The 144,179-nt window shown below is 36.6% G+C and overlaps 2 protein-coding genes and 1 non-coding gene across 4 annotated transcripts; 2 read left to right on the top strand and 1 right to left on the bottom strand.

Annotated features, from left to right (window-relative positions):
• Window positions 1-4,335: 4,335 nt before the first annotated feature.
• On the top strand, window positions 4,336-6,103 carry LOC131144973 (uncharacterized). Its single transcript, XM_058093976.1, has 4 exons — window positions 4,336-4,523; window positions 4,684-5,228; window positions 5,662-5,794; window positions 5,953-6,103. The coding sequence occupies exons 1-4, from the start codon at window positions 4,336-4,338 to the stop codon at window positions 6,101-6,103; spliced, it is 1,017 nt and encodes a 338-aa protein (XP_057949959.1).
• Window positions 6,104-45,102: 38,999 nt separating this feature from the next.
• On the bottom strand, window positions 45,103-126,677 carry LOC131143786 (ubiquitin-NEDD8-like protein RUB1). Of its 2 annotated transcripts, XM_058092124.1 has the most exons (6): window positions 91,264-91,361; window positions 90,939-91,000; window positions 71,198-71,366; window positions 69,651-69,911; window positions 52,407-52,666; window positions 45,103-45,359 (listed from the first exon to the last, which is right to left on the bottom strand). In XM_058092124.1, exons 4-6 carry the CDS (start codon window positions 69,741-69,743, stop codon window positions 45,248-45,250), a joined length of 465 nt encoding a protein of 154 aa, XP_057948107.1. In that variant the 5' UTR covers window positions 69,744-69,911; window positions 71,198-71,366; window positions 90,939-91,000; window positions 91,264-91,361; the 3' UTR covers window positions 45,103-45,247. The 2 variants fall into 2 exon arrangements, with proteins under 2 accessions (XP_057948107.1, XP_057948108.1); XM_058092125.1 differs by lacking the exons at window positions 90,939-91,000; window positions 91,264-91,361 and adding an exon at window positions 126,534-126,677.
• LOC131145340 (small nucleolar RNA R71) lies at window positions 114,338-114,443 on the top strand. Its single transcript, XR_009134123.1, has one exon. It is a non-coding gene; the product is annotated as a small nucleolar RNA R71 (small nucleolar RNA).
• Window positions 126,678-144,179: the final 17,502 nt, after the last annotated feature.

Here is a 144,179-nt window from a genome sequence, read left to right as displayed (position 1 = left end):
CACTTGGCAGTGAACCATTAACTACCAGGCCACTAACCCCAACAATGATACTACAGGGGTAACTCAATACCTCAGTTTTTATTCTAAAGTTCACATGCAGTCCATTTTGGCCAAGGATTCTATCCTCAACTAAAGCTGAAATGTCATTCCACTAGTCTTAAAAACTCTGCAGTAAGGTTTAGAGATGTGTCAAAAAAGAAAGTACTGATTCATAAAAGTGAACTTAAGAGAAAAGAAAATAAATATTTTAACTAAAAACAGAAGTGAGAAACAGATAAAAATTATAGATATCAATAAAAAGCATTTGTGTGTGCATGCACCTGTATATGTATTATATGTTGTGCAACACCTAGTGCAAGACATCATGTGTGCAATCTTACCTCCACACTTGGAGAGATTTCCAAACTTTTGAACCTTCAGATTTGGATGTTACACACTTACCATAGAATCAATGCTCAACCTAATCAGTTTTATATTTATATGTAGTTAAGTAGGTCCTATATATGTGCATTTTACATAGTGAGCTCAACCATCCTACTTCTGTACCATGACAAATTACCAGTACTCCCAACAAGTGTAAGCTTGTGGCCAATGAGTAGCTTAATTCATTTTCGTCACTAATACTATGAAATTTTTTTTTTTTTTTAAATAATAGAAGTATTAGTGATGATTCCCAAATCTGTCACTAATAAGTTGATATTAGTGACAAATCATCAAATCCGTCACTAATACTATGAAATAAAATTTTTCAAATTTTTTAATTAAAAGGAATATTAGTGATGGTTTGCAAATTCATCACTAATAATTGGCTAATAGTAACGAATGTTCACATCCGTCACTAATACTATGCAATAAAATTTTTCCATTTTTTTAAAATAAGAGAAGTATTAGTAACGGTTCCCAAGTCCGTCACTAATAAGGTGATATTAGTGACGAATCATCAAATCCGCCACTAATGCTATGAAATAAAATTTTTTAAATTTTTTAATTAAAAGAAATACTAGTGACGGTTCACAAACCCGTCACTAATAATTGGCTAATAGTGACCAATGTTCACATCCATCACTAAACTATGCAATAAAATTTTTTATTTCTTTTAAATAAAATAAGTATTAGTGACGGTTCACAAATCTGTCACTAATAAGTGGCTAATAGTGATGAATCTTCAAATTCGTCACTAATATTGTGAAATAATTTTTTTTTTTAAATAATAGTAGTGACGGTTATTTAATCGTCACTAATAATGTTCTTTTAGTGACGAATCTAATTCGTCACTAATACCGCACAAATCATCGCTAATATTTTTTTCGAGATAATTCTTGCGCGAAAAATATTTTCCCATGATATTTTTTAGTTTTTAGTGACGAAACTATTAGTGAAGGATTCAATTTCGTCACTAATAGTGTTGTATTAGTGACAATTGCTAAAACTGTCACTAATACCCACTTTTAGTGACGAAATTGAATCCGTCACTAATAGTTTCATCACTAAAAACCAGTTTTTTTGTAATGGGATAAGGCCACTAAGAAGAGAAGTAGACTTTCTTATGCTAAAGTTTGCATTGAGATAAATTATGACAACCCCTTACAATCTAGTTTTGAAGTTGATATAGGGCATGGAGATATTTTTTATGTAGAAGTGGAATATTGTTGGCTACTAGACAAGTGCATGAAGTATAAGTGCTTTGGTCACAAGGATTGCACCCCTCAGCCCAAAGAGGTGTGGAAACCTAAACCTATCAATAAGGCCCCAGTTCCAGCATATCCCAAGGAGAGAAGATCACCAAAAGAAGCCTTGATCAAGAGAAAGGAAGAGAAAGGGAAAGCAGTGGCAGAAAGCTTGACTCAAACCAGTAAAAATACTTTTGTGGTGAAGGAATCTAAAAGGGCATCTCCTAACAAATTTGCAATCTTTAGTACACAGGAAGAGAAAAATAATTTTTAAGATACAAATTTTGGGATGAAGGAAGGGGGTGGGGAGTTATCTAAACCCCAAGATCCATGATTATTTTTTCATGGAATGTGAGGGGCTTAAATAGAAGCCCCAAACAAAGAGAGGTGGGCTCCTATGCACTAGCCCAATCTCCTGACATTGTTATTTTGGTAGAGCATAAAATAAAGGAGGATTGTGCTGAATGGGTAACTTCTAAACTCTTTCCAAATTGTGAATTCCTCCATAACTATCAGTTTAGCCCATTGGGCAGAATTTGGGTTTTGTGGAAAAGTAGATATATTAAGGTCTCTATGCTGAGTAGTAGTAACCAGTCAATACACTACCTATTTAACCAAGTGGGGGTTGATCCATGGGTCCTATCTGCAATTTATGGTTATCAATGGAATGCCTTGGCTTCTGACTGGAGACTTCAATGAAATTCATTCTCCAGTAGAAAGAATTGGGAGTATTACGGAATGGGCAAAATGTAGTGACCCGAAGAATTATAACATTTTAGTAACAATAAGAGGGAGAGAAATAGAACCAGAAACATAAGGAGGACGTAGACTTCGTCGATGACATTACATTTTGGAGATAATATTAAATAATCATAAATTCAGGAAATTGCCCAGCTTCGTTGATGAACACAGGGTCTCATCGACGAAGGTCTTCAGAATTTCGTCAATGAACATAAGGCTTCATCGACGAGAAAATACCGAGGGACAGTTCGGGCCGCTCTAAATTTCCTCGACGAATACAGGTTCTCGTCGACGAATTTTGTGAAGGGCTCGTCGACGAGGTGACGTGTCTCGTCGACAAACCTGGCCTTATAAGTAAAGGAAACCCGGGATTTTTATCAGTTCTCTCGCCGCTCTCTCTCTCCTCTTCTCTCTCCCTTCTCTCTTCATTTCCAGCCCCACCAGTCGCCGGATCGACAATCTAAAGCTACTGCGACGCTCCTGGTGAAGTTCTCTACACATCTACAGGAGCGGATCGTCGGGAAATCGAAGTTGGAAATCATCCCAAATTCAGGCTTGTGGTAGTTATAGGAAATGATACAAGCACAAAAATACTGATGTTTAGTTCTAACAAATATTCGTTTTCAGGGTGTTGTATAGGAGGCCCTGCGGGTATCGGGCTAGAGTACAATAGGGGCTTTTCAGAGTTAAGGTAAGGGAAATATGCTATGTTAGGAAAATTCTAAATATTATACAGTGTATTTATTTATGAAAATTATGTATTAAAGTATGGTGTGGCTTGTGAATATGTATGTAGTACGGAATATATTTTACGAATTGTAGTTTCATGATTTTTACAAATTTCAATACCATGATTTTACGGATTTAAGTACTATGATTATGTGAACTTCAGTACCATAATTATACGAATTCCAGTATTACGAATATGCAGTTCCATGTTATGATTATTCAGATCTCAGTACGTTATATAGCATCATGGTTATTATGATTACTTCAGAATCATGCTAAAACAGATAGATATGTATATAGATATATTATACGATATCATACCCTGTTGGACTTGCAGCTATAGAGCACAGTACCATTGCTATATACACTATGTTACTTTATGAGTGCAACCACCTATTCAGATAATACGTGGTACGGTTGACCACCTAGGCCCTTGAAGAAGTTAGGCTCCCCATCCAGATATGGGTTAAGGTGGGCAGGTCAACTGACCGAATTCAGTGATTTATTCCTAGTTAGCCAGCCAAGGTAAATCCGGCCTATGGGCCGCAAAACCTTGTCATGAGGGGCATGTCATAACACAGATAGCCACAAGGAACAGTTTCAGTTACTATTACTTAAGTATTGATTTATAGAAACGGGGATCCTACTTATATACATTAGAAGTATTTTGAATTATAAACATTATACTGTTATGCCAAGCAATAGGGAAAAGGGGTGTTGTACTTTATTATTTGTGTTGTACTTATGTACTCAGTTATTCATGCTTATATGAAACAGATTTCATGATATATATATATATATATATATATATATATATATACAGTAGCTCATTTGCCACACACTAGTAATAGCATATTTCTTCTTACTGAGCGTTGGCTCATCCCAGTGTTGAAATATTTTTCAGGTGATCCAGGTAGGCGAGCAGACCAGGTTCGTAAATAAAGGGGCGTCTGTAGTGCCCTGTCAGAGAGTGAGTATCATTTTGGGAACGTTTTTGTAAACCCTAGCTAGTTGAGGGTATTTTTGGGAAACAAATACATGTACATATTTTGGAAACATGTAGTACTCTAGTATTATGTGAGACTGTATATAATGGTTTATGGTTGTGTTTGTATGATTTCTGCTTCCTGCTGCTTCAGAGTATATTATTTGCTAAAAAAAATCAATTTAATAAGCAGGTCGTTACACAAAAGGTATGAATGATCTAAATAATCTATTGGATAGCATTGATTTAATTGAACCCCCATTTACTGGACCAAATTTCTCCTGGTCTAACAAGAGTTTTGGTTCCAATCTTAAAGCTAGTAAAATAGACAAGTGCTTTGTAAATGCTGATTGGATTGCATCCTTCCCTAATTTTTCTGTGATTTCATCCCCCTTAAGGTCTCAGATCACTCTCCTTGTGTTATTAAATTCTATAATCAGAGTAGGAGAAAGAAAAGTATATTCAAGTTCTTCAATTTCTAGACTAAAAATGATGATTTCTTGAGTATTATTGCTAACACTTGGAAAATGCAAATTGTTGGCTATCTGATGTTTAAAGTTGTTTCCAAGCTAAAAGCTTTAAAGCCCTCAAGAGGCTTAATAAAGAGGGGTTTGGAAACATCAACGCCCTCGTGAAGCAAGTCCAAACTAAATTGGTTGAGGTTCAAAATCTGCTAGAAGATGACCCCACTATTATTGCTCTTAGACAGGAAGAAAGGAACATCATGGATTCACTTATCAATAACAGCCGACATGAAGAGATTCTCCTTAAACAAAAGTCAAGGAATCTTTGGTTGAAAGAAGGGGATAGTAACAGTAGAATTTTCTTCAAATCCTTAATGAAAAGAAGAGCTTTAAATTCTATTAGGAGCATCTATAATGAAACAGGGGTCTTGTTATTAGAGGAAGAGGAACTGATCAGAGATCATATTGTTGAGTTTTATGGTAAACTTTTGGGTACCAGCACTCCTAGAATTAACAAGCAATCCAAGTTCTCTTCCCTCTTTCCAGAGGATGTATCCTCAATCCCTGCCCTCAGTCTGACTTTTCGAAGAAATGGAATTTTTAAAGTTATAAGGGAACTTGATGATTTTAAAGCTCCAGGTCATGATGGTTTCAACAGCCATTTTTTTAAAAAGGCTTGGTCGGTTGTGGGTGATGATGTAGTGGAGGCAATTATGAATTTTTTTCTCTTTTAGAAAGATGCTCAAAGCTATCAACTCCACTCATATATCATTGGTTCCTAAGACTCCAACTGCTAATTCTTTGAAAAACTTCAGACTTATTTTTTACTATAATGTCTTATACAAGGTAATTTCTAAACTGGTGGCTAACAAAGTAAATATTTTTTTTGCCAAGTTTGGTTAGTGATTATCAAGCTACGTTTGTGAATGGTAGGAATATAATTTAAAATGTTTTTTTTTTTTTTTGTGCCAAGAGTTAATACACAACTATCACATGAAAGGCTTTGGTAAGATAATTGCTATTAAAATTGACCTGATGAAAGCTTATGATTCAATTGATTGGAGTTGAATAGGCAATATCTTGGAGGCCATCCATGTTCCAGTCATCTTGAAAGATTGCATTAAGTTATGTTATTCTACCCCCAAGTACTCTATTAATATCAATGGTGAACGTTGTGGGTATTTTAAGGTTGCAAGAGATCTTAGGCAAGTGGACCAATTATCCCCTTACCTATTTGTGATGGTTATGGAGACTTTAAGTAAGTTGCTTCAAGAAAGAACTTCTAGACCCAATTTTATCTTCCACAAACCGATAAGATAACTCACCTCTGCTTTGCTGATAATCTGATTTTATTTGCTCATAGGGATATTAATTCTGCTCTTTATCTGGTGGATGCACTTGATGAATTTTCTGCCCTTACTGGTCTACAATTAAATCCTAGTAAGAGCCAAGTTTACTTTCCTGGTTTGATTGCTATTGAAAAAGATTTTATCCTTGATCACCTCCCTTTTTAAGAAGGGACCCTGCCCTTTAGATATTTGGGTGTTCCTATCATCACAAGAAGGCTATCTACTTCTGTCTATAAAACTTTATTGGACAGAGTTATTGTAACGACCTGCTTATTTTTTCAAATATTTTTTTTTCATAATAATAGTATCCATATAAAAGTCCTGTCAAATCATAATTAACCCAATAAATCATAATCCACCTGGACTCAGAGGTAACCCTAAAATACAATATCAATACCTAAGCAGCAGGAAACGTAAAATCATATACATATCAAATTTCCATTTTACACAATACTAGAGTTTACTACAACTGTCATATACATACACACAACCTAAAACAACCAAAAACAAGTCCTAAGGTCGTCACCCAAAAATTCGTCTGACGCTAGAAACATGACTTACCCCTCAGGTAGGGTAGAACTATCGAACTCTAGCGTTGCGGGGCTTTATCCACTCTCCTATCTGGGGCTCCTGAAATGTTTATATAATTTGGAGTGAGACACCTCTCTGTAAGGGAAATAAACTAATATCAGTGTGTGACAACATAAGTATTTTCGTGTTATACATATAACAGTACATGAACATACTTGATAAAACTGTCTGTATCATATCTAGGTAAACATATATAATCATAACATGAAATAACATACTGAATTTCAATATGTGTAAATTTTTTCATATAACTGTACATAGAAAACATCCTAGATGGTTAGCTAGCTAGTGTCATGTCTTACCCTCATATAACTGGGTTGTGCGGCCCGAAGGCGAGACCCGACAATAGCTGACCGACCACTTCCGAGTCAAATAAAAAATCTGTAAGTACGATGGGTTTGCCCCTCCAGGTCCAAACACCAGAGGGACACCTGTGCTACAATAAGCCACATCGACTGCCAATCTCTCACTACCTCGTACAGAAAGTGGTAACACTAACATAATCATGATCGTAATCATACAGCTACAGTACCATGCTTCGTGAAAGCCTAAACCAAGCCAACCAGGTTTTGATAACATATAATATTGACCCTATGGGTCATACCCTGTTTTGATTATGACAAACACTCAGGTATTTAATGATTGTCAAGTTGATGTGCAGGTTTATCTTGGCAGTATCCTATGATGGCACTCGGAGACCCAGAAGAACGAAGACTCTAAAGACCCTTGATATAATTGATTTGTTGTAATTTATATTCGGGTCTGCAATACTTAAGTAGGAAAGGTCTGTAATAGTAAATAGGTCTTTGGTTTGTAATAAGCTCACACACATCACATGCATAATAATACGTAAGCTCAAACAAACCATGAATGACAATGGACAATGGATACCGGACTTTTTCGGTGTTTCTAAATTAGACCCCAAGTGACCTTAGGACACGCACATATGCACATGTGTTTATTAGGCACTTGAAATAGACTTATTTGGGTTAATTCAGGATCGAAATGCACACTTGGTGCACTTTCGGTCAACCGGCCAATTCAGTTCAATTTGGCCTGGTTGACCAAAACCGGTCTGGGTCAACTATTTGACCCAGTCCCAGTCGATCGAGCCCTTATAGGTCATTTGACCTCGGTCGACCGAACCACCTGGGAGTCAACAGTTTGACCTCCCGATTGACCGACCAGATTTGTACTCCAACAATCTGGTCGACCGAGGGGTCTTGGGAGAATTCCCAACGGTCTGGTTGACCGAGCCCTTCAATTCAAAATTGCCCCAGTCAACCGAACCTCATAAATTTGGCAAATCGCCCTCTCCGGTCGACCGAGCCACTTAGTTCAAAATCCCCCTAGTCGACCGAGCTACTTGAGTCCTGGTCGACCGAACCATTTCTGGTCGACCGGACCTCTTGGGTTGGTCTCATTTTTACCATGGTTAATATTTTTCTAAACAGGGTTAAAATGCCTTAAACATCATTAAACTTTTCTAATAATACCCTATAGGTCCCCAACGGTCATATTTCCTTCCATGGCTATATATATATGTGTTCATTTGCAAAAATTAAAGAAATTAGCCACTTTGATTAGGGAAAATTCTTTGAAAAACCAAAACCCTATAATACTCATTTTATTACTCAAACCACTCATACTTGCCTTCTATCATTGCCTACATATTTTGTAAGTTGATTGAGTGTTTCGTTTAAAAGGTTTGCTCTCCTTATGCTACTTGTTTGACACGATTTTCTTGAGAGCCAAACCTAAGGATTCTTAGGAGGCTTTTGCTAATAAGCATTTCCTAAGAAAACCTTGTTAGATCTTCTAAGCTTGCACTTTTATTGCAAGATCTTGAGAAGAGTGTATTTGTTTTTATTTGCAAAAACTTTTCAAACACTTCCAAATATCTATTGTACTTTTATACTGCAAAATACTTTGAACAGATATTTGCTTGTGTGATTGTGATCTTTGTTGCAATATTCTTTCACTCATATATTATTTGTTGAATACAAAGATTACATGTCTTTTGCCAACCAAGCATATACATCGTTTAATACTTACATTCTTGAGATATCTTAATGATTGAAATACATAAGACTTGACATCTTTGTGTGAACCTATTTGTTGAATATCTTGTGATACAAAGATTGTTTGTTTGACACTCTCACGTACTCTTTACACCGATAGAAAATACCTTTGAGAGTTGAAACATCATAAACCACACTAAGCTTACATATAGAATCATACTGTGGTGTTTGTTATTGCGCGCATCTGGGTACATATCTGCTTTACACGAAAGCACAATCACTGTACCATTTGATTGTAATACACTTTGGTTGTATTTCCAAGCACGGGCCTGAAGAGGGAGACTAGCCCTGGAATAGTCCCGGATTGGCTTAGACCCGGTTAGGAAAGCTAGGTGCATCGTCCTGTTAAGGCGTGTAGGTTGAGGTCAGCCCCGCTAATTGACCTGGTGTAGGTTGAGGTCAGCCCTGTGTTAATTTGACCTAATTGTAGACGGTGTCGCTCCACCATTAAGTGAGCCTTTAGTGGAATCCTCCGGCTTGCGAGCTTAAGGTGGGGACGTAGGCACGGTTGGCCGAACCCCGATAACATATCGTGTGTTCATTCATATTTCCGCACTTTATATTTACCACACATGTATGTTATTGGTGAATGATGCGTATGACTTAAATTTCACATTATATTTATCTACGCATTTGGAAATTGAATAGACAGACCCTAGGTTATGTATATACTGTTGTAGGATAGATTAACCTAGGAGAAAAAGTTTTAAATTCCAATTCACCCCCCCCCCCTCCCTCTTGGGAAAACACCAATTCTAACATGTAACATATTCCCAAATAATGAAACATGGCTATACATAATCATATCTGTCATGTTACTATTTTCATACATCTTTGCATAACATATCATATAAAAATCTACGACCCTTATGTCGGCATTTTGTATTTTATAAAGCACAGCCCGTATGCCAGTATTGCATATCATAAAACCTTTAGCCCGTACGTTGGTATTTCATATAGAACCCTCAGCCCATACACCGACATATCATATAAAAATCTCAGCCCGTACACCAATATATCATATAAAAACCCTCAGCCTGTACGCCAATATATCATATAAAAACCCTCGGCTCGTATGCCGATATATCATATAAAACCCCCAGTTTAAGAAAATATTTGAACCATTTTAATATTTTCCTGGAAGCAGTAAAACATACTTACTTTGTAAACATAATATTTTTATCATCATAAGTTCCATGATGAATATTACTCATGCCACACAGAAGAGGTATTAAACATATTTAAATCATATCCCTATTTACAGCAATATTTCCCAACATAATTCTACAATATACATATTTAGCTGAAATTAAATGCTATAAATAATAAATACATTTTCATAAAAAGACTGACTAAGTTTATTCTCTTACCTGATTTCTGAAAAACCCCTACAATGTCTAGTCTTACACCCGTAGGATTCCCCATTCAACACCCTGAAAACAACATCTCCGTGAAAAAAACTTCAGTATTTCTTTGAGTACTACATTTCTTACAACTATAGGAAAGTCAAATATTGAATAAAAAGTCTTACCTTAAATTTGGGATGAAGTCGAAGTTAACCCCTCCAACGATCCACTCCAGCAGACTTGAAGAGAACTTCCCTAAGAGTGTCGTGGTGGCCTCAGATCGTCAAACCGACAAGAATCCGGCCCAAAATCTTAAAGAGAGAGAGAGATAGAGAGAGAGTTCTTCACGTGATTCTGCAGAAAATTCGAGTTTACGCTATTTATACACTTGCACTCGTCGACGAGCCACGTCACTTCGTCGATGTGGTCACAAAGGGAGTTCATCGACGAACACCTATTCCTCATCGATGAAATTCAAAACTGGAAATAGCCTCTTAGTATCTCCTCGTCAACGAGACACGTGTCCCCGTCGATGATCCCAATAAGTCACTTCGTCGATGAACTCTTCGCGTTCGTTGACGAGGACCTATTATAACCCCCTTTATAATTTCCTTTTCTCCCTCTTTTATTACTTAATTACTATAATTCTTTGGGTCACTACATTGTCCCCTCTTTATAAAAATTTCGTCCATGAAATTTGCTATCCATACGATTCATCATCCTTCTAAAGAAAACAGTATACTTATTTTATTACTTACCCTCACTTATGGCGGAGGAATATCGTGGTTACATTCAGAGTTCTGGGAGATTACATATATAAAATAAAATTCTCCCAAAACTAAAATATTACTTACTAACTAAATTATTACATATTCTAACTAACCTGCAAAAGAAACATCACATAATTACTTCCACTTTTCTAATTCTAACTGAGCTTCACTAAATAAATGTGGATATTTCTGCCTTATCTATTCTTTGAGCTCCCAAGATGCTTCTTCTATTGTGTGATTTCTCCACAAGACTTTCACTAGAGGAATCTTCTTATTATGTAATTTCTACTCTTTTTTGTCCAGAATCTCTACTGGTACCTCCTCATAAAATAGTGAATCACTGAGCTCTAATTCACCATAACTGATCACATGAGAAGAGTCTGGGATGTATTTCCTCAACATGGAAACGTGGAATATATCGTGTATCATGGACAACACATGTGGTAAAGCTAACCTGTAGGCAATGAGCCCCACTTTCTCTAGAATCTCAGACGGGCCAATGAACCTAGGACTAAGCTTACCTCTCCTTCAAAATTTCATAACCCATTTTAACGACACTATTTTCAAAAACACATGATCACCCATATCAAATTCCAATTTCCTGTGGTGATTATCGGCGTAACTCTTCTGTTGGCTCTAAGTTGCACTGATTTTGTCTCTGATGAGTCGAAATTTATCATACGCTTGTTGTACTAACTCTGGCCCCACAACACGCCGCTCACCCATATCATCCATATATAAAGGAGAATGACATCTCCTACCATAGAGCGCGTCAAACGGTGCCATGTCAATGCTAGCCTGATAGTTGTTACTATACGTGAACTCCACTAGTGGCTTAAATTGGGTCCAACTACCTCCAAAGTCCAGCACACATGCTCAAAGTATATCTTCTAATATCTGAATGGTCTTCTCAGTCTGCCCGTATGACTGAGGATGGAATGTCATGCTAAAAGATAACTGAGGCCCTAGAGCTTCCTGCAAGCTCCTCCAAAATCGTGACGTGAAACGCAGGTCCCGATCTGACACTATAGACACAGGCACACTATGAGAACAGACTATCTCCTGAGTATAAATCTCTGCCAGTCTGTTAATGGAGTAGTTGATCTTTATGGGAAGAAAATAAGTGGTTTTAGTCAAACGATCTACTATCACCCAAATTGCATTCTGGCCATGCAATACTGATGGCAACCTTGAAACAAAATCCTAGGTATGTGATCTCATTTCCACTCTAGGATGAAAAGTGATTGCAACTGGTCTACTGGCCTCTGGTGCTCAGCTTTTACATACTAGCACGTCAAACACTGTGCTACATATTCAACAATCTCTTTCTTTGTACCACTCCACCAGTAAAACTCTAGCAGATCCCTATACATTTTCGTGCTGCCAAGATGAACTATGTATAAAGATCTATAAGCCTCTTCTAAGATGGTCTTTCTAATATCAGTATCGGCAGGAACACATAATCTAGAACGGAACTGCAAAGCCTCATCATCTGTGATACTAAACTCCTCTCCTTGACCACTCTGCACTCTAACCATTACCTCTGTTAATTCTGGATCATTTTTCTGAGTAGCTTTAATCTTTTCCTGAAGAGTAGGCTGCATCACTAAACTGGAAATACATACCTGAGGACCACTCTCAATTAACTCTATGTCGAGTCTCTCTAGATCCATCATGATTGGATGCTAAATCTCCATAACTACCAGTGCTAGTCTCACAAACCTCTTGCTCAACGCATCAGCTACCACGTTTGCTTTTTCTAGGTGGTAACTAATAGTACAATCAAAATCTTTAACAAGCTCCAACCACCTTCTCTGCCTCATGTTTAGTTTCTTCTGAGTGAAAAAGTACTTTAGACTCTTATGATCAAAGAAGATTTTGCATCGCTCGCCATATAGGTAATGCCTCCAAATCTTCAATGCATATACTACTGTAGCCAATTCAAGATCATGGGTAGGGCAATTCTTTTCATACTCTTTCAACTGTCTAGAAGCATATGCTACCACCCTACCATGTTGCATCAATACACAACCTAGTCCCTTTAAGGATGCATCACTGTAGATAACATAACCCTCACCCCCTAACGGAATAATCAACACTGGTGTCGTGACAAGTCTTTGCTTCAATTCCTGAAAACCTTGCTCACAGCTATCGTCCCATTCAAATTTGGTATTCCTCCTAGTCAGTCGTGTTAGAGGCCCTGATAACGCTGAGAATCCCTCAAAAAAACGACGGCTCCTGATCTCGTGGACGTTCCTCGGTCTAACCTAATTCACTACCGCATCAATTTTACTAGGATCCACAAAAATTTCATCCCCTGAGATAACATGTCCCAGAAACACAACCTTCTCAAGCTAGAATTCACATTTGCTGAACTTGGCATACAACTTCTTTTCTTTGAGCATCTATAAAACCTGCCTTAAATGTGTCTCATGCTCCTCATAGATCCTCGAATATACCAGTACATCATCAATAAAAACAACAACAAACTGGTCTAAATATTGGTAGAAGACTCTATTCATCAAATCCATGAATATCGCAGGAGCATTCGTCAGACCAAACATAATGAGGAATTCATAATACCCATATCTGGTCCTGAAAGATGTTTTTGAGACATCCTTTGCCCTTACCTTTACTTGATGATAACTTGATCTAAGATCAATCTTAGAATACATCTGTGTACCCTAGAGCTGGTCAAATAAATCATCTATACGGGGTAAAAGATACTTGTTCTTGATTGTCACTTTATTAATTTTCCTACAATCTATACACATTCTCATGGTCCCATCTTTCTTCTTCACAAATAACATTGGAGCTCCCCATGGAGATACACTGGGTCATATAAAACTCTTATCAAATAAATCTTGCAACTGATTCTTTAATTCTGCAAATTCTACTGGCTCCATTCGGTAGAGTGTTTTAGAGATCGGCGTTGTACATGGGAGCAGATCAATAGAAAAATCTACCTCCCGATCAGAAGGCAAGCCCGGTAACTCATCTAGAAAAACATCTGTAAAATCCTTTACTACTGGTGTACTCGTGAGTTTCAATTCATTTCCTATCATTTCCTTCACAAATGCCACGAATCCCTAACAACCACTCAGTAGCAGTTTCCTCGTCTGAATAGCTTGAACTAACTGAGGCGGGGATTGTACTAACGATCCAATAAACCTGAATTCTAGACTTCTTTGAGGTCTAAATATCACTTCTCTCGAGCGGAAATCTATATTGACAAAGTTAGGTACTAGCCAATCCATGCCGAATATGACATCAAACATATGCATGTCTAATACCATCGAATCAGCTAGTAAACTTTTTCTCTAAATATAAACTGGATAGTCTAGGAGCACTCTACAACACCTCGGCCTTTCCCAACTCACCACTACCACTATTTTACTAGGATCCACTGAAATTCCATCCCCTGATATAACATGCCCCAGAAACGCAACTTTCTCTAATCGGAATTCACATTTACTAAACTTGGCATACAATTCCTTTTCCCTGAGCATATGAAGTATCAGCCGTAAGTGTGCCTCATGCTCCTAAAAAATCCTCGAGTAAACCAGCATATCATCAATAAAAATCACAACAAATTGGCCTAAATATTGATGAAACACCCGATTCATTAAATCCATAAATACTGTTGGTGCATTGGTCAAACCGAACAGCATCACCAAAAACTCATAGTGCCCGTACCTTGGTCAAAATGTTGTCTTTCCATATGTCCTCTGCCTTGACTTTCACCTGGTGATAGCTTGATCTAAGGTCGATCTTAGAATAGACCTATGTACCCTGAACCTGATTAAATAAATCATCTATACGGAGTAGAGGATATTTGTTCTTAATGGTTACCTTGTTTATCTCCCTATGATCTATGCACATCCTCATAGTATAACGACCTGCTTAATTTCCATGTGTTTTTTTTTTTTTATACTATGACATTCAACATGCTCTAATACCATACTGGAGTAAACCCAATCATTAGCTTAAGCAGCGAGAAGTAGAAATCAAATAAACATATCTATATATAAATATATATACAATATCATACCATACAATACCAGAGTACTACATGTTTCCCAAAATACTCTCAACTATGCTGGGATATACAAAAATTCTCCACAAACATACCCACTAACTACTGCCAGGGCAGTACAAAAGTCACTTTAGCTGCGAGCCCGGTCTATTCGCCTACCTGGATCACCTGAAAAATGATTCAACACTGGGATGAGCCAACACTCAGTAAGACGAAATATGCTATTACTAGTGTGTGGCATATGAGCTACAATATTATGAAAATATGTTTCTACATAATCATGTATAACTGGATATGTAATTACAGCACAAGTAATAAAATCCACCACCCTTACCATGTTGCTTAACATAACAGTATTGTAGGTTACTATTCAAAATACTTCAAATGTACCTAAGTATATTCTCGGTTTCTGTAAATCTGTATATACGTAATAGTAACTGAAAACTTTCCTTGTGGATAATGATTTAACCTCTCATGACAGGGTTGTGCAGCCCGTAGGCGGGATCTACACTGGTTGGCCGACCAGGGTAAATCACTATACTCCATCGGTCTGATCTGCCCACCTCAACTCATATCTGATAGGGAGCCTGTCCACGTCAAGGGTCTAGGTGATCGACCTACTACCACGTATTATCTAAATAGGTGGTTGCACTCATAACATAAATATCTGTAGCAACGGTACCGTGCTCTGTAACTGCATAGTCCAACAGGGTCTGATACCATATAATATATCTCTATATACCACTATCTGATTTACCATTATTCTCAAATAACTGTAATAATCATGATACTAAATAAACTGTAATTGTAATACATACGCCATGGCACTGAGAACTGTATAATCATAACACTGATAACTGCATAATCATAATACTGAGATTCGTATAATCATGGTACTAGAATTCATATAATCATGATACTGAAATTCGTAAAATCATGGTACTGAAATTCATAAAACATATCTCCGTACTATATTCATATTCTCAAGTCACGCCATACTTTAATACATAATATTCATAATTTAATAAACTGTATAATATTTTAAAATTACCTAGCATAACATATTTCCCTTACCTGACTGCTGGAAAACTCTTATGGTATACTGGCCTAACACCCGCAGGGCCTCCTACACAACACCCTCAAAACAACATTTGCCAGAACATAATATCAGTACTTCTTCGCCTACATCATTTCCTATAACTGTCATAAGGCCAAAAATGGACTAAAATGTCTTATCCTGAATTTGGGATGAAATCCAACTTCGTTTCACCAACGATCCGCTCCGGCAGACTTGCAGAGAACTTTTCTAGGAGCGTCGTGGTGACTTCAGATCGTCGATCCGACGACTAGCAGGGCCAAAATCGAAGAGAGAAGTGAGAGGGGCCGTAGGAGAGAGAGAGAGAGAGAGAGAGAGAGAGAGAGAGAGAGCACTGAAAATATGATAAAAATTCAAGTTTTCACTACTTATAGGGTCAGATTTGTCAACGAGACACGTCACCTCGTTGACGAGTCCTTCAATAAATTCATCGACGAAACATACCCTTCATTGACGAAATTCAGAGTAGCCCATAATCCTTCGTTCGGTATTTTCTCGTCGACAAAATGGAACCTCATCAACGAAATCCTAAAGACCTTCGTTAACGAATACTTGTATTCGTCGACAAAGCCTGAAAATTCTTAAAATTATTATTACCTCAAAAATGCAATGTCATAGATGAAGCCTACTGCCTCCTTCTATTTTTGTTTCCATTTCTCTCCCTCATTATTATTTAAATACTATTATTCTTCGGATCACTACATTCTCCCCTTCTTATAAAATTTTGTCCTCAAAATTTACTATATGTATCTTTATCTATACTCTCCATCATTCAATAAAGGAAAAGGGTCTACTTATTTTATTACCTACCCTCACTTATGGCTAAGGAATACCGTAGTTACATGGGTAGTTCTGGGAGATTACAACCATTAAAGAAAATTTCCCCCAAAACCAAAATACTACCTAACATATGTTCAACATTACAATTACACTGGACTCAACAAAATAAAATTACCATCTTAGTATATACATCAATACTATAATTCATCAAATAAATGGGGATATTTCCATCTAATTTCATCTACAAGTTCCCATGAGGCTTCTTCCATCATGTGGTTTCTCCATAGAACTTTTACTAGTGGTATCTTCTTGTTGCCCAATTCTTGTTCTTTCCTATCTAAAATCTGTACTGAAGCTTCTTCATATGCTAAAGCCTCACTGACTTCCAGTTTCGCGTGGCTGATGATATAGGAAGGATCTGGGACGTATTTCCTTAGCATAGAAACATGAAATATGTCATTAACTCGAAATAAAGATGGCGGTAAAGCTAGCCGATAGGCTATTGACCCAATCTTCTCAAGTATCTCAAATGGGCCAATAAACCTAGGGCTCAACTTACCCTTCTTCGTAAATCTCAAGATCCCCTTCAGTGGAGTTATTCTCAGAAATACATGATTACCCACTTCAAATTCCAATTCTCGGCGGCGAGTATCCGCGTAGCTTTTCTGCCGACTCTGCGCTGCACTGATCCTATCTCGAATAAGTCAGACCTTATCACATGCCTGTTGAATTATCTCTAGACCCAAAACTCGCATTTCGCCTGCTTCATTCCAGAAAAGAGGAGATCAGCATCTCCTTCCATATAATGTCTCGTAAGGTGTCATGCCAATGCTAGTCTGATAACTGTTATTATAAGCAAATTCAACTAGTAGATTGTTCTCTCAATCTGACCATCGGTCTGAGGGTGGAAAGTTATACTGAATGCTAGCTGAGTCCCTAGTGTCTCTTGTAAACTCCTCCAGAACCGCAATGTAAAACATGGATCACGGTCCGAGACTATGGATACTAGCACTCCATGGGGTCAAACAATCTCCTGTATATATATATATATATATATATATATCTCCGCTAACCGATTCATAGGGCAGCTGACTTTAATGGGCAGAAAATGCGCTGTCTTTGTCAACCTATCAACCACCACCCAAATGGCATTCTGACCATGCGGTGCCGGCGGTAGCCCAGTAACAAAATCCATGGATACATGGTCCCACTTCCATTCAAGAATGAAAAGTGGCTGTAACTGACCAACCAGCCTCTAGTGCTTAGCCTTAACCTACTGGCACGTCAAATACTGCTGCACAAACTATGCTATCTCCCTTTTCATACCACTCCACCAGAAATACTCTCGTAGATCCCTATACATTTTCGTACTACCAGAATAAACAGTGTATAGAGATCTGTGTGCCTCCTCTAAAATCATCCTCTTGATGTTGTCATCTGTAAGCACACACAATCTGGTGTGGAATCTCAAAGCCCCATCATCAGAAATACTGAATCCTTCTCCCTGACCACCCTGTATCCTGGCAAGCACCTCCATTAACTCTAGATCATCTCTCTTAGCAGCTTTAATTCTCTCATATAGTGCAGGTTGTATCACTAAACTGGAAATAAGCGCATGGGGATCATCTTCCGCTAATTCCACACCGAGTCTCTCTAAGTCCATTAGAATCAGATGCTGAATTACCACTGCTAGTTGTGTTGTGTCTCCTAATTTACGGCTCAGTGCATCTTCTACCACATTTTCTTTACCTAGGTGGTAACTGATGGTGCAGTCATAATCCTTAATGAGTTCCAACCACCTCCTCTGCCGCATGTTCAACTCTTTTTGTGTGAAGAAATACTTTAGACTCTTGTGATCCGAAAATATATCACACCTCTCACCATATAAATAATATGTCCAGATCATTAGTGCATGTACAACCGCAGTCAATTCTAGATCGTGAGTAGGGTAGTTCTTTTCATACTCTTTCAATTGCCTGGACGCATATGCTACCACCCTACCATGCTGCATCAGCACACAACCAAACCCTTTTAAAGACGCGTCACTGTAAATAACATTATCATCGCCTCCCGATGGAATCGTCAGAACTGGTGCAGTGATGAGCCGCTACTTTAATTCTTGGAAGCTCTGCTCACATTCTTCATCCCACACAAATCTGGCATTTTTCCTAGTCAACCGTATGAGAGGACCTGACAAAGCAGAAAACCCCTCACAAAACGATGGTAATAACGTACCAGTCCTAAGAAACTCCTGACTTCCTACACATTTCTCAGCCTCGGCCAATTTACCACTACATCGATCTTGCTGGGATCCACTGAAATACCGTCCCCTGAGATCACATGGCCTAAAAATGCTACCTTCTCAAGGCAGATCTCACACTTACTAAACTTGGCATAAAGCTTCTCCTCCCTGAGAGTCTGCAACACCTGCCTTAAATGCACCTCATGATCCTCAAAACTCCTCGAGTACACCAGTATATCATCATTAAAAACTACTACAAACTGATCTAGATACTGGTGAAAAACTCTGTTCATCAAGTCCATGAACACGGTCGGGGCATTCGTCAAATCAAACAGCATAACGAGAAATTCATAATGCCCGTACCTGGTCCTGAAAGCTGTCTTCGCGACGTCCTCCGCTTTTACTCTCACTTGATGATACCAGGATTTGAGGTCAATCTTGGAATATACCCGTGTACCCTGGAACTGATAAAAAAAATCGTCTATACGGGGTAGAAGATATTTATTCTTAATAGTAACTTTATTTATCTCCCTGTAATCAATGTACATCCTCATGGACTCGTCTTTCTTCTTTATAAACAACACTAGAGCTCCCCAAGGCAATACACTAGGTCGTATAAACCCCTTGTTCAGCAAATCTTGCAACCGTTCCTTTAATTCTCCCAACTCAGCTAGAGCCACACGATACAGAACCTTAGAGATCGGCACAGTCCCTGGAGGTAAATCTATAGGAAAATCTACCTCACGCATGGGAGGTCATCCGAGTAACTCCTCGGTAAAAACATCTAAAAATTCTCGTACTACTGGGGTGCTATCAATCTTCAATTCATTTTCAGATGCTTCTTTCACAAACGCTATAAATCCCTAACCTCCATCCAGGAGTAATCTACTCGCCTGCATGGCGGATACCAACTACGTTGGAGCACGTACCCAGGAATCAACGAATCTAAATTCCTACTCTCTAGGAGGTCTAAAAATTACTTTTTTCTGGAAACAATCAATGCAGGCGTGATTGGCAACCAACCAGTCCATACCCAGTATTATATCAAACCCACACATATCAAACACAATAAGATTTCCTGGTAGTACTTTCCCCTAAACGGATAACCTCTAAGTACCCTCTGACATCTAATCACTGATCCAAATGGTGTAGATACCAGCAGCGCTATATCTAACGACTGGGCCTCACTCTCAGATAATTTAACATAAGATGTAGAAATAAAAGAATGAGTAGCACTCGAATCAAAAAGAACAATGACTGGATCTGATGAAATAGTAAATGTACCTATCACCACATCTGTAGCAGCCTCTGTATCTCCTGGCGTCAGAGCGTATACTCGTGCTGGGGTCGCATTCCTCTTCTGGCCACCACGAGGCACCTGGTATCCTCCCCGAGATGCCTGATGTCCTCCCTGATAGGGTCTGGGAGCTGGGACCTGGTCTTGCTAACATGGACATTCCCGTATCACGTGACCGGGTCTCTCACAACGATAACATACACTTCTACCTACCTGGCACTCTCCCAAATGATGTCTCCCGCACATCTGACATACCGGGTAAGTCGGCGCACCCTGGTTCCCACGAGGTCCTACCACCTACCTCTGGTCCCCCTTATCGCGACCTCCTCTCCATGGACCCCTACTGGTGCCAACTTGAAAACCCTGAGGCACGGGCCTCTTCTTCTGACTCTGAGCTGCTACACTACTCCAAATAACACTCTCAATAATCGCAGCTCTGTCTACAACCTCTGTGAATGTCAAAGCCCTGAAACCAATCGCCTGCTCAAACAAATTTTGTCTTAGTCCTTCTTCAAACTTCCTTGCCTTTTTCTCTTCATCAGGTGCTAGATGTGGAGCAAAACGCGACAACTCGATAAACCAAACCACGTACTGGGATATAATCATCTGCCCCTGTACCAAATGCAGAAACTCTGCAACCTTCGCACTCCAAAAAATAGTAGGGAAATACCGCTCAAAGAAGAGATCCTTGAATCGGTCCCACGTCATTAAAACTGGAACCGGCCTCTGCTCCTCTATTAGACGCGCTGCTCTCCACCAGCGCTTTGCCTCCCCTGTCAACTTAAATGTTGCAAATGCTACCTTCTGCTCATCCGTATATGGAAGCACTGTCAATGTCTCTTCGATATCCTGGACCCAATTCTCAGCTACAATCGGGTCATCTCCTCCAGCAAAGCATGGGGGCTTCATCCGCGTAAACTGCTCAATCGAACAACCACTCTCCCTAGAGCTCTTGGCCATCTTAGCCATCACCTTCTGAGTGACACTACTCAATAAAGCATCTGTATCTCCTCCACCTATGCTGGAAGGTCCTCGCCTATCCTCCCCAGCATTCGTGCCACTACTTCCTGGGTCCATCCTGAAAACAAGAAACACACTTAAACACTTTATCTCCTATACGGACCTATCCTGTACCAACTCAAAATTAATTACCTTCCCTAACCGTAACTCAATATCCAGTTCTGTTACCTAGACACACGACCCGACAATAATTTACTATGGTTTTCCTGAAATCGTCACCCCAGGAAAAACACAGAAACCACCATGGAAATCTTGTATCTAGAGAACCAAACAAATCCCAAATCCTTTTCCTATACTCTAGTATTGCTTCTGCTGCACTCTAAAGTCTACAGAACCAAGCAACCTAGGCTCTGATACCAAACTTTAACGACCTGCTTAATTTTCATGTTTTTTTTTTTTTATACTATGACATTCTACATGCGCTGATACCATACTGGGGTAAACCCAATCATTATCCTAAGCAGCGATAAGCAGAAATCAAATAAACATAAGTATATATAAATATATATACAATATCATACCATACAATACCAGAGTACTGCATGTTTCCCAAAATACCCTCAACTATGTTGAGATATACAAAAATTCTCCACAAACATACCCACTAACTACTGACAGGGCAGTACAGAAGCCCCTTTATCTGCGAGCCCGGTCTGCTCGCCTACCTGGATCACCTGAAAAATGATTCAACACTGAGATGAGCCAACGCTCAGTAAGACGAAATATGCTATTACTAGTGTGTGGCATATGAGCTATAATATTATGAAAATATGTTTCTACATAATCATGTATAACTGGATATGTAATTGCAGTACAAGTAATAAAATCCACCACCCTTACCATGTTGCTTAACATAACAGTATTGTAGGTTACTATTCAAAATACTTCAAATGTACCTAAGTATATTCTCGGTTTCTGTAAATCTGTATATACGTAATAGTAACTGAAAACTTTCCTTATGGATAATGATTTAACCTCTCATGAAAGGGTTGTGCAGCCCGTAGGAGGGATCTACACTGGTTGGCCGACCAGGGTAAATCACTATACTTCTGCCCACCTGAACCCATATCCGATGGGGAGCCTGTCCACGTCAAGGGCCTAGGTGATCGACCTACTACCACGTATTATCTAAATAGGTGGTTACACTCATACTATAAATATCTGTAGCAACGATACTGTACTCTGTAACTGCATAGTCCAACAGGGTCTGATACCATATAATATATCTCTATATACCACTATATAATTTACCATGATTCTCAAATAACTGTAATAACCATGATACTGAATAAACTGTAACTGTAATACATAAGTCATGACACTGAGAACTGTACAATCATAACACTGATAACTGCATAATCATAGTACTGAGATTCATATAATCATGGTACTAGAATTCGTATAATCATGATACTGAAATTTGTAAAATCATGGTACTGAAATTTGTAAAACATATCTCCGTACTATATTCATATTCTCAAGCCACACCATACTTTAATACATAATATTCATAATTTAATAAACTATATAATATTTTAAAATTACCTAGCATAGCATATTTCCCCTACCTCACTATTGGAAAGCCCCTATGGTATACTGGCCTAACACCCGTAGGGCCTCCTACACAACACCCTGAAAATAACATTTTTCAGAACATAATATCAGTATTTCTTCGCCTACATCATTTCCTATAACTGTCATAAGGTCAAAAATAGACTAAAAGGTCTTACCTTGAATTTGGGATGAAATCCAACTTCATTTCACCAACGATCCGCTCCGGCAGACTTGCAGAGAACTTTACCAAGAGTGTCATGGTGACTTCAGATCGTCGATCCGGCGACTGGCGGGGCCAAAATCGAAGAGAGAAGTTAGAAGGGCCGTAGAAGAGAGAGAGGAGAGAGAGAGAGAGAGAGAGAGAGAGCATTGAAAATATGATAAAAATTTGAGTTTTCACTACTTATAGGGTCAGATTCATCGACGAGACACGTCACCTCATCAACGAGTCCTTTAGTAAATTCATCGACGAAACTTACCCTTCATCGACGAAGCTTGAAAATTCTTGAAATTATTATTACCTCAAAAATGCAATGTCGTCGACGAAACCTACTGCCTCCTTCTATTTATGTTTCCATTTCTCTCCCTCATTATTATTTAAATACTATTATTCTTCGGGTCACTACACATAGACCCGTCTTTCTTCTTTACGAACAGCACTGATACTCCCCAGGGCAATGTGCTGGGTCTGATAAACCCTTTGTTCAATAGATACTACAACTGGTCCTTTAATTATCCCAATTCAGCTGAAGTCATATGGTAAGAAGCCTTAGAGATCAGCGTTGTCCCTGAAGGTAAATCTATAGCAAAATCTACCTCACAATCAAGAGGCAACCCAGGTAGCTCTTCCGGAAACACATCTGGAAATTCCCTTACCACTCGTGTACTGTCAAGTTTTGATTCATTTTCTTACACCTCTTTTACAAAATCCATAAACCCCTGACCTTAATCCAAAAGCAATCTGCGTGCTCGCATGGCTGACACTAACTATGGCGAGGCACACACACATGAGCCAAAAAATCTGTGTTCTTGCTCACTCGGGCGTCTAAAAATTACTTCTTTCTGATGGCAATCAATACTAGCATGATTAGTTGTCAGCCAATCCATACCCAATATTGCATCAAACCCCTGTATATCTAATATCATAAGATTAGCTGGTAATACTTTCCCTTGAATGGCCATTGGAAAACTCCTAAGTACCTTCCTACATCTCATAGTAGATCCAGTCGGCATGGCTACACCCAACTCAACATCTAACAAATGTGCTTCAATCCCAACTAACTTAGTATACCCCGATGAGACAAAAGAATGGGTGGCACCTATGTCAAATAAAATAACAGCTTGATATGGAAAAGCAGTAAAGATACCTATAACTACATCTCCAACAGCCTCAGCGTCTCCTAGTGTCAACGCATAAACCCTCACCGGAGCTACATTCCTCTGTTGGCCTCCCTGAGGTGCCTGGTAACCTCCTCAGTAGGGTCTAGGAGTTGGGGCCTGGATCGGCAGTCCTGGGCATGCTCGTGCCATGTGGCAGGGTCTCCCACACTGATAATAGACGTCTCTCCCAGCCTGGCACTCTCCCAGATGTCGTCTCTCGCATGTCTGACACACAGGGTAGGTCTGCACACCCTAATTCTCACGAGGTCCCATCATCTGCCTCTGACCTCCTGTAATGACCTGAAGAATAATAGTATTTAAATATTAAAGAGAGAGGGAAATGGAAGGTGGCAGCAGACTTCATCAACGAAGGGGAAGTTTGTTGACGACATGGCAACTTAGGCAACTCTGAATTTCGTCGACGAAGGGAAAGTTCATCGACAAATTATCTCTTAACCTCGTCGACGAGGTGACGTGGCTCATCGAAGATAAGATACCGAGAGGTTGTTTTAGGCGACTCTGAATTTCATCGACGAAGGGGAGAGTTCATCGACGAATTTCCTCTTGACCTCGTTGACAAGGTGATGTGACTCGTCGACGAAGCCCCTAGTATAAATAGCCTAAAACTTAGTTTTTACGTAGAAAATCAACAGAAATCTCTCTCTCTCTCTCTCTCCTCCCTATGGTTTCTCTCTCTTCTCTATTCGATTTTGGCTCTGTCATTCGTCGAATCGACGATCTGAGGCCACCATGACGCTCCTGGGGAAGTTCTCTCCAAATCTACCGGAGCAGATCGTTGGTGCAGCAAGTAGAAATTCATCCCTGAGTTGAGGTAAGGCTTTTTATGTCAAGTTTGGTCTTTTCATAGTTATAGGAAATGATATTCATGTGAAAATACTAAATTTTAGTTCTGAGAGTTGTTGAATTCAGGGTGTTGAACGGGGAACCCAGCGGGTGCAGAATGAGTGGAATTTTTGTGGGTTTCTTTCCAGTGTCAGGTAAGGGAATAAACTAAAGCAATTATTTTTAATGCGAGCTATTATTATTTATCAGTAAATTAATTTTCAGGGAAACATGTATTATATTTGAATATTATTGAGAAAATGCAGATTTGGGAAAGTACTTTTGTGATACAGGAAATACGATTTTTGAATGAAATGTATGATTTTACTCTGCAATGAGTGGCATGAATATTATTTTACATGATAAGTATTATGTTATGGCAAATTTTACGAGTAAAGCATGTTTTCAGGAATTATGAAATAATATAGTGCATTTTGATTTTAAAAATACATGATAATTGATTTATTTATTCAGAATGATATGTATGAGATATTCGGCGCAAGGCTGTGTTTTACATATGATTTCGGCGCAAGGCCGTATTTATGAAATGTTCGGTGCAAGGCTATATTTAAGAAATTATAGAAAATGGTATCAATCTATTTATGTTAAACGCTATATTATCATGTATTATATGTTATCAGAACCCAGATATTAGTTTAGTTCAGTTTTAGGAGCACGGTACCGTAGCTACATAGATCAGATATCTATTTTCAGATTGATGCTAACCACCCCATGAGGGGGTGGAAGATGGATAGTTGATGTGGCTTTCATTGTAAAGTTGTAAACGTACACCTGGCAATCCGGCCCAGGGTGTGGTGGGCCCATCGTACTTACAGACATTTTTTACTCAATAGTGGTCGGCCAGCCATTGTCGGGTCCCGCCTTCGGGTTGCAGAACCCGTCATGGGAGGTAATACATGACATCAACTAGTTATTCATCCTGGGTATGTTTTCAGTATTATTAGCTATACCAGACAGTCATGATTAGTATAATTTTTATAAAGGTATATGTTTATATAATTATTAAATGATTAATGTTTTCTCGTATGAAGAATGTACTGTATATCTATATTATCATTAAATATTCATGTTGTCACACAGCTGTATTTAGTTTATTTTCCTTTACTGAGAAGTGTCTTACCCCCAAACTTAAATAATTTTCAAGAAATCCAAAAGGACCGGCGGGTCGTGGCCGCCATTGAGCCCGTTGTACCACCCCGTTAGAAGGGTAAGTTGGAACTAGAATCAATAGTTTTGTTATAGGATCCTAGGAAATGCTTTTCATATTTTTGGATATTTTGGGAGATAAAATCAGTGTTTTGGATTATCGTTAACTCTGGTATTATGTATTTTGTGGTAATGAGGTTGATAATTTACATTTACTGCTGCCTAAATTCCGCTGTGCATAACAGGTGTCCCTGCTACCCACGGGTTCGGGTTGACTATTTTACTTATTATGTTTTATTATATGATTAGATAAGCAAGTCGTTACAGTTTGGTATCAGAGCCTAGGAAACTAGGTTCTGTAGACTCTAGAATGCAGCAGTAATAATACCAAAGCATAGGATAAGGGAATTTAAGGTCTTGTTTTGTAGTCTAAATGCAGGACTTCCATGGTGGTTTGTGTGATTTTCCTGGGGTTGATGATTTCAGGAAAGTCATGGTAAACTATCATCGGGTTGGTTATTTAGGTTGCAGGATTGAACGTTGAATTAAGATCAGGAGAGATGAATTAATTGAGAGTATATATTATATTGGTTGGATGATATGTATAATGAAAGGGTTCTAAGCTAAGTTATTTGTTTTTCAGAATAGACCCTGGTGGCTGTAGTGCCCATGCCAGTGGGAATAAAGGAGCTGGACCCTCAAACGCTGTAAGTGGAGATTCAAATACAGTTTTGCGCAGTGCAGCACAGCAAGTCATGGCTGAAATTTCCAGGAGCTCGAGGGAACAGGGTGGTCTGTTGGCAGGCCACGATAGCTGGATCGAGAAATTCATTAAGATGAATCCTCCAGTTTTCTCAAGAGGAACTGATCCTGCAGTCGCTGAAAACTGGGTGTAGGAGATAGAGAAAATATTTACAGTGCTGCAGTGTTTAGAGAAGTAGAGGGTGTTGTTTGCTACCTACAAATTGACTGGAAAGGCCGAGAGATGGTGAACGGCAGTGAAACTCCTGGAGCAACAGAGGACAGTACCTGTGGAGATGACGTGGGAGCGGTTTAAGGAGATATTCTTCGACAGGTATTTTTTGGCTTCATCCAAGGAAGTTAAGATAGAAGAGTTCCTGAATCTGAAGTAGGGACAGCAGTCTGTGCAGCAGTACGCGGCGAGGTTCATTGAACTATCTCGCTTCGCCCCGTACATTATACCAGATGATGTGAAAAAGGTGTGGCAGTTTGAGAGAGGTCTAAGGAGAGAAATATATAAGTAGGTGTCGATACTAAAGTTGCAGGATTTTGCCGAGCTGGTTGGTAGAGCCACTATAGCAGAGATTGGAGAGCGATTAGAAGCTGAGGAGCAGAAGCAGAAGAAGAGATCCATACCTTCTGGTTCCCAATAGGGAGTCGGTCGTGGTTCATGGAAGAGAGGTGGCTACTGCAGAGATCGAAGGCTGGAGACCAAGAATCGCGGTTTCCAGGGTGTGCAGCCATCTCCAACTTGCCCGTCTTGCGGGAAGAGACATCTGGGGGAGTGTTGTGCTAGGCGAGGTGTTTACTACCGGTGTGGGGAGGCAGGGCATATGATGAGGGATTGTCAGGCTCAGATTGGGGCTACTCCTACTCCTAGACCTGCTTGAGGAGATCAGGCGCCACGTGGACGCCAGCAAAGGAAGTTGGCTCCTGCCGTGGTTTTCGCTCTAACGCCGGGTAATGCTGAGGCAACCGGCGACGTGGTAACAAGTATGGTCAGTATGCTTATGTTTAAAGTTATTGCATTATTTGATTCAAGTGCCACACACCCGTTCGTGTCTTCGGGGTGTGTTCAATTATGTGGGGGCAAACACACAAATATTAGATGTTGAACTACTAGTAGCTACACTGACCGGGTCAGCAGTGAGGTGTAATAGGATGCTCTGTGGTTGTCCAGTTGATGTTCAAGGGAGAATTTTATCTGCTGACTTTGTGGTGCTAGATATGCATGGGTTTGATATCATCTTCGGCATAGATTGGCTAGTGATTAATTTTTCCAGTATAGATTGTCGTGCGAGAGAAGTGATATTCAGACCGCCAGGAAGACCAGAATTCAGATTTATAGGATCACGAGTGCAGTCTCTACCTCAGATGGTCTCAGCTGTTCAGGCGAGGAGGCTACTTCTGAGTGGTTGTCAAGGATTTGTGGCCTTCGTGAAGGAAACCGCAGGGAATGAAGTGAGGCTCACCAGTACGCCAATAGTAAAGGAGTTTACTGATGTGTTTCTGGATGAATTACCGGGTTTACCACCTAATTATGAGGTAGATTTTCCTATTGATCTACTTCCAGGTACAGCACCGATCTCTAAAGAACCGTATCGAATGACGCCGATAGAGTTGGCAGAACTGAAAGACTAGTTGTAGAATTTACTTGATAAGGGCTTTATACGACCTAATGTATCTCCGTGGGGAGCCCCAATACAATTTGTGAAGAAGAAGGATGGGTCTATAAGGATGTGCATAGATTACAGGGAGATTAACAAGGTAACAATCAAGAACAAATATCTCTACCCGTATAAATGATCTATTTAACCAACTCCAAGGTACATGAGTATATTCTAAAATTGACCTCAAATCAGGCTACCATCAGGTAAAGGAGAGAGCATAGGATGTATCAAAGACGGCCTTCAGGACCAAATATGGGCATTACGAGTTGCTTGTTATGCCATTTGATCTGACGAATGCTCCTACGATATTTATGGATTTGATGAATAGGATCTTCCATCCATGTTTAGATTAGTTTGTTGTTGTTTTTATTGATGATATACTGGTCTATTCGAGGAGCTATGAGGAACATGAGGTGCATTTGAGGCAAGTTTTGTAGACATTCAGAGAAAAGAAATTGTACGCCAAGTTCAGTAAATGTGAATTCTGACTCGAGAAAGTTGTATTTTTGGGGCATGTTATCTCAAAAGATGAAATTTTTGTGGATAGTAGTAAGATTGAGGCTATAGTAAATTGAGCTAGATTGAGGAACGTTCAGGAGATCAGGAGTTTCTTGTGGTTAGCTAGTTATTACCGTCATTTCGTTGAGGGATTCTCAACCTTATCAAGGCTTCTGACACAACTGACTAAGAAGAACGCCAGATTTGAATAGGACAATAGCTGTGAGCAGAGTTTTCAGGAACTAAAACAGAGGCTAGTCATAGCACATGTATTGATCATCCTGTCAGAGGGTGAGGGTTATACTATTTACAGTGATACGTCCTTGAAAGGACTTAGCTGTGTATTGATGCAGCATGGCAGGGTGGTGGTGTATCCATTCAGATAGTTGAAAGAATATGAGAAGAACTACCCTACCCATGATCGTGAATTGGATGCAATGGTACACGCATTTAAGATTTGGAGGCATTACCTGTATGGTGAGCAGTGTGAGATTTTCTCTAATCACAAGAGCTTAAAGTATTTCTTCACTTAGAAGGAATTGAATATGAGACAGAAAATGTGGTTAGAGTTAATTAAAGATTTTTATTGTACTATCAATTACCACCCTGGGAAAGCAAATGTGGTAGCTGATGCTTTGAGCATGAAGTCTGCAAAACCAGTGATGGCAGCTATGGAGATCCAGTATCTAATCATGATGGATCTGGAGAGACTCAGCATAAAGTTGGTAGAAAATGATCCTCCAGAATGTATCGCTAGTTTAGTAGTGCAGCCTACTCTGCAGGAAAGAATTAAAATTGCTCAAAAGGAAGATCTAGAATTAGAAGAGGTGATAGATAGAGTGCAGACTGGTCAGGGAGAGGAATTCTATATTTCAGATGATGGGGCTTTACGGTTCCTTTCCATATTATGTGTTCCTACTGATGCTGACATTAGGAAGACAATTTTGGAGGAGGCTCATAGATCTTTGTATATGGTTCATCCTGGTAGCACGAAAATGTACAAGGATCTGCAAGAGTTTTACTGGTGGAGTGATATGAAGAGAGAAATTGTTGAGTATGTAACGTAATGCCTGACCTGCCAGTAGGTAAAAGCTAAGCACCAAAGACTGGCGGGTCAGTTGTAGCCGCTATTTATCCAAGAGTCGAAATGGGATCATATATCTATGGATTTTATCTCAGGGCTGCCGTCAGCATTACATGGCCAGAATGCAATTTGGGTGATAGTAGATCGATTGACTAAGACCGCCCATTTTCTCCCTATCAAGATCATCTATTCCCTCAACCGTTTGGCAGAAATTTACATTCAAGAGATAGTTCGTTCTCATAAGGTTCCAGTATCTATTGTGTCAGATTGAGACCCGCGTTTCACGTCACCATTTTGGAGAAGCTTGCAGAAAGCCTTAGGATCTCAACTATCGTTTAGCACGACATTCCATCCTCAGTCGGATGGGCTGACTGAGAGGACGATACAGATATTAGAAGATATGCTTCAAACATGCGTATTAGATTTTTGGAGTAGTTAGACTCAGTTCATGCCGCTGGTAAAGTTTACATATAATAACATTTATCAGGCCAACATTGGCATGGCACCGTTTAAGGCTTTGTACGGTAGGAGATGTTGTTCTCCGTTATATTGGAACGAGATGGGTGAGCGGCGAGTTATGGAATCAGAGCTTGTGTAGTAAGCGTACGATAAGGTTCGACTCATCAGAAATAGAATCAGTGCAGCTCAAAGCCGACAGAAGAGTTATGCTGATAATCGACGCAGAAAGTTAGAATTTGACATTGGTGATCATGTATTTCTAAAGATAACTCCGTTAAAAGGGGTTATGAGGTTTGGAAGGAAGGGTAAACTTAGTCCTAGGTTCATCAGTCCATTTGAGATTCTAGAGAAAGTGGGACCGGTTGCCTATAGGTTAGCTTTACCACGTGCGTTATCCAGGAAGCATGATGTATTTCATGTTTCTATGTTAAGAAAATACGTCCCAGACCCTTCTCATATTATCAGTTATGGTGAATTAGAGCTCATTGATTCACTAGTCTATGAGGAGGTACCCATGTAGATTCTAGAAAGAAAAGAACAGAAACTACGTAATAAGAAGATTCCTCTGCTAAAGGTTCTATGGAGGAATCATGCAGTAGAAGAGGCTTCTTGGGAGCTCGAGGAACAGATCAGACAGAAGTACTCGCAATTGTTCCAAGAAGTTTAGATGTAGTTAGAAAATGCAAGTAAATATGTAGTATTTCTTTTGCGGGTACATGTAATACTCTAATTAGTAGTAAGTGGTATTTTAGTTTTGGGGGAATGTTCTCTTAAATATGTAATCTCCCAGGACTTGGAATGTAACCACGATATTCCTTCGCCATAAGTGAGGGCAAGTAATAAAATAAGTAGACCATTTTGCCTTTGAGGGATGATGAATTATATAAATAGTAAATTTCGAGGACGAAATTTTATAAGGAGGGGAGAATGTAATGACCCAAAGAATAATGGTATTTAAATATTAAAAAGAGAGGGAAATGGAAGGTGGTAGTAGACTTCGTCGACGAAGGGTAAGTTCGTCAACGACATGGCAACTTGGGCAACTCTGAATTTCGTCAACAAAGGGAAAGTTTATCGACGAATTATCTCTTAATCTCATCAACGAGGTGACGTGGCTCGTCGACGAGAAGATACCGAGAGGTTGTTTTGGGCGACTCTGAATTTCATCGACGAAGGGGAGAGTTCATCGACGAATTTCCTCTTGACCTTGTCGACGAGGTGACGTGGCTCGTCGACGAATCCCCTAGTATAAATAGCTTAAACTTAATTTTTATGCAAAAAATTAGCAGAAATCTCTCTCTCTCTCTCTCTCTCTCTCTCTCTCTCTCTCTCTCTCTCTCTCTCTCTCTCTCTCTCTCTCTCTCTCTCTCTCTCTATGGTTTCTCACTCCTCTCTTTTCGATTTCAGCTCCGTCGTTCGTCAAATCGACGATCTGAGGCCACCACAACGCTCCTAAAGAAGTTCTCTCCAAATCTGCCGGAGCGGATCGTTGGTGGAAGCGAGTAGAAATTCATCCCTGAGTTGAACTAAGGTTTTTTATGCCAAATTTGATCTTTTCATAGTTATAGGAAATGATATTCACGTGAAAATACTAAAGTTTAGCTCTGGGAGTTGTTGAATTCAGGGTGTTGAACGGGGAACCCTATAGGTGCAAGATGAGTGGAATTTTTGGGGAGCTTCTTTCTAGTGTCTGGTAAGAGAATAAACTAAAGCAGTTATTTTCCATGCAAATTATTATTATTTATCAGGAAATTAATTTTCAGGGAAGCATGTATTATATTTGAATATTATTAAGAAAATGCACATTTGGGAAAATACTTTTGTTATACAGGAAATACGATTTTAGAATGAAATGTATGATTTTACTCAGTAATGTGTGGCATGAATATTATTTTACATGATAAGTATTATGTTATGGCAATTTTACGAGTAAAGCATATTTTCAGGAATTATGAAATAATACAGTACATTATGATTTTGAAAATACATGATAATTGATTTATTTATTCAAAATGATATGTATGAGATATTCGATGTAAGATCGTGATTGATAGCCAGTGCAAGGCCGTATTTTACATATGATTTCGGCGCAAGGCTGTATTTATGAAATGTTCGGCGCAAGGCCAAATTTATGAAATTATAGAAAATGTTATCAATCAATTTATGTTAAATGCTATATTATCATGTATTACATGTTATCAGAACCCGGATATTAGTTTAGTTCAGTTTTAGGAGCACGACACCGTAGCTATATAGATCAAATATCTATGTTCAAATTGGTGCTAACCACCCCACGAGGGGGTGGGAGATGGATAGTCGATGTGGCTTTCAATATAAAGTTGTAGACGTCCACCTGACAGTCCGGACAAGGTGTAACGGGTCCATCGTACTTACAAACATTTTTAGCTCGACAGTGGTTGGTCAACCATTGTCGGGTCCCACCTTCGAGCTGCACAACCCGTCATGGGGGGTAATACATGACATCAGCTAACTATTCATCCTAAGTATGTTTTCAGTTATTAGCTATACTAGACAGTTATGATTAATATGATTTATTAAAAATATGAAGGTATACGTTTATGTAATTATTAAAAGATTAATGTTTTCTCGTATGAAGAACGTACTCTGTATATATATATATATATATATATATTATCATTAAATATTCATGTTGCCACACAACTGTATTTAGTTTATTTTCCCTTACTGAGAATTGTCTCACCTCCGAACTTAAATAATTTTCAAGAAAACTAGAAGGACCAGCGGGTTGTGGCCGCCGTTGAGCCCATTGTACCACCTCGTTAGGAGGTTAAGTTTGAACTAGAATCAATGGTCTTGTTGTAGGATCCTAGATAATACTTTTGGTATTTTTGGATATTTTGGGAGATTGTATATAAACACAGTGTTTTAGATTATCGTTAACTCTGGTATTATGTATTTTGTGATAATGAGGTTGATGATTTACATTTACTACTGCCTAGGTTTTGCTGTGCATGACAGGTTTCCCCGCTACCTACGGGTTCGGGTTAACTATTTTACTTATTATGTTTTATTATATAATTAGATAACCAGGTTAATACACCTTCCCTATAACGGTCTCCTCTCCATGGATCCCGACTGGAACAGCTGTGATGCCTCTCTGCATGTCACTCTCAATAATTACAGGATGTCATTTGGTGCCAAATGTGGGGCAAACGGAGACAACTCAATAAATCGAGTTGCATACTATGATACTATCATCTGCCCCTGAACAAAGTGCATAAAATTTGTTGCCTTTGCGCTCGGAATGAGAGTAGGGAAATTTCACTCGAAGAACAATTTCTTGAATTGACTCCACATCACTAGCATTAGATTCGGCCTCTACTCCTCAATCAATCACGCTAATCTCCACCAGTGTTTTGCCTCTCCTGTCAGTTTGAACGTCGCAAATACTACCTTCTAGTTGCCAACATCTCCTCAATGTCCTAGACCCAATTTTCAGCCACAATTGGGTCAACACCTCCAGCAAAAGATGGGGGCTTCATCTGCGTAAACTGCTAGATTGTGTAGCTATGCTCCCTCGAGCTCCTGGTCATCTCAGTCATCACCTGTTGGGTGACACTGCATAATACCGGATCAGTATCTCCACCTCCCATACTGGAAGGTCCTACTTCATCACCCCCAATATCCGTACCACTCCTCCCTGGATCCATCCTAAAAAGACAAAGAACGCTATTTAAGGACCCAATCTCTTATACAGATCTAATTTATTTCATTCAACTAAAATATCATATTCACTATTAACTATCCTCCCTTATCTAAATTCAAGATCCAATCCTGCAACCTAAACACACGACCCGACAATAGTTTACTATGGCTTTCCTGAAATCATCACCCCAGGAAAAACATAGAAATCACCACGAAAACCCTCTACCCAGACTACAGAACAAAACCTCAAATCCTTTCCTATACTCTAGTATTGCTTCTGTTGCACTCTAAAGTATACAGAACCTAGCAACCTAGGTTATGATACCAAACTATAACGATCTAATTTTTCATGCCAATTTTTTTTTATATACTACAATATATAACTATGAAATTCCTCTGCCCTGATCATAATGACCTAGGAATTTAAATAATTAGAAAATATGATAAATAAAATGGATTAATGGATAATGAAGGAAAAAGGAAAGAAATTAAATTAGAAGGAAAAGCAGGCCTTGTCGACGAATGTCCTATATTCATCGGCAAGTGTCCTTCTAAGCTCGTCGACAAAGTCTACTTCTCATCGACGAAGAAATCCCAAGAGAGAATTTTGAAAACCCTAAATTTCGTCGACAAAGGTATCTTCTCGTCGACGAAGTCTCTATAGCGCCTCGTCAACAAATCGATGTGTCTCGTCGACGAAGTCCTGCCTATAAATAGGTTGTTCTTCATTTTCAACGTGAAATCTCGCGAACCCTCTCTCCTCTCTCTCTCTCTAAAATGAAGCTCCAGCCTTCTCTCTTCGATTTCGGGCCGATTTTGACCTCATTTGACGATCCGGAACTGCCACAAGGTTCATGGGATCATTCTCTACAAGGCTATAGGAACTGATCGTTGGGTTGTGAGGTTTGGAAAATATCCCAAAATCAGGGTAAGTGATTCAATTTGGGATTTTCTTAAGGAATGTTGTTATTTGGAGCCTAAGAAATAGTAAATAAATATTTTTTTTAAGATTTAAGTTAATTGGAATTTATTTTAATTAAGTTAGGATTTTTGGATTCAGGGTCCAGGTGAACGCCGTGTGGGTATAAGTTCAGGGATCGTTCAGGCGTATTTGAAAGTCAGGTAAGGGAAAATTATATATTAAATCAAAATTTATGAAATTAAAGTTAATAATTTACGTTATATTATATGTATGTTTTAGTGTGAATTATTAAAATTCCAACCATATAAAACTATGATTTCTGAGTCTAGGACCACTTATTTAGGTATGTATTTGTGGAAATAAACGGAAGAAAGTGGAAGGAATTTTATAGATAATTATGTAAGAAATGGAAATTGTATTTTGAGTAATTAAATGCTAAATGTGGGTTGGCCTATTTTATAGGAATATGTATAAATTTTACTACTAAATTGTGGAATGAGATTCTGTGCAAATATATGTTAGATATATGAGATGCAAGTTAAGTAAGTAAAGTTTTATGAATAAAATATGATGTGGACAATGTTGCTTGAGTATGTTAAATGTAACCGTGTAAATGTAAGACAGCTGAAAGACAGTCATGTTTACAGATTCTAACGCATTTCTATGACTGTAGCAAATTCTAACGCATTTCTATATGAAAACTAAGTGATGATGGCTAAAGACCAATTGTACTACGAAGTACTGAGATGAAATGTTATGCAATGAAATGACAATGTAATGAAATGAAATGTGAAACGTGAATGATACGAATGGGAAAGAGTCACTTAAAGTGAAACGAAATGCAAAGTTAAGTTATAAACAAGAATGAATGTGTATGAATGTATAATGACAGAAAAGAATGATGTATTACGATATTAGAAGTATGTATGTATGTAGAACCTATTACAATTGGGTGGGGCAAACTCTTCGCCTAAGGGCTTACTGAGGAAGGTCAGTGCACTAATAGCTTCAGATGTGGTAGTAGCTGCATAACGTACTAGGGCAAAGGGAACCTACTTGTATGAGCGGGTAGATTTCCCTATCCTTAGAGCCTTTGCCAATAAACTATTGTTGAATGTGTGAGTACGAGATTAATCTAACACTTGAGGGCTTACTGAGTAAGGTAAGTGCCTGGTATACTTTAATTGTGACCTTAGGTTTACCTAAGTATCAGAGCAGAGGGGTGCTACTTGTATGGGTGGGTAATCACCCTTATCCTTGGGTAATCTCGTGGGTAAAACTTTGTTTGTGATTGTTGAGGTTCAAAAAACGATTTCAATGTTACTCGATGATTTGTGAATGAAATTAAAATAATGTCTATTTACCTCATGTTGGCCACACGCTGTTTTAATATATATGTTTCTTCCCTTACTAAGATGTGTCTCACACGAATATGAATTTTCTTTTTCAGGACTTTCTTGAGGTCGAGCTTAGGAGCTCGAGGGTATTGTTAGCATTTTTGGAGGACTATATATAAAGAAACAGGGTATAAGTTGATAATATTTTGGGGATGTATATGTTATGTTATAAGTCTTTATGTTTTAAATCTATGGAGAAAAAAATGTTTATGGACATACTGAAATGTTTTATAGGATATATATATACATATGGAAATGCAAGTGATGGATGGATTGTACGGTTTTATAGATAGAAAATAGAAAACTCTGGTATATTACGGTTTTATGGTATTATGTTATATGGAGATTATGTTTATGTTTTCCACTGCGTATGTATATTATGGATTATGGATTATCAAGATAATATCAGGTATAATGCGCCGAACTCGGGTTTAGGGTTTTGGGGTGTTACATTTTGGTATCAGAGCAATGATTTTGGGGATTTTAAGGATTTAGGAGATGATTTATACCAGAGTATAGGAAATAATGAGGATAAGGATACTAGATGAATAGGTTAGATATTGAGAAGTAGGTTTGGTGTAGGGAAGTATAAGATCTTGTTTTGTGATTTAGAGGCAAAATTACGCAGACGATTTCCTGTGATTTTTCTAAAGCAGTCGACGGCCTCAAAAAAGCCACTATAAACATTAGATGTTTTTGTTTCTGAATTGTGAGACTAATTCTTATATGAAGATTTTGGATTTTATTTAATGATTATGTTATTTGAAGTTATGATATGGAATTCTTATCTCTTCTCTGTCCTATTTTTGACGATGGATTCTGGAGATAAGAATATAGAGGTTGAAGGAAGAGAGGATTCGGTGATCTCTAACGAGGAGGAAATAGATACCTCTAAGGTATTACGAGGTATCATTCGTCAGGTTAAAGCAGAAATGAAGAAGGATCCAAAGGAACAGAACTATCCACCTACAGGACAGGATTGCAGTATTAAGGAATTTATGAGGATGAACCCTCCAGCCTTTATAGGAGGACCTAATCATGTGGTTGCAGAGAACTGGGTACAGGAAATAGAGGAAAGCATGGTTGTACTCGACTACACGGACAAACAGAAGGTCCGCTATGCCGCTTTCAAGATGACTAGAAAAGCGAAGCGCTGGTGGCTTTCTGCGAAGCTGCTGGAGGACAAGAGGGTGGTAAGGATAGCTCTTACTTGGGAGAGATTCAAGGAGCTGTTCTTTGATAGGTATTTTCCTTCATCTGTCAAAGAGGAGAAGATAGAGGAGTTCACCAATCTGACCTAGGGAGACATGACAGTTGCGGAATATGCAGCTAAATTTGTAGAACTATCGCGTTTCGCTCCATTTCTGGTCCCAAATGAAGTAAGGAAGGCCAGGAAATTTGAGAAAGGCCTAAGGCGCAAGATCTACAAGCTGGTGGTTGAGTTTCAGGTTTAGAGCTTTTCAGAATTAGTTGACAAGGCCTCAGTGTTGGAAAAGAGTATCCAAGGCAGCACTGAGCCTTCAGAGCAAAAGAAAAGACTTGCACCATCTAGTTATCAGTCTTAATCCAGTCAGGGATCATTAAAGAAAAGAAAAGAAGCAATAGGCTCTGTATGCCTGAAGTGTGATAAAAGGCATAGGAGCGAATGTTGGTATGGCACTCCAAATTGCTATAGGTGCGGAAAGCCAGGGCATATCAAGAAAGATTGCTAAGAACCCTTGCATATGGTAGTTGCTCAAAATCAAGACAAGGCAAAGCAACAGATACCACTTGGAAGAGGTGGTCCGCCTTGACTGTACACCCTCCGAGCTGAGGAGGATGCCACCAAAGAAGAAGGTATGAGATAATTTAATTTAATGAATGATGATTAAATGACTTATGTGATTATATGCATGTTAAGTTCTTATGATGGTATTTAGTACATGAATTTAAGTCATGTAAAAGGATGATTAGTTAGTAAAATTTCAAGGACGAAATTTCTTAATGAGGGGAGAATGTAATGACCCGAGAATTTAAATAATTAGAAAATATGATAAATAAAATGGATTAATGGATAATGAAGGAAAAAGGAAAGAAATTAGAAGGAAAAGCAGGCCTCGTCGATGAATGTCCTGTATTCGTCGACGAGTGTCCTTCTAAGCTCTTCGATGAAGTCTACTTCTCGTCGACGAAGAAATCCTGAGAGAGAATTTTGGAAACCTTGAATTTCATCGATGAAGGTACCTTCTCGTCGATGAAGTCTCTATAGCGCCTCGTCGACGAATCGACGTGTCTCATCAACGAAGTCCTGCCTATAAATAGGTTGTTCTTCATTTTCAATGTGAAATCTCGCAAACCCTCTCTCCTCTCTCTCTCTCTAAAACGAAGCTCCAGCCTTCTCTCTTCGATTTCAGGCCGATTTTGACCCGATTTAACGATCCGGAACCGCCTGCCACAAGGTTCATGGGATCATTCTCTTCAAGGCTATAGGAGCTGATCATTGAGTTGTGAGGTTTGGGAAATATCCCAAAATTAGGGTAAGTGATTTATTTTGGGATTTTCTTAAGGAATGTTGTTATTTGGAGCCTAGGAAATAGTAAATAAGTATTTTCTTTAAGATTTAAGTTAATTGGAATTTATTTTAATTAATTTAGAATTTTTGGATTCAGGGTCCAGGTGAACGCCGTGTGGGTATCAGTTCGGGGATCCTATAGGTGTAGTTGAAAGTCAGGTAAGGGAAAAATATATATTAAATCAGAATTTATGAAATTAAAGTTAATAATTTACGTTATATTATATGTATGTTTTGGGGTGAATTATTAAAATGTCAATCATGTAAAACTATGATTTCTGAGCCTAGGACCACTTATTTAGGTATGTACTTGTGGAAATGAACCGAAGAAAGTGGAAAAAATTTTATGGATAATTATGTAAGAAATGGAAATTACATTTTCAGTAATTAAATGCTAAATGTGAGTTGACCTATTTTATAAGAATATGTAAGAATTTTACTGCTAAATTGTGTGGCATGAGATTCTGTGCAAATATATGTTAGATATATGAGATGCAGGTTAAGTAAGTAAAGCTTTATGAATAAAATATGATGTGGACAATGTTGCTTGTGTATGTTAAATGCAACCATGTAAATGTAAAACAGTTGAAAGACAGTCATGTTAGCAGATTCTAGCGCATTTCTATGTGAACTAACTGTAGCAAATTCTAGTGCATTTCTATGTGGAAACTAACTGATGATGGCTAAAGACCAGTTGTACTATGAAGTAATGAGATGAAATGTTATGTAATGAAATGACAATGCAATGAAATGACAATGGAATGACAATGCAATGAAATGAAATGTGAAACGTGAACAATACGAATGGGAAAGAGTCACTTAAAGTGAAACGAAATGCAAAGTTAAGTTATAAATAGGAATGAATGTGTATGAATGTATAATGACAAAAAAGAATGATGTATTACGATATTAGAAGTATGTATGTATGTAGAACCTGTTACGATTGGGCGGGGCGAACTCTTCACCTGAGGGCTTGCTAAAGAAGGCGAGTGCACTAGTAGCTTCAGATGTGGCAGTAGTTGCATAACGTACTAGGGTAGAAGGAACCTACTTGTATGGGCGAGTAGATTTCCCTGTCCTTAGAGCCTTTTCCAGTAAACTATTGTTGAATGCGTGAGTATGATATTAATTTAACACTTAAGAGCTTACTGAGTAAGGTAAGTGTCCTCGTATACTTTAGTTGTGACCTTAGGGTTACCTAAGTATCAGAGCAGAGGGATGCTATTTGTATGGGCAGGTAATCACCCCTATCCTTGGGTAATCTCATGGGTAAAACTTTGTTTGTGATTGTTTAAGTTCAAAAAACAATTTCAATGTTACTTGATGATTTGCGAATGAAATTAAAATAATGTCTATTTACCTCATGTTGGCCACACGTTATTTTAATATGTATGTTTCTTCCCTTACTGAGATATGTCTCACCCAAATATGAATTTTCTTTTTTAGGACATTCTCGAGGTCGGGCTTAGGAGCTCGAGGGTATTGTTAGCATTTTTGGAGGACTATATATAAAGAAACAAGGTATAAGTTGATAATATTTTGGGCATGTATATGTTATGTTATAAGTCTTTATGTTTTAAATCTGTGGAGAAAAGAATGTTTGTAGACATACTGAAATGTTTTAGAGGATATGTATATATGGAAATGCAGGTGATGGACGAATTGTATGGTTTTATAGATAGAAAATAGAAATCTCTGGTATATTACAGTTTTATGGTATTATGTTATATGAAGATTATGTTTATGTTTTTCGCTGCGTATGTATATTATGGATTATGGATTATCAGGATAATATCAAGTATAACGCACCGGACCTGGGTTTAGGGTTTCGGGGCGTTACACTGATACCCTTTTATTATAAATCATACCACCATCATGGTCCTAAACTACCTATGCAACAGAAAGAAAAATACATATAACCACATCAATATATACAATACCAGAGTGTTAGAAGTTTCTCAAAATATGCATATACAGTCATTTCAAAAAATACCCTCAATTGAACCTAGGGACTACTCCAAAAATGACTTCCCAAAATACTCACCCTACAGACAGGGCAGTATTGTAGTCCCATCTATCTGCGAGCCCGATCTGCTTGCCTAACTGGATCACCTGAAAACTGTTAAATCACTGGGATGAGACAACGCTTAGTAAGACGAAATATGTTGTTACTAGTGTGTGGCAAGTGAGTTTACATATTTGCAAAAAAAAAAAAAAAAAACTGATTTAGAAATACCATAAATAGTTGAGACTCAAAAAACACATATAATAATGTGTTGTATAGCTCATACCTATGTTATTTAACATAAACTTTTTTTTCTAAACTTTCTATTCATAATACTTCTAATATTCATAGGTATGTCTATGGTTTCCGTAAATCTGAAAATATATATATATATATATATATATATATAATAATTGAGAAAATTTCCCTGGATGAATAGCTGAAAATCATGATTTAACCCTTCATGACAGAGTTAAGCGGCCCGTAAGCGAGACCTATCCTGGCTAACCGGTTAGGATAAGTCAACTGAACTCTGAAAGTCAAATCGACCTCCTCAACCCTAATTAACGGGGAGTCTGTCCACAACATAGGCACGATCAATTGCTGAATATCCACATACTATCTGAGTTATGTGGTTGCACTTTGAACTGAATATAGCTACAGTATCATGCTCTGCAGACTGAATCTAGTCTATCATGGTCTGATACTATATATGTAACTGATATTTTATATTACTGGTTTATTATGATTTTGAAATAACCATAACATAACAAAACTGATCTGAAAATCTGAGTAACTAACTGAATATTTAATGTCTATATATTTGTATATCTGTCTGTGTATATGATAATCTGGGTGTTATGGTTCTGAAATCATGGTGCTCTGAAATTACTAAAAATATAGATTTCTGTACATATACTATAAATCATGTTTCTAGTTATACTGTATAATTTCTATCTGTATAAGTACTGAAAATATATATATCCCATGATATTTTCTGCTAATATGTTGTAAAACATGGTATTTGTAACTGCATAAATACTATGCTAATTTACTATATGCTCATGCCACGCGATTTAAATAAATATATTCACATGCTCTAAAATCTGTATTTTCTGCTATACAAATATTTTATAAGATGAATAATAATAATAATCTGGTAAAACATGTAATTTTTGCTGATAATGATACTAAAATTCCTAGTATAGCATATTTTCCTTACCTGACTATCTGAACACTATCTGCTATTTACAGTCTCACACGTGCGGTATTTATAATTTCAACATCTTGAAATAATACACATAATTTTCCAATGAAACAATTGAATTCACCTAAATAATTATCGCATACAAATTTCCTCAAATCCACATATGCTCAATTCCTAAACTATAATCCACATATCATTTTACCTACGTTCCTGAAATACCACCCACTGGGGTCCTCAACCCTTGCCTGCAAGGTCCCAAAACACCCTATTCCTGAAAATATAATACCCTAGATATGGATGACAGTAGGTCTACAACGGGATATGTGTTTACCCTTGTAAGAGGACCGGTATGTTGGAGATCCATGGTACAGTCTTTGGTAGCATTATCCACGACTGAGGTGGAATATATGGTAGTTGTCAAAACTGCAAAGGAAGCCTCATGGCTTACTAGTTTAATAGAGAGCTGGGGTTACAGAAAGATGGAGTGGTGCTGCATTGTGATAGTTAGAGTGTCATTTACTTAGCGAAGATTCAGAAATACTATACTAGAGCCAAGCACATTGATGTGAGGTTCCACAGGGTTCGGGAATTGATTGCTTCGGGTGAACTTGTGTTGGGGAAAGTTCACACGTCTAAAAATAGAGCAGATATTCTTACAAAATCAGTTACTTCTGAGAAGTTCAAACATTACTTGGACTTACTCTATGTCTCCAATTAATAGAAGGGAGACAAACCCAACCACATGATTCAAGTTCAGGGTGGAGCAATTAGATATGTTTTTCGGGATTCTCCTAAGGGGCATATAATCACCAAGGTGGAGATTGTTATATTTGTGTGTGGCTCTTATACTTAGTGGGATTCACAACAAAGGAAGAAAAACGTGAGTTTTGAAGTATTCTAAGTGGCAGCAAAAGGCTCATCAACAAGTGTCCTGTACTCGTCGACGAGGAGATCCAAAGAGCAAGAAAAATTCAGAGTTGCTGAGATACAAAGAGCAAAAAATGGGTTCATCAACGAGTGTCCTTCTTAGTCTTGTCAACAAATCACTTGTTCTCGTCGATGAGAAGTTCTAGGTTGCGAGCAATTTTTTGAATTTTGAATTTGAACGTTGAAGTGATTGGGTAATCGGAGGGAAACCTCTGAAATACTGTTATATATGTCATTATGGGCATTTATTGAGTGTGTATGATCATTTTGAGAAATATATTGTGTACTTTGAGATTTCTGTAGTGAAATTTGTTTGCTATTGCTTCCGTGGATGTAGAGTTTGTCAAACCACGTAAATCTTGTTGTTGTTCTTACTATTTATCATTTTCTGGATATGTTTCATTTACTTATTGTATTTATTCCGCTATATTTCATATTTATTTCATCCATATCGCAGCAGGAGCATTATATCTTTCAACCATGCATCCACATTAAACTAGGGACACAAAAAAATACAACATTGCAAAAATGATTTCATGCTCATACATAACAATCAGAGAATTTGAAATGAGGAACGCAATACTTGCCCTAATAAGAAATGTGAGGATAGAAAACTAGAGTTTATAGAACCATGATAACAACTACTAAGAGTCTCAACTAAGGAGAGTGGAAGTCCATTTGAGGACAGAAAAATCAAAACTTTGAAGAACAATCATTCTTTAGAGTTTTTCTCAATGCCTCCGCAATCCACGAAAAGTCCCCCTGTGCATGTTGATTAGGGCAGAGCACTCAAGTGTTGTCCCTCCTTTTATCTCCCCTGGTTTCACTAATTAAAAAACAAAATTGGAGCCCAAAAGAAATGGGAATAATGCTATCAGGTCTGGTTTCAATGCTGATTTTAACAAGTGGACATAATGAGAGCAAAATTTCAGCCAATAATAATTGTAAAATTTCTGTTCGTCCACTAACGAACAGAAAGAAAATTCGAATCTATAGTGTCCAATTTCACTGGTCGTTAAAATTCGAATCTATAAAGTGTCCAATTTCACTGGTCGTTCAATAAACAAGCCTAGCCTTAACGTGAATAATCTCGGCTCATTTTGGCTCTTCAATAGGCTTGAATTAAAATCATTAATATGATCATTTAATTAGGTAAAATTCAGCTTGATAGATAATAGTGGATTTAAAAGTAAGAATTATTTGTACACTATGATTATTACTTCAGCATCCATAACTTTAATTTAGTGACAATTCATGGCCAGTTAAGTAAGTTGATGAGACCAAAAAAACAAAAACACTTCGAGGCAAAGTTAGCAAGAACTCTTTTTTTTACCATTTTTGCTTAATAAAACCTCTTGCCACTTAAAATATGAGGTTTCAAAAAAAAAAAGCAAGGCAAAATTCGACTTGACTCAAATCCTTTGCAACCCTTGATCTAATAAGAAAATATATTTGTTTCCAAACCTTACAAATATGGTCACTAGACCATTGCCTGTTTAGACCACCTGCACTCGAATCTGTATGATCCTTTAACTAGCTATTTCATTCCCACAATCATATATTGGCAAATCCAAACTATCCTGCAAGTTAAAAGACTCTTTCTACTTCCCACGTATCAACTCTTTTTACGAGGTCAACCGCATAGATAGCTAGCTAGCTAAAAAAAAACTCATACCGGTGACAATTAACATAATGGAAGATGCCGAGCCACATGCAAAAATAAAATAAAATCATGGTGAGGAGTGAAGAATACATGTATTAGAAGACCAAATGGGGGCACGAGAAAAATAGGCGACTGAGGAGAAAGAACAAATGGGGATGAAAACTATGATATATTAAATCATCCCATGCTTTCGGAATTTCCACATCATACAGAAACCAATGTCTAGTTAATCCAAGTATGCAACCAAATGTAGGCAACTATATTGTCTTAACACAAGATAATAAAGTGTTAACACCTAAAGATGGCCACCCCTAAGCGCAAGCACAAGATGGAGGACAGAGCCACCCTCAATATTATAATCTTTTGCCGTTTTGTCATCAGCCAGCTGCTTGCCAGCATATATAAGCCTGCAACCATCACCAGAGATGAAATTTTCAAGTTCAACGAATATGTCAATATCACAACACAATCAACATATAAGCCTACATCTAGCGAGGTGTAGGGAATGATAAAGAAAGAAGCAATAGAAATGTCAATACCACAACACAATTAATCACTCATTGAAATCATAGGGAAGGCAAATAGCTGCAATTATTTTCCCTTTATTTTCTTGCTTAAGGGAGGCTGTAGCATGAGATGGGGACTAGTGAATACCAAGGCCGGAGTTGAGGCTGCCACGGTGGCACCACTAGGACCAACCCCTCCCATAATAAAACTACAAATTTTAAGTGATTATATTATTGTCAATAAGAAATAGAATTTCAAATGCAGTTTGGCCTAATTCATAAATCTTGGATTCTTTGCTAGAAAAAAGAAACAGACCCATGAAGCTGCAATATCAAGTGGGTTCAGGCCAATATTCAACAAGTTGAGCTTCAAATAGGCTGCAATGCCCAACAGCTCAAGCAAAACCACATTTATTAATTTGATTCTTCGCATCTTAAAATGTCCTTTCACATTTTGAAGCATTTAATTTTATAAAGCAATCAGGTAGAGCAAGTAGGGTTCGTCTTGAATCCCGGCACAAGAATTATAGTCAGTTTGAAAATTTTCTACCTCACTTATCATGAGAATCCATTTAAAACCTTTACTAGGATAAAAGAAGAAACGATATTAAGACAAAGAAGAGTACAACTACTGGCAAACAGGTTATAAACCTAGCTAAAAAGAATATTAAAATAAACTCCTAGTGTGACAAAGCCCAGCAAACTCTCTGCACATCAGCCAGCTACACTAAAGACAGCACCAGACTGAGACTAGAAAGACAACCCTTTCCAAACCAAGCCAAAAGACATCATGATGCAGGACCAGCATCCAGCAACTTCAATTCTCAATTTTCATACATGGAAGCTTTTAAAGGCTTCCAATGCCTGGACAATGAGGAAACTAAATCAAGAAACCTAATTAAACCAAAATACTAGTTTCATAAATGATAATAACTGAAAATCTTGAAGATTCGATCTTGTAAGATAAGGAACTAAATTAAGAAACCTAAAACTAAATTAAAATACTACTTTCCCAAATAATAATTTCCTAGAATCTTGCAGGAAATTTTGTATTTTCTCTCAAAGCACGTTTAGCTGTTCTTGCTAACTTGAGCATTTTCTGCATTCTGGTTTTCTGTTTCTTGATCTGTTGAGCATGATTGTGTTTGGAGCTTCTATGGTGATCTATGGAAAATTCTTGTCATAATTTTTCTTTGTAAATTGAAAATTCAATCGGCCAAATGATGCCTTAGAGGGCAAGATCTTAAGAAAATGGCACAGGGGCAATCAATTCAACTTTTAGGAGTCTGTTCAAATCTGAGACCACTAAGAAGTTGAATTGAATTACTATTAGTATTAAGCCAATTCATGAGGCAAGTAGGATTCTGATTAATCCTCAAAATGTTTTTAGGCTCGGGGAAGAGAAATGGAGAAAAGCTTTAATTGAAAGATTCATTGGAAAAAGAAACCCTTATGTCAAAACAATTATAGAGAAACTTTGGAAAAAAACGAGTAAAATGGATATTATTACTTTATCGAATGGATCTAATGTATTTCAATTTGGGAAAGAAGAGTGTAAGTCTTGGATTCTTGAAAAAGGTCCCTGGTCCATTGGCAATAACACCATTTTCATCTCCCTGTGGCCTTCCCAAACTGAAAATCAGAGTCTGCAATTGGATCCTATTCCAATATGGGTAAAGTTTAAGGAATTCCTTCAGTTAATTGGACTGATATTGGGTTAAGCTACATAGCAAGCTCTGTAGGAAAGCCACTTTACCTTGATGCTTCACAGGGAAAATGAAAAACCTATCCTGTGCAAGGATTTGTATTGAGATAGAAGCCAATATGGACCAGACCTGATAGCTAATGACCCTGAAAACGAACTATATAAGGTGATTGATATGGAATACTTTTTTAAGCCGCCAAAAGTGCGACAATTGTTCTGAATTTGGACACAATGATGGAAATTCAAGATCAAAAAAGTCTGGGTGGAAAAGGTTCTGAATTTGGGCACAATGACAGAAATTCGAGATCAAAATGGTCCATCTGGAAAAGAGAAAAAATCCAAATTCAAAATTAGAGGTCTCTACTAATCCTTTCAGTATCCTTGGGGATTTGGAAGGAGAATTTGAATGGACACAATCTGGATGATAATAATAAATTATTAGATTATAACTGTATTAAGGATTCAGAGAAAGTTTCTGCTCACACTGTAGTGGCTTCTGCTAGTAAGTAAAAAATTGAGGGGACAGGTGAAACTATCATGGATCAAAATTTGGTAACAGAAAGTACTCCCTATAAAGAGAGAGAAGCTGCCATGATGGTTGGTCAATCAGTTGGAAGAGTTGAAGATTCATCGACTCAGTTTAAGCAGATGGACTGAAACTAGCCAAGGTCCCAGGGGTAAACCTGAAGCAAACACAAAAAACTGATTTGCTTCTTAATGTTTATGCATATAGGACATTGGGATATTAGGGGTCTTAATCATTTTAGTCAAAGACGCAAGGCGCACCGAGGCGCAAAGGGTACTTGGAGCCGAAGCGTGAGGAGCAAGGCGTCGCACGCCTCACGAAGCTGAGGCGCACAATTATTAAAATTGTGTACAATGCCTATTTGATGGGTGATTGATACAAAAACACATCAATAGTTATATTAGAATTTAAAATGCCAAAATATTCAATAGTAATTATGACAACCAAGTATTAAATTCCAAGTGAAACAAACATAGTTCAACATAAGTAATTACGCAAACAAGATTTCAAGCATCAAATTAGAAACGTAGTTTTGCAAGTTTATACTTTATAATCTTCTTCTTTTCCAGTTCTTCTGCTTCTTGTTGTTATTATATAATGTGTAATTAATTATGTAGTTTTGCAAGTCTGCCGGAGGCTGCTTCTTATAATATTAACTTGCATTAAGCCTCTAAATTAATATTATATAATGTGTAATTAATTATGTAGTTTAATGCAAGTTTATACATTGTAATTAATAAATAATTTTTTTTACTGAATTTTGCTGTTGTTTTGTAATTTGTTAGGAAATGCAGTATACAAACTACACATTTTTTTTCTGAAATATATTAATATATAACATTTTTTACTGAATTTAACTGCTGTTTAATTGTTACACATAGAAGAAGAAGAAGAAATACTGCATTTCCAAACAAATTACAAAACAGCAGTAAAATTCAGTAAAAAAAATGTTACATATTAATTATAAAGTATAAACTTGCATTAAACTACATAATTAATTACACATTATATAATATTAACTTAGAGGCTTAATGCAAGTTAATATTATAAGAAGAAGCAGCCGGCAGACTAAGAAGAAGAAGAAGAAGAACACATTATATAATATTAACTTAGAGGCTTAATGCAAGTGAATATTATAAGAAGCAGCAGCCGGCAGACCAAGGAAGAAGAAGAAGAAGGTTTCATGCTGCTTTGAAGGGTCCAAGATGAAGGGCTAGGGCAGGTGCAAGTCGAACTGTCTAAGGCTGGATTGCTGGAAGTGGGCTGGGGCTGGTTCTGGCTACTTTTTATTTCTTAACAGCTTCAAAAATTTCAAGGCACGACACACTCTGCCTGGACAATCAGTGCGCTTCAGTGCACCTACCTGCACCTCTTGAAGGTCACCCCACCTGAAGAAGAATGAGGTGCTAGCTTGGTCGCCTCACTGCGCCTAGCGCTTAGGCGCGCCTCAGGCGCACTTTTAACTTCTATGGTCTTAATGAAAACCATAAGCAGTCTACAATTGTCAGACTAATACAAAGCAAAAGTTTGAAGATGTTGGGGATATGTGAGACAATAGTCAAAGCAAAGAATTTTTTTTAAATTACAAAAACTATTAGTATAGATTGCATCTTCTCACATAATTACAGTAGCGGAGTCTCTCATGGCCGATTACGGCTAGGCTATGATCCTAGTGTATTCAACATTTTGGCTATGCATCATCATTCTAAATATTTTTTTTATTATAAAAGGATACATTAAGATAGAACATACAATCAAAGCAAGGATACTAAATCCTCAAAAACAAAACAAAAAAACAAAACAAAAACAAAACAAAAATAATAAATAAATAAATTTTAAAATAAAATGTTGAACTTATCCAAGAAAGCCCCTCTTAATCCCTTCCCATCATAGTTCACCAAACACTTCAAATTTGTTCATTCTCTCTACCCTTCTTTGCTTCCCATTATAGTTCATCATTGTCAATATATTACTATCAAATCAAAGCTCAAAATCTTCCTAATGTTTGAGTGACTTGTGTCTATGCTTCAAACTCTGTTGCTAAAAGATCCTTTTGCCAATACCTTCAAGATTTCTCTGTGTATTGGCAATTTTCCCTAGCTTGGGAACTTTTAACCAAGGACTTAAATTTTGATTTTGATTTAAAGAAATTTTGAAAATTTATAGTAAATGATGTAAATATACAATAAAATTTTAGGAAATATTAAAATAGATGATTATGCTTAATATGGTATCAAAATACATTAAAAAATGCATATATGACAAGTTTTTTTTTGTGTAAATATTAAACTGCACATCGTGAAACAAGCTATGAAGTGAAAAACATTCAAATGAGTATAAAGTTTTGAAACTATTCCTTTGATGATTTAAGCCAACAAATAATTATTTTAAACAACTACATTTTCAATAAATATCCTACATTTAATGATCTAATACCACAAGGAGTTTCTTGGTGGCTCAAAGTCATCTCTCCTATCCCTATCATTGGGATTTCGAGATGACATATATAGTTTACAATAATCACTCCATGTCATATAATTTCCAAAATATTGAGGATAGGTGTACATGTATTGTTCATACTCCACCATAGTCATCTAATTCATGAAAATTTTTATTCGGACAGAAGATCTTCCTGTACTAGGATGTCTTCTTGCAGGTTCTACTTGTTATGTATGTCCATAGGATTGTTTTGCATTTGCATGTTGTTCATACCCATATTCTTAGCCTGTTTGTCCATACACAGGCATGTGGTTGCCAATTTCCATATTGTTGTGCCTACTCATATGCACATGGAAATGGTTGGCCAAATGTAGACTCTGAGGAAATATTCTGTGTAGATTCATAACCACTATAACTATTAGAGTCATGCTTTGCTCCTATACTCAAAGATTCCAAACTAAGGGAAAAGGTCCCCTCTTCTATTTGATGCATCTTCCCTTTTCCCTTTCTACATTTATACTGGCTATCAACAGGATGCGTTTCTATTTGTGGACCCTCATCTTCTAGTTGGGGAGGATGTGTATATTCCCTTTCTGGTCTATAATCTTGTCATCCCTCAATTCATCCATAGTCCCCACCATCACCACCTTACCCACTACTACCGTCGAGGTAAGATCCGTCACCACCAACATCTTCGTTGTCATTATCATCATCACCACCAGACGGCATAGTCGATGAAGTTTTGATTTTTCATTCTGCCCTTTTGGATTTTGTTAAGAGTGTCAAGCTTGAAGGAAAAAGGATCTAGGCCGTCCATTTTGTTGGAGAGATCCAATGGCTGTTTTTTTTCTTTTTGTTATGGGGGGCATTGATGTAATTTGCTTTTTTTTTTCTTGTGTTGTAAATTAAAACAGGAGGGGCGGGGGTTTAATCTGCCTAGTTTTTCAGAACAGATTTCAGCTTGCAGCAGCCGAGACTTCCTCCTGCAGAACCGAGAGACCCTTCGCCTGCGGAGAGAGACCTGCAACCCGAGAGAGAGCCATCTCCAGCCGAGAGAGATCCTTCACCTGCGCACAAGAGAGGGAGACGGCAGGAGGGTGGTTCAGCGATGGGGATCTCCAGCCTCCAGCGGAGGTGCACACGCGGGTAAAGGGAAGGTAAGCACAGATCTAGAACTTTGGAGGGTTTCTTTTAGGGAAATCAAGGAGGAAGATAGGAAGAAGCCTAGGGTTCTTTGCAGGTGCGAAGAGGGGGTTTTCTTGGGTCATTCTAGGGCTGATTTTCAGAGGAGATCGGTAAGCCTCAAAGGTAAATCTGTGTACATGTATTTATTTCCACTATCTTTAATATAAAGTCTCCAAATGTGAGTTCCTACCGTGGATGTAGGCCAATTTTTGGGCAGAACCACGTAAATGTGTTCTTGTGGTTTGTTATTGTGGCATGTTTATGTTTTGCTGAATTTATTGTGGCTTTGCTGAATATTGGATTGGTGAATAAAATATTTTTCTTGATCAGGCTTGGCACGCGCACGTTGAAATAAACAGGTTTTCGTTTAGGTGTGGTTATGGTTGATGCTTAGATAAAATCAGATTCTTATTGTGGTTTGTTTATAATTGATTAAAATCTGAAAATTAGAATAAGCAATCAGCTTATTAACACAACTTTCATTGCAATGACATAATAGCACATCCTAAAGGGGTTTATTGGAGAGTTAAGTTAGGGGAGAAATAAAAGCAAGTCGTATTTTTTAGGGTCAGGAAGGTGTTTTAGTTTTACTATTTATTATCAAATAAAAAATTAAAAAAATATCTTGAACCTTTTTTAATATAATTTAATTACATACTTACCCCCTATAATCAAGAAGAAGATAATTTATCCTGTAGAGCCTAAGGGAACACTTGAACAAACTGATCTTGGGTGGTCTAAGATTTAGAATTTGGAACAGAAAAGGTTGGTTTGGGAAGGAAGATGGGCTTCTCTCATTGTGGAACCCAATCTCAAATGTGATATTAGTGGAATAATCTTGAAAGCTTCAAAGCAGGCCCACCCCTGGCAACCGGTTCCATCAATGATAAATGTGTAAGACTATGAATTACTGTATCTTTGGAAATTAGTCAAGTGGCAGAGTAGAAGACAATGCAATGTGCTGAAATATAAAAATAAATCATTACAAAAAAGGATCAAATGCATGTGATAAAGATCAATGATGCAGCTGGGCATAGTTATTTAAATATAACTTCAGCTTTACAAACATGATAATATACAAGAAAAGGAATACCTTTGCTGCACTGGAGGAATCCCTTCTTTCTCCTCAACCCTTTCCTTGATCCGATCAATAGTATCAGTTGGTTCAATATCAATTTCAATTTCTTTTCCAGTGAGAGTCTTCACCTTAATCATAGTCCCACCTCGAAGCCTCAAAACCAAATGAAGCGTAGACTCTTTTTGGATGTTATAATCTGCAAGTGTTCGACCATCTTCCAACTGTTTACCAGCAAAAATCAGTCTCTGCTGATCAGGAGGGATACCTTCCTTATCCTGGAAAAAATAAAAATGAACACTCTTTTAGTTTTGCACAAGGGGGAAAATCAAAAGACTTTTAGTCTCACAAGAGGTCAAAAACTCAAATCAAAGGAAGCCCCAAAAGATGTTGGAACTAGAACCATACCGAAGCCGCCACATCCCCAATTACCCCCCTGCCCCTCTAACTTCTCTCAGAAATTGGGTAAAACAGATAACAAAGAACAAAACAAAAACAAAACGCTATAAAAATAAATAAATAAATAAAAACTCAATTGTGTTGTTTAACAAGCAAGCTAACATATCAAGGCAAACAAAACTAAATGCATTGGTAAAATATTTCAAGCACCAGGTAAGCATCAGCATCCACATATTGTTAACATATTACATAAGTCAACAAAAAATAAAAGATGTTGATCAAAAGAAATATGCATTGGAGAGATACGCATGAGATACTCTCTCAAATCATCAGAAGCAAAGGTGGGCTGGAAGCATATATGGCAACCTCAAAAGGTTCAAAAATATGTACAGAAAACATAACAGGCAGAGCGCAAATGAAGTCCTCGCGCAATAGCAGTCACACAAAATCGTTGTATATAGGGCTGTGCAGTTCAACAGTTCGGGTTAAAAATTAGAGAACCAAAATTGTAAAATGGCCAACAAAACCAAACCAAACTCCTTTCAGAACCAACCACATAACTCTTTGGCAAGTTCAGTACTGCAGAAAACTGATCAATTTTTTCCCCCTCAAAATTCTAGGTGAAATGAATTCTGGTCATAAGCTGGAAGCACCAGAATGCATATATTACACCCAACATCATCAATCTCTGCATGAAACTGGAACTTCATTGACCGTCATATTTAAAATGCAAACTTCTGCTTATCTTCCCTTCCATATATTAACGTATATGTTGCATCGGATTCAGATTCCTGCTTCTGTATGTGTAAAGTTCCTGCTTCTGTATGTGTGAGAAGCCTGACTGCTGCTCCTAAAACAAAACCAAAGCCATCAATCTCAACTGTCACAACAGCAACCAGGGAAGCAGCACCACCATCTGTAAGCCTGAACTGAACTACCCATCGGCACCAAAGACACAGGATTATTGACATACAGCTTTCTTTTTGAACATGACAACACTTGCATTGCCCTGATCTTGACAGCTGAACGGATGATCTTGACAGCTGAACTGATGATTATTGATAATTAAACGCACAGAGAAAAAGAACAGAGAGACGTAACCGAAGGATAAAATCATAAAAATGTAGGGGCCTGATAAGACCCTGGGGTTTTATACTTTTATCATGGAGAAATTGGGGAAATTTAAAGAATGGAAAATATTTAGACAAATAGGGTTTCATCACTTCGAGGGGATCTGCCTCCAAAATAGCCAAAGGTTATGAATTATGTTATTGCTTCATTGCTTGCTTGAATGCCAAAAGCACCATAGGGGTCACATATATATATAGGGTAGAGAAACTTACTCCTATTAGACTGCAAAATATCCCCTCGAATCCTAACTGATTTGGGAATCCTAACAAACATTAAAAATCCTACATTAAATATAATCCTAATTGATTTGGGAATCTTAACAAACATTAAATAATACTACATTAAATAGAATCCTAATTGATTTGGGAATCATATAAATTAGAAATCCCAATTGATTTGGGAATCCTAACATTCCCACCTCCTTCAAATCAGCCTTGTCCTCAAGGCTGAGCATCAATAAAATCCGAGAATCTCTCCACTTTGTAGTTGCATGCAGAATGGCTAGCATCTCTGTCAGTCATGCCAATATGGGATAGAGAAAAGGCCTCATTAGTAAAAGCAATCGAGCATATGTCTTGCATTAAAACTGCACCAGTGTCATATCCTAATACATTAGACTCAAGATGAACACCTCATTGAAATCTAGCAAGACAAGAACTAGTGTGGTGGACATTGCATGCTTAAGCTTGACAAAGTCTTGTTTAGCTTCCTTACTCTATTTGAATGCATTTTTTTCAGTAGAGCAGTCAGCGGAGCGCTAATCATTCCATAATCCTAGTCAAACTTGAGGTAGTAACAAGTCAACCTAAAAAATCCTCGCAACATTTTATTGTTCGTGGAGTAGGGCAATGTAGGTAAGGTCAGAAAATGTCATTCATGAGACTTTGGAAGGTCGAAGGCACATTGGTTAACCCAAAAGACATAACCAAGAACTTGTAATGGCCATCATGAGTTCTAAACAGAGTCTTCTGAACGTCATCCTCATGTACACGAAACAAGTGATAGCCTGATCTCAAGTCAAGTTTGGTGAACTGCTGGGCACCTCCCAACTCATCTAGCAATAGAGAATTACGGTGATCATGTGTTCGCTAAGGGGGCAATCCCTATGGCTCCGTAAATAGGTCATAAAAAAAATAAATAAATAAGAGATTCTAACCCTTCATCCTGCCCAGATTGATGATGCTCAAAGTTGTACCAGGCAGCCCTATCGCTCCTTTTTAAGGACCATCTCTATTTGATGGCTTGAAATTGTAGTGGCATTACCACAACATTTGCCTTTACGAGTCACTCCCCAGCCATTCATGGTGAATTTCATAACTAGTTTAGAGAAATTCCAAGCTATATCATCTAAAGTCCTTAACCATTCAATACCCAAAACTACTTCATAGTCATCCAGGGGCAACAAAAAGAAATCAACATATAACCCAAGATTTTGCACAGTAAGTTCAACCTTCTGACACTTGCTCTAACATGCCAAGGTCCTTCCATCTGCAACCTTCACAACAAACTTTTCACATTGCTCCAAAGGATAGGCTAGCCATTTAGTAATTTTAGTGTCCATGAAATTATTAGTGCTACCCATATCAATTAAGATAGTTACAGGTTGACGTTTAAGGAAGCCACTAATTTTTATGGTTTGAAGATTAGCATAACTAGCTAAAGCATAAACTATAGATTCATCATTATAATCAGACTACATACCTTCCTGATCTAAATAAGGTGGGTCGTCCTCGCCCTCTTCTAGTTCCTCCACTAGTTCAATCATCAAGAGTCGTCCTTTTTTGCAACAATGCCCTCTATGCCATTTTTCATCACAATGTCAGCACAGTCCTTTTGTCATTCGCTCTTTGAGTTCCTCCTGAGTCAATCATTTGATAGGGGGATTGTGAGCAGCAAATGGTGTGATGGTTCTACTATCATTCTTCTTACTAATGGTCTTGTTAAAGCAATGTCATTCTTCTCCCATCTTTTCTTCTTCTAACTGTGCAAAGTAAATTGCAACAGTCATAGTTTGTGGCCAACGCACTTTGACCTCACGCCAAATGTCGGGTAGTAGGAGACCTTCAATAAAAGTAACGACAAGTTGACTTTCATTCCAATCTTCAATCCTGTTTGATAGCCACTCAAATCATGTTTGATACTCCAAGACAGTCCTAGTTCCGCAGACTTAAGCAAGCTCTCCATGGATATTCTCATATCTAGTGGGCCCAAATCAGACAACTAATCCAGAAACAAATTCTGCCCATGAAGGCATTCCATGGGAAGCTTCAAACCAATCATACCAATGAATAGCATCACTATCCAAACTAACAGAGGTAATCTCAACTTTAGATATTTCTGGAGTACAGTGGAAGTGTAAGTATTTTTCAGCCCCAGAAACCCATAGAATAGGGTCATCACTGTCCCATCAACAAAATTTTACCTTCATACAAGGACCATGATCACTCTCCTTGGTAACATCCTTCATGCATGTACAGATGCTCCATATGATTAACTGATGTAACGATATCAGCTTCTCTCTCTTTATTGGAGGAGGCACTAAGTAGTTTAAAGAGCAATGTGTGGATCTCTTCAAATTAAGACTTAAAACATATTGCTAAGTTCAACCTTTAGCCTAACTTCCATCAAGAACTCTGTTGAATTTTCTAAGGCCATTACATACGAGTGAAGATCACAAGATCCAAGATCTTGCTTTCGTTGGCAGGTTAACAGCATCCACAAGAACGCCGGCTCTAATACCAAATGATAAGAACTTGGGGTTTTATCATGGAGAAATTGGGAAAATTTTAAAATGGAAAATATTAAGAGAGATAGGGTTTGATCACTTCGAGGGAATCTGCCTCTAAATTAGCCAAAAGCTATGAATTATGTTATTCCTTCATTGCTTGCTTGAATGCCAAAAGCCCCGTAAAGGTCACATGTATATAGATTAGAGAAACTGACTTCTATTAGGACTGTGAAATATCCCCTCGAATCCTAACTGATTTGGAACCGTAACAAACATTAAATAATAGTACATTAAATAGAATCCTAATTAATTTGGGAATCCTAACAAACATTAAATAATCCTACATTAAATAGAATCCTAATTGATTTGGGAATCTTAACAGGACCATAAACAGGATATTTTCATGGGATTCCATTTGCACAAAAGCCTGTTATTTTTCAGTGGCCATCACTTCCCCCAATCCTCCTCAAAAGTTCAGTTTTTTTCAGTTTTAGCGGTTCTAGGGCTTACCAAAGCCGGTGAAACCGAATAACACTTTTTCAGCTTTCAGACGAAACCATTTTGACCATCAGTTAGATCATTTTGAACTGACCTTTGCACAAACACTTACAAGAAAAATTACAGAAATCTAACAAACTGGCCTTGTTTGGGGTTACTTGGAGGGAAAGAAATGGAAAGGCATGTGAGGGTCTTGTAATCTCTTTGGGAAAGGTGAAAGAAGAGTCAATACACTACATCTTTTTTGGTTAAGAAAATATAGTATTTAAAATGTTTTGCCTTTGTAAACACTGTTGATAGCATTTTCTGGGTAAATGATTTAATTTTGTACATGTATAGTTGCTGCCACTGTTTTTGATGAAAGATGACTTCTCAGCATGGTTTTAAAAAACAGCCGTTACGTAGCATAACGACCATTACATTACAGAAAATTAGGACGCCAAAACTGTTACGGACCAATATTGCGGGGGGAGAAAATTCACGACCATAACGGCAGTTACACTGCCATTACGATCCATTACGGACTGTTACGGCAGCCAACACTTTGATTCGGCTTTTCTCCTTCAAATCCACCCAACTTTCTCATGATTCCCTACATTCTCCCTCTCCCAACCGCTCATCATTGGCAAATCTACCATTCCAAAGACTGAAATCAAGAAATCATACCTTTGATTTGTTGTTTGAAGCTGAAGAATAAGAAGGAACCCTTAGTTTGCAGTCAGCCAGCACTCCCCCACCTCCATTTCTCCAATTTCTTCGAGTTCAAAGGCCAAGATCCCCCCTCCCCCACCAAGCAGCCAAGTTGCTGAAGGCTTAGATTCCCCAACCCCCCCAAAGAACTACATCTAAATTACTTCAACCAGGCCTAGATTCCATCAAGTTTGATGAGGCCTCATCTTCTAGGGCCCAAATAACTTGGGCACAAAAAATTGGAGGCACAGCATAGGAAGACCCTGAGAATATAATCGCACATCTGGGAAAAATGCAGCAATTCAGGTAACTTCAGGTTGTAGCAAGTCAGAAATGGGTTCATTAATAAGGTATAATAAGGACATTGGAGCTTCAGCCTTTCTGGTTCAAACACTGCAAGTGCTGTCAGAGATTTATAAAAGGGTGCAAACAAGGTTGGTAGCCAAGGGACAAGACTTATGGAATAAAGGGAAGCAGGTTATCAACTCAGAAGGTGATGACAAGTTTTCTTCAAGCTTTGAAGACAAGAAGATTGATTCTTTTTCCTCCTACAATACTGAGAATGAGGCACAACTGATAGCAATTCCAAAGGAAAAGGACACTTCAGAGGCTGATATTGGGGAAGATCTCGAGATAGAAGGCTGAGGATTTTGTAGGGGATTCAGAATCAGACAAAAAGCTATGCTAATCCTAATCAGAGGTGTAGAGTTGCAAATGATTTGCCCAGTTGAAAAGAACTTTGCCAAACTCCCTTGGGGATCAATACGGTAATTCAGATTTCTGACAATTCCATCGACACTAATTCCCTACCAAATTTGGCAACAAGGAATCTTGAAAACAACCAACCACAGGCCAAGCAGGTAAATAATGCCATCTATGTAAGCATTCTTCCCAACTTTGACGCCATCTCATACAAACACTAAATCAACTTTTGAGCAATAGGGAGTTAACAAATGAAGGGACTTCGAGTTGTGGGTTTTTAGATGATGAGAGGGATAACCTAGATGAGTTGGGGCCAAGTTTGGTGATTCTAGTGGAGAGAGTCAGTTTTAGGGTTGAAAAACATAGGGAAAGGGGAAAAAAAAAGGCAAAGAAAATTGAGTAGGGTGTTGGATAGGCTAGCATGTCAGTTAACTGTGACAAAGGAGGTAGGCCCTCAAGGGCTATTGGTAATGTCAAAATGAAACTTCTTTCTTTGAATGTCAAGGGGTTATAGAGATGTCACAGCAGGAAAGTGGTGGAGTTGGTCAATAAGATTAATCCTGATATCTTGCTTTTGTAAGAGACTAAGTTAGGGGAAGTATATATTTTTTTAATGAGGAGCATTTGGCGCTCTAGGGGTGTAGGACACAAGGATAGCTTCTTACTAAGGATTGTCTAACAGGGTCTTTCTCTCTGTCAGGTTTGCTGGAGCTTAGGGGTTTCGAAGGGCCGTGATTTATGTTAGTTCATGGACCAACTTTGTCTTCCTTACAAATTCTTTTTTCCAAGGAGTTAGTGTGTTAGGTAGGGGGGCATCATTGTTATTTGCAGCTCTAAGGACAGATTAGACAGGTCAAAGGTTACAAGAGGAGGTTTAACTTCTTTATTCGAGACCATGGGCTTAGGGATGGTTCCTTTGAGTAATGGCCATTTTACCTAGATGGTCATCCCTTTGAGCTCCTATTCACCAACATGTGGGAACATATTTTTCACATGTTGAGTAGGAGAAGCTTGTCAAGGCCTGTAGCAGATCATTGTGTGATTTTATATTCTAACCTCATCACCTACAAACGACACTTACCACCCTGGTGCAGCGGCAAAATAGGCAGGGGGGCTAGGTCATCGCCCCAAAGCAACATGCCATGTCGATGCCCCCGTGAGGGTTCCAACATGGTTCATAAGACTAAGGTTAGATTAGCAACTTAGAATATAGAGGCAGTTACAAGTAAAAGCTTTGCAATAGTTGACACGGTGATCAAAAGAAAAATTAGCATAATTTGCCTTCAAAAAACCTCAAGAAATTGAGAAATCAGAATTTAAACATTAGTACACCAAAAAAGAAAAACATAAGAATGGGGTATGAATCATTGTAGACAAAGACCTAAAACATGGTGATATAAAAATCATATAAATAAATATGGTCTAAAGACAGAGAGAGTAAATGTCGTTAGTGTTTATGCTCCTCAAATAGGCTTAGGGAACATTTGGAGCAACTTATGAAAATGTAATTTCTAAACAAAGTACTTATCTAGGAAAAAATATTGATAAGCACTTATTTGGAGAAGTATTGAAGATCATAAATATTGTTTGGTTGAGTGTAAAAATAAGTATTGATTATAAGTACTTATAAAATGAGTGGTGTTTGGATGTGCCTCTTATTATAAGAACAATATGAATTTGTTATAAAAACAATATCATTAAATTTCAACATATATATGTTTTAGTAAATAACAAAAAATATATGATTATGAGATTATGCATATAATGGTATTAATAATAAATTAATACTTTTAATTAACATTTTAATTATTTTATAATTAACAATTTATCAAAATAATAATATTATTAAGTTATGCTATATGAAGCAAAATGTCTGGCAACTAAGAAACAGCATATTCAAAAAGTACAAGAAGTCGAAATGCAAGAGCTAAGGTGGTTGAGTGGTATAACATTAAAAGATAATTTAGGAATGAATGCACTTGTGGTAAGTCAAGAACAGCACCCATAAAAGATAAGATCAAGGCAGGGTAAATGGTTCGGGCACCTGCATTGGTCAAATAGTGCACAATGAGGAGTAAGCTAATTATTATTAAAGGGATAGGGTAGACCTAAAATAAATGAGATAGTAAAGATTGTGGCCTTCAAATTGTCAAAGGAAATTGTTCAAGATAATAAATTAGTGGTGAAGGATTCATGTAGCTGACTGTACACTGGCTTAAGGCTTAATTTGTTGTTGTTATTATCAATCAAAAGAACATTTTAAATTAATATAATTCATCATTATATTTTTTAGTTAACAATATTATTAGTAAATAGAAAATATTGTGAATTATTAGATCCATATTATTATTAATATGGGAACTCATTGTTTCATGAATCCTTCTGAGCATAGTTTTACAAATTGGTGATGGTCCACATAACAATAATGATCACATAACAAGTGTAATGGTCCGCGTAATGGAGCGTCCATGCGTCCGTGAATTTATATTTCACATTAGCAAACGCTATTAAAAACATATAGATCCAAATGCTTTGATCCTGCAATTCTAAATACTAAAGCTTTAAAATGATTTTTTAGTAAATTTCAATCAAAGTAATAACATATACTACAAGTGTTGGATGTCATCTTGGCTGCTTTAGTTGATAATGGCAAGAAGAAACATGCATTTGCTATTTTTCACTACTTTATTGATCATGAGTGGAGTTTAAACTAAGAATTTATAAATGTAAAGAATATAAAAAAATAGTATGCTATTTTTGTACTTGTTTAGTTTATGGAATATTCATATATTAAACAAAACAAAAATGCATAGCAATAGAACATATTTTTGTCTACAAATTGGGAGTAAGAAAAACACAACAAAAAATTGAAAGAATTTAGAATATGAAAATATGTAATTCTAATTAGATAAAACATTAGGTTTATTTGAATACTAGTTGTTAAAAAAATACATACTGAATGTCAAAAAACTACGCAACAACAACAAAACCAAGCCTTAAATCCCACAAGGTGGGATTGGCTAAATGAATCCTTTTCCATCGATTTATGCGATCATGAACCATTTCTTTTGACAGATTCAAAGCTATTAAATCCTTACTATCTCCTTCCAAATTATTTTAGGTTTACCCCTACCCCTTCTACTGCCCCCCGCAGTAACTAACTCACTCTTCCTTACTGACGCACTATGTCGCCTAAGTTGAGAGTGTCCATACCATCTGAGTCGTCCCTCCCTTATCTTATCTTCTATAGGAGCTACACCTAACTTACCGCGAATATATTCATTTCTTACTTTATCTAGTGTTATACCACTCATCCATCTAAACATTCAAATCTTAGCAACTTTTACTTTTTGGATATTTTGTTTCTTCGTCGCCCAACATTCTGATCCATATAGCATAGCTGGTCTTATAGCCGTCCTATAAAACTTCCCTTTTAATTTTAAAGGTATTCTACAATCACAAAGCATACTTGAAGCACTTCTCCATTTTACCCAACCTGCTTTAACTCTATACATTACATCATCTTCAATTTTTTCCTTCTACTTGCATAATAGATCCAAGGTATCGAAATCTACAAGTGTTATTTATTTCTTCATCATCAAGTTTAACTTTGTCACCAATATTCCTCCTACCATTACTGAAATTACATTTCATATATTCTATCTTATTTCTACTTATCCTAAAGTTTCTAGATTCCAAAACTCCTCTCCATAGTTCTAACTCAACCTCTACTTTGCCCCTAGTTTCATCAATTAATATAATATCATCTGCAAACAATATACACCACAGAACCTCATTTTGAGTACTCTTAGTCAGTTGGTCCATCACTAAAGCAAAAAGATAAGGGCTCAATGCAGATCTTTGATGTACACCTATAATGATTAGAAATTCTCTAGTTTCTCCATTTATAGTCCTTGCACTAGTCATTACTCCATCACATATATCCTTAATGACATCAGTGTACCTACTACATACACATTTTTTTCTAAAACCCACCATAGAACTTCCCAAGGTATCCTATCATATGCTTTCTCTAGGTCAATAAATACCATATGCAAGTCCCTCTTCTTTTCCCTAAACTTCTCCATTAATGTTCTTAAAAGATACATAACTTCTATGGTAGATCTCCCAAGCATAAAACCAAATTGATTTTTTGAGACCTTCATTTCAAACCTTAATTTTTGTTCAACTACCCTTTCCCATAATTTCATCATATGTCTCATAAGTTTAATTCCATGATAGTTATTACAATTTTGAATATCACCTTTATTTTTGAATATTGGTATTAAAGTGTTTTTCCTCCATTCATCTGGCATTTTCTTACTTTTTATAATTATATTAAATAAATTAGTTAACCATATAATTTCGTTATCACCTAAGCATTTCCAAACTTCCATTGGCATATCATCTGGTCCTATGGCTTTCCCATTTTTCATCTTTTTTAGTGCAAACTTAACTTCCTTAACTCTAATTTTGCGAATAAATCTCATATTTTTAATCTTTTCCTCATTTGTCAAATCAAAGTTTAAGTCTTCTATTTGGTTTTCATTAAACAACTTACTAAAGTAACTTCGTCATCTTTCTTTACTGTCTTTGTCCTTAACCAAGACAATATCATCCTCACTTTTCATACATTTTACATTTCCTAAATCCTTACTCTTCCTTTCTCTAACTTTAGCAAGTTTAAATATATCTTTTTCCCCTTTTTTTTGTATCTAATCTATCATGCAAACTATTAAATAATCTGTATTTAGCTTCACTAACAGCCTTTTCTGCATCTTTTCTCGCCTCCTTATACTTTTCAAAGTAATCCATGTTTCTACATTTTTGCCACATTTTATACCAAATTTCTTTTGTCTTTACGGCTTTTTGGACATCTTTATCCCACCACCAACTTTATTTGCAATTTGAGAATCCTACCCTTGATTGACCTAAAATCTCTTTTGCTATCTTTTTAATTGAGCTAGCTAATCCACTCCACAGAGTATTTATATCTATCACATCCTCTATAGTCCAATCCCCATTTTGATCATTTTATCTTTAAATTTTATTAAATTTTCTCCCTCTAAGTTCCACCACCTAGTTCTCTTACACTAGTTTATTTTATCATTTTTCTTCCATTTTTTAATACATATATCTAACACTAAGGCACTGTGTTGTGTGGTTAGGCTTTCACTTGGAATAACTTTACAATCCTTGCATGATAAGCGATCTACCCTCCTAGTTTTAAAAAAAAAAAAAAACCTATTTGACTTCTTTTTTGTCCACTTTTAAAGGTTATAAGTGTTCTTCTCTCTTCTTAAAGCAAGTATTCATCATACTAAAATCATATGACGTAACGAAATCTAAGATCATCTCCCCAGACTCATTTTTGTCTCCATATCCATATCCTCTATGTATCCTCTGATAACTTTTATTATCTCATCCAACGTGTCCATTTAGATCTCCTCCTATAAATATTTTCTCAATCCCTAGTATGCCTTGTATAATACTATCCATATATTTCCAAAATTGTCTCTTAAGATTTTCTGCTAAGCCGACTTGAGGAGCATAAGCACTAATAATATTTATCATCTCTTGGCCTAATCCCATTTGATTTTTATAATTCTATCCCCTACTCTGCTTACATCAACAATGCTATCTTTTACATTTTTGTCTACAATAATTCCTACTTCATTCTCATGTTTTTCATTTCCAGTGTACCAAAGTTTAAATCCTGATTTATCAATTTCTCTAACTTTTTCCCCCACCCACTTAGTTTCTTGAAAGCAAATTATATTATTTTTTCTAATCATTGTGTCCACAATTTTCATGCTTTTACCCGTAAGTGTCCCTATATTCCAAGTTGTTAATCTAATCCCAGTTTCTGAACTAATTTCTTTACCTGCCCACGCCCAAAATGACGCAAGAACCCTCGCATATTTGACCCCATACCCAAGCGCCGACATGGGTACTCCCTCGAGTACCTGTATTTTATGAAAAAAAAAATACTTACAATATACAAATTTAATGGAGTTTCTAAGCTTCAATAAAGGAAAAGGAGGGGGAAAGATTCAAAAACTTATTTTAATCATTCACAACAAGTCTGGTAGTGTCATTGTCTATAAGGGCCATTACGATAATGTAATAGTCTGTAACAGTTTGTAACAGCCATTACAACTGTAATGGACCATAACGGCAATTATGGTTGTGAATCATAAGACCTCCAAGATATTGTCGCGTAACAGTCTTTGAAGTCAACCATATCGTTACATAACAGTTATTCTGCACGAATTCTTTAAAATATGGAAATGAGGGTCAAATCAGCATCGTGGAGGGCGACAAGCCACAAAAGGCATCCAATGGTGGAGGAGGTGGTGGCGTGAGGAGACGGCAACAATTCAATGAGGAGGCAAGGACCTAAAATTTTCAAGTTTTACAGATTTCAAGCCTGATTCCAAATCTGTGATGGCTCGATTTTCAAATTTCAAGTTTGTGTTTCAAAGTGACCATGTTTGATTACCAAATATAGATCTTGATTAGGAACAAAGATTGCCCAAGAACAAAGGCAACAAGAATACGTTGCGTCTTATGCTTTTAGGATGAATGAGAGAGAGAGAGAGAGAGAGAGAGAAAGGTGCTTAAAGTTGAACTTCATTACAAAAAGGCCACCATGCATGAACAATGACCACTTTATTAAGTGACAAAAAAGCCATCTAAGATAAATTCTCAAAATCACTTTAAAAAGTGGGTTTTTTCAACACTTCTATGAATAAGCACTTTTTAGGGAACATGCACACGGCATAGCACAAGTACTTGTTTTAAGTGATAAGTGTTGGAAGCACTTTTCAAGTGTTGCAAACATTATCTATGGTTAAGCTGAAACAATAGAAATAAAAAGGTTTTTGGAATGACAAAGGGACAAAAAACGACTTTTTTTTTTTTTTGAAATTGTTGGTTTGTGTAGACTAGAGTGTACTTTGTTAGAAAAGGAGGGCAGCTTTGTTGTAATTGTTCTTTTTCCTTTCAGGAGAACTTTTTTTTTTGGATTAAAAAAGATGTATTAGATAGAGAAAAGAGAAGTTACAGCCTAAATGGGGACAAGAAGTCCACCAAGAGATAAAAAACAAACAAACCAACCAAATTAAAAAAGAGAGGGAAAAAAAAAACAAAAACAACGAAATAAAACCGAACAAAATTAAACAAGAAAACCCCTCTTCAATCCCTTCCCATCGTAATTCACTGCACTTTAAATTAGCTAATTTTTCTGACCCTTCTTCACTATATTTTTATCACCATCAAATGCACTTCATTTCCTCCAGGATCACACAGCTTTAATTCCATTTTATCCATTAATTCCTCAGCGTCTAAATCCATCCTAGGAATCTACTCTATGGGCATAGGCAAAATTCCATCCTTACACAGTTGTTTATTAACAAGCCAATATCCTCAAAAACAAAAACCTTTTCCAATTTTTCCAATGGGGATGGATGTGCATACGATAACCTATAGCATTACATGAATCAAAATCATATTCATATTGTTCTGCTCTCTGCATTTTTGTTTGTTCCCCTCTCTTTGTACTCCCGTTTGTTCTCGTTTAACATATATTTTTTTACTTATTCAAAAAAAAGTATTTTTAGAAGGTTGTATAATGCACTGTCACAGTGCACATCTTACAAACATTGCATTGTGAGGGCTAATTAATTAAGGTGAACATGTAATCTTGACAATAGGCCTTGTTGATAGAGAATAAAGCACTAGTAAAGAAACAAATAGACGGGGAACACTTGTGAGTATGAAATAGAGAGGTGGGGCATAGCTACCCCTACTAAAAACTCAAAGTATGATTGATGGGAGCATAGAGGTGATTATTAGAACAGTTTTATAAACTCTGAATAATGAAAATTTAGAATTAAGGTTATCTTTGCTCTATTTTAGTAGAGAAAAGCCTGCAACAATGCATTTACTAGGAAAACTGTAACAAATGACGGGAGCCTTACAATTGCCCCTTTCTTGAATGCATTATCCTACATACCACAGCCATCACTTCCAGGACTAATACTATCGCTGCAGCATCAGCATTCTCTAGTGTTTCAAAAAAGAAACTATGCAGAAGTCATTATTCTTACCTCAAATGCCAAAACCTCTGATTTGCTCTTCATGTGTGTGCATCAGCACACTCATTGCTTAAAAATAAACAAAAAAGAAATGTGGATACATCTATTCTCAATATAAGATACATATCAACAGATATGCAGATTCAATGCATGTTAATAAGGAAGGAATAGGCATTTATAGTGTTGAAAGCAATTGTCTCATATGCATACCAATGCATGTTAACAATAGGATACAAGGCAAAAGTAAAGTCATCATCATACCTGCTTGAACTATGTGTCACATGTCCCCATGACAAAATCTCAACATATGTCCCAATGTTCCATGCATTTTATTTATTAAAAAAGTGAAAAATCCACTCACAGAGAGACCATGGCCAAGGGAAAACAATATACTAGAAAATTCTAATGCACCTATGAAAAAATCAAAGGACTAGAAGTCTACAACTGTTTTATAGACTCCAAACTAACCAGTCATAATAGGACTTGACTAGCTTGGGAAGCAAGATCTCAAATTTATCCCACAACTTAGCTTCCAAGCAATAGGATTGGAAAATTAAACTCACTAAAGGACTCTTAAAATAAATTTAAATTTTAAAATAATAAAATTACAACCCTGCCCTTGAAAAGTTAAAAATGACGACCCTGCCCATAAGATTAGCTGCTTCAGAAACAGCAAACAGCAACCACTTTTTTTCTCTTCTTCCAAAGTACTGGCTTCAACATTGCTTCGGCATATTAATTTTACTTTCAGAAAAAATAATTCCATACAACAATGTGTCACATGCATTCCATCAAACCATGTGAATGGCACCAAACTTTGGTTTTGTCCTTGCTCTAAAAAATGAAATTTTGTGGAACAGATTTAAAGTTCAGTCATGTTTATCAGCATATCAATGATTTACTCCAGCCACATAATCATTGGTTGCCAAATAATCCATCTTAACCTCAAATATTGACACACTTCCATGTTCTAAAGTACTATTCTATTGTTGTCATATTCTTGTCTTGGACCACTCTCTTTAAATCTCATTGAACTTTAAACTCCATCACAGTTACCTTATTGTGCTAGCACACTGCCTATGGCATGCTAGCGCATCTGCATGCACTTCAAACGGTTTACTATGATCTGGCAACTTCAATACTTGAGCCAACAATGACTACCAAGTTGACGCTCTAAAAATCAGTTAAGACACTATCATCCCTCTTTTTTACAACCTTTTTTATATGATATCAATCATAAGCGTACAAACGATTATATCTACCCAATGTTTTAAAAAGCTCAATCAAGACTCGCCTTGATGCATACAGCTTGCCTCAAGAGGAGACATTCCCTAACACTTATGGCAGAGCATGGCATGTTCATGCGTACTTCAAATGGATCACTATGATAGTGAGATCTAACAACTCTAATACTGACGTCATCAATACTGTCTAGTTTACGTCCTTAAAATCTTCTTGACACTCTTCCAATCATCCTTCTTTCTTACAACCTTATTTCTATGGTATCAATCATGAGCTGGACAGTTGAATATTTCTATCCAATGTTATAAAAGATTCAATAGAGACTTGACTAGATGCTTACTTCAAGAAGAGGCATGCCAAAATGCCTTAGGGTTAAGGCAAAGACTAAAATAACAAACTTGAAAAAAGCAAATGCAGCTATTGCATTTGAACAAAAAAAAATATCTTCTATTCCTCCTTGAGGCTTTCGGCCTCCTGAGTGCGTGAATTTTAACTTAGATTTGGATGCCCTAATCTGAGTCCACCTCTAAAACTCCAAAAGTTCAATCTTCTCACATCACCTCAGAGTTGTAACTTAGATCATGGAAGTAATTTGTACTTTGTCATATTATAGTTATGTCTAGCATAATTTAATTAATAATTAGGTTCAAATCTTATTAATCAAAAAAGTAGTTTACTTGAGTTATTAGAATGCCCAATAACAATGTCAGAAATAATATTTGAATTTTTTTTATTTAATTCACCATTTTCTTAATTTAATTTCTTTTTTTAAATATGTTTAATTTGTTGAGTTTTTTTTTTTAATCTTAAAGTTAAAATTACCATAAGATTTCACCTCAAAATGTAAGTCTACGCCTTGCTCTATAAGGGTTAAATAGCCTCACGTCATACCTTCCCCTTCAAAACATTGTTTCCACCTGAAGTGCATGTGCACCTCTTCTTGTTTAAACAACTCAATAAGTTTGTCCTTATTTCTTAGATAAACCTGATGTTGATTATATAAAAAGATGTCTAATTTGGATATACTAGTAGAGTAGTAGTTAACCTCAAATTGTTTCTTCTTCTTTTCTTTACAGTTCAATACAGGTTACTACTTGGAAACCAAATTCAAACAATAAGACAGAAATCCGCCAACTCATAATAGAAATAGTCTTTCAACTCAAATTTAACTACGCATCAACCTTCAACAGTACTGCAGACAAGATGAGTATTTTTTTTATTAAAATAATGAAATTTGAGTTTGCATTTAATGCACAAAAGTTACAATTCAAGGTAAGGAACACCCTGGACATTGAACTTAAACAGACACCTAAACAAGAACATCCTCGGCAGGTAAGTCATATTATGCCAAACTTTAATTTTTTAGGAACACGGCATAAAATAATTTTGTTCTTTCATCTACAATATATTTTATTTCCCCTCGCTTTCTTTTATGCACAAACATGAAAAAGCAAATCTCTTGGTATACTCTTTCCTTCATTTTCCAAGTTTCTAGAAAACAATACGTTAATTCCAGGGAAATTGCCTTTTATCACATTAGAAATTTTACTTGGTCAATTAATCTAGTAGCAATATAGCGCCAGGAAATTCCACTTTGCATAGCCCTTGTCCGACAACCCAAGACAAATCTCAATTTTTTTTCAGTAATATTGTTCTTGAGCAACAAATAAAACAGGTTCTAAACGTATTGAAGAGCATAGAACTTGCAGACTTGCCTCGGGCGAAAAAAGCACGAAAAAAAAAAACAACGAAAAAATAAGAAAGAATTATTACCTGAATCTTAGCTTTGACATTGTCAATGGTGTCGCTGCTTTCGACTTCGAGAGTGATAGTCTTCCCGGTCAGGGTTTTAACAAAGATCTGCATCTTCTTGTGAGTTGGGAAGAGAGATTTAGGGAGACAGAGATGGTGCTTCAGAGACGCAGGACTCCAGCGTAAATGGTACGGAATGCGGGTGTGAGGTTATATACTGGCGCTGCGTAATGAGGACGCTACCGGGTGGAGTTGACAAACGCTACCTCGCGGAGGTTTGACCTAAAAATAAAACAAAACAAACATCCCCTTAACTTTTAAAATTTCTACATATTAAAAAAAAAAATTAAAGTTTTAAAATTGTTGTCCAACTCTTTTACAGCTTATATATATATATATATACATCCCCTTAACTTTTAAAATTTCTACATATTAAAAAAAAAAATTAAAGTTTTAAAATTGTTGTCCAACTCTTTTACAGCTTTTATATATATATATATATCTCTTATGTTTGGAAAAAATTAAGTCTAAAAAAAAAAGTATAAATATCTCAAAAAAAATAAATTTTCAAAAGTAGTTAAACTTTTGAAATATTATTAGAAATATTGTCTTTTTAGGATGTGTATTAACAACAAAAAAGAAATTCTTAAGAAATAATTAATGATGTTCCCTTTCTCTAACAAAGTATCGAAGAACTGTGACGAAATACTTTTTTTTCTTAGTTTCGATATTCCATCGGTTCTTTGGTTACTTGAAATGCAATTAGTTAAAACTTTTTAGGACAAAAACCAAATTTGTGAATAATTTTAGAGCATAAGTCAAAATTTGTGAATAAAGTTGGGTTCAATCTTTCTTTTCGATATTTTATATATGAAATATAAAATGATCAATAAATTGGGTTTTCTTATTTTAATGCACCAAGCACATCATTACACACACGTTAAGACTATTTACCATTTCGTATCTTCTAATGTGAAACACAACGACAAGTATTACAACTTGGAACAAGTAAGATAAACTTAAAATAAGTAAAATAAACAAGAATAGTGGACTCTTACTCATGTCGTAAATTGAAAGAAGATAAACTTGTTGAACGCAAAATGATATGAATTATGAACAGGAAATATAATAGATCATGTGTAATTGTCCTAATTTAAGCCCATGTCACTCTAACAACAAAATAAAAAAAAAACACTCAATTGGTCCCTCTTGGAAATCATGTCTTACTTTGCAATTGTCCTAATTTAAACCCATCTTAGATCGGCATAGGTTCTTCGCATAAACCACCCAATCCAATTATATTCCCAATAAATATATATGCATTGTATTCCAATCATAAACCCTGCAACAACGGGAAAAAAATGCACATCTCCACACAACCACAACATCCTTGCATCTACCAAAACTAGAAATGAGATTACCAACAAATTCTCTACCATGTGTAAAAATAATGGAGCTCATGAATAAAAATCACACCACATCAACATCTTCAACTGTAATAGAAGAAGAAGAAGAAGAAGAAGAAAAAGAAGAAGAGGACGAGAGAGGGGGAGGAGGAGGGGGAAAACCTTGTTGCAGGCAGCGATGGGTAGCGACGATGCTGCGTACGGCGGTGGGTAGCACGGCAGTGCGTACAGTGGTGGATAGCGACGACGATGACTTCAATCGTGGAGGGAGTTGGGAGAGGGGGATTTTGTAACGCCCCGAATCCTTAAACCTGAGTCTGGTGCATCATACCTGATAAAATCCTGATAATCTATAATTCATAATATATGCAGCGGAAAACATAAACATAATCTTCATATAACATAATACCAGAGTTTACTAATTCTAACTATAATCCATAATAAATCATCTATTACCTGTATTTCTATAAATTTACATAACTCCCAAAACATTTCAGTATTTTCATAATCATTCCTTACTCAACAACCTTAAAACATAAAGACATAAAACATAAATATTTATATTCCCCAAAGTATTATCAGCATATACCCTTTCTCTTAATACTTCTCAAAAAGTCTAAAAACCCTTAAGCTCTTTAAGCCCAACCTAGAGGAGGTCCTGAAAAAAAAATACATTTATATTCGGGTGAAACACATCTCAGTAAGGGAAGAAATAATATATTAAAATAGTGTGTGGCTAATATAAGCTTATATAACAACATAATATTTAACATTTGAAAATCGTTAACACCATTTCTGAAATCATTCTCTGAACCTAATCAAACACATGTAAAAAATTTAACCCACAAGATTACCCGATGATAGGGGTGATTACTTGCTTATACAAGTAGCACCCCTTTGCTCTAATACTTAGGTAACCCTAAGGTTACTATTAAAGCATATCAGGGCACTTACCTTACTCAGTAAGCCCTCAAGTGTTAGATTGATCTCGTACTCACACCGTTCAACAATAGCTTACTGGCAAAGGCCCTAAAAATAGGAAAATCTACCCGTTCATACAAGTAGGTTCCCTCTACCCTAGTACGTTATGCAGCTACTGCCACATCTGAAGTTACTAGTGCACTCGTCTTATTCAGCAAACCCTCAGGCGAAAAATATGTCTCGCCCAATCGTGACATGTTCTACATACATACATACTTATAATATCATAATACGTTACTATTTCTATCATTATTCAATCATTCACATATGTTCATGTTCATAACTTTAGCATTCTATTTCATTTCACTTTAAGTGACTCTTTCTCATTTTACATTGTTCACATTTCACATTTCATTTTTCGTTTCATTCATTTCCATTTTCATTTCATTTCATTACATACCCAACATCTTTCAGTTGTTTTACCCAACATTTTTCAGCTGTCATACATTTACCCAACATCTTTCAACTGTTTTACCCAACATTTTTCTACTGTCATACATTTACCCAACATCTTTCAGCTGTTTTACCAAACATTTTTTAGCTGTCATACATTTACTCATGTCACACAATTTAGTAATAAAATTCATACACTGCCTGTAAAATAAATCAACCAACATTTAATGTTTATATACTGAAAATGCCTTTCATTTCTTACATAATTACCCTAAAAATATTTTGCCACTTTCATGAGTTCATTTTAGCATATATGTATCTAATAAACAACCCTAAACTCGAAAAAAAAACATAATTTAACTGGTTGACATTTTAAACTCATACCGAAACATATACACGTACATATACCACAATTTATTTTTTATTAAATTTATAAAAATTCTGATTTAATATATATTTTTCCTTTCACTTGGTTTCTTGAACTACGCCAACAAGGATCCCGAAAAATACCTGCGACGCTCACCCAGATCCTGAATAAAAAATCTTAGTTCCATGTAATTAATCCTGAATAAAATATTATTTTAATATTTCCCAAACCCATAAATTCTAAATAAATAAATATACCCTTAAATATAGTCAAATTACCAAATTTCCCAAACCCCACTCTCGCTTTGGAGTGGGGTTTAAAAAACTCCAATTGAAAAATTACTTACGCCAAAATGACAACGATCACGACTAGGATCTCATGGTGGTGTCTGATCATCGATTTAATAGCAAATTTAATAAGAAATTAAAAAATTAAGGAAAAACTGTCTTACCCCAGGAATGGTGTCTACGCCACTCCCACGACAAATCTGCTCCACTAGAAATGTTGGTGGTGGAGTTAGGAATCCAACAGCACCTTTCATTTCCCGATCGATTGAATATTCGTAGAGAAATGAGGAGAGAGAGAGAGAGAGGCAGAGACGGAATTCATCTTATTAAATTTATTATATATTATTTTAATATTATATATATTTATATATCTTTATTTCATTTTTTTACTATTCCTTTTTATTTATTTATTTATTTATTTATTTAATTCAATAATGTTTAATTAATTAATTAATAATTAGTCTTACTTTTTTTTCATATTATTTATTTTTATTTGTTTATTTAATACATTAATTTAATAATGTTTAACTAATTAATTGATTAATAATTTTAATTAATTAATTTTAAAAAAAAAATTTCGGGTTATTATAAGTTTTGGGGGATTTGGGATTTCAGTGCGAAGTGAAACTTAGTGTTCTTCATAAGACTTTTAGTGACGGTTTCAAAAATCGTCACTAAAATCCTACTATTAGTAACGAAAATTTTCATCACTAATACCCAAAAAATTGTTGCTAATATTTTCTCGCAATAGTTTGGGCGGGAAACCTACTGTTAGTGACGAAAATATTAGTGATGATTTTATTTTCTTCACTATTAATGCATTTTTAGAAACAGTTAATAGTTTTATCACTAATACCTTGACTATAAGTGACGAATTTTATTTTCGTCACTAATATCCCATTGGAGAGACCTTGAACCCATAAAATAAGGAAATAAATCAGAAAAGGATAAAAAGGTAATTCTAGTAGGCTTCGTCGATGAAGCCAAGGTTCTCATCGATGAATGCCCTTATAAGGTTTGTCGCCGAAATTCAAAGCCTCGGCGACGAAGAGATCCCAACTGACAGGAAAAATATCAGACTAGGGTTCGTCGTCAAAGAAAAAGGTTCGTCAACAAAGAGCCTTCTGTGGCTCGTCGACAAAGGCACTATTCACCGATGAATTTCACTGGGTCAAGGGGTCTATAAATATCATTTTTCATTACTTAGGGGTTAAGAAACCCAAAACTCTCTCTCTCTCTCTCTCGTTTTGGCATATGATCTCCAAACTTTCCAAAACTACTTTATTTGTATTAAACTTAACGTAGGAGAAGCTTGGAACCCTTGTTTTTCCGTTTAAATGATATTTTTGAGTCTTATACTATATAAAGCATATTTTGATAAGTGAGTGTGACATACGATATGAAATTGAGTGTGATGAACCAACTAGTACGAATGTGAATTATGGGAACTGAAGTTCCAAATTTGTTATTAGAAAATGTGGAAAATAGGTGTCACTGAGATACCGAGCTCTATATGTGAAAAGGGGTTAAACCGAGAGTGTGTGTACCGGTTGATACCACAGTATGAATGAATGAGTTTGTGAAAATACTGGAATTGTACAGGTGATTTATGAATTGGAAACAAGTTAATTTGTCTTATTGTAAATTGTATATATGATATTGGGACCGCAGCTTGTTATATGAGAGCCTTAAAAAGTTCAATGTTATATGAAGCTTCAAAAAGCTTAAGCGCGGTACCGTTGCTATAATCTGGATACAGTGCAACCACATATCTATTTTTTAGTGTGAGTATCAAGATAGTCGGCTAGATAGGTGTGGCCACTGGTGGATTAATGGACCAGGTGAATTAGATTCAGTCGGACTATAATATGTATACTTCCTGACAATGCCTGCGCAAGGTAGGGCTGGTTCAGGGTTTTATGATCGTACAACCCGCGTCAAGGGGTAGTGTTGGCATTAGTTATGATTGTTTCTAAGCTGAAAAGTGCTCTAAATATGCATATACATGATTTAAAAACTAAAATGGGCAAAGTCATAGATTTGAGTACCGGGCAGAGGGATTGTACAGTGTATGGGCATGTACCCTACCCTAACCTCAGGAACTCTCGCTTGTTATGATGCTAAACTATTTATTGCTGAAATTATATAATTATCTTATATTACATGATTGATAATGCTTTAAATATGTAACTGCTTTTTACTGGTTTAATCATATGTTGTCACACACTAATGTAATATCTTCCACCTTATTGAGAAGTGTCTCGCCCCAACATACAATCTTTGTTTCAGGTCTTGCAGGGCACAGGTCTCAGTGGCTAGAGGGACTTGGAGCGTAGTATTGTGTGTAGTTTATGTAAGTGTTTCGTATATGTAATAAACTTAGTTCAGAATGCCTTTTGGGGGATTGTAAGAACAGATTATGTTTTCAGTACGTATGAATGTATGTGAGGATACAATTAGAATTCTGGTTTGTCTATTAGATTTCATATGAATGTTTATGTTTTCTGTTGTACATGAGAATACAGATCAGCATGAAACACTCGTATGTCCCTTTTAGGGCGGGTTGTATGTGTATGTTTTATCAGAAACAAGTGTGTTATACAGGTGTGTAGTAGCACTCCGAGGCCGTATAAAGTGTCGGGGCGTTACACCCATTATTAGCAACGTTTTTTGCTCCGTCACTAGTAATTTCGTCACTACAAATACCTTTTTTTGTAGTGATTTCGTTAAGATAGTATATGTTAACCTTATAGGTCACACCCGGTCTTAATAATGATAAATACTTAAGTATTTGATGGTTTTCAAGTGTATGTGTATGTCTATATGAACATTTCAAGAAATGACACTTGAAGCAAGATATAAAGACTCTAAAGACTATATTTCATATTGTAAATTCAATTAATGTAATATTGATCCGTAATAGTAACTAGTTATATGGTCTGTAATAATTACTTGCATGTCATGCATATAGGATATATGGTAAATTCAGTAAGACCCTAGTATGACTCCAGGTCCCAACACTCATGCACATATATCATACGGAATTCAAGAGTGCTAAAATTTAATTAAATTGAATATTATACAGAAGTTTAAAAGAGCTCAGGTGACCGAACCCCAGGAGTTCAAAACTCCTTGGGTGCTCAAATGGTTGAAAAGTCAACAGTTGACCTAAGCTCTCGGGCGACCGAACCATTTTATGCATATCTTACACGGGCGCCTGAACCCTCTAAAAAGGACCCCTCACCAACTCGGGCAACCAAGGAATTTAGTTCAAAATAGGCCTCGAGCGACTAAACACATGCGTTCGAGCTACCGAACCTAGGACCGAGCACCCAAACCTACGAACAAATGTTTTTGACTTTTTTTTGGGCTACCGAACCTACACTCGGGCTGCCAAACTATTTTAAAGACTTTTTAAAAATGTGTCTATTAGGGTGACCGAACCTCGGTTCAGCCACTCGAATCTTGTCGGGTTAAAATTATTTTAATCGAGGTAAAATTGAGTTAATGTGGGTTAATAGTGCTTAAATATTTTAGAACTTTTCTAATAATTCCCTAAAGGTCCCAAACGGTTATAATTTTTACCTGGCCTATAAACATAGTCTCATTCGTGAGGATTAGCAATTAATTAGCAAAATCATTAGCTAAGAATCCTCTCTACTCAAAAATCCAACTCTATTTAAATACCCTTAAATACTCATTCCTTTGATAAATCTTGGAATTGTAAGAGCTTTGTAAGTGTGCTTGTAATTGTTAGATTGTGCTAAAACTCCCATTTGCCTAATTGACTATTGATATTATTTTTGGGGAGTTTGGCTAAGGTTTATCCCACTGATTTCATATTATAAATCTTTTGTTGGGATAGACTAGCAAGCTTAGGGGTCTTTACATAATTGTTGCAAGACTCCCATAGCTTTGATTTTTTTTTTTTGTACAAAAATATTTTCAAGAAGCCAAAATATTTTTCAAACTAGTAGTGTGCTTATCTCATTGAAGAAAATTTTCTTGAGCTAGTTTGAATATTTGTTTGATATCTTTAGAAGCTTTATTAGCTATTGAAATTCGTTTTACCTAGTTTCAAAGATATTGCTTATATTGAACACTCTTGACCATTCCATTGATCATATCCTATTGAGTGTTGGTTGCACAACTATTTACATCACTGAGCTTACACTATATCCATATTGTTGATGTGTATGTGATTGCTTATATTGGGTACATATCTGCTTTACATGAAAGCATAATCACTATACCAATCTTATTGAGAAAAATACTATTGTATTCCAGGCATGGCCTGAGGGGGCGGTAATTCAGGCCGGTAGGATTGTGTGTAAAGGTTGAGGTCAGCCCTATGCTAATTGACCTGGTTGTTTAGGTGCTGCTCCACCCGTTTAAGTGAGTATTAGAGTGGTAATCCTTGTGCTTCTTAGCCAAGGCGGGTATGTAGGCAATTGGCTGAAGCTCGATAACACTTCTGGGTCTCACTTACTTTTTTCCTGCTTTCTGGTGCATGCTTGGTTGATTAAATTGTACTATTTAATTCTGCTACATATTGCAATTGATTTATTTTACTTGCACTAGATTGACTTTAGGGTTGTGAAAATACTTATGTTAGGGTATTGACCTAGGGCATCAATTTTAAAATACCAATTCACCCCCATCTTGGGATCATGGTAAAGCTAACAATTAGTATCAGAGCCACGTAGCATAGACTCATAGTTATTTTGCAAAAGATCTTAGATGACTCATAGCACCGTGACCCCTTTCCTTGAGGGACCATCTTCCACACGACCTCCGATTTTCAGTGGGGTTAATTACACCTTTTGAAAATAGAGGATGCACATCTACCTTCAAAATATAGATTGGAAGGTGTGGAGGATCGTCTCTAAGGGAAATTATGTTCCTATGAAAATAGAGGGTGAGACTAGAGTCCCTAAAACTGAGGAAGAATTTAATGATGATGATATGAAAGCTGTTAATTTGAATGCCACTGCTATGAATAATTTGTATTGTGGTCTTGATGTGAATGAGTTTAATAGAGTAATGGCATGTGCTACTGCAAAAGAAATCTAGGATAAGATAGAAGTCACATATGAAGGTACTAGGGATGTGAAAGATAGTAGGATAGATATGTTAACTAGTGAATATGAGTCCTTTAGGATGAATGTAGGTGAGTTCATTCAGAGCATGTACACTAGATTCACACACATTATAAATTCATTGCATGCATTAGGTAAGACCTATCCTATATATGAGATGATTAGGAAGATCCTTAGAGGCTTGCCTCTTGTTTGGGAAGCTAAAGCTATGGTCATTTCTGATGATAGAGACCTTAAGGTCATAACTCTAGATGAACTGATAGGTTCCCTGATTACCTATGAATTAGCCATAAATGAGACTTAATGAACATAATAGGGCGAAAAAGGTGACTGCATTGAAAACCTTCACTAATACATCTAGTGAATGCAATGAACTCGACTCTAAGGATGATATGGCCATGTTAACTAGAAAATTCAGCAAATTCTTCAAGAAGAATAGAAAGCCATACAAAAGATATAGGGAGTCTGCATCTAAGAAGGGAGAGTCTAGTAAAGAAAAGAAAAATCAAATGCTCTCATATATTACAATTGTAGCAAAGTTGGGCACATCAATCCGGACTGCCCACTACTGAAAAATGAGGTTAGGAAAAAGAAGAAAGCCATGAAAGCAGGCACTTCATGGGATAAATTAAGTAGCAGTGACTTAGACTCAGACCGCAACGACTCAGAGGTTGCTAATCTGTGCTTGATGGCATATGATGATGAGGTATCGTCTTCTTGCTATTTATCTTCATATTATTCGTTTGATGATTATGATTCTGATTGCATGTCTATGTTTAGAGAATTACAATTTGAATATATTCGTGTATCTAAACTATTGAATAAAATGACTAAAGAAAATGATGATTTGAAAAAAAAATGTGAAAATTGGTCAAAATTGTTTGGAATTGCAAAAACCTCTCATGCTTCGATTTTGAAAGAAAAAATGTGACTATAGTTGAGCTTGAGAGAAAATTGGAGGATAGCTCCAAAATAGTTTTTAAATTCACCGAAAGAAAACGCAATTTTGAAATACTACTTGGTGCCCAAAGAAATTCTCTAAGTAAAGAGGGCCTAGGTTTTAATGGCATTGAAAATGTTAGACGACCTAATCTTTACTTGGGACATTTCACACGCGAATCAAAATCTCAAGTCCCACCTAAAGATCCTAAGTGTAGAATGAAATGTTTTAAATGCAAACAAATTGGTCATATTCAATTTGATTGTTGACTTAGGAATAAGCAAGCAAAAATTAGAAAAGTATGGGTAGTTAAGGGTGATCCAGTTACTAACCCATGTGAACCCAATAAAATTTGGAGACCAGCATCAGTTACTTAGTCTATCTTGCAGGTGTGTATGAGATCGTCCTCCTCCAAGGACAGGTGGTACCTAGATAGCAGGTGCTCACGGCATATGATCGGTGACAAGGCAAAATTTGCGTCAATTATTCCCAAGGATGGAGGGCATGTGACGATGGGTGACAATGCAAAGGGATGCATCATCGGTGTAGGTAAGGTTAGTAAAGATCCTTCCCTAGTTATTGATAATGTTCTATTAGTTGATGGGTTGAAGCATAACTTATTGAGCATAAGTCAGTTATGTGATAAAGGATATAAGGTATTATCTAAAAATGATAAATGCATAGTTGAAAGTAAAACATATCATAAAGTTCTTTTTACTGCAGATTGCCATGAAAATGTATACACTACTACTTTTGATAACTTAGCTTGTAGAGACCCAAATAAATTATAATGATTAAATAATAAAAAAGGGAGAAAAATATATTGTAAAGGGGTTTCAGCAGGTCCTCGTCGATGAACGCTTCGCGTTCATCGACAAAGTGGCTTAATGGGATTGTCTACAGAGACACATGTTTCGTCGAAGAGAAGATACCTAGAGGCTATTTTTAGCTTTGAATTTCATCGACGAGGAATAAGCGTTCGTCAATGAATTTCCTCTGTGACCTCGTCAACGAAGTGAAGTGGCTCGTTGACGAGTGCAGGTGTATAAATAGCCTAAACTCAATTTTTCTCTATAGAAACCATGCGCAAACCCTCCTCTCTCTTCTATTCATCCCCTTCCCCTTCTCTCTGGATTCTTGCCGGTTCGACGATCCGAGACCACCACAACACTCCTGGGGAAGTTCTCTTCGAATCTGCTGGAGTGGATCACTGGTGGGGTTAATTTGGATTTCATCCCAAAATTTAGTGTAAGACTTTTTATTTGATATTTGACTTGCCTATAATTGTAAGAAATGTAGTAGTCGAGGAAATACTAAAATTTTGTTCTAGGAGATGTTGTTTTCAGAGTGTTGAATGGGAAACTCTGCGGGTGTAAGACTAGATATTATAGGGGCTTAAGTTGGGCAAGGGGATAAACTAAGTCAGATGTTTTTCATGGAAATATATGTATAATTTTACAACATTTAATTTCAAGAAAATAAGTATATTGTATAACTATGTTTATGAAATACTACTGTAAATAATGATATGGTTTAAATATGAATAATACCTATTTTGTGTGGCATGAGTAAAATTTACCATGCAATATTATGTTTACAATAAGTATGGCTCACTGCTTCCAAAAAAATGTTAAAATGATGAAGCGATTTTTACATGATATATCGACATACAGGCCGAGGTTTTATTATGATATATCGTCGTACGGGCCTAGGTTTTATTATGATATGTCGGTGTACGGGCCGAGGTTTTTATATGATATGCCGGCATACGAGCCGAGGCTTCTATATGATATGTCAGCATACAAGCTAAAATTTTATTTGATATGTAATATAGTGTACGGGCCGTGATTTATAAAATACAAAATGCCAACGCAAGGGCCGAAAATTTTCACGTTAGGTTATGCAAAATGATATGATGATATTAACTTGTCACGCCCCGAACCCGACAATGGGACCCAAGGGTGAAAAAGTAACCTAACTTGTTCCTGTATCATACGAATCACCAATGACATAGTACAATGAATGAGGGTCTGACCCCGTGAGGTTCCGAGGCACCCTATACACATTCACATATACCACGAAAACACAGCGGAAGATAAGTCTTTCTATACATGTACAGTACCATACTAGAGTCTATACAAGGGAGTAAAACTCCACAAAATACAACACAAGTCCGGGTGGCAATCAAAACCCCCAAAAGACCACCCAACAGAAGCTTAGGACTTACCCAGGTACTTCCCACAGTACACCAACACTACGCTCCTATACCAGGAAACTAGCTCCGATTACCCGAAGGACCTGAAAAAATATGTACGTACAGCAGGGGTGAGACACCTCTCAATAAGGCAGATACAAGTTATATCGGTATGTGACATTTGAGTGTTATTATGACAGCAAAACATACACAGTTAAATGCAGTTCTAGTACTAGTTTCAAAACAGTGCATACACGCACATGCACACACACATGATCAACTCGATGTCGTCACACCCTTCGGCCCATAGTCAGCTCGCAATACCCAGCGTCGGCCCGTAGCAAGCCTGTGATACACGGCGTCCCTGGCACATGGAGAACCCTAGGCTCCCATGGCATTATACCGGTAGAAACTAGTGGATCCACGCGCTTCGGTGATCAGCCGGTAAGGCTCACACCCATGGATATAGAGTCGGACACTCTTGCCAAACATGGTAGGCGATAAACACACGCCCTCGCATATAGAGTCGGACACTCTTTCAATACCTGGAACAACTTGGAACCTAGTTCTTATTGCATTTCATCAAAACACTACCATGCATGCTCATATAACCAGACAAACCACACCCATTTAGTAATCCAAAAATCATGATTTTCCAAACATATACAGTTTAAATAAAGTCAAGGCACGACCATCCCTACTACACTGTATAAATTACCATATACATATGGTTTTCCAATAAGACCAGGGATGTAATCCAATACCCCATTTTTCCTAAAACTGTAACATGAAAAACCCATATTTTTACCCTGTCAGATCCCCCCCAAATGAGTAATCAAAACGCACACAGGACCGCGAACCATAGTTCCACTGAGTCCAATTTCAAAATTAACCAACATAAACTGAATCCCCTTACCTTTTCCCAAATGACAAATCCCGAACTCCAAGGCCCCTAAAAAGCGAACCAAGTTCCAAAACCTACACACTGCAATACAGAATATGCTCATAAACCTATTCTCTACACAACTACCGAATCATAATTGAAAATCGAGCCATACCTCGATTTTGAGCCAAAACCCGAGAATACACAAAATGATGATTTGATCCATAGAACTTGTAGAGAATCCTTCCCTGATCCTCAGGGTAACGTCGGATTAGCGATTCCCGCAACGTATGATGCAAAAATCTAGAGAGATAGAGAGTAGGTTGAGTTTCTAGAGAGATAGAGAGAGAATTTGAGTTTTCTTAATTGAGAAGTAATGAAAATATCTATTTATAACCCTTTGACTTAGCCACTTCTCGTCGACGAGACCATATAGACAACTCGTCGATGAGACGATGACCTCGTCGATGAGCTTGGGATTTTCGATTTTTCGAAACCCCTCAGCTTCTCCTCGTCAACGAGCCTCTGAATTTCGTCGACGAGCAGCACAAGGCCTTCGTCGACGAAATCTAGCTTCGTCGATGAAGTTTGCTCAAATTCCAACTTTACCCTTCTCTTAATTATTTAAATTCATATATTACAGTTCGGGTTCTTACATAACTTGACAATTATTATTATGAAATTGTCATGTATCACTATTTGGAATATGTTAAATGTTATTAGAACCTAGTTGGCTTGGTTTAGACTTTCACGAGCATGGTACCGTAGCTATATGATCACGATCATGATATATTAGTGCTACTGCTAGCCGTATGGGGCAGTGGGAGATTGGCAGTCGATGTGGTTTATTGTAGTGTTGGCGCCCCTATTTATGGACCAGTAAAGGCAGACCTATCGTACTTACAGACTTTTGCTTTTGATTCAGTAGTGGTCGTCCAGCCATTGTCGGGTCCCACTTTTGAGCCACATAACCCAGTTGTGTGGGGGTAAGACATGGCACCAACCAACTAACCATCCAAATGTTTTCTACATATTATCATATGAGATGAATTATGTTTATCAAAATTCAGTATGTTCTACCATGTTATGATTATATATGTTTTTTCTCAGGTCTAACACAGATAATTGTATCAAGTATGTTTATGTACTATTATACGTATAACACGAAAATACTCATGTTGCCACACACTAGTATTAGTTTATTTTGCCTTTCTAAGAGGTGTCTCACCCCAATTATATAAACATTTGAGAAGCCCCAGATAGAAGAGCGATAAAGCTCCACAGTGATAGTATTCAGCTGATCTACCCTATTTGAAGGGTAAGTATTTTGCTAGGGTCAGACGAATTTTTGAGTGGCGACCCTACGACTCTTTTTGGTTATTTTAGATTATGTGTATTCATATGATGGTTGTAGTAAACTCTAGTATTGTGTTAGTTGGACAATTTAATATGTATGTGATTTTACATTTCTTGCTGCTTAGGAATCAGTGTTGTATTTCAGGTTTTCCCCTGGTACCATGGGTCCAGGTGGATTATGACTAGCCACGACTATTATATTGGATTTTATGAAAAAATAATAATAATAATAATATGGTAAAATAAGCAAATCGTTACATAGCTTCACAATAAGTAACTTGTTTTTTTGCAATAAATGAAGCTAATTGGCTATGACATAGGCGCTTAGGACATGCTAGCATGGACTTATTGTCAAAACAAGTAAGAAAAGATTTAGTAAAAGACTTGCCTAAAACATCATTTGTGAAAGATAAAATCTGTGATGCATGTAAAATGGGTAAGCAAACAAAATCAAGTTTCAAGAAAAAGAAATTTATATCTACTACTAGACCACTTGAAATGCTTCACTTGGATTTGTTTGATCCTAATTCTGTTCAAAGTTTTCGTGGTAAATCATATGCTTTTGTTATTGTTGATGACTTTTCTAGGTTCACATGGGTGTTATTTCTCTCAAATAAAAATGAATCATGTGAACATTTTACTAAGTTTTGCAGGAGAATTCAAAATGAAAAGGGTTATAAGATAACTCATATAAGAAGTGATAGAGACACTGAATTAAAAATGAAGGCATAGAAAATTATTGTGACCTTGAGGGAATATCACATAACTTTTCTGCACCTAGGACCCCTCAACAAAATGGCGTGGTTGAAAGAAAGAATAGATCATTACAAGAAATGGGTAGAACTATACTGAATGAACATAAGCTACCTAAATATTTTTGGGCTAGGGCCATAAATATTGCATGTTTTGTCATGAATAGGGTGTTGATTTGACTATCACTTAATAAAACCCCTTATGAATTGTGGAACAACCATAAACCTAATATCTTATATTTTCATGTTTTTGGTTGCAAATGCTTTGTACTTAGGGATAATGAACATTTAGGGAAATTTGATTCTAAATCAGATGAAAGCATTTTCCTAGGCCATGCTCTTAATAGTAAAGCATATAGAGTTTTCAATAAAAGAACATTGATTGTCATTGAATCTATCCATGTCGTATTTGATGAATCTAATCCATTTTATAAGAAATATGATGAAGATGATATTAATATTAGAAAATTCTTAGACAAGTTATCTATTGAAAAAAATGCAAGTGAAAATTCAGAAATAAATGATAAATCTTCTGAAGATAATGACAATGAAAATGAAGTTTAGGAGTTGCTTAGAGATTGGAAATTCATTAGGAACCATCCTATAGATCAAATCATAGGTGAATCATCTCATGGTGTAGCCACAAGATCTTTTTTGAAGAACCTAGTGAGTCATTCTGCTTTCTTGTCCCAAGAAGAACATAAAAATATTAAAGAAGTCATAGAGGATGAGTCTTGGGTGATGTCCATGCAAAAAGAACTTAATCACTTTGAAAAAAGCAAAGTGTGGACCCTAGTTCTTAGGCCTAATGATCATACAATTATTGGAACTAAATGGATATATAGAAATAAGAAAGATGAGAATGGAGTAGTAACTAGGAATAAGGCTAGACTAGTTGCCCAAGGTTATAATCAGTAAGAGGGGATAGACTTTGATGAAACATATGCTTCTTTTGCTAGGTTGGAAGCCATTCGTATGCTACTTACTTATGTCGCTTTTAAAAATTTTAAATTGTTTCAAATGGATGTTAAAAGTGCTTTTCTAAATGGCTATATTAACGAGGAAGTATATATAGAACAACCGTCTGATTTTGAAAATCATAAATATCCAAACCATGTTTACTGGTTGTCTAAGGCCTTATATGGATTGAAACAAGCTCCTAGAGTTTGGTATGAGAGGCTTAGTGGTTTTTTTGCTAGAAAATGGGTTTACCCGTGGCAAGATTGAAATTACACTTTTCCTCAAATCCAAAAATGATGATATGCTCCTAGTTCAAATTTATGTTGACGATATCATTTTGGGAGCAACTAATGATAAGTTGTGTAATGAGTTTGCCAGATGCATGCAAAGTGAATTTGAGATGAGTATGATGGGTGAGCTTAGTTTCTTTTTAGGGTTGCAAATTAAACTAGCTAAATATGGAACTTTCATATGCTAATCCAAATATGTTAGGAACTTACTAATGAAATTTAATATGGGAGAGTGTAAAATTCTTGGTACTCCTATGAGTTCTTCCATCAAACTTGATAAAGATGAGCAAGGGATCTCTATTGATGTGAAATTGTATCGTGGCATGATTGGGAGTTTTCTATATCTCACTGCTAGTAGTCCTGACATTATGTTTAGTGTATACATGTGTACTAGGTTTCAGGCTGATCCTAAGGAATCTCATCTATTTGCTATTAAACGAATCCTTAGGTATCTAGTTGGAACTATAGAGTTAAGCTTATGGTACCCTAAGCATACTACCTTTGAGATTGTGAGTTATACTGATGCTGACTTTGCCGGTAGTAAGGTTGATAGAAAGAGTACTAGCGAAACTAGTCACTATTTAGGACAATCTCTCGTTTCTTGGTTCTCCAAGAAACAAAACTCAATTGTCTTATCCACAGCCGAAGCAGAATATATTACGGTTGGAAGTTGTTGTGCTCAAACTCTTTATAAGAAACAACAACTTATGGATTTTGGGTTGCACTATAATACAATATCGATTAAATGTGATAATACTAGCACAATCAACATCTCTAAAAATCCTATCTCACATTCACAAACAAAACACATTGAAATTAGACATCACTTCTTTCGTGATCATGTGTAGAAATGGGATTTGGCTTTTGAGTTTGTACGCACTAGTGAGCAGTGGGCGGACATTTTCACTAAACCACTTCCAGAAGATAGGTTCATACAAATTAGACGTGAATTAGGTCTCATGCATAGTAGAAATGCTTCCTAAATATTTCATAGTTTGCATAAATTTAGGGGGAGCTTTCAAATAATTTCAAAGTCTAACAACTAATATAACTATTGATATCTTTCATTGGTAAGGACTTTATGAAATTGATTATGCTTTGCAATGCACAATTCTCATATCTACTACATGATGATCATTGCATTTATGTTTTATGTATTAATCATACTCAAACTATTTGAGTTGAGTAATTGTGGATAAGCTATTAGAACTTAAAAGCATAAAACATATCATTTTTATATAGGATTTTTTTGGGAGATGTCCTACTTTCAAATGGCATGCTGCCAAATTTTTTTTAAAAAATCCCAAACTAATCTTGTATACAAATGATTCATACCCATTGCCTAAGACTATTACTTTCATAGCCCTTTTTGCTGTTGCCAAAAGGGGGAGATGAATAAGACGCAAAAATTGGGTTACAAGCACCTAAGGAAAATACTTTTACATAATGCACATTATTAGGGGGAGCCTTCTAAGGCTATACCCATTTTTTGCATGATGTATTTGTCATCATCAAAAAGGGGGACAATGTTGACCTTATAGGTCACACTCGGTTTTGATAATGACAAATATTTAGGTATTTGATGGTTTTCAAGTGTATGTGCAGGTCTATATGAACATTTCAAGAAATGGCACTTAAAGTAAGATATAAAGACCCTGAAGATTCTATTTCATATTGTAAATTCAATTAATGTAATATGGGTCTGTAATAGTAACTAAGTATATGGTCTGTAATAATTACCTTCATGTCATGCATATAGGATATATGGTAAGCTCAATAAAACCCTAGTATCACTCTAGGTCCCAACACTTATGCACATATATCATATAGAATTTAGGAGTGTTAAAATTGAATTAAATTAAATATTATACAGAAGTTTAAGAGAGCTCGGGCGACCGAACCCCAGGAGTTCAAAACTCCTCGAGTGCTCGAATTGTTGAAAAGTAAATAGTTAACCTAAGCTCTCGGGCAATTGAGCCATTTTATGCATATCTTCCAGGGGCGCCCGAACCCTCTGAAAGGGACCCCTCACCAACTATGGCAACCGAGGAATTTAGTTCAAAATAGGCCCCGAGCGACCGAATACATGTGTTCGGGCTACCGAACCTAGGACCGGGCACCCAAACCTACTAACAAATGTTTTTGACTTTTTTTCGGGCTACCGAACCTACACTCAGGCTGCCAAACTATTTTAAAAACTTTTTAAAAATTTGTCTATTCGGGCGACCAAACCTCGATTCAGCCACTCGAACCTTGTCGAGTTAAAATTATTTTAACCGAGGTAAAATTGAGTTAATGTGAGTTAATAGTGCTTACACATTTTGGAACTTTTCTAATAATATCCTGAAGGTCACAAACGGTTATAATTTTTACCTGGCCTATAAATATAGACTCATTTGTGAGAATTAACAATTAATTAGCAAAATCATTAGTCAAGAATCCTTGCTACTCAAACAACCTACTCTGCTCAAATACCTTCAAATACTCACTCCTTTGAGGAATCTTGGTACTATAAGAGCTTTGTAAGTGTGCTTGTAATTGCTAGATTGTGCTAAAACTCCCATTTGCTTGATTGATTTTTGATATTATTTTTGGGGAGTTTGGCTAAGATTTATCCCATTGATTTCATATTATAAATCTTTTGTTGGGATAGACTAGCAAGCTTAGGAGTCTTTGCATAGTTGTTGCAGGACTCCCATAGCTTTGATTTTTTTTGTGCAAAAATATTTTTAACAAGTCAAAATAGTTTTCAAACTAGTAGTGTGCTTATCTCATTGAAGAAAATTTTATTGAGCTAGTTTGAATATTTGATTGATATCTTTGGAAGCTTGATTAGCTATTGAAATTCATTTTACCTAGTTTCAAGATATTGCTTGTATTGAACACTCTTGACCATTCCATTGATCATACCCTATTGAGTGTTGGTTGCACAACTATTTACATCACTGAGCTCACACTATATCCATATTGTTGATGTGTATGTGATTGCTTATATTAGGTACATATCTACTTTGCATGAAAGCATAATCACTATACCAATCTTATTGAGAAAAATATTGTTGTATTCCAGGCGTGGCCTGAGGGGGCGTTAATCCAATCCGGTAAGGATTGTGTGTAAAGGTTGAGGTCAGCTTTGTGCTAATTGACCCGGTTGTTTAGGTGCAGCTCCACCCGTTTAAGTGAGCATTATAGTGGTAATCCTTGTGCTTGTTAGCCAAGGCAGAGACGCATGCACATTAAAGATGAACATTTTCTGTGGCTTTCAAAGGAATCTTTGGCAAAAAAATTATATTTTCAACAAATTTACTGGTTAAAATTTCCATATCAACTACATTATTGAAACAGACACAACTAGTTAATCTTGCACCATTGCATAGTCCAACTTTTCGATCTATGTTTCTTAACAACATTACAGGCACACCTTTCTTAAGTCTCAACGTATGTGATGGCAAACCACAGGAAGAGATTGGATTGAGAAAATCCTGTTTATATAGATGACATGTATCTCCTTTTACTTCATTATATGAATGTAAAGTATTTTCATGACCTAGGATTTAACTAATTATTTTCACATTGGTGAGATCAACTTTATCATTCAAAGTTATTAGTAGAGCTCTTTCAATCATACATCTTGCATCACTCAAATGGTTTTGTAAATTTAGAAATACATTGTAAGTGAGTTTAATGATTTTTGTTGTAACGACCTGAACCCTTAAACCCGGGTTCGGCGTTTTATACTTGCTAAAGTCCCTGATAATCCATAATTCATAATATACACAGCGAAAAAAATATAAACATAATCTCCATATAACATAATACCAGAGTTTACTAATTCTAACTATAATCCATAATAAATCATCTATCACCAACATTTTCATAAACCTACATAACTCCCAAAACATTTCAGTATTTTCACAATCATTCCTTACTCTACAGCCTTGAAATATAAAGACATAAAAAATAAATATTTACATTCCCCATAATTAACATAGAAATATACCCTTTTCTTTTTCTATTTCCCAATAATGCTATAAAAACCTCGAGCTCTCAAAGCTCGATCTCGAGGAAATCTTGAAAAAAATAAATTCATATTCGGGTGAAACACATCTCAGTAAGGGAAGAAACAATTTATTAAACACAGCGTGTGGCTAACATGAGGTATATATATATCATTTTAAATACATTTGTAGATCATTATCATAACATTAAAACCATTTTCTGAACCTAAAGAATCACATGCAGAGATTTACCCACGAGATTACCTAAGGATATGGGTGATTACCCACCCATACAAGTAGCACCCCTCTGCTCTGATACTTAGGTAACCCTAAGGTCACAATTAAAACATACTAGAGCACTCACCTTACTCAATAATCCCTCAAATGTTAATTTGATCTCGTACTCACGCATTTCAACAATAGTTTACTGGCAAAGGCTCCCAAAAATAGGGAAATCTACCTGCCCATACAAGTAGTTTTCCTCTACCCTGACACGTTATACAACTTGCTGCTACACCGGATACAACCAGGGCACTCGTCTTTCTCAGCAAGCCCTCGGGCGAAGAGTTTGCCTCAACCAAACGTAACTTGTTCTACTAGCATAAATACTACTAATACTATAATACATTATTCTTTCTGTCATTGTTCAACCATTCACCTATGTTTATATTCATAACTTTAACATTTCACTTCATTTCACTTTAAGCGACTCTTTCCCATTTTACATTGTTCACATTTCACATTAAATTTTCATTTTATTCATTTCCCATTTCATTTCATTTCATACCCAGCATCTTTCAACTATTTTATCCAATATCTTTCAGCTATTTTACTCAGCATTTTTCAGCTGTCATACATTTACCCAGCGTCTTTCAGCTGTTTTATCCAACATTTTTCAGCTGTTACACATTTAGCCAGCATCTTTTAGCTGTTTTACCCAGTATCTTTCAGTTGTTTTACCCAACATTTTTCAGTTGTTTACATGGTTGCATTAACACACACAAGTAACATAGTACATATCATGTTTTATTCACAATGCATGACTTACTTAACCTGTATCTCATACATTTAACATATATTTATACAGAACTTACATTTACTCATGCCACACAATTTAACAATAAAATTCATACACTACCTGTAAAATAAGCCAACCAACATTTAATATTTATATACAGAAAATACATTTCATTTCTTATATAGTTATCCTGAAAATATTTTCCCACTTTCATTAGTTTATTTTTGCATAAACGTATCCAATAAACAACCTTAAACTCGAAAAAACATAATTTAAATGGTTGGCATTTTAAACCTATACTGAGACATATACACGTAAATATAACACAACTTATTTTTCATTAAATTCATAAAAATTCTGGTTTAATATATATTTTTTCCCTTACCTGGTTTTTTGAACTACGTCAATAGGAATCCCACACGGATGCCCGCGGCACTCACCCAGACCCTGATTCAAAACCCTAGTTCCATTAAATTATTCATAAATAAAATACTATTTAAATATTTCTTAGGGCCATAATTTTCCAAATAAATAGTTATACCCGCAAATATAACCAATTTTCCAAAATTTTCAAATCCTACTCTCAAACCCCAATTGGAAGTTTACCTACGTCAAAATGACGACAATCGCGACTAGGACCACGTGGTGGTGCCCGATTGTCGATTTAACAGCATATTTAAAGAGAAATTGGAAAAATGGGAAAAAGTTACCTTTCTTTAGGAGTAGTGCGTAAGCCGTTTCCAAAACAAATCTGCTCCAGTAGAAATATCGGCAGCGGAACTAGGAATCCAACGACACCTTCCTTTTCCCGATCTGCTACAAATCCGCCGAGAAATTGAGAGAGGGAGAGAGATGGAGACGGACGCGCAGGAAAAAAAATTTCTAGGGGGAGGGGGATGCATGAGCCTCTATTTTTTTTAACCAACCCATCTCCCGAAGCTTTAAGAGTGTTTTATATATATATATATATATATATATATATATATATATATATATAATATTAATATGTTAGATTATGTAATTTAACTAATGATTAACATTACTTAGTTAATTACTTACTCTAATTAATTCAATTAAATATCGTTTGGTTAATTTATTAATTCAATTAAATAATAATTATTTTATTTTTTTATTATTATTTTTTTCCATACTATTCCTTTTATCTATTCATTAATTATTTTTCCTTATTGTTTCAAATGAAGGACTTTAACTACACTCCATAATGAGAAGTTGACAATACATGCATCCAACGTTCAAGTTGTTGTACCCTTTAGAACAACTAGAAGTATTTGCCTAAAATGTCCTCCAAGAACCACTATCTTTCCAAAGATTTGAATACACGCTGATTTTCCATTGGAGTTTCATCCCAAATAATAAGTGAAACACTTCAAATTAGCTCAGCTAAATCTAATTACTTACTTATTGAATAGATCAATGATGCATCAAGACAAAAAGGTACTTTAAATATTGAATGTGTTATCTGTTAGCCTGAGTGGCTACATGATCATATTTGTCGTATTTTGATGATTATAACTCATTAGTGGTTTTAAGTCACTAACCTTTGAATATCAAGTTATGATAGGTGCAAGTGGCGAAATAATGAAGACACAAGTTAAATTGTAAAGATCAAGTGGACACTTATGGTTGGCTCGCTAAGGCTTGGGTCCTTAACTACAAAAAATAATATTTATAAACCTAACTATCCCAACTTCAGTAGAAAGTGGGTAAGTTGGGTATCGATCCACGGAGACTTGAAATGTAGTTATTAAACTACTTCCAATTTGGTTTACTAAAGCATCGTTATGAAAAAGAAGTGAAAGATGGTAATTTGCAATGGTGATTATTTAACAACTACCGAAAAACATGTAATTGAAAACAAATAAATCTAAACTACTGGAAAGCACGTAAATTTACGTAAATTTCTAAGTTACCCTACTCCTACAAAGCGATACTGTGGTCCGAATCATACGCTCAACGCCATGCTTCTAACTACGCTCATCCAAACTTCCATAGAAGTACTAACCCGAGCAGGCCAAAGCGGGAGAAGGGCGATTAAGGGCACAGGGTAGCAAGGGTGCACCAACCATCCGGAGTACGGTCGAGAACCAGAGTATACCCTGTCTCAATGATAAAAAATACCTCCGTGGTTCTATAGCCGACTATTTCCCTCTGATTGATGCATAGCAGTGCTTATCCTTATCTGCAATCTTTCATCAAATACATAGCAAGTAAATGGAAAGTGGTAAATTGAAAGCAGTAGATGAAAGCATTAGTAAAAAGATCATCCCTTTATCATTCCAAATGTCTGTCACTAACGCTAGAAGTACAAGAGGAGATCCTAATATACACGGTTGTTGTATGAACTCCGTCGGTTGTCACAGGCCTTTCAAACACTCCATACACGAACCAAAACTATTATACTCCTATTCTAACTTGGCTCTCAATGACTTCCTAGGTTTGTTACTAACCTAAGAGAGCCCAAAGAGGAACCTAGTGCTTGTGTTCGTAGAGAATACTTATAGGCTCTAGGATTTACATGGTTTGTTTTACAAATTAGGAAATTTTGCAGCAAATCTTGTGCAGAAGATCGTCACTATCGGCCAAGTCGTTCCTCTGTCATTCTTATGCGCGCCCTGGTCAAGACTCGTGGGAAGTCAGAGATTTAAATCTTCAATGTCTTTGACTTTATCACACCTCCGGGTCTTGATGGTCGAGCTGATGGTCGAGACTTGCAGTATCTCGATCTTCAGGAAATCTCAAAAACTTGACATAGTTGCCTTGGAAGGTCTCTTGGTCGAACACTTCGTCGAGACTCTTGTTATTTTTTAATTTTAGTTCTGTCTTAGTATCTCGATGTGGTCGCTCTAGGGTGTCACTTGGTCGCACACTCGGTTGAACCTTGTAGCATTTTGATCTCAGTTTGAACGTTAGAGTTTGTAGTGGAAGACAAAGTCACCCCTGTGGTTTGCTGGTCGTGCCACATGGTCGAGCATCATCTTCTATCTATTTATGATATGAAGCTTCTGGAGCTTGGCTGGACGTCTGAATTCGAGCTTTGAATCCTCCAAATCCTCCTTGGCTTTTTGTAATGCCTAACTCTATGGTTTTAACCTGTTTTTCCTGAAAAAACAAACAAACCTTGCATAACTCTGAATAATGATAACTCTAGGTAAATACATCATAAAATGAAGATACGCAAAGGTAAATGAGGGTCTACAATCATGTGTTTTAGGGACTCATCACAACCCCCAACTTACACTTTGCTAGTCCTCGAGTAAAGCAAAATCTAAGAAAACAACCAAATCCTACCTATATCCTCTTTCGTGGGAAAAACGATTGCATTTACCATATGCAATAAGGCTTTAAACCCCTAGGTTGATCCTAGTGGACGAGTTCTAGTCTCGTGAAGGCTTCCAGGGCAATACCCACAAACTCCAGTCGAATAAACAAAATATAAGAACACATGCAACATAATCATACCATTTTACATACAGAGATATAACCTTATTACATACAGATTCCTTCATACACAACTCCATTATACACACACTCTGCAACATTTTAATCATGCAAAACTTAACATAACACAGTCATTTCAAGATGCTACTCACAAAGGATTAACCCATGATTATAATTCAAAGTTAATATTAGCATGTAAATCCAAATATGAATAGGCTACTTCACAGGGCATGAGTACGGTATATGATTTGTCTCACTCAGAATGCTCGAAGGCACCTATAGAACGGTCGTCTTGACTCAGCCTCACTAGTTTATTCCCTCACAATTCACTCAAGAAAATGGGTTCACTATTATATGTGAGGAAGAGTGTCATGATCAAACGTCCTACATATTTGAAGAACTAAACCCTAAACCCTAAACCCTAAAACCCTAAACACTAAACCCGAAACCCTTAACCCTAAACCCTAAACCCTTAAACTCTAAACCATAAAACCCTAAACCCTAAACCCTAAACCCTTATTGAGGTGTCGGGTCCTTAACCCTAGCATCTTCTCACTCACTCACCACATTTAATCAAGACCACCCTAGAGGAACTTATTCCGAGGCTTGCATGAATTCAAATACTTTGGTGAGAAGATCCTTCATACGTAAAGATTTGTAGTGCGTGTCCTCAGCTTGACCTTTTTATCTTTTCTTAGAGCAGGTGTATATTTTTGTTTTTATTTTTCTCTGCTCAGAGTTTTCTTTCTTTTTCAATTTTTTTTCCAAACATGGTCAGCTAAGACAATCATCACATTCTCATCTTGTCTTCATGTTTCCAATAGGACTGTAGCTCGAATAGGATTACATGAAAAAAGTCGGTCTCTAAGGGTGGCCTGATCTTTATGTCTTGAGTAAGCTACAAGACCTAGGTTTATATCTCCCCACTTGATGTCACCTCTAGGCTAGCAAATACAAGAGCAAAGACTAGTTCCCAAAGGAAATCCAGCAAAAGAAGAAAATTTGAGTTTTATAAACTCAGAGTTTGATGTCAAAAACTCAAACATTGAATGAATGACTCAACAATACCTCACAAGGGGTCATAGTCGTCACAGTTGTTCTCTCAATGCTCTCAAGGAATCCTAAATATTAAAAATCATGTGTGAGTGTGTTTTTAGCCCCATGAAGTACTGTGTAAATACAAGAGTTTACATCGCAGTATTAACCCAAACAAACCACTAATCAACTACCCAGAATGATATCAAGTTATTGGCCATGTTATGTGATCTTTACACAACCAATTTACTACATTTTTAGTGAGCATAATGAAATCATATAAATGAAAAGCTTATGCATGTAGCATTAGGTTATATAGGTGTATGTAGAAGGTATAAAATATATTAGCATGGCTCACTGGAATTTATGTTCAAAAATTTAAAATTGTGTCATTTTTGTGTATGAATGTGCCATGTAGTGTACCACCCCTACCCCCAACTTAGAACTTTAGTGTCCTCACTGAAGTGTTGAAAGGAAAATAGAACCCGGGAAAGGGATAGAACAGTGCATGATGACAATAAGAACAAACAGTGTACCTGCAAAATATAATAACTAGAATAGCATGCATGCAAAAATACATTGTAGCACAAAAGACACATAATAGCCAAAAGCACCAAGAACATTGCATTAATAGCTAGAAGTGAGTTCATTGGGATACTAGCAATACAATCTCAATCACATCATGGTGTTGATAGGAGTAATCAAAAGAAAAGGACATAAAAAAAAAACACGTGTGCCTCAACGGCATGAACAACATGAACTGAAGTTGAGGTGATCATCCCTTGCCTAAATTAGTCCTCTCCGGAAAATTTGCTGATGTCGCAAGCAGAGTTGCCTCCTCCTAAATTACCTAATGCATCAGATGGAGTACTAGCCACTGATTGGCGTTCCTTAAATGCTTGTACACTCAAGGTGGTCTCCTCCTTCGCAGAAACATAAGCAGGGGAAGCTACGGCTGGTGATGGTAATTGAGTGGGTGGCTGAGAAGCAAGCTCAAGTTCCACTGGGGGAGCAGAGGAGGTCAATGGTGGAGAGACAATCCTAGATCGACTATAGCATCATATGATAGGAGGTGGTTGAATTTGTAGAGAAACTAATAGTCGTGGTACGTCCATCGGTAAGATGAGTGCATAAGTTATTGTTGAGGCAAGTGGTGCAAGTGCCAATGGAGGTGGAGGCGTAGGGGCAGGCGTTGTACTACTAGGAGTGTCTAGAGCCTGAACAGATGACTGAGCCTCACCCGCTGTGGTAGCTAGTATAAACGTCACTGCTTCCTTTCCACTAAAGGATTCAATCTCGATTATAATCCCTAGGCTAACTGAGGATTTGGTGTGGTGAGTAGAAGATTGATGAGTGGGCGAATGGTGAATTGGGGATGCTGTTGGAGGTGGTGGACGAAGTGGGGAGATAGTAGGTGTAGGGGAGTGGGCCAGAGTGACATTTTGGTCTACCACAGTAGAAAATGTAGGAAGGATAACAGATTCAACCGCCTGCGGGGATATAAAACGCAAGATTTCATATAAACCTCGGAAACCCTGACATATCTCCACACGTGTATCCACCAACTCAGAACGAACAAGCTCTAAATTGTGGCGTAAATAGCCCAAGTCTTCCCCATTCAGAGGCGCAGAGGGGGCTGCTGATAGTGGTGGTGTTGCGGCTGATGTAAATGGTGCATCTACTGATCTCATCTTCTTCTTCATAGTGCGGGTAATTGTATAGGCTCATCCTCAGGGATGTACCAGAAATTTGGCACAAGTAGCCCAGATCCCTAGTGTAATGACTCAGAAAATTTTAATGGTTAAATAATTAGGAAAATGATAAATGGAATAGATAAATAAGGAATAAAGGGAAAAGGGAAAAATTTGAAAGAAGGGAACAGCAGACCTCATCGACAAGTTTCATGTCCTTATCGTTGAGTGTTTTACTAAAGATCATCAATGAAGTTCAGTCTCTCGTCGACGAAGAGATCCCATATGAGAGAATTTTAGATTTTTAGTTTCGTTGACGAATGCAATATCTCGTTGACGTAGTTCTTTGGGTGACTCGTCGACGAGAAGGCAGGATTTGTCGACAAGGCCACGTGGCAAAATTGAGTATAAAAGGAACCAGGGAAGCTTCCTCACGAAGAAAACAATTTCCTCTATTTTCTCTCTCTAAAAATTGCCTCCTCTTCCTTCTCTCTAAATTTCCAGCCCGGATTTAGCCTCAATCGACGATCGGAGACCGCTACGGTGTTCGAGGGAAGATTCTCTGCACATCTAGCGGAGCAGTTTTCTAAACTGGGCTTTTCAAGAAATGCTCCTAAGTTGAGATAAGGATTAAGATTCTTAGTTTTGGGTTTTTAAATGTTTATTTGAGGTTTATAAGGTGAGAAAATGCAGAAATGGTCGGTTATTTGGGGTTTATCTAATTAAATTAGGGTTTTTGAACCAGGATCTGGGTGAGCGTCATAGGCATCATCTTGGGGATTCCTGTTGGCGTAGTTCAAGAAATTAGGTAAGGGGGAATATATATTAAACTAGATTTTTATGAATTAACTGGAAAATGAAATATGTTATGAATATACATGTATATGTTTTTGTATGGGTCTAAAATGCCAACCATTTAAATTACGTTTTCTGAGCCTAGGGTTGTTTTATTAGTTATGTATATGTGAAAATGGACTGATGAAAGTGAAATATTTTTCAGGATAATTAAGTAAGAAATTAAAGGTCTATTTCCAGTTTGTGAATGTTAAATGTAGGTTGGCTTATTTTACAAGAAATATATATATATATATATATATATATATGAATTTTACTGCTAAATAGTGTGGCGTGAGTAAAATAGAATTCCGTGTGGAATTATGTTATATATATATAAGATGCATGATATAAAGGAAATGAACTGAGTATGAAAACGATATATGAAATATGCTACATGTGAGTGTTAACGCAACCATGGAACCAAAAACAGTTGAAAGATGCTGGAACTAACAAAAAAACAGTTGAAAGATGTTGGGTAGCAGACTAGCTGAAATAGCTGAAAGATGCTGGGACTAACACAAAAACAGCTGAAAGATGCTGGGACTAACACAAAAATAGCTGAAAGATGCTGGGTATATTATGAAATGAAAATGAGAATGAAATGGAGATGAAATGTGAAATGTAAACAATGTGAAGTGGGAAAAATCCACTTAAAGTGAAATAAAATGAAATGTCAAAGATGAAAACATGAACAGTTGAGAAATGCAAGATAAATGACAGACATAATAATGTATTATGGTAGTATTAGTATGTATGCTAGTATAACATAGTACTTGTATGGGCTGGGCAAACTCATTGCCTGAGGTCTTGCTGAGAAAGGCGAGTGCACTGGTTAGTATTAAGTGTAGTAGTAGGCTGCATAACATACTAAGACAGAGGGAAACTACTTGTATGGGCAAGTAGATTTCCTTATTTTTGGGAGCCATCACTAGTAAATCTTTGGATTAATTGTGTGAGTATGAGATTACTTCTTCACCCTAGGGCTTACTGAGTAAAATGAGTGCTCTGGTATGCTTCAGTTGTAACCTTCGAGTTGCCTAAAGTATCAGAGCTGAGAGGTGCTACTTGTATGGGCGGGTAATCACCCCTATCTTTAGGTATTCTCATGGGTAAAATATCTTGCATGTGATTAATTAGGTTCAAAAAAGATCCGCAAATGTTGAGTATTATGTTGATCATAATCTCATGTTGATCACACACTGATTTAATATATTGTTTCTTCCCTTACTGAGATGTGTCTCCCCCGAATACAAATTTATCTTTTTTAGGACCTCCACGAGATCGAGCTTAGAGAGCTCGGGATTATTATAGCATTTTTGGTTATAGAAAGGAAAAAGGGTATAAACTTGATGATACTTTTGGGTTGTATAAATTTATGTTTTATATTTTATGTTTTAAGTCTTATGAGAAATGGATGATTATGAATACTGGAAGTTGTGGATTATGTTTTTGGAGTTATGTATATATGTGGATATAGGTAGATGTATGATTTATGTTGGAATGTAGATAGATGTAGAAAACTCTAGTATTATACCGATTGAGGATTGTAGTTATGTAACGACCTCAAAATTCTTATCATCATTTTTTTTTTCATATATACAATAAACATTCCGACGCAGCGGATCATAAAACCATTTATACATAAACTATACAATACCAGAATTTAGAATATACAGACCATACAAAAATATCCCTCTAGTGTCATCTATCCAAAAACATACACCACTCTGACAAAAACTCACCCTATAACCAGGGTGATCTGAGCTACACTCTATTCGCGAGCCTGATCTGCTCGCCTCACTGGCTCACCCGAAAATGTTAGAGTAATGGGGTGAGTCGACGCTCAGTAACTGGAAATATGCTATCACTAGTGTGTGGCAACTAAGTTAAGGATACTTTTGAAAATAATAATAACTGAACTGCAATGAAATAAATCACCTGTAAAACATATCTTTCTTTCACAATTTAAAACATATTGTATCATCTTTTTTTCTACTTTTCATACTGGTAATATCATACAATACTGTAAAACTGTAAACATATATATATATATATATATTACTATGCTTTTATTCCTGGGACTCTGTACGTCATGATTTGACCCCTCATGATAGGGTTGTGCGGCCCGTAGGCGGGACTCTTTCTTGTCGGCCCTCCAGATAAGTCATCATACTCTACACTACCTCAGTCCGGCCAAACTGCATCCTCTCCTAAGCTCGGGACTGGCTACTACCTCGTCAAACCGGCCCCCTCAACCTAGTGTACTAGGGAGCTGCATAGTCTCCGAGCACGGCTGACGGTACCCACATACTATTTAAGATATGTGGTTGCACTCTATCTGTATCTAGCAACAGTACCGTGCTCTGTAATCTATATCTGTCTGTGTATCTTTCCTCAGGGATCTAATACTATATACATATATACATATATACTCTTTTACTGTTTTCATCATGTTTCCAAAATTACCGTACCACTATCTTTATGTTTTATATATATATATACTGTAAAATTGTATACTGCATCTGTAGCATCTTGATGCTACCTTTGTATCTCTATCTGTATATTACGGTAATAGGAAAAATGGCATACTAAATTCTGTGTAAAGTTGTGGTATGAATACTGATCTGAATAATACTGTATACATGTATATGTATATATATATATATATATATGTATGTATGTATATCACTGTTTCAGGAAACCATTCTTATAAAACTGTAAATGCATGTACATTCTGTATGTAATTTCTGTGAATATATATATATATATATATATATCTGCATCTGTATATTCTATATAATGTCGTATATTGAGAAAAACAATATAAACTGTACATACTATCGAGTTCCATGCATTTCGTATAGTATGGAATATATATTATTAAAGCTATATAAAACGCTTCATCTCATGAAAATTCACTTAGGCCACACAATTATTTAAACTCATATTCTAAAACAAATACTGTTTCAAATTCATATTCTGAGAATTCTATATAGTAAAATGGTGGAGCTATGCATCTATAAAATCTCTAATATCATTATAAAAACTCCTAGCATAGCATATTTCCCTTACCTCAACTTTGAAAAGCCCCTATAAAAATCTGGCTCTATACCCGCAGGATTCCTAACTCAACATCCTGAAAATACAATGTCCCAGAACAAAACATTAGTATTTCTTTGTTTACATCATTTTCTATAACTGCCAGGAAGTCAAAAACTTAATAAAATACCTTACCTTGAATTTGGGATGAAATCCAACTTTGTTTTCCCGACGATCCGCTTTGACAAACTTGTAGAGAACTCCGCCAAGAGCGTTGTGGTAGCTTCGGATCGTCGATCCGGCGACTGGTGGGGCCGAAAAAGAAGAGAGAAGGGAGAGAGAGTTGTAGGAGAGAGAGAGAGCTCGGTGAAAAATGACAAAAATCCCAGATTCCTACTATTTATAAAATAGAGGATTTCGTCGACGAGCCCGTTCTTCGTCGACGAGTCCTTCAAAAATTTCGTCGATGAGACCCTGTATTCGTCAACGAAATTCAGGCTGCCTCAGAACCCCTCTTGGTAATTTCTCGTCGACGAAGCCCTGTGTTCGTCGACGAAATTCTTAAAGCCTTCGTCGACGAAACTTGGCAGCTTCCCTTCTATTTTTGCTTTCATTTCTCTTTCTCTCTTAATATTTAAATATTATTATTTTTTTTCGGGTCGTTACAAGTTATGTTTTTCACTATGTAATTATTAATGGAATAACAGGTACAAGAAAATGAATGACATGGTACCTAGGTCCCACAAGGCGGGTATGGGGCCACAAAAAGCATGGTTAATCAGGTATAACACACTGGACCGAGTTTACGAGTTTCGGGGTGTTACATTTAGGGTCTTTCAAATGGGGCCCACTGATGGACCTTCAATCTGGCAGTGGCTACCGATTGTAAATTCTGACGCCATGACCTTTCAGTCATCACCTCACCAATGGGAACCTGTGCCTCCAGATTCCCGAGGTTAATTCTCAGGTGTTGAAGCATGGCCATAATAAGTTGGACATAGGGGATGAAGGGTCGTCTCAACTCCTTAACGGGTTGTCCATGGGCAGGCTTAAGTGGCGGCCTTTTCAGCTTTGGGTGTATCACATTTCTCAAATAAAAATTAGTCATTTCGTCTAATATTAACTGAGGTACATTCAATTGAATTCCTTTATGTACTGCATATAGTGCCTGCAGATGAATGCCACGCAGCTCAGAATGATGCCCTGAGGCACATATGTTACGCTGAAGAATTAAGTCCCAAAGAAGCAAATAATCAAGTAGTCTACTTCGGGCTGTACATGTGTCACGTACCATGTTACCACCATCATAATACTAATCATGGGACATTTGGTGGATGATATGATGCACGTTGGCAGAGTCCAGTGCCTCTCATGGTGTGTCGTCAGTTCCAACGTGTGACCAAGCCCTGTTAATTTGGGCGGAAGTAAGCTCAATCCCAATGCCGTGGACAGTCGTGGACCACACCCTAATTGTAATGACTCGAAGAATAATGGTAATTAAATAATAATAAAAATGGGGAAAAGGGAAATAAAAGGGGGCGCAACAGATTTCGCATTCGTCGACGATGCGCCATATTGGGCTCATCGATGAGGGTGCTCTTCGTCAATGAGAAAATACCGAGAGGGGGTCTTTGGTGATTCTGAATTTCGTCGACAAGGAGAGAGTTCGTTGACGAGTTGTCTTCATGACCTTGTCATCGAGGTGACGTGGCTCGTCGATGAAGGCCAGTGTATAAGTATGCTAAAATCAAAATTTTCAGCAGAATTTACGCGAGAAACTCCTTCTCTCTATATTTTCATCCCTCCTTCCTTCTCTCTAAGATCTCAGACCGGATTCTCATCTGTTCGACGATCCGAAGCCACCATGACACTCATGGGGAAGTTCTCTGCATATCTGCCGGAGTAGATCATTGGTGGGACTAGTTCGAAATCCATCCCAAATCCAGGGCAAGGCTTTCTACTCAGTTTTTTACTTTACGATAGTTGTAGAAAGCGTAGTATGCATAGAAATATTAAAGTTTAGTTCTGGAAAATGTCATTTTTAGGGTGTTGAACGGGGAACCCTGCGGGTGTAAGACTATATTCTTAGGGTCTTCTTAGGAATCAGGTAAGGGAACAAACTAAGCTAGTTATTTTATGAAAATATATGTATGTTATTACAGCATCTAATTTCAGGAACATAAATATATTTATATATGCTTTATGTTTGGGCAATACTGTTGTAAAAGTTGTTATGTTTAAATATGTATAAAACCTATTTCGTGTGGCATGAATGGAAGTTTCTAATGAAATACTATTTTGTGGGAATATGATAAAGATATGGATTTTTATAATGAAAAACTGGCGTACGGGCCAATAATTTTATATGATTTTTTAGCGTATGGGCCGAGCTATAGATATGATTTGACGGCATACGAACCAAGCTATGGATATGATTTGTTGGTGTACGCGTTGAGCTATGAATATGATTTACAAGCGCACGGGCTGAGCTACGGATATGTTTTGCCGGCGTACGGGCCGAGTTATGGTAAAATATGAAATACCGGCATACAGGCTAATGATTTTCATAATATACGTATATATGCAAAATGATATGATGATATTGATTTGGTAATTAATGGTATGAAATATTCATGTATCACAGTTTCATTATATGTTATATGTTATTAGAACCTGGTTGGCTTGGTTTAGGCTAACACTTGCACGGTACCGCTGCTATATGTTCATGATCATCACGATATTGTGTTAACACTGTTGTACGGAGTAGCGTGAGGACGGATAGTCGATGTGGTTTTAAGAAGTGTGAGCGCCCCTGGTGTACGGACCAGGTCTAGGAGACCCATAAGACTTACAGAATGTACTTTTGACTTGGCAATGGTCGGCCAACTATTGTCAGGTCCCGCCTTCGGGCCACACATTCCAGTCATGTAGGGGTAATATATGACAACAGTTAGCTAACCTACCAGGGTTGCTTTCGTATTATGTTATATGAGATGAATTATGTTTATGAAAATCATGTATGTTCTGCCATGATATGAGAATATATGTTTCCCATATATGATACAAACAATTATATTGATATGTTTATGTATGATTTTATATAGAACATGGAAATACTCATGTTGCCACACACTAGTATTAGTTTATTTCCCTTACTGAGAGGTGTCTCACCCCGAATTACATGAAATTTTCAGGAGCCTCTGATAGGAGAGCGGATAAAGCTCCGTTGAGATAGTACTGTTGATCTGCCCTCTCTAAAGGGTAAGTATTGGAGGGGATGGTTGGATTTTGTGGGAAATGTCCCTAGGTCTTTCTTTTTGGGATGTATATACCTAAATGTAATGGATATAGTAACTTTGGTATTGTGATGGATGAATTTGTGTTTATGATATTATGATTTTATGTTTCCTGTTGCTTAGGCTTCCATTTTGTACTTCTGTTATATCCGTGGTACCCACAAGTCCGGGTTGATTATGATATGCTAGATAGGCTATAATGGTTATAAAAAAAATATATATGTGGAAATTAAACAGGTCGTTACACTAATTGTCGGGTAATGCTACATATTTTGATAAAATGTTCGAATCAGTGTTGGATGATATGAGGTTGCTGGGGGGGGGGATCATATAATGGTCGAATTTCCTTATTTTGAGGATATCGATGCAACATCTTTTCTTTTCGTGGGCTTGCGTCTCATCTAACTTATATGTGTACATTGGGCAGAAGTCGTAATCATCTAGGGTCATTCTTTGAAGGTTCCGCCTTTCGCGGTTCTTTTAAGGCTCTGGTCGGGGTCATGGTGACTGTCCTTTTACTGCTACTAGGGTTGTTGGAATATGCTCAGACTTTGACAATGTTGTGTCACGCAGCTGAGTCAAGATCGTTCGCCTCTAGGTGGGGGCCCAAGGCTATTGAGGTTGATTGGAGGCAACCCTAGATTTGGGATGACGAGGCATTCTTGTGCTATGGGGACAGGAAAGGATAGATGATGAAGGGGAATGTAAAGAGGGGTTAAAAGGATGTGAAACCACGTGCCCAGACCCTAAGCATCGCCGAATAGATGGTGCGTCCAAGTGGGAGTGTCGCCGATGCTATGAATTTTCAAGAGTGGTTGTTGCAGGAACGCTAATGAGCGACGGAAGTCGGTGATGCATAGACGACGAAGGGGGTGATGAAGATCGACTGGGATGGTGGACTGTGGGGGTTGAACGATTACGAGGGAAACTAGTTTTCTAAACGACTTTTTATACCACAATGACCAAGTCACACCAAATCTTCACTTGGACACGCTTGGTCGCTCGTCGCCATACCCGACTTTGTGCTAGTCATGATCTTATTGGCACCCCCTAAGGATGCCAAATTGTTTGTATCCTAATTTATACAACCTAAAGATTTGAAAAGAAAAAGAAGGACGGGTTGCCTTCTAGAAGCACTAAGTTTATCGTCTTTAGCCAGGCACATCAAAAGTACACCTTGAAATTATCTTGGTTCAATAACATGTATGTCGTCCCCCACTTCATCTTTGAACCATATATCATTTACCCAGATGTTCCCTTCTAACCCGGAAACTGTATCACGAATTGAGAGGATTTGTTCATATGGGTCATTCGGGTTAGACAGGGGGTTGCTCTCAGGTTGAATTATCTCGCCCAAAGGATTCCTCTATAGAATCAAAGGGGTCACATCCTCAACGCATTCATCGATCATATCGACGTCCATATCGTGGATGTCTTCAGGTGGATGCTGAGATGCATGGAATACATTCAACCGAAGCTTCATGTTACCAAAGGACACCTCCATAATCCTTGTCCTGTAATGAATACAAGCATTTGCTGTAGCCAAAAAGGTTTGTCCGAACAGAACAGGGATCTGGTATTTAGTTGGGTTAGAGGGTTCCATATCTAGGACTATGAAGTCAATAGGATAGTAAAATTCGTCAACCTTAACTAAGACACCCTTTAGTCTTGTAATGCCCCGAACCCGTAACCTGGTCAAGTGCGTTATACTTGATTAACCGTGCTTTGTGGCACCCCGAACCCGTCTTGTGAGACCCGGGTGCCACGTCATTCATTTGCCTATACCTATTATTCCATTAATAATTATGCAGTGGAAAACATAACTATAGTCATTTATCAATAATATACCAGAGTTTTCTTCATCTATCTACATTCCAAAATAATCCATTCAACCATATATATCCATATATATACATATCTCCAAAAACATAACCAACAACTTCCAGTATTCACAACCTAGAAGACTTAAAACATAAAACATAAATCATAAAATATCTATATCCCAAAAATATCATCAAGTTTATACTTTTTTTTTTTCCTTTTTATATCCCAAAAATGCTATAATAGTCTCGAGCTCTCTAGCTCGATCCCGTGGAGGTCCTAAAAAAGATAAATTTGCATTCAGGTGAGAGACATCTCAGTAAGGGAATAAATAGTATATTAAATCAGCTTGTGGCCAACATGAGGTTTGTAAATAATATATTATTCATCATATGCAAATTATTAACATAATTTCTGAAATCATTTCCTGAGCCTAATCAAACACATGTAAGGTATTTTACCCACGAGAATACCTAAGGATTGGGGTGATTACTCGCCCATACAAATAGCACCCCTCTACTCTGATACTTTAGACAACCAATGATCAAAACTGAAGCATATCGGGGCACTTACCTTACTTAGTAAGCCCTCAGGTGAATAAGTAATCTCATACTCACACAGTTCATACAATGGTTTACCAGCAAAGGCTCCCGAGAATAAGGATCGAAATTTACTCGCCCATACAAGTAATTTCCCTCTGCCCTAATACTTTATGTAGCCTACCGCTACATCTGATACCTACTAGGTCACTCACCTTTCTCAACAAGCCCTCGAGTACCTTTCTCAACAAGCCCTCGGGCAAAGAATTTGCCCCGCCCTTATAAGTACATATCATAATAGAATGAATACTGATACTGCAATATACAATTCATTCTTACTTTACTTGGTATCTGTTATCTCTGTATATACATCTTTTCATGTTCTCAATAGTTCATATTATGTAGTTCACTTTTATAGTTCACATTACATAAATCTCATGTAAAGTCCACCTTCCGTGGAGTGTGGATCTCATATAGAGTCCACCTTGCGTGGATCTCATATATAATCCACCTTGTGTGGATCTCATGTAATGACTCTAAAAATATTTAGGTGTAGTGATCCTAAAAGAGAAAAAAAAAATAAAAAAATAAAAAATTTAAAAATTTTAAAAATAAAATATTAATTATTAATTAATTTTTAAAAAATTATTAAGAAAATTAATTAAATTAAGAAATTTGAGGGTTATGTGTATATGTATATATTTAAATGCGTATAAGGATATGTGTATATATATATATATATATATATATATAAGTATATAATAATGATTAAGTAAAAAAAAAAAAAGATAAAGACAAAAGGAAGCTTAATGTGTAAGCTGGAATTGGAATGAAACAAAAGAAAAAAATTACAGAGAGTAGTGCTCACTCTCGCCTCTCCTGCTCACGTACACTCCACCGTTCCTCCTCCTCTCTCTCAATTTCTCGGCGAATATTTGGTCGATCGGGAAACGGAAGGTGTCGTTGGATTCTTAACTCCGCCACCGAAATTTCTACTAGAGCGGATTTGTTGTGGGAGTGGCGTATGTAACACCCCGACCCCGAGGGGCCTGGGATATTAACTCTTTACTACTAATTTACAGCGGAAGCAAATAAACTCGATTCTTATTAAACCAGAGCGCTAATTATTCATGTTACAATCACTTATTTCAAAAGAAGAAAATTACACAAACGTAAATATCTGAAATCATACTAATGTTTCTAAGTAAATCTTTATTTTTCTAATCCCCACCCGCATGCTTGCTAAGCCTGATTTCCGACATGTCCTTTAGAGTTATCTGAAATAAAATATGATTGGGGTGAGACGACGCTCAGTAAGTAAATAAGATTATTATTAGTGTGTGGCCAAAATGAGCTTTTAAAGAATTTCGTAAAATAATATTTAATACTATAACTTCAAGACTGCTTTTAGAATAAACATAAATTTAAAAATTCCTACATAAAACTTTTGTCATCAATTTTAACAGTAAATTTTTACAATCATATACTATAACTGTTAAATTAAACTTTTAACTTTAAAACTGTAAAAATATTTAATAATAAACATACATATACTTTTCCTTATACGTTTTCCTTAGATCGTCATTTAAGCACCAAAATGATCCTTTTCACGTAAACTTACACTTTCCCTTCAAATCATCAGTAACTTTGTACACGTAATTAAATATGTATAAACATATATTGTAAAAACCACCCTTAGGCCTGTTTGCCGTAAGTCATGTTTACCCCCATGACTAGGTTGTGCGGTCCGAAGACTGGACTTAACTGGCTGGCCGACCAAACTAAATCAACGTACGTAAACTTTAAGTGAGATTTTCCTTATTAAGTCCTGGTCCGGAATCAGGTGTGCACTCAGGAGAAATCCATTAACATAAATAACCACTCTGTAAACAGTGTGGGTGCACTCTGATCCGTATAAACTTTAAGCTGCGGTACCGAGCATCTGTAACTTTGAACTTTCGTTGCCATAAGGGGTTTGAAAATCATCTTATTATAATTTATGCAATTTAAAATAATATCGTGAAAATCTCATCTTTACTCATATTTACATAAAAAATGTAACGTAGAAATAAACTCATGCCACACAATTTTTGTGTTATAAATATATATAATTTTATTTTTGAATAGAAAGAAATGCTGAAAATTTACCCGAGGGGATTGGAACATTTCTTAACCCAAAAATAGATGCAAGTATATTAAAGATAGAACTGGTATAATTAAATATGCGTAAAAATAAACTCATGGAAATTTTGTGGAACTAAGTAACATAATTAAAATTTACGTACAAAATAAACTCGGGTATGAATTTAAAATAAAAAGAAACTAACATAATCAAAATTTACTTACCTTCTTCTTTTACCGTCTGCTACGAATACAATAACTATCTTTAAGATATGAGATCGGAAAGAGTGGGTGAGTGAGAACTTACTCAAAATTCTCACTCCACCACAAATTCTTTCACTCACTAATCCTTCTCTTCCTTAGAAAATTGTTGTGAAAAATGAAGGTTGAGAGCTCCCTATTTATAGGAAAAATTTGGGGAAGAAATAGAATTTATAAAAATGTGGGGAGATGGGTGAAATTATAATTTTTTAAAATTAAAGAATGGGCAAGGGATGGGCAAGGTATGGGTTGAGTATGGGATGGGGATGGAGGCCATGTGGGAGTGCTTGCCACCATTCCCATTAAATAAATTTTTAATTAACTACTTACCTAATTAATTAATCAATTAGTTAATTAATTATTTTATTATTTTTCTTAATCATTATTGTCATTATTATTATCATTGTTATTACTTATAAACTATTTTAAGTATTTATTTATTTTATTATTTATTTTTGAACAAGAATTAAATTTAAATTTTGAAAACTCATGTGGGCCCCACATGGTCTTGTGGGCCCCACACAACTTCGAGAACCGAATGAATCCTACGTAACTCGAATAACTCTTATACGATTTTATGCATCCTACATAACTTTGAGACTCGTGTAAACCTCCATACGGCTTCGGGACTCATGTGGGCCCCACACAGTCTTGTGGGCCCCGCATAGGATACCTATATTATTATTATTTTATCATATATTTCTTCAAATTATATCAGTTAAAACATTATTTTATGTACTTATTTACGTATATAAACAGTGTCTTGTGGCTCCGGAACTCATGTGGACCCCACATAGTCTTGTGGGCCCCACATATGATACCTATATTATTATCATCTTATTATGTATTTCTACAAATTATGTCTGTCAAAACACTATTTTATGTATATAAACTTATTTACGTGTACAAACAGTGTCTATCCTGTTTATCCTATGAAATTCCATTTTGACCAGGCCGACCTCCAGGGAGCGACTGAGCCGCAATAGTCTTTGAGCACTCGCTAAGACAAGGTCTTTCTTAGGCATCAAACATGGAATCAAGGATCCTACAGAAAAACACTTCCGTATTGATATTAACTTAATGACTATTTTTATTATTTTATTATTATTGTACTTTAATCATATATATATATATATATATATATATATTTGGGTCATCACAGCGTAGGCACCGCTCATAGGGAAATGTATTTTTTCTCTAAATCCAAATTTCTCCTTAAATCTGTCGTTAAATCAACAATCAGACACCACTATGGGGTCCTAATAGCGATCGTTGTCATTTTGACATGAGTAAATTTCTAATTGGGGTTTTCTAGACCCCAGTCCAAAGCGAGAGTGGGATTTGGGGAATTAGGTAAATTAGTTATATTTGAGGGTATAATTATTTATTTGGAATTTATGGGTCTGGGTAATATTAGATAGTATTTTATTTAGGGTTGATTTAATGGAATTAGGATTTTTAATTCAGGATCCGGGTGAGCGTTGCAGGTATCAATTTGGGATTTCTGTTGGCGTAGTTCAAGAAAACAAGTAAGGGAATAAATTAGGTCAGAATTTTCATGAAAATACTTATTATTCTACAACATTTTATTTCAGAAATTATGTATATATAAAATTATGTTTAGAAAAATTACTGTTGTTTATAGGGAATGTTTATATATATTTTATCAGGGAAAATGGTTTAATTTGTGTGGCATGGATATAAAATCTTATGATTTATGTGATGACAAAATTTTATGTTTTCAGAACCTTCATGCTATTATTGTTTTCGGGAAATGGTTAAAATAGTACAAGAATTATATTTTTCGTAATTTATGTGAAACGGCGCAAAGGCCGTAGTTTATAAAGCGGCGCAAGGGCCGTAATTTATGAAATGGTGCAAAGGCCATAATTTATATAAAATGGTGTAAAGGCGATTAATTTATATGATATGATATAAAATGTCAGCGCAAGGGCCGTAATGAAAGATATGTTATTTTTATTAAAATATTATTATGTTAGATATTATGGTGAAACGGTTATATTCAGCATATGAAATACAATATATGATATTAGTACCCGGAAGACTTAGTTTAGTTCAGTTCAGCAGCACGGTACCGTAGCTATATATGTATTCAGATTATGTTAGTGCTACCACATGCCGCAAGGGGCTGTGGGAGATTGGCAGTCGATGTGGCTTCAGTGCAAAATTGTAGACGTCCCTCTGATAGTCCGGACCAGGGTGGGGCGGGTCCATTGTACTTACAGACTTATATTGATCTAGCATGGTTGGCCAGCCAGTGCTAGGTCCCGCCTTCGGGCCGCACAACCCAGTCATATGGGGGTAATACATGGCATCAGTTAACTATCCATCTTGGGATTTATTTCACGTATAATACAGTTGTATAAGATGATTTACACGTACAAAGATATAACATGACATGTATGTTACTTTTAAATATGTTTAATCAGTAAATTATCAAACAGTTTTCACAGATACAATTTATGTACAGTATATGCATAAATACGTGAAATACCCATGTTGCCACACACTGATATTAGATTATTTCCTTTATTGAGAGGTGTCTCACCCCAGCTCTAAAACATTTCAGGGAATCCAGGTATAGGAGCGAATAGAGCTCCGCAGCGATAGTGGTCGCCTAATTTACCCTACCAGAAGGGTAAGTCGTTTCACTAGGGTCAGATAAATTTTGGGGTAGTGATCCTAGGGAACTTTATTTTCATGTTGGGATGTGGGTATTTGAATATGATAGATTTTTGTATAACTCTGGTATTATGTTTGTTGGACTATTTGATATATATATGTTGTAGCTTTCCGCTGCTAGGGAGTCAGGTTCATATGATAGGTTTATTTCCCAGCACCCACGAGAAATATGTAAATATATATATATATATATATATATATATATATATATATGTGTGTGTGCAAAAAAAAAAAACAAATCGTTACATCTCATGTCATATATATATCATCTGTAACAGTCCACATTATATGGATCTCATGTCATATACTTTCTCTGTAACAGTTCACATCACGTGAATCTCATGTCGTATCAAACAATACACATGCAACACATATTTTTATCACATTTTAGTATTCCCAACATCTCATAAATGTACATATCATAATTCATCACATAATTTCCATTTTACTTATGCCACACAATTTAGCAATATATTTCAAACATGTTCTATAAAATAAGCCAACCCTCATTTATCATTTATACATCGAAAATATACCCTTAATTTCTTACACAATTACCCTGAAGAATCTTTCACTTTCATAAGTCCATTTTCACATTTACATATCTAATAAAATAGCCTTAGGCTCAGAAATCATAATTTAAACAGTTGGTATTTTTAACCCATAAGAAAACATATACATAATTTATCCATTTTTTTATCTGTTTAAATCATAAAATCATGATTTAATATATTTTCCCCCTTACCTGCTTTCTTGAACTACGCCAACAGAAACCCCAAATGATGCTTGTGGCGCTCACCCGAATCCTGAATTAAAAACCCTAGTTTAATCAGATAAACCCCAAATAAGCTATTATTTATGCATTTCCTCATCCTATAAACCTCAACTAAGCATTTAAATCCCAAAACTAAGAATCTTAACCCTCACCTCAACTTTGGAGCATTTCCCGAAAAGCCCAGTTTAGAAATCTGCTTCGCTAGATGTGTAGAGAATCTTCCCTAGAACACCGTAGCTGTCTCCGTTTTTTGATTCAGGCTGAATCTAGGCTCAATTCTTAGAGAGAAGGGAGAATAAACGTTTTAGAGAGAGAAAGAACAGATGAAAATGGTTTTCTTCGCAAGGAATCTTTCCTAAACCCTTTTATACTCAAAGTTGCCACGTGGCCTCGTTGACGAGAGACAGACTTCGTCGACGAGAGGGTGCGATCGTCGACAAAACTTAAAATCTGAAATTCACTCAATCGGGATCTCTTCATCGACTAGGGACTGAACTTCATCGACGATTCTATGCAAACTACTCATCGACGAGGACAAGATATTCGTCAACGAGTTCTGTTGTTTTTTTTTCCAAAAATTCTCCTTTTTCACTTATTCTTTATTTATCTATCACATTTATTATTTTATTAATTATTTAATCATTATAATTTTCTAGGTCATTACAATTACACTTTGGGGTTTTTTCACCGACCGATCAGCAAAACTTAATGTTACCGGGGTGGGCTTCAACTCTCCAAAATTAAATTGCTTAAAAACCGAATATAGTAGGAGGTTCACACTGGCTCCTAAGTCCAAGAGGACCCTATCGATTGTGTAATCACCGATTACACATGAAATAGTTGGGGCACCGGGGTCTTTTAGCTTAGGAGGGAGGTGACCTAAAAGGATTGAGCTTGCATGTTTGGTCAGCTTGACTTGCTTGTTCATATGCACCCTTGATTATCGCTTTTGCGTGCATAGTTCCTTGAGGAATTTGGCGTATGCAGGTATTTGCTTGATGGCATCTAAGAGAGGGATGTTGACCTTAACTTGCCTAAATGTGTCCATGATGGCTTTAGTAGTGGTCTCCTTCTTAGATTTAAAGGGTGCATGGAGAGTTGCAGTGTCAGAAGCTGCATTAATATGGTGGGAGAGTGTTTCATTTTGTGGCAAGGTAGATGCTCCAGTGTTTGCCTCTGACTCATGAGAGAGAGGGATGCTTACTTTTGTAGGTTCAGCCTTCTTCTTTTCTTTTCCCTTCTCTGGACTTATCATTTCCCCAACCCTATTGTTGATCTCCCTACCACTCCTAAGTGTGGTTATTGCCTGGGCATGTACTTTATACAGTAAAGGGTCTATTGTGGTCTCACATTCTATTCCACATTGATTCTAAGGTGCTGTTTGCAGTAGGTTTGACAACTCACCTCTATTTCTCCCACCAACTGACCTTGTGAGTTGCCTTATAGTGGCCTCCAACTTAGCTATGGATTGCGAGTGAGAATGGAGTAATTGCTGCTTCTCGTGGCGATTTGCTTCAATGCTTTGTAAGATTTTCAACACTGTCTCTTGAAGGGAATCATAGTTAGTTTGTTGAAGAGGTGGTTGTTAAAATAATGATTGCTTTTGCATTGCAATAGGGGGATCTTGGAAATTTGAATATCGTCGAGGGAGTGAAGCACTAGGGTTCTTTTAAGGTCTTTGGACTTGAAAGCCCGGAGCTTGTGGCCTCAATGGGAAGCTGGGGTATTGCTTCCATATGGAATCATAGGTATTTAAGTCGTAGTTGTTTGTTTGTCAATTATACCAATGGTGGGTGGCCTTTACGTCCTCATGCACAAGCTCAAGTTGGGAAGGCGCATGTGGGAAATTATAGCATGTATGCGCAGGGTCGGAACAATTTGCACAAACTTCTACACAAGCCATCGGTTGCAGTTGTTGTCGTAGAGACAAAAACTGATCAAGTTTCTGGGATATTATGTGTAGAGTGGGGCTTAGGTCATGGTAGGTGGTCAACTCGTAGACTCCCTTAGGTTGAGAAGTTGATGGGTTAGGTAGTCTACAGGTGGCAGCCGTGTGCTGTTGAGAGTTTTCAGCTAGATTTTCAAAGAGAACCCAGGCCTTGTTCTCGTGCTTAGTGAGCAAAGTACCTCCGCATGACGCATCAACCATAAACTTATCTCTCTAAGCTAACCCTTCATAAAAAGTTTGCACTAATTGCAACTTGGGGACCTGGTGATGTGGCCATTTACGGAGTAGGTCCCTAAAGCGCTCCCAAGTTTCAAAAAAGAGTTCCCCATCCATCTGTGAAAAATTTGTGATGGCTCTCCGAAACTGGTTAGTCTTCCCAATTGGGAAGTACTTTTTAAGAAATTCATGTTGTATGGTGGCCCAGTTGGCCACCGAGTTCGGTTCTAAGGATGTTAGCCAATATTTGGTCTTATCCTTTATAGAGAACGGGAAAAGCTTAAGATAAAGTGCATCATCACTGAAATTAGGTATGCGGACGGTGGAACAAATTTCCAAGAACTCATCTAGATGTTGATAAGGATTTTCAGTAGAGTTCCCATAAAAGTTGGGCAGCATAAAGATGATCGAAGTCTTAATCTCAAGTTATGCCGCTTGAACATTCGAGAACCAGATGCATGATGAAGATGTGTATGCATTAGATGCAAAGTAGTCTATAAGAGGCTGAAGGTGTTACTCTCCCACCATAGGTAGGTGGGGAGCGTGGGGTTCTGGGATTTGTTTAGCGAGAACCGGGGGGTTATCTTCGGCCATTGCTTTCAATTTCGACGACTCTGCCTTCTCTGGATTAGAGATAGGATTCCTAAGGGACCTACAGTATTTCTTAATCTCAAGATCTATAGGAACTATCTCGGGTTCCAAAGAACGTAGACCAAACATTCACTCTTGCAAGCACACAGATTCAAATTTCAGAAACAAAAAACAAAATAAAGAAAATAGAAATTAACAAAGAAAGTGAAAAAAGGAAAGAAAAAGGAGAGAAAATCAAAAGAACAAGGTAATAATACTCTAAAGCGGAAGTTGGCTTATAATCGTATCCCTAGCAACAACGCCAAAATTTGATAGGCTCACCAAGGCTTGGGTCCTTAACTACCAAAAATAATATTTATAAACCTAACTATCCCAAGTTCAGTAGAAAGTGGGTAAGTCGAGTATCGATCCACGGAGACTTGAAGTGCAATTATTAAACTATTTCCAATTTAGTTTACTAAAACCTTGTTATGAAAAAGAAGTGAAATATGGTATTTTGAAATGGTGATTATTTAACAACTACTGGAAAAGCATGTAATTGAAAACAAATAAATCTAAACTACTGGAAAACGGGTAAATTTCTAATTTACCCTACTCCTACAAAGTGATACTGTGGTCCAAATCAGACGCTCGACGCCATGCTTCTAACTACGTTCGTCCAAACTTCCATAAAAGTACTAACCCGAGTGGGGCAAAGCGGGAGAGGGGCAATTGAGGGCACAGGGAAGCAAGGGCGCACCAACCATCCAGAGTACGGTCGGGAACCAGAGTATACCCTGTCTCAATGATAACAAATACCTCCGTGGTTCCAGAGCCGACTATTTCCCTCTAACTGATGCATAACAGTGCTTATCCTTATCTGCAATCTTTCATCAAATACACAACAAGTAAATGAAAAGTGATAAATTGAAAGTAGCAGATGAAAACATGAATAAAAAGATCATCCATTTATCATTCCAAATGTTTGTCACTAATGCCATAAGTAGAAGAGGAGATCCTAATATACACGACTGTTTTATGAACACCGCCAATTGTCACAGGCCTTTCAGACACTCCATACACGAACTGAAACTACTCTACTCCTATTCTAACTTGACTCTCAATAACTTCCTAGGTCTGTCACTAACCTAAGAGAGGCCAAAGAGGAACCCAGAGCTTGTGTTCGTAGCGAATACTTATAGGCTCTAGGGTCTGCAAGGTTTGTTTTACAAATTAGGAAAATTTGCAGCAAATCTCACGCAGAAGATCGACACTATTGACCAAGTCGCTCCTCTGTCATTCTTGTGTGCATCCTAGTCGAGACTTGCGGGAAGTCAAGGATTCGAATCTTCAATGTCTTCAACTTCGTCGCTCATCAGGGTCTTGATGGTCGAGACTTGCAGTATCTCGATCTTCAGGAAATCTCAGAAACTCGACATAGTCACCTCGGAAGGTCTATTGGTCGAACACTTTGTCGTGACTCTCAGTATTTTTGAATTTTAGTTCTGTCTTAGTATCTTGACGTGGTCATTCCTGGGTATGGTAGCGCACTTGGTTGAACCTTGCAGCATTCTGATCTCAGTCTGAACCTTGGAGTTTGCAGTAGAAGACAAAATCGCCCTTGTGGTTTGCTGGTCGAGCCACATGGTCGAGTGTCATCTTCTTGTCTATTTATGATCTAAAGCTTCTGGAGCTTGGGTGAATGCCTGAATTCAAGCTTTGAATTCTCCAAATCCTCCTTGGCTTCTTGTAATGCCTAACTCCATGATTTTAACCAGTTTTTTGTTGAAAAGGAAAATAAACTTTGCATAGCTCTGAACAATGATAACTATGGGTAAAAACATCATAATTGAAGATAAGAAAAGGTAAATGAAAGTCTAAAATTATGTATTTTAGGGACTCATCAACTCACATGGAAGATCTCAAGCACATCCAATGGATCAAGTGTGAATTCATATGTAATGGGAATTATTTGAGGTAGAATTGTTGTAACTCTTTTAGTACTGTTTTGTAACACCCCGAACCCTTAAACCCAGGTCCAATGCGTTATACGTGATAAAATCCTTGATAATCCATAAACCAATATATACGCAACGGAAAACATAAACATAATCTCCATATAACATAATACCAGAATTGACTAATTCTAACTATAATCCATATTAAATCATCCATCACCTGTATTTCCATAAATCTACATAACTCCCAAAACAATTCAGTATTTTCACAATCATTCCTTACTCAATAACCTTAAAACATAAAGGCATAAAACATAAATATTTACATTCCCAAAAATTAACATAGAAATATACTATTTTCTTTTTCTATTTCCCCATAATGCTATAAAAACCTTGAGCTCTCAAAGCTCGATCTCGAGGAAATTTTGAAAAAAGATAAATTCATATTCGGGTGAGACACATCTCAGTAAGGGAAGAAACAATATATTAAACTCAGTGTGTGACTATCATGAGATTATACATATCATTTTATAATGTTTTCAAATCATTAACATAATACTGAAAGTCATTTTCTGAACCTAACAATCACATGCAAAGGTTTATCCAAGGATAGGGGTGATTACCCGCCCATACAAGTAGCACCCCTCTGCTCTGATACTTAGGCAACCCGAAGGTCACTACTGAAGCATGCTAGAGCACTCACCTTACTCAATAAGCCCTCAAGTGTTAACTTGATCTCGTACTCACGCATTCAACAACAGTTTACCAGCAAAGGCCCTAAGGATAGGGAATTCTACCCGCCCATACAAGTAGGTTCCCTCTGCCCTAGTATGTTATGTGGCTACTGCCATATCTGTAACTACTAGTGCACTTGCCTTACTCAGCAAGCCCTCAGGCGAAAGGTACGCCTCGCCCAATCGTAACATGTTCTACGTACATACATACTTCTAATATCATAATATATCATTCTTTCTATCATTATTCAATCATACATATCTGTTTATATTCATGGCTTAACATTACATTGCATTTTACTTTAAGTGACTCTTTCTCATTTTACATTGTTCACATTTCACATTACATTTCCATTTCATTCATTTTCCTTTTCATTTCAATTCATTTCATACCCAGCATATTTCAGCTGTTTTACCTAACATTTTTCAGCTGTTACACCTTTACCCAGCCATTTTCAGCTGTTTTACCTAGCATATTTCAGCTGTTACACATTTACCCAACCACTTTCAGCTGTTACACATTTATCCAGCCACTTTCAGCTGTTACACATTTATCCAGCCACTTTTAGCTGTTACACATTTACCAAGCCACTTTCAGCTATTTTACCCAACATATTTCAATTGTTACACATTTACCTAACCACTTTCAGCTGTTACACATTTACCCAGCCACTTTCAGCTATTTTACCCAGCATATTTCAGCTGTTGCATGGTTGCATTAACACACACAAGCAACATAGTCCATATCATGTTTTATTCATAATGCATTACTTAACTCGCATCTCATACATTTAACATATATTTGCACAGAATCTCATGCCACACAATTTAATAATAAAATTCATACATTGCCTATAAAATAAGCCAACCAGCATTTAATGTTTATATACTGAAAATATCTTTCATTTCTTACATAATTATCCTGAAAATATTTCTCACTTTCATCAGTTCATTTTCGCATATATATATCTAATAAACAACTCTAAACTTGAAAAAAATATAATTTAAATAGTTGGTATTTTACTCATACTGAAACATATACACGTACATATAAGACAATTTATTTTTCCATTAAATTCATAAAAATTCTGGTTTAATATATATTTTTTTCCTTACTTGGTTTCTTGAACTACGCCAACAAGGACTCCGAAAAATACCTACTGCGCTCACCCGAACCCTGAATCAAAAATCCTAATTTCATTAAATTAATCCTAAATAAAATATTATTTTAATACTTCCTAGGCCCTTAAATACCCAATAAATAATTATACCCTCAAATATAGTCAAATTACTAAATTTTCCAAATCCCACTCTCGCTTTAGAGTGGGGTCTAGAAAACCCCAATTGAAAATTTACCCAAGCCAAAATGACGACAACCGTGATTAGGACCACGTGGTGGTACCCGATCGTCAATTTAACCGCATATTAAAGCGAAATTGAGAAAATGGAAAAAAAATTACCTTTCCCTAGGAGCAGTGCCTAAGTCGTTCCCATGAAAAATCTGCTCCAGTAGAAATGTCGACAGTGGAACCAGGAATTCAATGACACCTTCCGTTTCCCGATTCGACGCAAACCCGTTGAAAAATTGAGAGAAGGAGAGAGACGGAGATAGAGGTGGTTGGACGCAGGAAAAATAAAATTTCAGAGGGGGGGGGGGTGTGTGCTTCCTCTGACTTCTTCTTCTTTCTTCTTTTACTTTATATATCTATATATATATATATATATATTTATATATTATAATAACTTACTTATATATATCATTCTAATTAGTTTTTTTTTTAAATCCAATGTAAAAATGTTTAATTTAATAACTAATTATTTAATTATTTAATTCATCTTAATTTAATTTAATTTCTTTAATTTTAATTTTTTTTCTTCTTTTTCCCATGCCATTCCTTTTATTTATTTATCTATTATTTTATTTATTTATTTTTCTAATTATTTTAATCATTTTAATTTTTTGGATCTTTACATGTTTCACGTAAGCTTATTGAGCAAGAGTTGAGCAAGTTGCACATACATACTAGTCCATATAGCATAGATGATTTCATGATTTCAAAGTCAAAACCATAATTTATATGATGAAAGAGTTGCATATCCTAAACTCAATTTTGTTTATAATGGGACAAGGTTAAATGGTCTAAGTCTTGTACACTTTTATAAATTTGGTCCCGGTTGGGTTAAGATCATTTGTATGTACCTAAAATAGAAGAAAATCAAGGATTTGAGGAATTAGGGAAACTCGTCGATGGTTTTCCCTAGGTACATCAATGATTTCAGATAGTAGCTAATTAAGAAACTGACTTGAAGGAAACCTTCCACTATTTGAGGAAATCGTTGACGATTTTGTGGAAACCGTCGACAATTTTATGGAAACCGTCCACAATTTCGTGAAGCTGTCGACGATTTGGGTCATTTTTAGAACAAAACAGCTAGTTTTTGTGTCTAACGTCTATAAACGAGTAGTTTTTGTGTCTAATGGTTATAAATGGCTAGTACATGATTTTTCCTATAAATACAAGGCTTCCAACTTGTTCTAAAACACTTTTAGTATTTCACATTTTAGTGAGCGTCATCTTCAAGTACATTGTATCTTCGTTAATAAATCTAGTGCTCACTATCTCTCTTGCTCTCTAATCTTGTATGTCATTAAATACTTGAGAGATTAGTGTAAGGATTTATTTGTGTTATAATTAACTCATTCAAGGAGCATCATCTACAGCAACAACACCTACTAAATCGTCTTTAAGTTGTAAAGGGTTCTTGGTGAACCTAGTTTAAAGGGTTCTCGGCGAACCTAGCTTAATAGCTCTTTGTGAGCAAGAAGGGATTTGTTCCTTTGGTGGTGTAAAGGCTTCTCCATCCCTAAAGAGTATGTATAGTGGATTTTGAATCTTTGAGTGTGTCTCAAGGCGTGGATGTCAGTAAGAGACGGAACTACGTTAATATTGTTTGTTAAGCTTCTCTTCTCTTCACTCCTTTATTTATGTTTTGTGCATGGTTTATTTTATATAATCATTTGTATCTTGCCAATATTTTCATTTTGTAAAGAAAAGAAAAAATTCACAAAAGATTCTATTCACCCCCCACTAGACTCCACAATAGGGACAACACTATCTGTCCTCCAGGTAGTAATGTTGCTGCTATACCAGATTTTATAGTGGTTAAAACAATATGACATTCTTTTCTCAAACTTGCTAACAAATTTTTGTATAGGAATGTTTTGCCACTACCACCAAGTCCATCAACAAAAAAAAACTGGTTGTTTATGCTGTACAACTCTCATTATTATGTCATAAGCAATTTTTTATTTATTTATCATTATTCAACAATGAAGCTATCACTAGGTCTTTATTTGTAACTAGAATCGAGATTCCATTTATATGATTCTCAGTATATCTGTATTTTTTATTATAAGAATCCACCAATGTAGGTAAATCATAATTAATCACCTACTTACCATGTTGTAATAACAAAATGTTTAGGTTGTGTAAAAGTTTATTATTATGGTTTACATTAAGTGTATTACTGGACAATGTTTAGTCTTCAACCATATACGTGTAAAACTCATTCCATAAATCTCTTACCCTTGATGGATTGCAGAAAACTAATATTGTTACGAACAATCTTCGTAAAGCTAATGGTAACCTAATGTTTGATGCTTACAACATTGGTGAATATTATTATCATTTTCTATTAGACCTCTCGCTTTAGCTATTTTCTTTAAAGTGTCATAGGAAGTATCATTGGCATTTAATAGGTCTTCATAACTTGTAGGCCACTTACATGATTTAGTAGAATACAAAGTAAATTTTTTTCCCTTTCAGTTAGTAAAATTGTATATATCGTTCTGATGACTTTTTTTTTCTTGATCTTATTTGGCACCACTATTTGTATATTATCCCAATACTAGTGCTATGGGAATTCTCTATATAGATAATACCTTGCACGCATTGTAATATGATTTCTTTCATTACGCAGAACTTCTGAAATTCTATAGTGCCTATTATAGTGAACTTGATGCCTATTGGGGAGATGAATTTGAAGTCACTCTACAAAAGGACAAATATGGTATAAATTAAATCTAAGAATTTTCCAAAATGCCTTAGGAGCATAGACCCACCATGCATCAAGAAAGTGTTGTATCTAATCATAATTAGTAGTTGATTGTACTTTGAGACATACTTGATCTCAACCTTTGTAGACATACTTGCATAAATAATTAACACTTTTTGTGCTACTGCAAATCTCAACATTTATGTGACAATCATTCTTCAATAAAAACCAAGGATTATATGGTACTACCTAGCGGTTGTCAACAAATATGTTGGAATGTTTATTTAAAGGGATTGGTTCAAAAGTATCCTTCCTTATGTAAATAGTGTATGAGCCATTACCTTGATATGTCTTGGATGAAAATGGTTGTGGATAGACTCTTTTACACTTTCCATTTCTCATGCACAGTGATCGCGGCTCATTGCTTCCACATAGTTCATGTATCATGTGTTTAAGTACGCATCTGTATAATCCGTGTTCTTCCTCTTTGTTATGTACTTCAGGCCTAACAATTTCATCGTAATTTGATGGACATTGTAACTTGTCATTTTCATCCAAAATAAGAAGCATATGAGTATGTGGAAGACCCCATTTTTTAAACTTAATCACATAGACATATGTAGCAACCTTTCCAAGTATCACCTTATTAACAACATTATTTTTCAATTCTTCAAAATTTTCTAAAAAAAGTCTTGATGGCAAATCTAGTCAATTATGTGGTTCTTGAATCTTTGAAGTTGTGGTCCATGCAAAGGCTTTCACCCAATAGAGGACACACTACTCTTGTTTCATGAAACCAAAGAGAAGGTGCGACCTCATGAGGGTTTCACTATTAAGGCTACCGAATCATTCTTTTGAGTTGTGATGCAACCACACAATATGATGACCTCAAAATCTAGTAATAACAAGGGTAACTCCAAGTATTGGTCGAGGGCACGACTAGAGTAGGTGTGGGATTAGTCTGGTGCGTAAGCTCAAGACACTTGGCGATATCATAAAAAAAAAAAAAAAAAGGGCAACTCCTAGTATCCTAAGAAGAAGTGTTATGTAATAAACAAGGTCAATGGCAAAGGTTATAACCTAGGGTAAGTTGGACAGTGAGGCATTAGTAGAGTTTTGGCTCCACATTAATGCTCTCAAGGCTCATCAACACTGACTAGTATGGCCCATATTACTCACCTATTATGTCTTCAAAAGAAAAGGATTAGATATGAGTGAAGGGTTTTTCATATGACCTATGCAAATTAAGGAAGATGCCTCTAAGAGGTTTCACTACTTCATCCCTCTAGTAATCCCTCTAGTTGTGTGCAGGAGCAATCACAACTAGTGGTGAAACAAGTACAAGATGAAACAAGACAACTCATACAATACAAACAATTTATCCAGGAAAAAAATACACTTAACCAAGAATGAAATAAACCAAGAACATAAAAATAAATACCACAAAGACACCTAATAACTACAAACAAAGAAAGGACAAAAAAATAAGAAGAAGAAGGTGAGTCACACACAAGGAGCAGCTCGACTCTCTAAAGGTTTGGAGTGGAGTTGCCAAATTTTCGACGTTGGATTCCATACAAAGGTATGGATAAAAGGTTTTGCATTACAATTCCCAAACAATAAAACCTAATGAAAATTAAAGGCTCTAACTAAGAAAAATCTCGAATATTGGACAAAAGAGCACCCACCTTATTTTTTAAAGGTAAAACAAAGAAAAAACTCTAAAATATCTATGAATCAGAGAATGGGTTCACGAGTATAATTGTACGTAGAGAATGTGGTTGACTAACCATTATAACAGAAATTGATTAACTAGATCCCTTGTTAATACTCACTTTAAGAACGGTTATCATTGTATATAGTGTGCGTGTGTGTGCCTTAAACAAAAAAGAACAAGAAGTTAGAAACAATGTCCCTTCTAATCCCTCGATGACATGTCACCGTCAAAGAATTCACAAAATAGGGTTCTTGGAAAACACTAATTATTCTTTACGAAAGGGGTGGTCTTAGAAAACCTTAAGTTTTGAATATTGAAAAGATAGGGTGTAAGATATGATTTTTTTAGAATTGATGAATTTAAAGAGAATTATATTTGAAAAGCAATATATTTTGGAAAGAGGTGAAGCATTGGAAATTATTTGAGTTGAAATCAATTGAGAAGGTAATAATTTGAAAGGAAATGTTTAATGAGATTTGAAGTCCATTGAACAAGGTAAGGATTTGAAATGAGGATTTTTCAAAGAAAATAAAGATTTTGAAAAGGATCTAGGGCTCATCATCAAACAATGGGAAAGAGGATTTTAAAATCTCTTAAATTTTGGAATGATCATTTGAAAATCAAATTCTAAAAAAGACAGAAGATTCCATGTTTACCCTCCATGACTCCTTCTCGTTGGTAAGAATAATTACTTCCCTAACTGTTCCATCATAAGTCGAGATGAGGACATGAAAAATCAACATGTGGCACATCTAAACTTCTAAGATGAAACAAAAAAGGAATGCCTTAATCTCCAAATCAGCTAAAGTCGTCTGACAGAGGATACAAAGGAAACACGAGTGATCAATATGATAAATTGTACGTGGAATCTAAGCCAAACAAAGCTTAATTAGGGTTTTCTTTTAAATCGAAGTCATTTTAAAGATCTATCAACTTTTCTTGACATTTTTATAGTTTCTTTATATATATATATATATATATATATTTATTTATTTTTTAGGAATTTATTTACATTTATTTCAATTTTTTAATTTTTGACAATTTATACTATACAAAAACAGAAGGAAAAGCTTCCATCTGAATTCGATGGGTTAAGTGAAGAAGAAAATGAAAGTAACAAATCTGTTTCAAATAAAGAAGAAGAACAAGATGTTTTCATAAACCTAATGAACAAAGTAATAATACAAAAATGGTTGTGTGAAATTGAATTAAGGATAAAGTATAGTTTCTCTCAAAAATTTATTGCCCTAATAGATTATGGTGTTGATCTAAATTGTATAAGAGAAGGATTAATTCCTACTAAGTATTTTGAAAAAAAACATCTGAATTTTTTTATGGAGCAAACAAGCAAAGATTACAAATAAAATATAAAGTTCTTGTTGCACGAATTTGCAATCAGGGAGTTTGTTTCAAAACAAGTTTTATCTTAGTATAAACAATTACGCATCCAGTAATATTAGGATTACCATTTTTGAATCTCTTAACACCTTTTCAAATAACAAATGAAGGGATTGTGAAAACACAACCAAAAAAACGCAATTTAAATTTTGTGTTAACGAGGGAATTTGATTGGTCGGTGTGAGAACAGTTCGGGGACGTTAGGAGTTTCACCACAAAAAAATCGTGCTGCGTTTCAACGGTTCACGGAGTGTACGAGTGGGGATTTGAATTTTGGGTGTAGGGACTCGTGGGATCGCATGCTGTGCACTTCAGCATCCAGAGGAAAACCTTTGTTTGCAAAATGGGTTGGTTCTTAGGTAGGGCATGTTTGATATTACTTTTATTTTGTATTTTTAATTTTTATTTCTTAAGAGTTAAAAAATAGATTATAAAAATATGTTCATTTATATTATTAATTTTTTATTTATACTATCACTTTCAAATTTTTTGCTAAAAAGATAAAAATTAAATTTTATGATTTTAAATTATTTTGACAACCTATTAGTCAAACATTTTAATATTTAAAAATAAATTTTTTTGAATTAAATTATTCATTTTATATACTTCTAAATTAAAATCAAAATCAAAATCAAATGATCGTATGAATTTAAATATAATTAAAAGAATATATATATATATAATTTTAAAAATATAATAAAGTCAATTACAAAAAACTTTTACTAATTTTCAATTGTCATATCAAATAAAATTTTTATTGTAAAATAAATTTCAAAAATAAAACAATTAAGTAAAATAATTATAATAAATTTTATTTTTATTATAGTAATTTTTTAATGTGTATTATTTGTAATTTTATTATTTTAATCATATTTTATAATAGTATTTGATTTAAATAAAATTAGCATTTTTAGCTATTTTTCAATTTGTATTAGTTTTATAAATGTTAACCAAATATGTTACTGGTTTCTAGTTTTTAGTTTTTTTTTTTTCATTTCTCTAATTTTTTACAGTAATATCAAACAATCCCTTAAGTTTAAAATATACTGGTCCATTTGTTAAAGATGTTTCTGTCATTCCAATTATAGATAGTTTGTAATCCGGAATTCGATCATCTCTTAAAACTAGAAGGAGAGAATTGTTAAGTCCAGTTTTTACTAGTGGTTTAAGTCCTATTTGAACACAACCAATATGTAGATCATTAAATCCTAGTTTAGTATAATTTTTTAGAGTCTTTTTAGATAGAAGATTCTTGGAATATGTTTTACCTGCAAACTTAACATTAATCTCTTTTGTTTTTTGGCCAATTTTTTATTTAAAATCTAACAAATTTCCCTTTTTGTATATTGTTTCCTTGTTGAGTTCGGGTAGTTCCCAATTAGCTAACTCTTTATCATCCCAACATGACTCATGACTAATAATTGTTTTCCCAGCTTTACTTCCTTGTGTACTACTAGCACCTGAGACACTAGCCATATGGAGATCAAAATTAAAAATTTTTATTCCGCAATTCTGTAGGTTATCCTGTACTTATTGCCCTCCAAAATCATCAAAATGGAACTTTCTGCCTAACCTTAGAATCTCTAGGTCTAAAAATAACCAATCCTAATTTCCTTAAGAACTTGGCTCTGATACCAATTACTACCCAGGTAGATGAATACTAAAGAATAATTAAATAGTATGAGTACACATAAAGATAGTTAGATAATTATGAGTACACAAAATGATTAAAGAAAGGAAATATAAATGCAATAGTAATTAAAAACAACAATACTTTAATTAAATAAAATACAAATTATGACTTACAAATTGTTTAGATTATTCTAAGATGATTGGGAAAACTAGGAAATAGCCTGAATGAACTCCATTTCAGAATCTTTTACAATTTTTCTTCGTAGGAAGTGATGGAGGAAGTGAGTGATGATGAAAATTGAGTGATGATCGAGTTATGATTTTTACAAAGGTTTGGGAGTCTTTTATAGACCCCGGACTTCAGCCCGAATACAATTTAACTTTTTAATAGTATTGGCACATGTTGGCACACGTTGCCGACATGAGAGATAAACATTACAAACTTTTCATAAAATTCAAGACTTGAGGATGTCTTCTGGCAATATCTCCCAAAAGATCACCTCATGCTTCATTTTAACAAAGGTGATGGAAGACTTCTTGTTTGGTAGTGGGGGAAACTTCAAGGAAATTTCTCTTGTTTGTAAGTAGGAAACTTCAAGGAAATTGCTCAGACGGGCCCACCTTTGGTTTCTTCTTGTTGCAAGAATATCTTCCACGTGTTTTTTGTTGCAAAAAATTATTCTCTTCAAAAATTGTTTTCCAAATTATCAAATGATTCCAAAACAATCAACCTCATTATCTGGTCCATAATCCTAAGATAAACTTGTTGTTGATGAAATAGTCTCTTCATAATCCCTAAGGATTTTCTTTGTTTCTTCAATTGATTTGGCTTGGGCTAAACGGGTCAGGAGCTGAGATTTGTTTGTTAAAAATTCTGCTTGCTGGGGATCATCAAGAAATTTCTTTGAGAACTGTGGATTAATTTTGAACCATTTAATAAATTCTTCTTTCTAGAACAGATCATTGGACATTCCTTTCTACCATCGGACTTTGGGTTGGCGCTCGAAGAACATGATTTCATGATTCCCAATTGTTTCAGTCATAAAATTGTAATCTATCATTAAAATCCAAGTAAGACTAAAGAATCGGAAAAATAAGTATAAATTAGGAAAATCAAGCCATTCGTCGAGGAGACAAAGATTATCGAGCCAGAATTCATAATTTTCTTTTATCTTATTGGGCAAGATTTCTTGGACTGGGCCAAACTTTTCCCAAAAATTGATTCTAGCATTGTAAAAGTGGTCGAGCTTGTGAAACTTGAGGGTGGTTGGTATGGTTTATCCTTTGGATTTGGAGCAGTCATTCTAAGGGTAGGTGTGATTGCTAGTTGTTCTAAACGTATTTCTAGTCTATCTAATTGTTCTCCCATTGTAGTGAGATATTCATTTGAAAAATTGTTTTGTTTTACAAGTATCTCCATTTGTTGTTGAGTAGCTGATATATTTGGAATTTAAAATTCTGTTTTTACAAAAGGTACACCTTCTACTTCATTATTCCTGTATTTAAAATAAATTTTCTCTAGTGGAGGATGGGTATTTTCCACCGTTCCGGTTACTGTTTTGTAAGTCTTTTTTGGTTGATCAATAAGGTCACAATTTTTCCTCCTGTTGCAAAACCATTCAAAGAATCTAAGATTTTATTTTCTTCTAATTATTTCATTACACCATTCGCGTTTATATTTTTTAATCTTTTTTGTAGAGTAATTTTGGAAAAATTGTTTTCTTAAAGTTTCATTTCTTTTTGAATAGAAATCCTTGTTTAATCTTTTTTTTTTTTATGAATTTCAAAGGTATCTTGTTCTATAATATTTATTTCATACATCTGTGATTTAGTTGGGGATGAGAAATTTTGTTCTTTAAAAACTAGTTGGGCTACTTGATTTTCTATTCTTATTCCTTTTATTTGTTCAGATATAACATGTTTAGATGAGGAGCTCGATGAGCGAGATTGTTCAAACTCAAAAGTCATTCTTTTGGGCACAAAGTAAGACCTTGTTCTACTAAGGGAAGGTTGGGCCGACTGAAAGTCATCTACTAATTCAACATCTAAAAGCCTATTGTTTCCTTGGAATGTAATTCCTAGGTCTCTATCGTTGTATTCAATAAATCCTCCAAAACTACTACGTGGAATTCTTAATCTTGGAGTAGAAACTTTTGATTTGAGCCATTGATCTGGGAGGTCAATTTCTTCCAATTCAAAACTCTTGGAACCATTGTATTTGTTTGACTAGTTGCTTCAAAGCATATTGTTTGTCCTTGATGTATATTTGGGGGTAGAAATGATGGAATTATTCCTGATGTCCTTATTCTATAATGGATTCGATAAATTCATTTATATGGCGAAAAGCCATGGCGGAAATTGTAATTGTGAGTTTGAATATCTATTATAAACATTTTTTTTATGATTGTCAACATTTATTCCTATTGTAAAATTGGGATAACACATAAAATAAAGTGGTCCATTTGTTAAAGATGTTTCTGCCATTCCAATTATAGATTGTTTGTAATCTAGAATTCGATCATCTCCAAAAACTAGAAGGAGAGAATTGTTAAGTCCCGTTTTTACTAGTGGTTTAAATCCTATTTGAACACAACCACTATGTAGATTATTAAATCCTAGTTTAGTATAATTTTTTAGAGTCTTTTTGGATAGAAGATTCTTAGAATATTTTTTACCTACAAACTTAACATTATTCTCTTTTGTTTTTTTTGGCCAATTTTTGATTTAAAATCTAACAATTTTCCCTTTTTGTATATTGTTTCCTTGTTGAATTCGAGTAGTTTCCAATTAGCTAACTCTTTATCATCCCAACATGACTCATGACTAATAATTGTTTTCCCAGCTTCATTCTCTTGCGTACTACTAGCACCTGAGACACTAGCCATAAGGAGATCAAAATTAATTATTTTTATTCCGCAATTCCGTAGGTTATCCTGGACTTATCGCCCTCCAAAATCATCAAAACGAGACTTACTGCCTAACCTTAGAATCTCTAGGTCTAAAAATAACCCATCCTAATTTCCTTAAGAACTTGGCTCTGATACCAATTACTTTGTTCATTAGATTTATGAAAACATTATTGGTAAAAACTGGACTTAACAATTCTCTCCTTCTAATTTTAAGAGATGATTGAATTCCAGATTACAACACTCTATAATTGGAATGGCAAAAACATCTTTAACAAATGGACCAGTATATTTTATTTGTTATCCCAATTCTACAATAGGAATAAATTGTGACGATCATAAAGAAAAATGTTAAGTAATAGATATTCAAACTCACAATTACAACTTCTGCCATGGCTATTCGCCATATAAACTAATTTATTGAATCCATTACCAAATAATGACATTAGGAATAATTCCATCATTTTTATCCCCAAATATGCCTCCAGGACAAACAATATGCTTTGAAGCAACTAGTTAAAGTAATACAATGGTTCCAAGAGCTTTGCATTGGGAAGAAATTGACCTCCCAGATCAATGGCTCAAATCAAAAGTTTCTGCTCCAAGATTAAGAATTCCAAGTAGTAGTTTTGGAGGATTTATTGAATACAATGATGGAGACTTAGGAATTGCATTCCAAGGAAACAATAGGCTTTCAGATGTTGAATTAGTAGATGACTTTTAGTCGGCCCAACCTTCCCTTAGTAGAACAAGGTCTTACTTTGTGCCCAAAAGAATGACTTATGAGTTTGAACAATCTCGCCCATCGAGTTCCTCATCCAAAAACGATATATTTGAACAAATAAAAGGAATAAGAATAGAAAATCAAGTAGCCCAGCCCGGTTTTAAAGATTAAAATTTCTATATTGAGACATCTCGGAGTGCGTGAGTCCTGGGGTTTGCGAAATAAAAATTATGGTTTTAATTTTTGAAAAAAACAGGAATGGAGTCACCATTAACCTTTTAGTGTGGTTAGAACATTTGATTACTACCCAATTAAGGGTAGAATCGGTCTGCGTTACCAAAGCCGGGATTAGGAGTTCGGTTATATGAGGGGAAGGTATGAGCACCCCCTGCGCGCCCGTTCTTATGAACGGTACTTAATTAATTATGAAATTATCCCAAAGTAAATTTGAAAAGCCTTTTATATTACTCCTTTTGTGAATTTAAAAAATATACGAGTAAAGAAATTAATCACAAAAATATACATAATATATATTCCCTTAGAACTAAAGGTTCGTGAAGCCTGAAAGCTCGTACCCATTTTTGAAATCATAGGGATATACACACAAAAAGACATAATAATATAATACAAAAATACTTAAATAAAATAATAGTTGACATTCATAATATAAAGTATTAACATATAGTTAAGATTAAATATTGAAAGTACCGAGTAGTACCATAATAAGTTATACTATGCTAAAATATTAAAAATACGTAATAGTAATAAATATCTTAATACATATACATAATAATAACACATACCGTAATAATAATAGTAATGGCACATGACTTACTATATATATAATAAAACATACCTTTATAATGATAATATTGATCTTAACATACATATATATGCATACATACATACATACATACATACATACATACATATATATATATATATATATATAAGCTCTTACCATAATAATAATAATTCACATATCATAGTAGTACACTATAATTATAACGATAATATGTTTACTATAGTAATATGGCACATACCTTAATAATACCCTACAATAATAATAGAAAAAAGGATAATACTATACATATGTAACCATAATACACTATCATATAATAATATAATAATAAAGACCTGAAAATAATCAAACCCTAAAGTTAATGCACAACATATATGAAAACAATTAACCCATAAAAATGATAATGTTGAAATAATTCTAACCCTAAATGAATAACTAAAGTGTTACCATTAATAGCAATGTGAGAGACCAATCAAACTCTACAAAACACATGCAATATGTACGACAAGCAAAATTATGGAAAATAATTTAAACCATAGATATACCATGCAAAAATCAAACCTTAAATAAACCATACGATAATCGAAGCCCTAAATATACAGTTAAAACCCTAAATATCTCATTAAAACCATAAATAACATGCAAACAATAAACATGATAATACAAACACATTAAATAATATAAGGAATATATAACAACATAAAAAAAACTTAAATAATGTCACAATAAAAAATCCTAAATATATAAATACTGACAATAAATACAAAACCAAAAATAAATATATGAACAAACAAATTACAATACAATAATAATACATGATGATTAAAAAAAACTTTAACAAGAATATTCTACAACCAATCTGAAACATACAAAAATAATAAAAATAATAAATATAAAATACAAATATAACCTAATAAAAAAACACCTATGTATATATCATGATAATTCTTTCTGATCGCATGCCTTGAAGAATTGCAAAAACTGTGCAAAACCAAAATCTATTAGTTGAAATAGTTAAGATTCACCTACACAAAATCCAAGCCAAGAAAAGGAAATCATTTTTTTGTTGAATTCTGTAGGTGTGGAGCCGCAGACAGCTGCACCAAAACCAGCCACCATCTTTGATACTGGAGATGGACGGCCACCTGCTCTGCAGGCTTTGCTGAAATTGCAAGCCACCATATTTGAATATTGCTCCCCCCTCTTGTATATATATATGTGTGTGGGTGTGAGTGTGTAATGTGGTGTGTGCAGCAGAGAGTTGTGAGAGTGTGTGTATTGCAGAGTGCAGAGTGCAGAGAGCAGAGAGGTGTGATAGTGAGAGAGAGTTGAGCAGTGGCTCCTCCGTGTATTATTTTTCTCCCAGATTATAGTGCAGTGGTGTGCTCCCGTGGACGTAGGTCAGTTTAGACCGAACCACGTAAATCCAGTGTTCATTGTGTGTGTTTCTATTTTTCTTCGTGCGTGATTATTACTCCAGGTCGGTTTATTCCCCAACATTTTTTTTAATGAAAATATAACTTATTACCACCAAGAGATACGACACAAATACTAGGAGATGAATCCCTAGGCAGCCTCCTAATCTGCAGAAGGTCGCTGGTGTGTGTGTGCTAGCTGGGCTGGCCGTGGCTGGAGCATGCGGTGATCAGAGCTGCGGTGAGCAGGGAGTGGCCATGAGAGAGGAGCAGAGAAGAGAGTGCTGCCGTGAGATGCTGGCTGGAGCAGGGGCGGCTACCCGCTACATCGGTGATGGATGGCCGGGCTGCAAGCAGTCGTGAGGGAGGAAGAGGAAGGTGAGGCTCGCTGGAGATGTTGCTGCTGTCGGAGATGGTTGCAGGTGAGGTCGTGAGGGGGCTGCCGGATTGGATCTGAGAACGGTGCGGTGGCTGGAGGCGTGCGTGGAGGTGCTCGGCTGGGGTTGTGTTGCAGGGAAAGGGGGCGGTGTGTGTTTGCCGAGAGGGAGAGAGAGAGTGAGCAGTGAGTGTGTGCGTGGAAGAGGAAGAGAAGAAGAGCGAGGTTGGTGGAGCAGGGAATGCCTGCGGCTGAGAAGAGAGGGTGCACGTGAGAGAGAGATGAAGATGAGAGAAGTAAGGGTTAGGCTTTTTTTTGTGTTTTTTCTTTTTCTTTGGTGTCTCCGCCCCCCACGGCTGTGTGCGTCAATGCCTTTATATAGGCTCCCAAAACCCTAGTAGCAATAACAATAATAATAATAATAATGATGATGATGATGATGATAATAAAAATAACCTAATAATAATAATATCCTAAAATAATAATAGTAATAAGAACAATATTAATAATAATAAACTAATGATAATAATAATAATAATAATAATAATAATAATAGTAATAATACTAAAGCTAATAGTAATAATAATACTAATAATAGTAAAAATATCCTAATAATAATAATAATACTAAAAGTAATAATACTAATAATAATAATAGTAAAACGATGCCTTTGTTATATTTGGCTGGGGTAAAAATAGGATGTCTATAGTTGCCCCTATTTGTAGGCTTTGTTGCTTCAATGTAACGACATGAACTCTCCTACGTTTTTTGTAGCAACAAGCCTGTAAAGATAAAAGACACCTATTTTAATCAGGTCATACAACTACCTATGACTTTCAGGTTAATCAAGTGTTGTTTGTTTCTGTCAACCAGGGATGATTTGCACCGAATGTAAGAATCCAGATGGGAGTATGCAGCATTGACTTGCACTGAATGTTAGAATCTAGGCCGAGGCGGATACGAGAATCCAAGACACACGACACAATGATGGCTTGCTTCGAATGTAAGAATTCGAGCCGTAGCGGATACGATGATCCGAGCCATGCGACACAATGATGACCTTCTGCAAATGTAAGAATCCAAGCTGTAGCAAATCCGATAATCCGAGTCATACAATACAATGGTAGTTTGCTTCGAATGTAAGAATCTGAGTCGTGGCGGATACGATGATTTAAGCCACGGGACAAAATGATGGCTTGCTGCGAATGTAAGAATCCGAGTCGTAGCGGATACGATGATCCGAGCCATAGGACATGATGATGACTTGCTGTAAATGTAAGAATTTGAATCGTAACGGATACGATGATCAAAGTTATACGACACAATGATGGCTTTCTGTGAATGTAAGAATCCGAGCCATAGAGGATATGATGATCCGAGCCACATGACACATTGGTGGCTTACTGCAAATGTAAGAATTCGAGTCGTAGCGGATACGATGATCCGAGTCATACGACACAATGATGGCTTGCTGCGAATGTAAGAATCCGAGCCGTAGCGGATACAATGATCCAAGCCATACGACACAATGGTGGCTTGCTTTGAATGTAAGAATCTGAACTATAGCAGATACGATGGTCCGAACCATATGACACAATGATGGCTTACTGCAAATGTAAGGATTCGAGCTGTAATGGATACGACGATTTGAGCTATACGACACAATGGTGGCTTGCTTCGAATGTAAGAATCTGATCCGTAGTGGATACGAGGATCCGAACCACTTCAAGCAGTAATAAGGTGTGAAACCAAAGTTTGGAAAATGGTTACTCTATTGGGGAAATCCACTTGGGTGTAGGGTCCTGATTTCAATGAATGAATCTATTTGTCCCTGGGGTCTGCTGCCCCAGTTTCAAAATAAATCAATGTGTTTCTAGGGTTAGCTGCCCCAGTTTCCAAGGAAATCAATGTGCGCCTAGGGTTAGCTACCCCAGTTTCAGATATTAGCACAGCAGGAATTTCTCCGTCAAGGATGTCAAATGATCATTCAAAAGCTTATTCAACAAGACAAGTGTGAAGGGTGCTCTATTGCTGCTTGTGATGCCAGAATGTAGTGATATGTTGCTATATGTATGCATATTGCTAACTTATGATACTATAATGCAATGATATGTTGCTATATATATGCATGTTGCTAATTTGTGATGCTAGAATACAGTGATATGTTGCTATTTGTATGATACTAGAATGCAAGGGTATGTTGCTATACGTATGCATTTATTTTTCTATGTAATGCATGAAATATATGGTAATACATGAAATGTATGGTACTGCATAAAATGCATGGCAATGCATGAACCTTTTCTCCCAACGCGCTTGTGATCAATAACCTCATTTTTATCTTGGCAATGTTTTCAAATTTCTACATGAAACTTGCCGCATTTGAATGGTTTTGTAACTGATCTTGGGTCAATTTTCTTAATTCATCTGGTCATAGAGATGATTGGCTTGGCTAAAATGAAACTCAATCACAAAATCTGCTCTAGTTGAATGGATCTATAACTAATCTTGACCCTGTTTTCATATTCTAATCTAATAAGAAGATGCTTGAATGGGTCCCACTGAAACTCAACTTGGAATTTGCCCTAGTTGAATTTATCTGTCACTGATCTTGACCCTATTGTTAGATTCTTCTTGAATAAGCAGATCTCTAAAACCTGATGTGACATTTGCCCTAGTTAGATTGTTCTTTCTCCACAGGGATCTTCTTTATAGAAACTCCTGGTGATTTTGAAACCCTTCAACTATCCGTCCTCTTTTCAAGTTTGGAAGAGTAAGAAGGGTTTTTTTTTTTTATATATATAATACATTATAACGTGCCAATTTCCCAAGGAGCACATAACAAACCAAATTCTGATCTTGGCCATATTTTCGAATTCCCATCTTACATAGAGATGGAAGCTCTACATCAGTAGCATACTTGGGATCTTGTTCCCCTTCCTTCAGATGCACGCACGGTGGGCTATAAGTGGGTGTTCACAGTTAAGCACCTTGCAAATGATACTGTTGACAGGTGTAAAGCCTACTTGGTGGCTAAGGGTTTTACGCATATTCTAGGTAAGGATTTTCATGCTACATTTGCTCATGTGCAAAGCTTACTACTGTTCGCCTCCTGATATCTTTGGTGGATTCTTTCACTTGGCCTTTATACCAACTTGATGTCAAGAATGCCTTCTTGAATGGTGATCTCACTGATACTATTTACATGGATCCCCCTCCTGGTTTTTCTATTCAAGGGGAGTATTCTGGCAAAGTGTGTAAATTGCATAAGTCCTTATATGGATTAAGCAATCACCTCATGCATGGTTTAAAAGATTTGGTGATGTGGTTCTTTCTATAGGATTTATTCAGTGCCAGTCAGACCATACTTGCTTTATTAGGCGTCTCTCCCATGGTTATTGCACTATTATCTTTTTCTATGTGGATGATATTATTGTTATAGGTAATGACTTGTCTAGAATTGCTTAGATTAGAAAGGACTTGGGAGACACCTTTGACATCAAGGATTTAGGACCTCTTAAGTATTTCTTGGGCATTGAGATAGCACGCTCCCACAAGGACATTTCCCTTTCTCAGCGAAAATATGCCCTCGATCTCCTTGTGGACATTGGTATGTTGGGATGTCGGCCTGCTTCTTTGCCCTTGGATCCGAATATCTCTCTTTCTACAGAGTCTGGTGATCTATTGACAGAACCTTCAGTGTAGCAGAGACTTGTTGGTCGCCTCATCTACTTGACCAACACTTGGCCTGATTTGGCCTATACAGTGAGTCTAGTAAGTCAGTCCATGCATTCTCACCAGACTTCACATCTTGATGCTGCCTATCACATCTTACGGTATGTGAAGACCTCACCTGGACTGGGATTGTTCTATCATCTAGAATACAATCATGTTTTTTTGTGTTTACTGATGCTGACTATGCTGGGTCCAAGACTGACAGACGATCTACCTCAAGCATTTGTACTTTCAAGGGTGATCATCTTCTTTCTTAGAAGAGTAAAAAGCAGGCAGTGGTTTCACGTTCTTTTGCTGAGGCTGAGTATCGGGCTATGTGTAACAACCCAAAAAATGTTAATGATTAAATAATTAGGAAAAAATAGATGAAAAAGATAAATAAGGAATAAAGAAAGGGGGTGGGGGGAAAGAAAATTTTGGAAGAAAAGGGAACAATAGACCTTGTCAACGAGTTACATATCCTTATCGACGAGTGTTCTACAAAAGATTGTCGACGAAGTTCAGTTCCTCGTCAACGATAAGATCCCAAATGAGTGAATTTCAGGTTTTAAGACTCGTCAATAAATGAATCTCCTCGTCGACGAAGTCCCTTATGTGACTCGTCGACAAATCCCCTCCACTCGTCAACGAGTCCATGTGGCAACAACGAGTATATAAGGATCTAAGGTAGCTTCTATGTGAAGGAAATTATTTTTTCCTTCATTTTTCTCTCTCTAAACTCATCTCTCTCTCCTTTCTCTCTAAAAATTTGGCCCGGATTCAGCCCAAATCAACGATTGGAGACCGCTACGGTGTTCTAGGGAAGATTCTCTACACATCTAGAGGAACAATTTTCTAAACTGTGCTTTTTGGGGAAACATTCCTAAGTTGAGGTAAGGGTTAAAATTCTCAGTTTGGGTTTATTAAGGGTTTATTTAAGGTTTATAATTTGAGAAAATGTAGAAATTGTAGTTTATTTGCAATTATTTAACTAAACTAGGGTTTTTGAACCAGGGTCTGGGTGAGCGTCACAGACATCTTCTGGGGATTCCTGTTGGCGTAGTTCAAGAAAGCAGGTAAGTAAGAAAAATATATTAAACCAATATTTTATGGATTAAACCAATAAAAATGGATAATTTATGCATATGCATATGTTTTGTATGGGTTTAAAATGCCAACTGTTTAAACTATGTTTCTTGAGCTTAGGGCTGTTTTATTAGATATGTGTGTGTGAAAATGGATTGATGATAGTGAAAGATATTTTCAGGATAATTATGTAAGAAATGAAAGGTATATTTTTGGTATATGAATGTTTAATGTATGTTGACTTATTTTACAGGAAATATATATATATATATATATATATATATGAATTTTACTGCGAAATAGTGTGGCATGAGTAGATAGAATTCTATGTAGAATTGTGTTATATGTATGAGATGCGGGATATACAAGAAATGAACTGAAATGAAAATGTTATATGAACTATGCTGCATGTGAGTGTTAATGCAACCATGGAACCAAAAACAGCTAAAAGATGCTGAGACTAATACAAAAACAGCTTAAAGATGTTGGGTAACAGACTAATGCATTTCTATGTGGACTAACACAAAAATAGCTGAAAGATGCTGGCTATGAAATGAAATGAAAATGAGAATGAAATGGAAATGAACTGTGAAATGTGAACAATGAGAAATAGGAAAAGCCACGTATAGTGAAATGAGATTAAATGTAAAAAATGAAAACATGAACAGTTAAGAATTGCATAATAAACGAAAAAAAAATGTATTATGCTATTATTAGTATTTATGCTAGTAGAACATGTTACGTTTGGGCAAGGCAACTTCTTCGCCCGAGGGCTTGCTAAGAAAGGCGAGTGCCCTGGTTGTATCAGGTGTAGTAGTAGGTTGCATAACGTGATAGGGTAGAGGAAAACTACTTATATGGGCAGGTAGATTTCCCTATTCTTGGGAGCCTTCACCAGTAAACTTTTGTATGAACTATGTGTTTCTTCACTTGAGAGCTTAATGAGTAAGGCGAGTGCCCTAGTATGCTTCAATTGTGATCTTCAGGTTGCCTAAAGTATCAGAGCAAATTGGTGCTACTTGTATAAGCAGGTAATCACCCCTATCCTTAGGTTTTCTTGTGGGTAAAATATCTTGCATGTGATTGATTAGGTTCAAAAAATGATTTCAGAAATCATGTTAAGATTTGCAAATGTTAAATATTATGTTGATTATAACCTCTTGTTGGCCACACTTTGATTTAATATATTTTGTTTCTTCCCTTACTGAGATGTGTCTCACCCGAATACGAATTATTCTTTTTCAGGACCTGTAAGAACTCGAACCGTGGTATGTGGATTTAGTATTTGAAAGAAGGGTAAAAGTGGTAATTCGGGCAAGCTTCATCGACGAAGCCAAAGTTTGTCAACGAAGTCCCTTCTGTTCTTAGAGACGAAATTCAGTGTCTCATCAACGAGGCGATCCCAAGGGATTTTGGGAAAAATTTGGAACCTCGGCTCATCGACAAGGCCACCGTCTCATCGACAAGGGCAATGGCGGACTCGTCGACGAGGACGTCAATTCGTCGATGAATTCACCCGAGTCAAAGGGCTATAAATATCCAAAAGGGTTGCTTCCAAGCTAAGTTAGCTTGATTTTTCCTCTCTCTCTCTCTCTCTAAAACTCGAAGCTCTCTCTCTCTCTCTTGATTTCTTCGTCTTTCGTTGCCTAATTCATAAATCGAATGTTACTATGAGAAATAGGGAAGGATTCTCTATGTTTCTAGCAGATCGGAATTTCATTTCGAGCGATTTCAAGTTTCGGGCTAAAATCGAGGTAAGGCTCAGTTTTCATTTCTGATTCAGAATATGGGTACTAGTACAAATTGTAAGCATGTATTGTACTGTGGTTTGTAGGTTTTGGGGTCTTGGTTCGTAGTTTTGGGGACCATAGGAGTTCGTAGTTGGAATTCGGGTTGAGGTAAGGGGGTTCAATTTATATCAGTTTATTTTCGAAATCAGGATCGGTAAGCTTGTAGGCTACAATCGTATGTATGTTTTGGTAACTTATTTGGGGAAATCTATCGGGCAAAAATACGAGATTTTTGGGTTACAGTTTTCAGGAAAATTTGGAGATTTCAAGTATCATCTCTGCTTTGTTTGGAAAAACCGTTTGTTTTGTTTAAACAGTATTATTGAGATGACTGCAATCCATATTTGTATAAATTGTATACTTGAATTGGAAAATGATATGATTTGCTATAAACCAAATAAGTGTGGTATGTATGGTTGTATGTAATTATTCTAGGTATTTTGTAAAACAGCTATGTGGCGGCCAATTATCGTACGCTGATATGTATAGGAGTGTGAGCTCCAAAATGATTCCAGGTTTTTTGAAATCAGTTAGGGGCGGCTAATTACTGTATGCCGAAACAGCTATGTGGCGGCTAATTACCGTACGCTGCGCCGTGTACCGATGTGAAAACTGTGGGCGAGAGTGTCCGACTCTATATCCGAGGGTGCGAAATATCATTATGTATCCCGACTGGTCACCGAGGGGTGTGAACTATACTGTATTGGCAATGTAGTCACAGTGAAGTTTCGGGTTTCATGGAGTAGTTGCGCGTTGGCAATGTAATTATCGTGAAACTTTGGATTCATGGAGTAGTTGCGTACTTGTGTGAGCTACATCGTATTGGCAATGTAATTGCTGTGAAGCTTTGAGTTTCATAGCGTAATTGTGTATTAGTGTGACGACATTGACCGTATGTTTTGGGTATCGTATGTACTAGAATGAACTTGTGAAAATACTTGAACTGTATGGAAATGTATGAAAATGTTTTCGGACTGTATTGTATTGTATAGTGTTATGTTTTGCATAAAATAACACTGGTATGCCACACACTGATATAACTTGCTTTCTTCCTTACTGAGAGGTGTCTCACCCGGAATGTACGTATAATGTTTTTAGGTCCATCAGGTTGCCGTATTTAGCATCCTAGCAATCGGAAGCGGGGGTGTCGTAACAGTTGTTAGTGCCTAATTAGGTACGAGTTTTTGTAACCGGGTTATCGTGATGGTTTTTATAGACACCCAGAGTATGTACGGTATTCATGGGAATGAAACCTTAGTATTGTATGGGTATGTGTATCCTAGCTTTGTACAGACTCTGGTCTGGTATGTTATATAGATAGATGAAGCATTTTCTGCTGTGTAACTGATGAGTATGAATGTATATGTGTATGTGTATAGGGCATCTGTGTACCTCACGTGGTAGTACCCTCTTATTGTATTGTATCATGTATGTTTTAATTGATACAGAGACAGGTAGGTTACTATATTCACACCTGAGACGCATCTGCAGGTTCGGGGTGTGATAACTTGGTATCAGAGCTAACTAGGTTACTAGGTCTTGTCGACTTGGTTAGGAGTATTGATGTGTACATACTAGAGTATAGGATGTAGGAAATGGGTAGTGTTGGTCAAGAGTTGTTCTGTTGCTAGACTGGGGTTTGTTGGCGATATTTCGTGTTTTTCTTGGGATGACGATTCTAGTAAAGGCAGGGCAAACCATTGATGGATTCATGTTGATGTGACGGGGCAAACTTAGACCTGTGAGAGTAATAGTTGACATAATTAGGTCTATGATGGTGTTAATTGTGTGTGATATAGGAATTCTAACTAATTCCTATTCTATTTTCAGAATGGAGCCCAAGGATAATAACTTGGAGAGTGGCTCTGAGGAAACGACAAGTGACGAGTCTCCTTCTGTGTCTCGTGGTTTGGCGAGACAGGTGATCCGAGAGATTGGGTGGAGTGTTAGGAGATGCGAAGGCTCTCCTACTGATGCAGGGTGTACCGTTGAGAGGTTCACGCGCATACATCCTCCAACATTTATGGGAAGACCTGATTCGATAGTGGTGGAGGGCTGGGTCAGGAAGATCAAGAGGATTTTGAAAGTCCTCCACTACTCTGAGAAGCAGAAGGTCATGTACGCTACCTTCCAGCTGACTGGGGAGGCAGGGTGTTGGTGGACGGCGGTGAGTCTGCTTGAGAGACAGAGAGCCAGTCCATCTGGTATGATGTGTGACCGCTTTAAAGAGGCATTTTTTAAGAGATACTTTTCGGTCTCCACACAGGATGCGAAGGCCGATGAGTTCTCAGGCCTGATGCAAGGAACTCTGACGGTGCAGAGGTATGCTGCCAGGTTTGTCGAGTTGTCTCGATTTGCGCCGTACTTAGTTCCAAATGAGCACGAGAAGGCTCGAAGGTTTGAGAGGGGTCTGAGAAAAGACATCCGCCATCTTGTGGGGATGCTACAGATCCGTGAGTTCTCTGTCCTGGTGGATAAAACCACCATAGTTGAGACCGACCTTCGGGGAGATGAGGTAGTATAGGATCAGGGGAAGAGGCCAGTATCTTCTAGTCCTCATAGTGGTCCTCGGCAAGGACTGTGAAAGAAGAAGAAGAGCTACAGTTCCGGTTATCGACAGAACACCGAGCGGCAGAGTTATTAGGGGGATCCATCCCTTGCACCGTGCGCCAAGTGCAATGAAAGGCACGATGACAAATGTCAGTCGTTCTAGGGAAACTGCTACAACTGTGGCAAGTTGGGCCACATGTCACGGAATTTCCACGCACCGAGGAGAGACACACCTGCACAAAGCCAGAACCGTAGGAGTAATTAGATACCTCGAGGGAACTACCAGGCAACCACAGCTCCAGCGAGGGTATATTCACTGACTCCAGCAGATGTGGAACACACTGGGAGCGTGGTGACAAGTACCATGTTATTGCTTTTGAATAGAGCTATTGTTTTATTTGATTCGGGGGCAACTCATTCGTTCATATCTGCTAGTTTTGTGAAGTTGTGTTAGGCTGAAACCTGTGTAATGAATGAGATGTTGTCTGTGACTACGCCGACTGGGAGTGTAATGATCTATAGTAAGATGTTAGGGAACTTCCCAATGGAAATCCAGGGGAGACTGCTACTAGCGAACCTTGTAGTATATGACATGTATGGTTTTGACGTCATACTTGGGATGGATTGGCTATTCTCCAATTTTGCAGTGATTGATTATCGTAAGAAGGTAGTAGTGTTCAGACCTCCTGGGGAGTAGGAGTAAAAGTTCGTAGGATCGTGTGTGCATTCGACGCCACAGATTCTATCAACATTACAGACGAGGATGTCAGGGGTACCTAGCTTGCGTGAAGGAACCGCCGCGGGAGGAGTTAAGGCTCGAGGATATTTGAGTGGTCAATGAGTTTTCGGATATTTTCCTGATGATTTACCTGATTTACCTCCAGATCGTGAGGTGGAGTTTGCGATAGAGTTGCTGCTCGACAAGGCCCTGATCTCTAAAACTCCGTACCAAACGGCTTTAGCAGAACTTCGAGAGTTGAATGAGCAGTTGCAGGAACTACTGAACCAGGGTGTTATTCGACCGAGTGTTTCACCCTGGGGAGCTCCAATTTTATTTGTGAAGAAGAAGGACGGGTCGATGCGTATGTGCATTGACTACCGTGAGATTAACAAGGTGACAGTGAAGAATCGTTATCCGTTGCCTCATATAGATGATCTCTTTGATCAGTTGCAGGGAAAGCAGGTCTTTTAAAAAATTAAGCTACGATCAGGGTATCATCAGGTGAGGGTTAGATCTGAAGATATAGCGAAGACTACTTTCCGAACTAGGTACGGTCACTATAAACTCTTGGTTATGCCGTTTGGGTTAACCAATGCGTCGGCAGTGTTCATGGATCTGATGAACATGGTATTTCATGAGTACCTGGATTAGTTCGTAGTGGTGTTCATTGATGACATTCTGGTATACTCAAGGAGTCCGGAAGAGCATGAGAATCATCTAAGGTTGGTGCTATAGATTCTACGAGATAGGAAGTTGTATGCTAAGCTGAAGAAGTGTGAGTTCTGGTTGATTCAGCTCGCGTTCTTAGGCCATGTGGTGTCTAAGGGTAGTATCTCAGTTGATCCTAGCAAGGTTGAAGCTGTAGTCGACTGGGAAAGACCGAAGAGTGTGTAGGAGGTTCGAAGTTTTTTAGGACTGACGGGTTACTATCGTCGGTTCGTAGAGGGTTTCTCTAAATTGTCTGGACCTCTGACGTGATTGACTAAGAAGGGGGTGAAGTTTGACTGGACTAGTGATTGCGAGCAGTGCTTTCTCGAGTTGAAGCACCAGCTGGTTACTGCTCCAATATTGACCATTCCTTCGGGGGATGAGGGTTTTGTGATCTATAGCGACGCGTCCCTAAAGGGTTTGGGATGTGTGCTTATGCAACAGGGTAAGGTGGTAGCTTATGTTTCTCGACAACTTAAGGAGTATGAGAAGAATTACCTTATGCATGATCTGAAATTGGCTGCTGTAGTTTATGCTCTAAAGATCTGGTGACACTACCTGTATGATGTTCAGTGTGAGATCTTCACTGACCACAAAAGCCTCAGGTACTTTTTCATGCAAAAGGAGCTAAATATGAGGCAGAGGCGGTGGTTAGAGTTGATTAAGGACTACGATTGCACGATTAGTTATCACCCGGGGAAGGCTAATGTGGTAGTGGATGCGTTGAGTCAGAAGTCAGAACATGCAGCAGTATCTGCAGTTGTAGCTCAGCATCATGTCAGACGGGATTTGGAAAGCCTTGGCGTGGAGTTGGTGTCTGGTGATCATTAGGCTTTCATTGCTAGCTTGGTGATCCAACTGACCTTGGTTGAGCATATTAAAGTCGCGCAGGCTAGTGATGCGAAGTTAGTTGAGATTGTGGAGAAAGTGCAATAGGGTTTGGCTATGGGTTTTAACATCTCTGACAGAGGTGTGTTGAGGTTTGGGACTAGGCTGAAGTTCCAAATGACGATGAGATCAGAAGGACG

Source organism: Malania oleifera, chromosome 12, assembly GCF_029873635.1.
Source record: "Malania oleifera isolate guangnan ecotype guangnan chromosome 12, ASM2987363v1, whole genome shotgun sequence".
NCBI classification, from domain to species: Eukaryota; Viridiplantae; Streptophyta; class Magnoliopsida; order Santalales; family Ximeniaceae; genus Malania; species Malania oleifera.
This window is presented reverse-complemented; position numbering and strand designations above follow the sequence as displayed.

Coding starts and splice junctions, on each gene's coding strand:
- LOC131143786 (XM_058092125.1), bottom strand. CDS start 69,743: ATGCAGATCTTTGTTAAAACCCTGACCGGGAAGACTATCACTCTCGAA. Junction 52,667..69,650: donor ATGTCAAAGCTAAGATTCAG/GTAATAATTCTT, acceptor TATTTTTTCCAG/GATAAGGAAGGTATCCCTCC. Junction 45,360..52,406: donor ATTCCTCCAGTGCAGCAAAG/GTATTCCTTTTC, acceptor TGATGGTTGCAG/GCTTATATATGCTGGCAAGC.
- LOC131144973 (XM_058093976.1), top strand. CDS start 4,336: ATGAATGATCTAAATAATCTATTGGATAGCATTGATTTAATTGAACCC. Junction 4,524..4,683: donor GTGATTTCATCCCCCTTAAG/GTCTCAGATCAC, acceptor TGATGTTTAAAG/TTGTTTCCAAGCTAAAAGCT. Junction 5,795..5,952: donor AAGGTTGCAAGAGATCTTAG/GCAAGTGGACCA, acceptor ATTTGCTCATAG/GGATATTAATTCTGCTCTTT.